Source organism: Daucus carota, chromosome 3, assembly GCF_001625215.2.
Source record: "Daucus carota subsp. sativus chromosome 3, DH1 v3.0, whole genome shotgun sequence".
Classification (NCBI taxonomy): Eukaryota; Viridiplantae; Streptophyta; class Magnoliopsida; order Apiales; family Apiaceae; genus Daucus; species Daucus carota.
In genome coordinates this window covers 51206803-51314505 of record NC_030383.2, presented here as the reverse complement: position 1 = coordinate 51314505, position 107703 = coordinate 51206803, and the positions used below count along the sequence as shown (strand labels likewise).

Genomic DNA, 107703 nt, shown 5'->3' with positions numbered 1-107703 from the left:
TGATTTATGACAAAGTAATAGTGAGGGAAAACCGAAAACACTAAAAACATCTAAAATCTTTCTAACGAGGGAATAAGGAAAACACTTAATACAGACTTTTTGCCTTTTAAATCATCTCATTTAGAGCGATGAGAGAGAACTCTTAAATGGCCAGATTGACAAAGATGTAACTGCATAGAGAATAAAATAGAAGTAACTTATGCAGGAAATTGTATACTCATCCATAGAATGTTGTAGTTACCTGACAGAGTAGCTATCTATCCACTGCATGGGTGTTATGTAAATTGATAAACAGAGTTCCCCAGTTAGATAACATACACAAAGATAGTGTTTAAAGTTTGAATTATTGTGGATTTCAAAAGGGGTTAATTATCTAATTGGGCACTCACTTCACACCAATATATCATCCGGGATACTCTTGAATTTTCGGTCTCATTTGAAACACCATTTTCAAAAATTGTATCAGTCTTAAAAATAAAACGTTAAATTTGAAAACAAATTGACAGTATGAGAAGTGTTACTCATGGGGCTTTAACACAATAGGCTATAGAGATTATGTAGGCATAATTAATTGAATTTCCGCGTCCAAAAAATGACTATATATGGATTATTAGGGTTTTTAATAACCTATCTCTTCCACCTTCAATTTTACCCATTTTTTGAACGTGAAAATTCAATTAATCATACCTACATAATCTCTGCAGCCTCTTCTGTTAAAGCCCCATGAGTAACACTTCTCAAACCATCGATTTGTTTTTGAATTTAATGTTTTATTTTTAAGACTGATACAACTTCTGAAAATGGAGTTTCAAATGATATCGAAAATTCGATAGTGTCCCGAATGATATATTGGTGTGAAGTGAGTGCCTAGTTTGATAATTAACCCATTTCAAAAGCATGATGGTGAAAATGTAACCGGGCATACATAATGTTTACTGCTAACATCTAAGCAGTCTTCATTCTTTTGTCCTTGTGGCTTCCCTCCTCACTAATAGTTTTGGAGGCAATTGGACTTCAGCATTTAGAGACTCGAGTCACCGTATATTCCTCGCATCCCCTTGTTATATTGTACCCAGTCACCTTGATTTGGAAAGCACATACTTTGCCCATCATGTTTTTGATGGGAGTAGGTATGTCTTCGATGGTTCTTTCCTGGTTTACGAAAAGGATTTGGAAGTTAAAATGTTGAAAATATATTTGGTTGGGTGATAAGAAGAGCAACCATTGTGTTTACCGGAGCCAGTTCTGAGAATATCTTTTCCAGTGGCACGCCAATCAGCTACTCGGCCTCTTTGTTGAAGAGGGTGAATGTTGTAGTTCCAGATTCATCCTTGACTCGAGCGACCACCCTATAACTGAATCATAATTTTACATTGATTAGTATGTAGCACGTAATATATAAAAATGGACTTTTCTGAATCGATGGTGTTAATGACTATTGGGGTGAAAAATATTTAATCTTAAATAGGCGGTTGCAGATAATATTGTACGGTGATAATTAGTTAGTGCCTTGTTAGACGTTAAGACGTTCTTACCGGTGCGAGACCTATTCTTTGACCTCTTGGCAGCCTGGGTAGAATATTTTTCCTTCCATTTTTTGGACGGCGCGTGCACAGGTTGCACAGCATTCATAGTACCATCCATCTCCGTTCAGGATCTCAACTACCTCTGCCTCACACAGGCAGCGCATTTGCTGCGGGTATGAAACATTTAAGCTTTTCTGAAGTTGCTAGTTTAAATTTTTTTTAGTGGTACAAATGTGTGACTGGCAGTTCATTGCACTTACATTTTTTCCCATAGGGATCTGTAGCTCCAGTACTGCTTTAATGGTCAACTGCTGGACACTCTGCTCATCCATGGCTACAAAATGCATTGTTGTTGGGCGTTTGAGCACCACACCGCCCTTTTCACTTGCAACCGACAATGTGTCCCTTAGTTGATTCAATGGTGGGTAATCTATATTGAAAAAGTTCCTTGTGGCATCAGTGCTTGACAGGGATGCCTTATCTGCTTTGCAAACAGTTAATGGATGTGTTAACAAATTGGTGTAATATTGTTTGCTTAAAGGGTCTGTACACCACATCATCGGGTGCGTAATCGGATGGAACCTATTTGATTGTTATTGATGGAACAGTATTGCATTGTAATTGGGTTTGTGGTACCTGAGAACTTTTTGGCTAGTGGTCCAGTGATGACGACAAAAATGGAAGAGCTGTTGTCTTCTGCGAGTGATTATTGGAATTGGTATGCTATGTCCTCCCATGGTGTGACTATTATCATCTCATTGCTGCAATAGAAGAATCGATTTGTAAGAATACTGATTACATGTATGTCTCCTAAAATGCACAGGTTCTAGTGTGATTCATGGTCTTTAGTCGTGTTTGTATGAGTACTGATTACATGTGAGTATAGAGCTGAGCAAAACCAAACCGAAACCGAAAAATCGGACAGGACCTTATAATTTCGGTCCGGTTCGGTCCTAATTTTCTGAAATTTCGGTCTGTTCGGGTATTTTGGTTCGGACCAAAATAAAATACGGTTTGGTCCGGTCCTCATCAAAAAATTTCGATCCTTGCATCCAGAAGAAATTTAGTGTGACAGGGATGAAGTCTACCTAAGACCTGAAGACAGATCCTTGGGCCAAATATTATCCGTAGAATCCTAGTGCCCTATGTCATGTTGTGTATTTTTTTGGCATTTGATGTTAATATATGTAATGAAGAAATGTAACACACTGAATTTTATTGGTTTAGGTGAGCAGATAGTAATTGGTGAAATATACATGAGAGGGGGGCACGTACTATATGCATGCTCAATACAAGTGAAGACCTATGTTACCTGTACTCGGCTAAAAGTGCTCAACATGTAATATTGTTTGATTGTTGGACCGGGCAAATTCTGATAATTTTACATGTTTTCTGACTATAATTAGTGTGGCAGTGTCTTTCCTAAACAAGGTGAAGGAGCATAGTCTTTCGACCAATAATTTAACATGTAGTTTTTTTCGATATGAGATTTAGTTTGGACAACTAGTGTAATACTATTGAAGATTTCTCAAAACGAGTGGGCAGTCATATCACATTGTAAGTGATCAGGTGTGAAATGTGTCTGAGCAAAGGCTTCGCCGACGCCTATCTGTACTCCCTTAGTTTTTGTAGAACATATGTCGAAAGATATCGTGTAGTGTTTTCAGAATTAAAAATATTGGATACATCAATAAATAATTGTTGGCTAGTATGAAACATTTTAGGATGCATTCTTTGGCCTGACCATATAATCGTAATGGGCAATCTATAATATATAACTATATAATCAGCACAATATATCTGTTAGGACAATCAAAAACTTTGGGGCTTAGCATGCATGAAAGTCGCACCAAAAATATTAGTACATAATCATGCTTATAGAGGCGGCCAACGTAGGATGTTATTGAACTGTCTACAATAAGTTTTCAGGCAAACCTCTCATTGACGAGTGCGACGTCTAGTTTTTGCACCCCATTGGTCCTTGTCTCTAGCCTCCCAACAGTTATCATTCCAATTACATCTAACAAAAGCGACAAAACTCACAAATTTTGTACTTGTTTGTAAGAGAGATATCGTTTATGTACCCTTACCTATGAGTGACTTGACCTCACCCACCAAGCTTGCAACGCTATGAAATGGTTTTAGTTCAAACTTGTATCGCGGTATCACGTCATCGCCCAAGACTTCCTTGATCACAGTCTTGTAGAAAAAGTTGATAGCAAGCTCCATGTCCACAGTTCTATATGATTGTGGTCTGGGCATAACCTTGAAGTTGGTGATTGCGTATACAGCTTGTTCCTTAAGGTGTTGGAGGAAAATGCTCTTCTGATTGTTGCGCATTATTGCGAGTATATGATCCTCCTGCCAGAAAAGGTTTGTGCAGTTAGGGACTTAAACATTAAAACCTTAAGTCCAAATTTTGGTAACCATCTGTGTTATGAATATACAGTTTGGTGTAATCATGTGTTCGCAGATTGTACCTTCTCATCAATGAGAATGACTTTTGTGTGTAGCACAGTCTTTGTCCTTCGATTGATAGCTTCTCAGATCCTTCCGGCGCGAACCTGGATCCTGTATGCATCAGAATTTGTGGCCAGAGCTGATATCATAGTACTAGTCATGGTGTGTTAGAAGAGTGTGGTTTTTCTGGTTCTGAATATTTTTTAAGGATTGGCCAAATTTTTATAGACACAGCCGAGAAACTGCTGTGGACTGAATTGTCTTAAAGGATCTGTAAAGTTTCTTAGGCCGATCAGCGTAATTGTTGTCATAAAAAGTTCTGTTCATGAATGGTCCGTACGCTTGCTTTAGTCTGTTAACTTAATTAAAATTTAAGTTCTGATGACAAGGCTATTATTTTTTAAATTTTAAACGAGAATGATATATTATACCAAACGACCCTATCAAACTCATATGAATTTTTTTGACTTAAATAAATAAGCAGTCCTTATTTATATCATAAGGCTAATTAATTTGCATGTAAAATTTAATTGCAGATGTCCTTTACAAGATGGATACTACATTCCGTGTTATAAATGTTATCAAAAACACTGTTAAACTCCACGGAAAATATATTTGGTTCTGACCTTTTAGAAATATTTCAAAAACCTCATAGTTTTATCAAATCACCGAAATAAATGCATATAACAGGATGTATTTGAGAATATATTTTTTTTTGAAAAGTTTTAGCTTAGAATATGAAGTCAATAGAAAGAAAGATTTGTATACAAACAATATAAATTATTAAATATATTAAATAAATGAAACTGTGGTTATTTAAAGTAGAACGCTAGAAAAAGGCACAAAAACTATGATTTGAGCGAGGATACTGGAAAGTAAAATTGTTGGACTTTCAAAATGGGCCATGTAATCCTAATTTTTCTTTTTAAAAGCGAAGTTATAAGAATATTGAGAGAGGCATTGAATTTGATGTTAAAAAATATATTCAAATGATGTAATTTTGATGATGTATGAATTTGAAATATTATAATGTGTGAGGTAAAGGTGAATTTAGGGTATTTTATATTTTTAGTCAAGAGTAAACCAAACAGTAATAAAAATCATTTATGTGTCCTACTAAAAACAATTCAGGCGCAAATTTTACCCGGTTGAAATAAAATAATAAACAATAATAAGTTATATATATTAAATTCTTTAAACTGTAGTTTTAATAAGCCATCAATCAATGTATAATATACCAGGTAAATAAAATGAATCAAACAGGATGTATTTGAGAATATATATTTTTACAGAAGTCTTAATTTAGAAAAATGTGGTAATAGAAATAAAGATTTATATACAAACCGTATAAATTAGTATATACACTAAACGGATGAAACTGTAATTATTTAAAGGATTATTCATATGATAAATAATAATAAATTCAATAAATCGATATGAATCGGTGCTGTGCTTCTGTGGTAAAGTATGTATCTTAATATTAAAATTTTGTGTCTTTGTGTATTTTTGAAGAACCGGAGAATTATTTTTTAGTCTACGGATATTTTTAATGCTCATTTTGTTTCTAACTGAACACTCAACAAGTTGTGGGTTTGTTTGACACAGGCAATGTAGAAGTTCGTTTCCGTACATGAGTTTTTAATCACAGTATAACATGTTGAACAATTTTTTACACGTGTATAAAAATTTGTGTCGAGTCTTAGATTACAAAGTATGCTGAATGCAGTAGACTCAGTTTTTAATAAACACCTCTATTTCCTAAACTTAATTTACAAAATGTTTTTAATATATGAATACTGGAAACCCATGTGAATATGTAAGCTAGTTACCTGTTGGTCTTTCATTTCATGTGCTTGAAGTCATTTATTATTTGAGTTGTTTTTTATAGCTGATCGTGATTGCAGTAAGTGAGCCGGTTATTGAATACGGATATGAATCACTGTAACAGTTAGTGAAGTGAAGAGTCGTGTGTAAACCTTCAACAAGCAGACATATGTTGTTATAAATACTATCTTTTGCAGGATCCCTTTGCATCTATAGTGTTGGGTTTCCTCCTGTGCGTAAAAAACCACTTGTTTGTCATCCAATATTTTCTCCCCAACAGACCTAAAAGATGGCTTCCGGGATGAACACAATTCAGACATTGCCTCTGGATATGATAGGTGAGTTGCTGTAAGCCGCGCTGGGACATGGATTCCAATGTTTCAACAATCTGTTCAAAGCATGGGCTCAATCTCAAAGAACCCCCGTCATACGTAAGCTGCTTGGAAATTTGTCCATATCTCGGCTGTTCAGGTTCTGGAAACGTGGTTCCACTGAAGATATGGCATCATTTGAAGAGTTCATGCACGTGGCATGTGATATGGGAGTGGGCGACAACGACGCCATTGTGTTCACAAGTTGCCGAGAGCTGTTTTCTAATCCAGGCAACAATAATACTCAGTTTAACGCACTTTAGGAGCTGTCTGGCAGGGGTCACTTTCTTGTCCAAGTTGCTACGTTTATAACAAAGATCCTGTTCCGCCACCATAGCAGCGTGTTCGCGTTGAATGCGCTTTTGAGCCTCCATCAGAACAACCTATACCGTCAATATATTGTCTGATGTTAAATGCGTTAAGGTCATATATCGCCTTGCAGAACCAGTGGGTATAGCTCCTACAGTTGACCGCCTCATGTCTTGCCCACTTCATTCGATGGGCAATACCAAGATGTTTATAAGCAATTGCCTGGTGTCGGAGTTGTGCATGTTTTGTGATATGGCATGCATGATCAACAAATTTGCCATCCCTGGTGCCAGTAAGTGAAGTTTTGGAGTGAATCAATGGTTTTGCGTGCATGGAGCGAGGAGTTTTCCGTTTATCTTTTATCAGCAATGTTTTATTTCCCTGTCATTTTGTTTCTGTTGTGTACCCCGTGTTTGATGTACCTTTTATTTATGTGTTAATCAAGTGTTTAGATTAACCTTGTCAATGTTCGTTTGTGTTGAGTCGTATGAGTGAATGAAAGTGTGACTATAGGACGACATATCCGTCATCGGGCCTAAATGGATACCGTGGACCTGAAGTCTCAGTTAGGTGTATTTTATGTTCTGAATATATCCTATTTATCAAACTGGATGGTGAAGGTGATAAGCAATTATGGTGACATTATCAGAGTAAACAAAAATGGATTTAGGATTAAAAGCAAGAATCTAAAATAAGACAACTAAGAAGAAGGCGAGATAGATGAAGAACAATGTATTTCTGAGAGGAAAATTGTATGACCGAAACAAACCTGAAATGAGCAAAGGCACTGCTAAGGCTTCTCTTTACTAAGTAAAAGTATGTAAAGTAAGGGTATATCGTCTCTCATTACAAATATTTTAATATCTAATTATAATTAAACTAAACTAATATGTGTTTTCACATTAAATTAATTATTTTTAAATCAGGAAATACAAATTTTCGTAAATATGTTTTGGTCAAACATGCCCAGTCAATTTTTTAGAAGTAACCCACTAATAAGACCTAAAATCTAATATGTCCAATATATAAGTTTAATTGAGGGTGATAAGTGTTTTGTTGTTATAACTAAAATTCGCGTTTAAATATGTTATAAAGTTTTTAATATTTTGAATTCGGTTCTTCTTACATGCATCTGTTGGAATTATGCCGGAATCCGTTTATTAATTGTATCCTGAATGAGATTAAATACTTTTTTTAATGAGACTTAAAGTTGTTTCTACATTTTTTACATAAAAATCTATAAATTCTCTTAGTATTATTATGATCTAGTAGTCGTTACAATGCTTTCTTATATATATTTGTTTCTTGTTTTGCGAGTGCAATTAAACTGAAAGAATGTTTTTTTTTTCAGTACATGTGCTATTGTAGTGATTTTTATTTAAACATCATTTTTGCAGTTGGTTTTGTTCGAGATCCACATGAAAGTTGTAGCCGGCTCCCACGAGCTCATGGCCCATCCATGTAGTTTTTGGACCTACGATATGGTGATAAATATGAAGATTCTTTTCAGTCTGATAATAGTAGTTGTTCCTTTTTGGGCGTTGTATTCATTTGTATATTGCAGGAAAAACTATGGCCATCCTCACACAGCATAAGGAGTTTGTACCTGCAATGGCTGAACACCCTATCGAGTATGTATCAACTAAATATTATATTCTCTCCTTTCTGTTGGTCGTATAGTTGATTTTGCTTTGCATCTGCATTAGCAGCCAACATCAAATTCTTTAACCTTCTAGAGTGATTGTGTCTGCACTTTATGCTGTGATTTTGCCGAACGAACTATATACTTGTTACAATAGTTATAATATTGCTTTACTGTAATTGTAGGAATAGCTAACTCATTGTTTTTTGCTGATAGTATATTTATACAGAAACAGAGAAGTGTTGAAACTTGGCAAAGCCTGAAGTGTTTTTTTTGGTTGACAGCCGAAGATCATATCTAATGCTATGGAAGTCAACGAAGACGTTGCCATGGTTACATGGTTTCATGTACGCATATACCCAAAGGTGGTGGATCATTGTCTGTCCACATCCGTTGAAGACATTATTGACATCCTGCATGATGGAAATGTTCGTAGCAGATAAAAATTCCATGGTGAAACTATTGGTTGAATATATGTAGTTGTATCGACCCTTTACCGAACCAGAAAAAATCAGAATATATGAGATCCGCTCATTATGGTGGCAGTGATTTTTTAAAAGCACTAACCAAAACAGCTTGTGATTTTGGCAGCCATGATGGTTTAACTATAAGTTTAAGCCATGTTTTCCCCCTTTGTATATGGTATGAAAGTCTTGTAAAATATATCTGATTCCCAATTGATCGAGCAGTGCTGACTTTCGGCGATATCTGTAAGTGAAGCCAGTAATTCCTTTAATTGGTCTTGTCCTTGGAGTAGCACCGAAAAGTTGGTCCGATAGGGAATATAAAATAAAGGATCGTATGAATGGCATATGTCTCTTTTGAAGAGAGCCCATACTTTATATATTGCAGCTCTGCGCTTTGAGTCTTTTGTGCATTCTGATATCTAGAATTCCTCATGTATAGTTCAATACCATTACCCATTATAGGTTGTATTCAGCCGCTCCGGCTTTATGTGATTCTGATAGATGTTAATTATAAATCGATCATACAATATACGGGTTTTGTATCTCACCTGCTGGAAGCATTGTTTTATGTTTTTTGGTAATTCCTCAAGTTTCTCATGCCCACTGATACGTTTGTATTTTGTGTATTTTTTGTTAATTCCTTAAATGTTGTAAAGAATGAGTAGCATTTCAGTAATTGTGGATGGATTTCGGTCATCGGAAGATTACCGTGAAAAGATGTTGAGGACACAGTTTCGTTGCAGTGTATACAAAGTTCATAAGTTTAAGGCACTTAAATAAGTTCAATCCAACACACCCAACATAGAAGAACTCATAAGTTTCTGTTACATATATAAAGCAGCCGAAAATCATTCGTCATGCCCGGGTAGGGTGACGATTTTTATTAACTGAGTGTACTTGCATATTTCCTTAATGATGATGTTACCTTCGGTGCTGTAATTTGATGGGAAGAGCTAAACCTTTATAGTACATGCTGCGCCCCTAATTTTCTTCAAGCGCGTGGGAACCTTGTACATGTCCCTGGCCTGGGTATGAAACATGTGAGGGTAAATTTATTTTTTAACTTCGTGGCTTTGATTATAATGCAATGGAGATGCGCTAGAGTGTTATAATTACCATGTCGTAATAATTGACGTAATCTTTGACGTGCATTCCGTTAGTTGCTTTAAGGCTTTGCCCGTGATCAATGGTTTGGCAAGCACCTCCCCATCCGTTACAAGCACCGGTATGAGCTGCCTGAAATGCATATAGTGTTTAATTGTTTGTGTTCGTCCTCTTTTTTTATCCTGAACGGCAGTTATATGAATCTTATAAATATGGGATTGAACACTCACTTTTGAATAGTTGTGCAGTTGGTGCGGCCACATTGCGCACAGTAGTTGTTTTCTTCGCCTGAATTTTGTATTCCTGTGCAAGCATTGCAGATTACGTATGTTCGATGCTCGGGCACGAGGACTTCCATCATTGTTACCGCGTACTTAAACTGAAACCCAGATGCATATGTCATTGTTTAGCAGATTAGCACTAAGGCAATAACTTATGTCCACTGCATAAATTTGGTATATTACTATTCAAACATATGTCATACCTCGTGATGTTCAGAGAGTGATTTTATGACTAAGTCTTCTAGCGTACTTTAGAGAGGATCCATGTTTTTGGTTGCACCTTCAGGAGTAGTCGTCTCTGAGGGAACCTCGCATATGAACTCTCCCACCGTATCAGTGATCTCTGTAGAAAGCTGTGAAGCAGGCTTACATCTCGGGTTGAAGTCGAAGCTTGTTGCCGTCGTTGATGATAGGTACACCTTTCCTGTAACACAGTAGTTTGTATTTTAAAAATGGCCCCAGTATTTTTATTGGGCTAAGTAAAGTGCGTGTGGCTATTTTCTCATAGGGAAGTGATTAGGCGTGTAGCATGCGCACCATATTTTGCCTTCTGAAATAATCCGGTAACAATCACCACAACATTCTTCCATCTATGGAATCGATACTCAACACTGAATGTTGTCGTTTTAACACCCCAAAGAATTATATTAACCTCCGTTACGTGCATGAATCAACATGGAGATTGGTTTTTCCACATTTCCGCGGTAAAGATAATTGGTAGATAATTTTTAAAATTGTTAAGCCACTCTCTGTGCCATTCGTCTGCTACCTGGTTTATGAGCAGGGTTATTTCAAGTTTTTGTATGCCATTAAGTGGAGAAGTTATCTTGGAGACACTTCTTATCACTCCCAACGCATCTGTAAATGCTAGCTAAACCATGGTATGCTTATTAGTATGATTGTGCCCATAAAATTTATATAATCTGAATAAATAACGGTGATGAGATTTAAAAAGACATAGAGTGTGAGTTTGTCAATATTTTAGTGAGGACCGCATTGTGTCTTATTTTTGAGCCTCTTGTTAGGCATTCGTAGATGCCTAACTTGTAGGGAATAATTGAGGTTGTTTCTAGGCAATCCAGAAGGGATGTTTTCTTCCCAAACAACAACATTTTTTTGGTGTTAACGGGATTTGCAGCGGGTGGCATATGCACAATCTTGAAATCATGGACGTAGTATAGTAGGCCGACACATGCCGCTGGGAACAGTTTGCCCCTTTCCAAAATGGGTGCAACTGCCCAATGTTCTTCATTCTGTTTGCACGAGAGTGTACAACAAGTAGAAATTTAACCGGAGTTGTGCGAGTAATATCACAATCGAACATTACCTCAGTATCTAACAACAAGAAATTTGTGACCGCTTCAAAGGGAGTGCTGGAGGAGAAGTTGTCCCACATATTTATGACGCGGATAATCTTTTTACAACTATGGTATCCATATCTGAGCATTCCAAGTCCCCACACAGATGGTGGTGGACAAACTGATGGCGTGCATGTACTCATGCTTCAGCGCTTGTAGAATCTAAAGGTGTGTTGTTGCATGCGTGTATTTACATATCATTTATCACCGAGGAGGAAGACGAGCTGATCATTTGGTGTACGGACTGCATGCCTTTATATAAATGGCAGTGTTAATGGTTTAATAAATTACCAACTTCTGGTTGGTAGCGCCACTTATTTGTTTTTAACGTTATTTTGTTTTCTACACCTGTCTAATTGTAGAATGTGTTTCAGCTTAAATATAGGGGAGGTAGCCTTCCACATGGATAATAGGTAATTTCCATTAAATTTAAATGTTGCATATTTGAAACTTAAGCCCTGACAAGAATGTATGTTTATTGTGTATTCAATTGTGCATGGACTAAATTCTCTTTGTCGATGTAACCCGAGGACTTGCATGTTTGTCCGAAAACCCTTTTACAGGTTTTAGTATTGTTTAGTTTTATTGTACCTTGCCGCATCTATCACTTGCGCAGCTAATCAGTAAGTGGTCTTGGGATGGTTAATTTCTTTACCTGACCAGTTGGTTCACCGTTTAGGCCTCATTTATGAATAGCTTAACCACACCGAATGGTTTGGTTCAGCTGTAAAGATCATTTGTCTACATATCTATAGTGCTGGACCATTATTAAGCCGCAGGACGAGATTTGAAAACCTCTGGATGACACACCTGTGAAGATGGAGGTGGTTTAGTCCAGGTGGCAATCTGTCTTGCGTGTCAATGCTATATCATGAATGCAGGTCAACACACATAATATTCATCTTTGTTTAATTCCTTTTTACTTTCATCACTTTTAAAATCCTAATTGCAAGTTGCTTTATAGACTTCAAAATTTAAACATTAATTAAATTTGGAATTATTAAGGCCTTCAAATTTTCTTGAAATATAGCTTGTATGTACGATTGAATATTAGTTTACCTATTTTTAATAAATGACATTTAATTTTGCGAACAAAAAATATCATTTTATATTTATATTCAAAGATATTAAAAATAACCATTTCAATATATTATCTAAGCTCTTAAATATGTATATAGAGTAGTGAAATATCAAATATATCAGAATTTGAGATTTTGGGTGAATTATTAATTAAAAGATTAAATAATATATTATCGCTCTGAATTTTTATATTTTATATGAATCTAGTGGTATTATTTATCTGCCGTTAAGATTCTCATACATGGAGATATACTAGTGATTCTAAATTTATGATCCATATTTAACAGATGACCCCTTTATTGAACACTTCACTGTAGCAAGCGTGGCAGCACTAAACGAATAATAGAATGTTTCAAATTACTTTGTACAAACTTGCAAAATTACTTTGTACATACTTGCAAGTCTATATATTTCATGGTTAAAGGTGCATAAGCCCCATCATATCTAGAAAGTGTTGAATAATCTTGCATTGTAACGATTGCAGCCCCAAGAAAAATAACCTATCCATTGGTTAAAATTTTATACCAGTTTTGACAAAAATGATGTCGTTGTCCACCCTCATTTTGTGTTCAACAGTGTGCTGAACACTCCTCTGTATTTATATTAGTGACAGTTGTCAGTTTAAACAGAAGAAAAATATTTATCATGGGGCATATGCAGTGCCGGACTCACATGCAGGTGAGCATGGGCCTTGGCCTGTGCTCAACTGTTGTGGGCCTTTAAAAAAAATTAACCCAGCCCACCACATGGCCCAGCCTCATTAGTCATCAAACTGAAGCACGGAAGTAGGTAGCAGCAGAACAAAAAAAATACACCGAGAGCTTGAAAAAGAAACAGAGCAGAACAGAGAGATTAGTGGGGGGGGGGGGTGGAGACAAAGCCTCCATTTTAAAAAGCTAGCACTCAAATTTGTCTCCTACAAAAACAACAATATTTCTTCAAAGGTATGACTTTCTACTTGACTACTTCTACAAATAATAATTAATTTACATTGTTTGATCATTATTAATTAGGGTTCTTGTCTTCTTGAATATTTGGTTTTTTTGTTTTATTGATTCTATGTTAGAATTCGAACTTATGGAACCTATTGATGTTGTTAACTATATTATTAGGGATGTTTTGTACTATATTAATTGCTAATCTCTTGTTAACAATCATGGAAAAGTATTAAAAAAGAAAGGAGGAGGATATAATTATTCAAGAAACTCAAACAACGGGTCAAGTAAGAGTAAGACTTGATGTCCTTCCACGTCTTGAGCTAAATTTAGATGAACTACCTATAGATCCGGCTAATAGAAAGAATATTTATGATTTGGATGCTAATGATCAAGAAACAATTAAAAGATTTTACTTGCAAAAAGGTCCTTTTCAACCAAAAATGAGTTTCCCTTGAAGAATATGTAGGGGTAAAAAACATAGATTTATTTATAATTGGTTCAAGTAACATCCGAGTTGGCTTGAATATAGCGTGTCAACGGATTCGGGTTATTGTCTCTTTTGTTATCTTTTTAAACCGGAGCGTGGTGGTCAAAGTGGAGGTGATGTCTTTGTTACCCAAGGTTTTACTAATTGGAAAGAGGGATTAAGAAAATCTAAGGAACATGTTGGAGACATCAATAGTGTACAAAATAAATGTATGAGAGCGTGTCAAGATTCGATGAATGAAAAACAACATGTGGAAGTGGTTATGTCCAATCAATCGGAACAAAGCCGAATTGATTATCATACTGGTTTAGTTGCAAGTATTGATGTTGCTAGATTGTGTTTAAGTCAAGCACTAGCCTTTCGTGGACATGATGAGTCGGAGGAGTCTACAAAGAAAGGTAATTTTGTCACATTCTTACAATTTCTTATGGATCACAACGAAGAGATTAAGAAAGTTGTGTTGGATAAAGCACCCGAAAATAATCAACTAACATCTCCAAAGATTCAAAAAGATATTGTGAGGGCAATGGCTCTTGAGACAACAAAGATTATTCTTAATGAACTTGGAGATGATTTTATTTTGTATTTTAGTTGATGAATCTCGTGACATATCAATTAAAGAGCAAATGGTGGTTTTTTTACGTTATGTAGACAAGCATGGGTGTATAGTTGAACGTTTTCTTGGGGTTGTACATGTTAGTGACACAACTTCTCTTTCACTTAAAGTTGGTGTAGAGGAACTTCTTGGGAAGCACAACTTGAGTATAACCAATATAAGGGGTCAAGGATATGATGGAGCTAGTAATATGCAAGGAAAATTTAATGGTTTAAAAAGTTTAACTTTGAAAGAAAATCCTTGTGCTTTTTATGTCCATTGCTTTGCTCATCAATTACAACTTGCGCTCATTGGTGGTGTAAAGAAAGATAGGAAGATATCAATGTTATTCACACAAATATCTACCATTACAAATGTTGTTTCCGGATCTTATAAATGTCAAGACTTGCTCCATGACAAACAAAGTGAAGAAGTTGTTAAAGGACTTTGTAGTGGCGAGATTGTTACCGGAAAAGGCTTGTATCAAGAATCAACTTTAAAAAGAGCGGGTGAAACACGTTGGGGTTCTCATTATTCAAGTTTGTTGATCTTAATTAGATTGTTTAGTCCGGTTATTTATGTACTTGAACATATTGTGGAACATATGGATGATCATGGTCTTCGAGGTAATGCGGAATTAATGTTGTTAACAGTGAACAACTTTGATTTTGCATTTTTCTTGCACTTGATGAAAAATATTTTGAGGATAAGTGATGGGTTATCACGTGCATTACAAAGAAAGGATCAAGATATTGTAAATGCAATGAACCTTGTTAATGTCACTAAGAATGTGCTTTAAACAATGAGGAAGGATGGATAGGGAGATTTTACAAAAAAAGTTACATTGTTTTGTGAAAAACACGAGATTGTTGTTGTTGACATGAATGCGAGTTTTGCGGATCCAAGAAGAGCCTTGCGAAAGTCCGAGTTGTTGACAAATTATCATGTTTATCACAATGATAAGTTTGTGGATATCTTAGAAAAACAAGTTGAAGAATTGAATGACCGATTTAGTGAAATTGGTACCGACTTACTCTTAGGCATGTCATGTCTTGATCCACAAAATTCTTTTCGTGCTTTTGATAAGGAAAAATTGATCAAGTTTGCTAGATTGTATCCTTCTGAATTTTCTCCTATACATATCACGGAGTTGGAATGGGCACTTCCAGTTTACTTTGAGGATGTAAGGCTTGATGATAGATTTTCTACATTGAATGGAATTGCCGGACTTGGTCAAAAAATGGTTGAAACTGAAAAACATTTGATTCATCCATTGGTCTTCTTACTTAAAAGTTGGTTATGCTTTTACCCGTGGCAACCGCCGGAGTTGAGAGATCTTTTTCTGCAATGAATATTGTCAATAATAGGCTTTGTAATAGAATTGGGGATGAGTGGCTAAACGATCTATTAGTGACTTATGTTGAACGAGATATTTTCTTAAGGGTTAAGACGGAAGATGTGATACAAAGGTTTCAAAATATGAAACCTCGTAGAATAGCATTGTAATTTGTAAGCTTAAGTATGTAAAATATTATTTTGATAATTTATTATGTATCGGTTAATAAAAATTTATAGTGTTATTTGGCCCTTCATAAATAAATATTCTAGGTCCGCCACGGGGCATATGAACTGAACTCAAAACACCCGGCACAAAGCTGACTTAGTTTAGCAACTTTATATGCATATGCAAGATATGTGTGCTCCTTCCGCAGAATGCAAGTTTGTCCACCAGCTAAAACACACAAAGAAAAGGACCAAACCAAACATATGATATAAACATCATTGAGAAGCAATCTAAAAGTATAGATACGATGCTCCGAATCCTGTGAAACCGAAAGCAATCACATTACAAAGATCTAGTGGAAGTTAAAAGCAAATATTTCTATAATGTGTCCATTCTTCAAATATAATGCATATATACCCTAAAAACAGCAAAACCTAATATTAGTTCAAACGAACGTCCATTTATTTCTTTGTGTGAGAATGGTATGTGATATTATGATTGTAAAATATTTTTTAATGTGGAGACTTGATTCAATAGAGAATTTGGCCAAGGACATTTCCTGCTAAAGTACAATCACTCTATTTTCCATGTCTTTTCTTTGTCTTTTTAGTAAGTCACATGCCCAGTGACTCATACAGGGAGCAATGAATGTGTAGCTAACTATATGATTGTTAATAAACCGCATTCTTGCTACACTGTAACAATTTATACATCCGTTAGCTTAAATGAACTCAAGATTTCTGTAAAAAGTAATTTATATATGCTACTCCCTCCCTTTTTCCCATAGGTTGTTTAACTTTTTGATAATTTTTACACTATCAGTTTAGCATTATTATTTTTAATTTATTTTGGTGAATAAAAGTATTAAATGAGCTGTCTACTTAATATTTTGTAGATTTCGAGTTTGTGACTCTCCATCCTCATTTCTGATATAAGAGACATTAGCCCTGGTGGTAAAACAAGGTTTTTTTTCCCGGGGGTGCTTGGAGGAAACAGAAATACCTGGTTGAAATTTATTTATTTTCCAACTGGAAAACTACCTCTTCCAGATACATGTAAAGAAATTTATTATGTCAATGAACAGAGGAGCGACTATGCTAGCCTTCACCGCAGTTCAGTACCTATTCATAAAATCAAGATTCCATATTGGAAAAAAATACTGGATGTGGAAGAAATTGACTGGTAATTGTACTTTTAACCAGAAACCAAATTAATAGACACCCAACTCAAAAACAACTGATCAGAATCACAAATATAACCCCTATGAGTCGATATACACAACTTATAGATACATATAAGCAATAAAAAAGGAGAGAGCTCTAGAATCTGCAAAATCAAGAGTTGGAATCCTTACCCTGCGGCGGGGAGCAACAATCATGGTCGGAGTGAGTTTAGCTTGTCTTCCTGACTCAAAGCAGTGTGTATATGGAAGATCGTCATTGCAATCCCAGCTCCCAAAGCAAAAATCCCATTTTAGTAAGGATCATTCCATCAAACCCATGCTTCCAGGCTGCCGGTAGTGCTATACCTGTTGAAAGGTTTATGTCGCTGACATTATATAAGATGTGTCCTCTAGGAATTTTGATTTTTATGAAGGAAGAAGTTAGTGTCAGACTCTGAGCAGAAGAATATATGCAATTACAGCTGTTTTATGTAAGCCAAAAGCAGCAAGAATTAGCGTACATATATTTTAAATCCAGAGCTCAGATGCATAACAAATACAATAAATTATCAGTCTCCCATGAACATGATTATTTAACGTAGTTTGTATTCGGTGGATCAAACCGTTTGAGGATAACATTTATAGCGTGCATGAAGAATAGATTTATGTTATTCCTAAAAGTAGATATCTAAGTGTGCTAATTGATGAGGAGCTGTTCCAGCTTGAGGCCTCTAAAACTACATATAAGATGGGAAGGCATCATACACAGATGAGCTTTTCATCATAGGTGTTAAGTGAAAGCTAATAAACTGGCTAGTCAATTGCCTGACCATTTGTCCCTTACGAGGGAGTTCCCTCCCGTAGAGGAGCGAATGCTAGATAATATTTTTCTTGGACCTGCAATTGTTAATGTCCGGTTAGTAAGATCACTATCACCGATAGTAATTGCAGCCTGATCAATTGGGAATACGATATATTTTACTTTCATGGCATATAGGAAGGGGGGAAACATGGCTGAAAGTTATAGCTAAATCATCACGATTGCCAAAATGGAATGCGGTTCATAATAGATTTGAAATTACATGCGCATAGAACAGTGTAATACTCATACATTATTCTTGAAAAGGACCTGTGTGAGAAGCACTTCCAATTGGCCGTGTCGACAAGGTGGCATCAATGTAGTCTGCGACATAAACATGTAGACATTATTTGACCTCTCTCAGTGAAACATCTTACATCAATCTTACATCACCAGAAATCAACATTACAACAATCATATAATACAACATAAACCAAGTGCAGGACTAAATATAGTGATCGGGGAACATGACAGCTGAAATTGAAGAGTTAAACTTGCTGATTTTTCAAAAAACAGAACAAAGTTTAATTTTCCTGGCCATGGCAATTTACGAGATCAGGTATCTACTTCGGACTAGACCAGGAGGGAAACCATATATAATGATTAAATGAAGTAAAGAGTACATAAGCCTGGGTCTCTGCTGCATAATAGTAATAGCAAATGAGTATATATCAGCTAACTATTCTAATCAGCACGCGTCAAGTATTATTTTTTAAAATAGATCTCACGATGGCACTTGTAATATATCAGTACAGTTGTAATATAAGTTTTATACTGATATTGTCTGCAAGTTGTAAAATGTAGTCATATAAATTGTTGTCAGTCATATTTTGCCATCTTAAATCGATGTAATTTTAGAGATTATATGTGTAGTAAATTAAAGGGCCTAAATGTACGCACCTCAATTCATCAAATATTTCACGGTACACTACATTCTTTGTGTACCCTACATGCGCCTCATCCTCGTCTACACAAAAAATTCTTAGGCCATGTAGGGATGTTACCCTAGAAACCGCCACATAAATCTGACCATGGCTAAATACAGGCTTTGGCAGGTAAAGTTCGACGTTCTTAACTGTTTGACCCTAACTTTTATTAATCGTCACAGCATAACATACTGATACCGGCAACTGTTTGCGTTTCAATGGTGTGGGGAATGTATTGTCAGATGAGGAAATACTTATTCTCGGTATCAACGTGATCTCCCCGATTTTATTACCAGTTATGATTTGCGCTTCTATCAGAAATTGATAACACCTGGTCACTATAAGCCGAGTTCCGTTACACAAGCCCTTTTTGCGATTAAGGTTCCGTAGCAACATTATAGGCTCACACACTTTAATCTTTAGTTCATGATTAGGAAGGTCGCTGAATTTCAAAGAGTTCAAATATTCCGGAGGGTATAAGATCTCTTCCGCCACAACGTTTGTGCTTCCTTGAGAAATATTGTCATAGATTCTATAAACTTTAAGCTCTCCTGGCAGTTTTTGTAGGACCTCATTATTAACAGTCTCAACATATTCATTGAGAGGAGTTAATATTGCGCGATCACGAATATATTCAATGTCAGAAGGCTTCTCGCCTAGTCTTTCATATATTTCGTCCACAATTGTTTGAACACGATCCTCCTTGGGCCTCACCAAAACTTGCGTGATAAGCAAAAGATAAGTATATTATTCACATCACCCTTCAGAATGGGTTGTTGCATGCGTTGTCAAAATATTCACGATAGCGCATTAAAATTAGAGCCATGGAAGAAAATTGACACATGTTTTTTTATGTCCGCAAAAAGAATTGATTCCTGTAATCAACATCATATAGAAATGTGAACATAGTAACATCTGACCATCACATTTTTTCGGCAGTGTAAATGTACAAAGTAATGGTATGAACTGAGGTGGAGGTTCATTTTACATACCTCCTCTAAATTTTTATCCATGAAGCCTCCATTTCCTGTCGAAAGCAAAGGCTTGTTGAGTTCCATCACCCAAAGCAAACACACAATCTCTGAACACCATTGTTTCCCCATCAATGGTAATTGGTGGGACGTCTTTCTCAATCCGCATGTTCTCCACCAATTCGAATACTGCACAGTATTTCCATAATTTGGATTTGCTAATACTTGCACCCACAATGTCTTATCGTCCCTTTTTTAGACCTGCATGAAGTCACCGGCGAGTAGCACAATCATGCCGCCAAAAGGTATGTCTGCCGTATTAGGGCTCACCTTAGATCTAATATCACGAAATGTGCGGTCCACCGCTTCAAAAACATGACGATGAGTCATGGATGCCTCGTCCCAAATGACCAAGCTGGCCTAACATATGAGTTCTGCAAGATACGTATTCTGTTTGATCTTGCAACAACTAAACTCATCTATGTGTAGCGGAATCTTAAATCGTGAATGCGCTCTGCGTACACCATCTATCAAAAGAGAAGCTATACCAGATGATGCAACAGTTAGTACGATCCTCCCCTGACTTCTTAATTTAGATATGATAGCTGACCATAAGAATGTCTTGCCTGTGCCCCCAGGACCATACACAAAATAAAGGCCTCCAATCTTAAGATCCACTGAGTTAAGAACTTTGTGAAAAATGATCCCCTGCATGTTATTTAAGCTACGGATTATATTTTCTACTCTGACCTTAAATGTAACTTGATCATACATCATTTCCTCTATCAGTAGGTCATTTCTGTTCCTGTTAGTGGTGGCTCTATCCACCAGTGGCATGCCAGGATAGTCACTCAATTTCTTCCCATATTGCTTTAGTAAATCATCAACTGCCTCAAGTGCCAACATTTTCCTATCAGCGACACTTATCTTAAGAGTCGATACATTTAACATCTTTCTCCGAGTGTATTCTACATCCTCAGACAAAGCACAATAATTTTTTTCTCACAACTCTTTTGGATTACTGACACCACAAAATACCAATAATGTGACAAATAAGTCACGTAGCTGTGATGCATTGGCATAGACGGAGGCATCTTCAAGCGCGATATGCCATTCCTTATCAGAGTCTAGGAGGCCCTTGTGAAAACATGCTTCTTTATAAGTATTGTAAACAACTTCTCCCACTCTTCTAATATCCTCGAAAGACTTGGGTCCTGTAACAATGTTCAATAACAAGCGCATATAAAATCGTTCTCTAGATGCAGGATGAGCGTAAACCATTCTACCAACAACATCAATACTTTGTTTCCTCCTAAACCAACAACGTGAAGACGAGTCCCACCTAAACCTTTTTGGGAATTCGAGAAATGTTAGGTCTCGTGCTAGCTCATCAAAACGATTGGTTAGTAACCATTGTATGAACATTGTCCCATCTGGATCAATTCTCCGAACAACATGAGGTAACGTTTCGTCATCACAAAACGTGACCTCCTCATTTTCAAGGTGGAAGTACAATCGCTGGACAAATGGCTCTCCATGGTGTATTGGAAATTCAAACAAGCACCAACATGATTCCGCTGCAGAAACATATCGGCATGACAGATAGTTCTTAACCTCATCTTGTTGGGCGCCAACTGCTTTAGAAGTTGTTGGTTGATCCAATTTGAAGGTTGTCGGTCAGCCCTCTCCATGGTAACGGTGGCCATGTCTGGCCCTTTGCCGATGTATTTAAACAGATATTTGATTGCCAACGCTCTGTTGCACCATTCAACATTTATGTGGCCTTGATATTTTACAAGCAATCCACGATGGTAAGGCACCACATGCCTTGCACGAAAAGTAAGGCCAGATAAGATGTGTTATAATATGTTGCGTCAAGGAACAACAATAAAGATCATCGATTATTGTTAGAGTGTACTTTTAATTATAATTCGGGGAAACAACAATGCGCAAAACTGGGTGTTACCTGTTGTCAAGGTAAATTTTACCGCGCTTGACGGTTTTCCCGTCTTCTCTTCTTCTATATTGGGCATACCCATCGGCAACAATAACATTTGCTTCGTTAAAAGGTTTAGGATAGTATTTTGAACAGCGACCATTGACCATGCATGGACGTTTAGGGTTTGCAGAGCCACATGGTCCGTGCATCATTAGTTGTGATACTGCTATATTTCCAACCGGATCAGCCAACTCATCGGGTATCTCAGCAGAAAAAACTTTATCAATATCTCCGGGTTTGGTTCCGGTTCTACCTCCAATCCGAACCAAACCGGACCGCGATCACCCCAAACAAGACATTATGGGCATGTGGCAAACCTCGTTTCTGAAATTCATTTGTGTAAACCACTACGAGAGAGAATAATTTCATCTTGTAAGTAATGGAAGCAGAAAATAACTATTGACGCCATGAAAAGTGCTAGATAAAGTTATTTGTTTGGCATAAACTGTGTCTGCGGGTTTTAAGTTGTAGTCGAACTGTAATGGTGATTTAAATTAACATTTTGTTATGCCAAATATGTACCTGCAAGTACACGGTCCATCACACGGTTTTTTGTCAGGTCAGCAATCATATCATCAAGCTTCATTTTAAATACCCAAGCACTAATGTCGGGACGAACAAAGGCGTCATGCGATGATGAAATCTGAATTGCCGCCTCAATTATATCCCACATTGGGTTGCAGGTAAACGTGATGAAGAGCACCGGATGCCCATATTCTTTACAAGTAGCCAGTGAATCCTGATAGTTTTACTGCATGTACTTGTAAACCCCAGTGAAGCTAGAAGGCAAAATTATGCGTTTTCCTATGTCACTTGCGAGAATGTCCCCACTATTAAAGCTATCCACCACATTGTTATAACGGTCTGATCTAATCGAAGACTGATTTCTTTCAACCCAAAGCAACCTTGTTTATTCCACGGAACACCATGCATCAACCAAAAACTGCAAGAACATCCTACCACCAAGCACCAGGGCATGCCCCTCACCGACACGGTATTGCGCATGATATGCATAATACTCGTGCATGCTGACAATGTTGTTCCTCTGATTTTGCAATCCATCAGCATTGTAGTGTTTTATACCTGCTCGATAACCATCTTCCCCAAACGGGAATATAAGCAGATATTGTAGTGGCATATAACACGGATGAACCTCATTTATGTGTTGCAGCCCTTGACTTTTACTATGAACCACTATATCCCTCCTATTTGCGAAGTCGTTGTCCACAACCAGGGCTGCAAATTCAAAGTTATTTTCAGCAACAACAGTGTCAATTTTATAATCCCCCTCAGACTGCATGTTACAGAAACGACCATCAGTTGCTCGCCTCTCAAACAACCTCAACTGAATCGGCAGTTCTTCCATTCCACAAAACCGCTCCCTCACCTGGCTAAATATTCTGACCAATACATTGTTTTGGTTAAGCATGTCTGCAAAGATCACAATAATAGATCTATTAACATCATCCAGACTCCGTGTAAAATTCAGTCTAGGTTCATTTGCATGGTGCCCATAATACATATCTAATTCAGCGAATTTGGGGGTACTTCTATTTGGTGGTATTAAAGATCCAACATTATGATACAGTTGCCCTGTCACCCGGAAGACTTATGGAACTCTGCCAACATTGATAGAGTCATCTACCTTTTCACTAAATGAACAAAATGCAAAAAGAGTGTTATACATTCGACTTCCATTAAAATATGCTTTTGTCAGCGCATCATGACTAGTGAGCAATTGAATCAGCTCCTGCGGGGCCTGATGTAACAGCATGAGCTGGACCTTGCCCTTACCATAACATATTGAATATGATTTCAGGACTGGACCAACATGGAGGCCTGTAAACTCTGCCGGCCACACCACCGCATGACAAGAGGCACACGTTTCACTTCGTGGACCCAAGTCAAACACAACATTGCCGTCATCTACAGTAAACATTGATCATGAGCATGACAAGAAATCATGATTAATTGGAGATTCTTGTGTTATAGGTGTGTTATATGTGAAGGCAAGGCAATACTTGGCAGCGTTAACATATTCTCTCATGGGTCAATGTAGTTTACCTATAGGCAACACCTATCCCAGCAAGATTAGGATTGCCTGACCCAATGACCAAATTAAATGAATTTTCGGTAGAAGATAACTAACACGTACCACGTCATTTCAACTTGTAAGGACAAGACATGGAACCTTTATGAACACTTACTGAATGCTTTCTTCTTTTTATCAATGAATGCACGCTGACGGGGTGTTTCCAGCAGACCTGCATAAGCGCATCATAATTTAGGCTCTCACCAAAAACTGAGCAGGCTATTTAACCTGGATTCTTTTAATATGCCATTGAGGAAGTAAACATAAAATAGGTGCTGTCTAGCAGGCAAAAAGGCCAAAGTATTAAGCAGCATTGCATTAAATATAGTATATATGTTATCATTAAATATTTGCTTGCACAAAGTCTAAGTTGGTACAATAATGAAGGGCTGAAAGGCACACCTGTTGTGGTGTTGACCTCTATATCCTGACAAATTTGTCTTTATGAACTTCATGAGGCCTAAGTTATATATACTCTATTCTTGTTATTTGAAATTCCAGAAAATCATTTGTTTGAGATCAGATTTATAACAATTACATGAAAATTCATTAAAAGTCTTACTCATCAAACTCAGAAAACTAATGATAAAAAATTAAAATTTTATAACGAGATGCACAAAGACTAAGCTGGTACAATAATGATGGGCTAAAAGGCACACCTGTTGTGGTGTTCTCTATATTTGCAGATCTGATGACAGAGGCTTCATATAAGTTTGAACATTCAGCCTCAGCTCCGTTCCTAGACAACTCAGCCCCTAAACAGCAAGAAAATGATAATTCTTTTCAGGAGATAGGCCAGTCCACATCCGATATAAATGGCATATTAACCAATACTACACAAAATGCAAAGGCATCAGTGGACATGAGCAACTTAAGGAACCACCAAAAAATATCAAAAAATGCTTTTAGCAGGCAAAACACAAAATCCGTGTATATAATCAATTTATAATTAACATCTATCATAATCACATAATGCCAGCACGGCCGCATAGAACAATAATGGGTAATTGTATTGAACTATGCACAAGGAGTTTTAGACATCAGACCACCAAATTTACTTTTTTGCAGTCTGCAGATAGCTATTAACAGTACAGCAGATGCTCGAGCGCAACAAACGTTTTCAATGATCAATTAGTACGCCAAGTGCAGCAATAGATTAGGCAGGCAAACTTCTTCAGCAGACAACTATTAAACTGGGCACAAATTATCGAGCGTAAGACCATACGTAAACTGTTTTCCTCTGCATTTGCATGCCCCGTCAGAAGAGCATCATTTAAGTTTGGATAGCTGTCCGAACTTGAATGTCCGCCAGTAGGAGATCCAGTTATGTTTGGAGAGTCGACGGAACACCCAAATTGCGATGGCTTCTCTCCTAAACAGGAAGAGAAGAATAAAGTTAGTTAGGAGTGCAACCAAGGAAAGAATACGCACACACAACTTAAACCATATCGGCGTAGGCATGCTTGTTGAATCCGGGTATACAAAATTGCACAGCTTCCAAAAGTAACTGGTATGCATACCAAACCCTCTCCAGCGATCACAAATATTAAAACTCCACGTAAACAGGTGCCTCACAGTGTTAAAGGTTTTGTGATTGTGCCCTTGAACAGGGAAGGGGTACTCGAACAGGAAAGAGTTAGTCCTAGTCCAAAACATCGGTTTGGTAGTGCACATACCCTGTATGCAACCGCGCTTGGCGTTTTGCAACCGCTTGGAATTCTTTCGCCGCTCCACCACATCTACGGTGACAAGGAGCTTTGGCTGGCCTCTTTTTCTTGGCTGTTGTTCCATAAATCAGCAAGGTTGATGTACGCGGCAATCTGAAATGTGACATATCCTAGCACAACTAGCAACAGAAGTGAAATTAGTCTTTGAATCAAAGTTAATTGAAAAATAGGTGCTGCTTTTGATGCAAGTAATGACTGGTTTGCCTCTATGAACCCAAACACTGGAAAAACTCCAACCCTTTTTTTCAGTTTAGAACAGAAGTCCATAACTAATCCCCTCACACTTCAATGCATGGAACGAAGTAGGAGGGAAATGTGACATGAACAATGCCAACAATAAACAGGGTCCTCCATATATGATTAGAGCATACTGGCCACTACTGGAATATAAGCAAACAAATCGTGCCTAGAATATAACTCACTGTATCGAGCCTCCAACAGTTTTATACAAACTCCGAAGGGATAAGCACCCGGGACTGAGATGTCAAAAACAATAAACCAACCAGGCAAATGCTAAGCTCCAACCTACAACACAACAACATTAATGGTCAGCTATTAAGGCCTTGAAATGACCCTGCGTTGTAATTTGCTCCATTCACGAAATATTGCACTTGCCTCTTGGACTTGGCAAACCAAATTAACATTGTAATGATTTTGAGGGGGCACACAATTTCAGGCTAATCAAGGGATTTTCAATTACATGTACCAGACATTCTCAACAAGTTGTATTGTATGGTCATCATTTAAGAGTGGTTTGAATCATGCACCCCTGAGTTCCCTGTGTTGTTTCTACCCCATACTCTTGCCATCCTTTACATTTTTGCATGTCTAACAGATATTTTCTTCTTTTACTACTCTGAATTTTAGACAACTGTAAATGTTCGTTATAATCTTTATGATAAACTTGAGTTTTTAAGTCATTTCAAGTCTTATCCAGATAATTATGTGATGATTGTTAAGCAGAAATATTTGTTCTCATGTTAAAATTAAATGTTTACAGATATATCATCATCTCTTCAGCATGAAAAAAATACATACATTAGACTATCAAGATACAATACGGAGAATGAAGAGTATACATACATTTGCAGGTCTGTGCATTGAGTTTTTAATACAAAATTCAGTTGCATGTTATGACTAGCACAACTATATCTGGTATAGAGTATCAAAGATAAAACTCCGCCCACAGCCCACAGAGAGCTTGTATTTATAGTTACAATGTAATTGAACCCTTTATAGCATCTTTGCCACTTGCCTGGCACTTACATGACTTTGCTTATAAAGTTTAACTAACCTCTATGTATTTTATGTTAATTGACTAATAACACCGATACCTCTTGTGTAGCAGAATTAAACAAAAAATTATTACAAGCAAGAATGATAAAAGAGTGACAAATATATTTAATCATGAAAGACATTAGAAAGATATAAGATAATAAACATAGGTGCCCAAATAATTGGTCTATTGAAATCTGTTCTGAGGCTTTTACCGTCGCTTTCGTTGGGCATTAAATTCTTACATTGTGTGAAAAGATTTGGGGATCGCTTAATTTGGATTTTTTAATTTTTGCAGTGGCCTTCAAGTTGTCAAAGATAAAACCTGATGGCAACCTACAACTATTACATCACATCCTTTTTTAGAAAGAGGATGAAGGTTATATTTTATGGACCTCACCGTTATTCATATTTGGAAGCAAATCATATTCATAGATGCTGAATTCTATACTTTCTGCTGATGGTCATTATCTGCAGGTGTTCTTTCTTACTAATAAAATCATATGGAGATTTAGCCAGTGAATTATAAGGGAGCCATGCATTCATCAAGGGATTATATTGAAGGTTGACACACTAAAACAGAACCTTGGGGTGTTTTCAGGCTTCACATGGGGTGAGAATGAGGTATGAAAATGCTAAGCTTTTATTTTTGCCTAATCTTCGTATTTCGTAGTATCAGATAGATGGGTGGAGTGAGTCTATTTCTTTTGGCCTGGTCTAGGTCATCAGAACAAAAAGCAAATATGTAAGCAAAGGGATTCACCTTAAAATGCAGGGAAAGGAGAGCTATCTTCTTTAAGAATGCTTTTCCGGCAGAACTCACTACTCAATTAAGCCCTTTATTGTGGCAGAGCACGTGGTAATAATGAGCACCAACTAGAAAAATGAATGCTGAATTCAGGCTACTTTCAAAATATGACACCAAACACTGTCGTTAACTGCCAATTTGCAACACAAAAACAAAACCTAGCAGATACCTCAATTGCCTCTTCCGGCGGGACGAAGCCCGATCTCGTGTGAAGAAAACGGGCAACGAAATCGAACCACAGATGTAGAAGCAAAACAACGGGGTAAGGGCAGAACGACGGGTCGCTACACCATTGGAGAAAATAGCAGGTAGATCAAGAGCAGAAGAGGAGGGGAAGTCCAACAGAATGGAGGAGGGGCAAGTAGACGGTCCTCAGCCACCAATCTTGACTAAACACACACAACTCGACTGGTCTGGATTGTAGAAACCTGGGGCGATCAAAGTGCAGTCTAGAAAGGGCACATTGCGAGGCTTGGGGGTAGGTTGGAGCTATTTTTTTCTCAGACATTGCCAAGCTCGGAAATAGGTTGGGTGCTACTTTTTTTCGCTCAGTTTGCATCTACCTGTTCTGCTATAATATTTATAGATAGATATACGAGTTGGGTTCTATGGAGTCTTATTCTGATATTAGAGTCTTTATAGTCCAATATATAATTTAATTAACATTTTTGAATCAATCGTAGATCATGGATCAAACATGTATCGGTTTTTCTAATGTGTGCCCATAGGCACATGCTAAGCACTAAATTCCACATGTTTGACTCATTTTGATTGGTTGTTGTTTCTTAATAATGATGGACCCCCTTGCATATACAACAACCACACCAATGAAAATGTCCCAAACCTATAAAACTTAGTGCTTAGCATGTGCCCATGGGCACACATTAGACAAACCCAACATCTATTATGCATCTTCATTAACAATTTTAATAATCAAAAACATCATTATCCATCTATTTTGATACTCCCTCCGTTGCAAATTACATGTCAACTTTCTAAAAATCACATAGTTTATGAAAAATGGATTTTGAGAAAAAAGAGGTGTATTAAGTCATTAATTGAACATGATGTGTGGTATATGGTTGATCTTGGAAATATGTGATGGAGGGTTGATTTTGAAAACATAAATTTACATTGTAAGTTGAAGTGGACAAGTATTTTGAAAGAATTTTTTTTCCTAAAGTGGACACGTATTTTGAAACGGAGGGAGTAACTGGTTGTAAATATAATGTAGGTGCGGAAAAATTTATTTTGAGTGCAAAACATTTTGTTTTTCTTACAAAATCATTTATTCTTCTTGCATAAAATATGTTCTTCTTCTGCATGACATGATACTCGTAAATTGCATGAAGAACAATACTTACAAAATATTATATTATTGATGATAGAGATCGTTCAAAACAATGATATTAAACTCTCTCTTGCAAGGGACTCCAATGACTCCGACAAAATAAAGACTCCATATTATTTTTCTCAATACTTATTGCAGAGTAAGTCGCATGCTTTTTGAAAAAAGTATGTAAAAAATATTTTTTTAAAAAATAAGTGACATCAAGTCAAATATAAATTCTAACGAATTTTATTTTGTATCAATACTATATACCAAAATTAATGTGTACTATCTTGGGTGATGTTCGCTAACAATCACCTATCACGAAGTGTCAATAATTAATTTGAAGTTAGATTGAGCATTCCACAACGTGGAAACAAATTATTGAATCATCCACACTTTTTTAACGCGGAAAAACTATCTTACTATAATACTTTTCAGCGAAAAGATAAAATAATCATGAAAAGACAAACATCAGAATAAGAATAATAGATATATGATATTTCTTTTTTTATAAAATTGATTGAAAAACGAGAGGAAATAATTATAAGACAATTTTGTATGCGATTGAAAAGCGATTACTTGTGTAATATCGACCAATTCACAAGTATGAATGATATTTTCCTCTCTTCTTCGCACTGTGAATGAAATCTAGGATTAGGGTTATTGCATTCCATGGCTAATTTAGTGAAGTATATGAATTCATGTGTTGGATTTAATACATATGTATATGTTGTTAATTCCTATAAAATATGTATTTCATTTGTTTCGGGTGTGTATGATGTCTTGAATTTGATAGCGTTGTAGAATGATGTATATCCATGTGTAAATGTCTGTATCTTTATATCGTTTTATGATTAGTCTTAATTTTGTTAGATCCAAATAGAGGGGTAAATTAAGTTAGAAGAGGTTGAATAACTTAATGAGATCATTACACTTTGCACCCCTAGACTTTGGGTCATTAGCAAATGAGCATCCACACTTTGAAACGTGGTAGTTCGTACCCCAAAATTTGTAGTAGCTTTCAGTTTGTAATCCTAACCCATCATTCCGTTTAAAACCAACGTTAACGTTAAGTATTTGAGGGGTAACAGTGTCTATATTAGTTTCTAACAGCTACTCTACCCCCTGTGACCCCTCAAAGTTTATATATTATATTTTTAAATTATTTCTGAACACAAAATGTAAAAAAAAAATTAAATAAATTTTAAAATAAATTTCCAGATTCGAAATCTAAATACATATTTTATTAAATAAAAATACATATTTTTTACAACAGTCCCAAATTTTAAAATATATTTTCATATTCTAAATCTAAATACATATTTTTTTCACAACGTTGTGTGTGTTCAGAAATAATTTCAAAATATAATACATAAACTTTGAGGGGTCACAGGAGGTAAAGTAGCTGTTACAAACTAATATACACACTATTACCCCTCAAATACTTAAAGTTCACGTTGGTTTTGAACGAAATGGTGGGTCAGGGTTGTAACCTGAAAGCTGCTACAAACTTTGGGGTACGAACTACCACGTTTCAAAGTGTGGATACTAGTTTGGTAATGCCTTAAAGTCTAGGCGTACAAAGTGCAATAATCTCTAACTTAATCACCAATTCAAAGATTATAATGGGCTTTTAAAATATTTTCTCGTTTTAAATTTTTTTACCGAGTTGTTTAGTAGTTTATGAGTGCAAAAGTATAAGACAAGAAAATGTGGCACGGTCGATTTTATCTTGGTTCACGATGGTGCAACATCTACTGGATTCGCTCACACCTAGTCTCCAAGATCCTCTCCAGACAAATGATAAAGTCATGTCTGGAAATGTTATCACTTGCAGCTCATCTTTTGAAATGTCCAGAACTATCAGTTACATCAACAGGAACAAATATCCTCAAAATATAAACATTTATTTGATGTGACAGATGAGCTCTTGTGATATCCACTCTCATTCTAGAATCGATGCGAGCCTTAAATATCTTACAAAATATTATATAAATCTTTCTTAGAAAACTATCGAAATCCTTATCAAGACACACAGAAATATTAAAATATAACATATTGACATGCCAAAAATATAGGCACGACTAACAACCTTGATAAAAAAGAACTCAACTTTAACAAAATTAGGTTTTATTTAGATACCAGTGAATAGAAGAAAGGATGAGAGAGCGAGGGGGTGAGTGACAACATAATTATATTGGCATGTGTATGTTAGGTAAGACTTATATAACATTGAATTTTAAACCATTAGATGATGCATCCAACAGACAGGATTATAATAAAATTTCGTCATATTCAACGCTTTTGTTCTGCTGAACAGGTAAATACTTTTTAATTGTCTAAGTTAAAAAAAAAAAAAAAAACTAGATGGATAAATATCCATTTGTGCCGTCTAGCTAGCTAAAAAACCCGTTGAACAGGTATATACTCGTTTGAATGTCTGGAGAGAAAGAAACTGAACATGACATAAATTTTATTATAATTCTACCACTATCATCTAACAATTCAAATTTTGTATGTTATATAAAATGCATCCACCAATTCAAATCATTATGATATTCAAACACTCTCAACATACACAGGCCAGGACGAAGTTGCTTATATTGTGCATGTTTATTTACGAGAAACAAGTCTGTTTTTCTTGACCAGTGTGTGTAAAAAATTTAGAATATTTATAAAATGTTGAGAATGTTAGTTTTTCTTTCACGGATTCTACATCTTTTTCAAAAATCTTAATAAATTATACGTGACAACTTGCTTTTCACTTATACTTCACTTTTTTAATCTAGACAAGCAATCACTCTTTTTTAAGATAATCCAAACGGTCCATTAATATTAACATTATATTATTTATTCAAGTCTGACTTACCGTGGATTTGGTCAGAGCAGACCAGGTAGTGGTGATCTCTTAAATCTTAATTGATATGCTTATTTCACACTTGATCCATGTCAACTCATACTACTATAGCTAAGCTTTCGTTTGTTTCAAGCTTAAACTATTACAGTAATTACTCCGTAATTACGTGTTGCAACAGCCAGGCCATTCAAACAAATCTTGAAATAGACTTGCACGAAGTCCAAGTTAATTTTTTCACACAATCTAATACGCATTCCACGAAGAATCCAAGCAACTTACATAATATGCTTCAGTTGACATTTAATCCATGCTGATATAGTAATATGTACATATAAAGGGCACTGCCTCTCACTAGCTAGTACCCAGACATTAGGTTAAGGAAGAAATCTGAAGGGGTTGAGAGCTAGGTTATTGCCATGACTGAGTTTTCTAAGTACATGAGTTTGTCTTTAATGTTTCTGCTTGTTTCATGCACAATTATTTCTTCTGGAGAAGCTAGGATTCGTCGTTATAAATGGGAAGCCAAGTATGAGTACAAATCACCGGATTGCTATAAGAAGCTGGTCATTACTATCAATGGAAGGAGTCCAGGGCCAACGATAAGGGCGACGCAAGGCGATACAGTTATTGTGGAGCTTAAAAACAATTTGTTAACTGAAAATCTTGCTATCCATTGGCATAGAATCAGACAGGTATAATGTTTGGTTTTGTTAGTCTCTTGGATATTTTTTCCAGGTATTTTTAAGATTTCAAAATTGAATAATAATATCTCTCAAGAGTAAGTGGAAAAAGTTAAGAGGGCGTTTGGTTTAGTTTAAAAAAACTGACTTATTACTTAAAATTAGAAAAGGATTATATGTGATAAGTGAACTTGACATTTATTTCTAAGTCAATTGAGGGTTTGGTTTAAATTTATAAATTGAAGAAAAATTTGAATTATTAAAATACAAGAAACTTGAGTAGTAAATAAAATTTATTATACATTAAATATTTAAAAACTTCATAATAAATTGCAAATCAGTAAAAAAGCAAAAAAAACTAGCATTTCTAACTTGCAGCTTCTGGATTCAAAAACGCAAAATAGGCGATTATGTTTCTTTTGCTAAACAGTGTCAAGTAGAAACAGTTTAAAGTGCTAAAAGATTCCGGAAGCTGGTTAGCCAAAGAGACCCTAGGTTCTGCTTATTAATATTAGTATTTAAACGCTATGCAAATGATCTAATGGCGATTGGTTACAGATTGGAACACCTTGGTTTGACGGATCAGAAGGGGTGACTCAGTGTCCGATTTTGCCAGGTGACACTTTCACGTATGAGTTTGTGGTGGACAGGGTAAACTCTTGTAACTAGTCTTCAGCTTTAGCAGCAACTGTGAAGCGCAAATCTTATACAAGGTTTAAATGTTATAAACTAATCTTTCAATTTTGATGCGGTCACAGGCTGGAACATATCTGTATCATGCACATTATGGTATGCAAAGAGATGCTGGACTCTACGGATCAATTCGTGTAGCTCTTCCAGATGGAAAGTCCGAGCCCTTCTCATATGATTATGATCGGAGCATCATTCTGACTGACTGGTACCACAAGAGCTCTTATGAACAAGCCACTGGCCTTTCCTCAATTCCGTTTGTATGGGTTGGGGAACCTCAGGTAAATATATATATTAGGCTTTCTTATTCCTTCTTCTCTGTTTTTCTAGAATGTATTTTGATTGTTTTATATAATGATTTCAGTCACTACTGATTCAAGGGAAAGGAAGGTTCAATTGCAGTTTACCAAGCGTCGGGGCTGGTTTGTGTAATGCCACTAGTCCTGAGTGTTCACCCTATGTACTAACAGTAGTTTCAGGAAAAACATATAGGCTGAGGATTGGGAGCTTGACTTCTCTATCAGCTTTAAGTTTCGAAATAGAGGTAAATTTCATTTGTTATTTTCTCAGATATTCCTGTATTCGTACATACTCAGTACTCACACTTGAATTTGTGCAGGGCCATAATATGACTGTTGTTGAAGCTGATGGCCACTTTGTAGAGCCATTTGTGGTAACAAGACTGTTTATCTACTCTGGCGAAACCTACTCTGTCTTGGTTACAGCGAATCAAGATCCTTCAAGAAACTACTGGTCGACTTCAAAAGTAGTTAGCAGAAATAGCACCACTCCAAATGGCTTAGCCATTTTCAACTATTATCCGAACCACCCAAAAAAATTACCTCCAACGATTCCACCTAGAGGTCCCATTTGGAACGATGTAGGTCCAAGACTGAATCAGAGTTTAGCACTGAAATCTCATCGTAATTTTATCCAGCCTCCACCTAAGACATCAAACAGAGTTATTGTCTTACTCAACACTCAGAACAGAGTTAATGGGAATGTACGTTGGTCCGTGAATAATGTCTCGTACAATCATCCTCACACACCATACCTGATCTCACTCAAGGAAAATTTACAAAATTCGTTCGATCAAACACCACCACCAGAAGGTTATGATGATTCAAACTATGATATTTACAGTGTGGCCCCTAATGTGAATGGTACCACTAGCAACTCAATTTATAGACTGCAGTTCAACAGCACAGTGGACATTATACTTCAGAATGCAAACTCGATGAACAATAATACTAGCGAGACACACCCGTGGCATCTGCATGGTCATGATTTTTGGGTGCTCGGACATGGTAAAGGCAAGTTTAACAGGTCTACTGATCCAAAAAATTACGATCTGATAAGTCCAATAATGAAAAATACAGTGCCTGTCCATCCTTATGGCTGGACAGCTTTGAGGTTTCGCGCTGATAATCCGGGTGCCTGGGCTTTCCATTGCCATATAGAGTCACATTTCTTCATGGGAATGGGAGTTGTGTTTGAACAAGGAATTGATAGAGTGGGAAAATTGCCCTCTTCTATTTATGGTTGTGGTGATACCAAAGGCCTCCTTAGACCATAAGACTTGGGAATTTACATGCCAAACTTAGCTGCATTCTTTAATTACATTCTACATTGTGCCACAAATCTTTCAAACATTGTGTTATGTGTATTTTACTACTCCCTCTGTCCCATTTTATGGCTATTTTCCTTTTTCAATGTCCCAAAAAGAATGATCCTTCCATTTATGATATCTATTTAAGATTATTACAACCGCATTTCATAAACTACCCTCATTTAGTATCCACTACTTTTTATGTAGCTAAGATTAAGTCAAGCATTCACTTCTTAAAAACCTTGCTAGTTAAACTGGCTCATACAATTTGGGACGGAGGTAGTAGTATCGTACAAATGCACTACTTTTGCTTCAACAAAATTGGCCTTCTTGATCTTTTGTGCAAAAATGAGAATGGTGAACCGTTCATAATGAATGTACATAGGTGCATTCCTTACATGTATATTCATATTAGTTATCAAAAAGTTACTGTGTAGAATAGTTGTGTTGTAGTGAAGAATGCTAACAATAAATTTTAAATTTTTTAATTTATTTGAAGTATCAAATATAAAGAAAATCTCTATGTTTTAAGCTTTAAATCATATATTTCACATTCTCAGCTATTTATTAAATTCCAAGTATATAACATCATAAATTAATACAATCATCAATTATTAAAATAATAATTTCTCTTCATAAATACTTATTTTCATGTTTCCATTGGTTTAAAAAATTAAGATCAATGTCATAGATATTGAAGGTTCACAAAATCAATGTCGAAAAGCAGTTATTATTTGAAATTTTAATCAACAAAATCAATTTGGAGGATGAGATAATGAAGGCTTGGTCTACAGAAGATGTTGCTGCATGGCTAGAAAATGAAGGAGAAGATAGTATGATTCTTCAAATTTGAATGATCTGTATTAGATCCTCTCTTGTTCTCCTTGTTCTCTTGTTCAAGTCTTTGTAGGTCAAATAGTCAATGTGCAATAGATTATGCTTGCAGGCTTGCAGCAGGTACACATTAATAAATAATAATTAACTAACCTAGAGTACAAGCATAGTAAAAGAAATCACAACTGGATTGCAAATGTGATTGCTGAGATGCTACAGTAATAGAACTCAACATTTGCATTAATATTTATGTAGGGGGGAAAAATTCTACATATCAACAATGACTATAACATTGTAACAAATACAGCTGAAACAAAATGAAATAGGACATAAGCTACCACTTGCAAAGAATTCTCAACTGCAGCTTCAGGATGCACAAGACATTATTAACTGCAAATATAAACCCTCAACTCTCAAGGATACTATATACACCAACACGAGATATACTTGAGACAAAAAATATTTAAAACATGTATAATTCTATCCTAAGCTTCGGACTGGGGCATATTATTGCTATTAGTCCATTGGAACTCTATTTCAAGGCTTCTCTTACTACCGCTTTTGCTTTCAGGCAGCAGAAAGTACTCCCCAGCAGCTTCCCCTTGTGTCACAACACGATCAATTTGGACTGTAACTTTTCCAAATGATTTCTGCAATATATAAAATAAAGCTTTATTTACATTGAGGAGAACGTCCTAACTTCTGTTTTAAATTCCATTGCAGCTACATGAATTCAAGAGTTCCCGATAAACTTACCTTCCCCATCTTGCTTTTATTCTTGCAGGAAATATGAAGCTTCTGGCCTTTTGGAGGACTTTCGAATTGCCACTGAAATGGTTCATCCCAATCTGGATTTGGACCAGTTGACACAACCTGAGAAGGAAACAATGAAACACTTAAGGCAGTGAAGGGAGAATTGAGGAACATGAGAAGATGGTGCGCTTGTGACCTTTTCAAAGCTTAAAAAGACATGTGGATACTTGCAGAGAAGACACATGAAGCAGTTTACATATGACTCATTCATTGACGACAATGCCAGGAGATATGCCCTTTCGATTCAATATTAAATTTGGGAACTGAAACTAAGCTGACCACATGTTTATGAGAACTGATGCCAAGAAAACATGAAGGTATAACATTCGCTTCCAAAAATGTACACTAATACACTAAGATTGTTCCTTGATACTACTATTACTTGTTACAATCTGCTTGCCCCAAATGATTACTGCATGGAAAGAGGAATTGTATATTGACTATTCATCTACAGCATACCAAACCAGTTCTATATGAACATCTCAAGTTTAAAATTAGGTACCTTGGTCTCCCTGGATGGAGTGTTTCCTAGTGTTAGCTTGCAATACACACTTGGATTTCCAACTGACTGTTTCATATTCTTTCCACGTTTAACAGTCACCGTCAGCGTCCCAGGCAGACACTGCAAAAGATGGTCTGCCTTATCTTGAACTCGAGGTGGGGCAGACATAATTAAGTACTGCAACACAGGAATCCCCTCAGAAGCAGCGGTTGATTGTGCTCTGGACACCTCAGCAGGGCATGCCGTCCAAGCTTGCCGAAGAAGAGAGAGTGAATCCAAAGCTGCTTCTTGAGTCGTCTCTGAGCCAGTCCTGAGGGCTGTCACTAGATGTGGAATGCTAAGTGTTGCGGGCTCTGTGGCTCGTAAACGAGGGAAGTTTCCAAGAAGTGCATTAAGAGCTTTTAGGTACTCCTCATTTACTGATCCAGTAGCCCACAAATCTTTTTCAACTGCAGCTGCAAGACCAAAACACTTTAAATTATCACTCGTTTGCCGCATGGAATATTATGGAACTGTGTTTTGGAACATGAAATTTATTCCAAATGATAAATTGCAAATACATAAATTTAGTTGTCATTTCAAGTTCTCAAATTACGATTAACTTTCAATCCCTTGGAATCAAATCAATCCAAATCCAAATTCTTTTGGTTATCCAAACATGTCATTTGCCCAGATCAAGAATTTTAAATGAATTCTAAGTTCCCAAACAAGCCATTACACGTTTGAAAGATATATAAATCCAAAGATAAATTTTATTATAAATATTAGTCTCTAGAACAAAAGTTCTTAGTGCAAGGGGTCAAAGTAAACCCTCAGCGATGTCCTTATTTTTTTCGTGGTCGATCAGGGAAATCTATACACAGAAAAGTAACAGATTGATCATCCTCTGTAGGCTAATTATAGCATTACTGCATTAGTAAGGAGTAGCTTGCCGAAGGTAGGGGCGAGCAGGAAAAACCGAAACCGCAAAAAAAACCTAAAAAAACCGAAAAACCACACCGAAAAAAACCAAACCGCAAATAAAACCGAAAATAACCGAGATAAAAAACCGAAATTAGTGGTGCGGTTTTATTTTCGGTTTTATGCTAAAACCGCACCGAAATTAACCGAACCGAAATATATATATATATATATATATTAATAATAGTAATAAAGCACCTTAGTCATTTTTAAACTTCACATCTAATTTTGTATGGAGGTTCTTCTTCCATACTTGCATACTTGCTTAGTCACTTAAATAACCGGGCACCCAAATATTTGGAGGAGCGCTTGATCGAAAATTAGGGCTATTGTGATTTGCCACAAAGCAGAAATATTTCTGTTGTTAATCTGCTAATCAAATTTTATTATGAAACCTATTCTACTTTTTTTATTTATGTATTTTTTGAAAACTTTTTATTTGAATTTCATGATTAGTTGATTTTGGGTAATTTTATTGACTTGACATCATCTAATTTCTTGTCAAAATACATATCTTTTAGTTTTTATTGTGTATTAAGGTTTTTAGATGAAAGTATGTAATGTTTCCTATATCCTCATATAGAAACAATAGTAAATAGTAACCGAACATATTGTACATGTTCATGAAAATTTTACATTTTTTTAAAAATATCATTATGCACAAGAGTAGCAAATAATAGTGGAAAAACCGAAAAAAAACCGCAACCGACTAATGGTTAACCGCAACCGAAAAACCGTTTTAGTTGGTGCGGTTACGGTTAATGATGATTAACCGAACCGAACCGCATTCATCGGTTTGGTGACGGTTAATGTCCGGAACCGCACCAAACCGCACCATGCACACCCCTAGCCGAAGGTATGTACTGAACATGGATCCAGAACAGAGTAAAAACCGTACCTGTTATAGCTCTGACAGTTTCACTGGAAGCATATTCCTGAATAGTATTGTTAGAGAAGAGAAGTTTAACAAACATTGCAGCCTGAACTGATGTATCTGGGTCACTTGAACCAATCAGGTCCAGTACAACCTGCACGCCTCCAGCTTCTGCAACCGCTCTTTTATTTGATCTACTGTACATTACAAGGTTTTGCAATGCACATATTGCAACCACTTTCATTTCTTCTGAAGGTTGGTCTTCAAGCAGGTTTACTAAAGCACGACAGGCTGAAACAGCATCTGCAGATCGAGCAAGAGCCTCATTCTGAAATAGATCTCCAAGAGCAAGAGTTGCCAATAATCTTGCTTGTTGAGCTTGGCTTTGGGGATCCAAGAGATACTGTGATAGTGGTACGATTGCAGACTTTATAGCTTTTGTTTCTCTGATTTTTACATTGTTCAGCAATACCTCCAGAAGTCTTGCAGCAGTTTCCTCGCATTGATGACATCGAAGAAGTTCCAAAAGAGCCTCAATGGCTCCACTTTCAGCCATTGCTACAGCAGTGGTGGCATCATCGCTTTCCAAAACTAGGAGAGCATTTAGTGCACCAACTATTGTAGTTTCTGTTCCAGAACGAAGTAATCTTACCAAAACGGCAATAGGTACTTCCAAATAATATTCAGAACTGAACTGAAGAATACTGGACAAAACAGCAGCAGCAGATTCCCACAGGACTTGAGGCAAAGAAGGGTCAGATAGCAATATTACTTTGGACAGCTCGCTGACACCACCCTCTTTAGCGATATCATTAGGCCAAATCAGTGCAATATTAACAAGAGCTTTAACAGCTCTCTGCTGAAGTATTTGTAAACCAGAGCCAAGAACACGCATAAGTGGGCCAATAACTTGCTGTGTTGCTGGATCCTTCTGAAGATGTTCCTCTAGGAGCAAGTGAGTTAAAAGTTCAGCTGCTAGCTGCTGCACTGGTGGTGCAGGAGATTCAAGTAATGGAATAATTGGTTCGATCACTTGGTGGGACGTCAAGGTATAATCAGCACGACACTGAGGATGTTCTAAGATATTCACTAGAACCTGTAAAGCACTATGCTGTCCATCAGGTCCGAACTCGGCTCTTGTCAACAACAGAAAGAAAGGCTCAACCACTTTTGCCGCAGATGGACCCTTGGCAATGGTGGCATTATTGGTTAATATTCGGAGCAACTCTGCAAAAGCTGCACATAGAAAATCTGGTGCATCAAGAAGAATATCAAGAACACTCTCAATCACCCCAGCTTTTACCATTTCCATCTTACAAGAAGGCCTATCCTTTCCTAACTTCACAAGAGCTCTGGAAATAGCCTCATGGAGTACATAATTGCGGCCATACATTAGGCCTACCAGAGGTATAACTGCTCCATGCACAGCTACTAGCTCGGCCAATTGATCATCATCCAATAACTTATCCAATGCACGAACAACAGAATGCTGAGCAGGACCAAACTCAGCCACAAGCAAAGAAACCAGAGGTTCCACACAGCGAGCTGCAGCCATTGTGGATCTAATTTTTGTATTTCCAAAAAGTACACAGCATAACTCAGCAGAGTCCCCTTTCAGCTCCATCGAACAGTTAGACGAAAGAATCCTGCAAAGAACATCCACCGCATTCATTTCAACATCTACAACTGCCAAGGCTCTTGATGGGTTGTCACCCAGTAACCTAGCTAATGCAGCAATAGCAGCATGTTGCTCTTTCTCCAAACCCTTATTAAGAATTTCCACTAAAGGTTGCACAGCCTGCCTGGCAGATTCTGCATTCCTAATATGGTCAGCAGAAAACAGGCTTTCCAATGCTTTAGCAGCACTATACCTTGCTCCTCTCCCACCCAAACGCAATACTGCAACAAGTTGGCCCACAGCACTAGATGCAGCTTCATGTCTACATATCTCAGCAGTACTAAATAACATACCTAACAAATCCGTAGCTGCTTCTTCAATTGCATCTTGCAAGCCAAGTGACAGATATTTGGTCAGTGCTTCCAGAGCTCCAGCTTCTACCATAAGAATTTTATTTGAAGGGCAATCTTTTCCAAGCTGAAGAAGAAGCCCTAATGATAAGAATGGTGCCCCTGGACGATCAGGAATTGGCTTAAGTAAATCAACTAGTGCCGGTATAGCTTTTCTCGAGGTTGCACCAACTTTAATGTCATCGACCCTAAACAACCGCTCAAGAGAAACTTGTTCCGGATAACGGACCAAGGAAAATTCCTCTGCCAGGTCAAGCAAATCACATATATCAGCATCAGCACACCCAAGCAAGGAAATGAGTCCACCTGCTGCCCCTGAATTTGCGACTGATAGTAGAGTCCCCCTGCTGCCATTACATACTAAACTGGCAATGGCTTGTGCAGCAAAATATCTGTTTGCTGACTCCTCTAACTTCAACAAGTTAGCTAGTACAGGTACAGCTTTCATTGTTGCATGTGCACGTATGATATCTCTGTCCTGAAATAAAATTGCTAGCAATAAAGCACAGATCCATATGCTACTTTCCTCTTCAGAATCCTACATGAGTTCAGCAACACAAGGGAATGTCAGTATTGAATCAGAAAAAATAGGTCCATGTCTGAAAACAAAAAGCTATGATATGCGCTAAGATGATGGATATGGAGTTTTACTTTGCAAAAAAGATGAAGGTGTGTGTATGAAAGACATTCGAAGTTGCATAAAAACGTCAATAGAATTTTATCTAATTGGTATGGTAAATTGACATATAAATAAGAGTTACAAGTTCCAAATCTTGTATCAGGTTTGTGAGTAATTTATGACATTAAGAATTTTGGAATTGTCAATGATTTACACCTTAGCAAAACCAACAAATGAAATGTATTGTTTACCTATGTTACTCGCACTCGGGTACGGAGTGTCGGACACGACACATATCCGAGTGTCAATAAAACTCAAATCATACATGATTTGGTAGGGCTTCGCAAATTAGTCATCTTCTATACTTTAATCCCAATATTGCTTCTCTCTTTTTTCTCACATATATCTTTTAAATTGTAAGTTCGACTCATATATGATTTTTAAATTGGTCAAAGTGTCCACATTTTAGTCAACAGATCCGACACGAAATAAGTGTCATGTCCGAGTGTCCAAGTGTCCGACACTAGTACAGCAACCTAAATAGAAGAGTCGGAGTAACATAGTTGTTTACATGCATTGTCATCAAAGTCTAACCAAATTTATGTAAACATAATTAGTATGCTTGAAACACATAGAAAGAGGAGGAAGATGTCCAACAAAGTGCTAGTAGATACCTGAGTATATTCTGACAAACACTGTGAGATTCTATCAGTGAGAACTTCAATGGCGCCTGCTTCCATTATCAGAGTTCTACTCTTTTCACTGTTACTAGCAAGAGCAGAGAGAAGCCAAATGGCGGTGTTTGAACCATAGATGACATATGTACTTGTCTCATTCCCACTGCTTCTTAGTTCTTCAGCATACCTAAGAATATTTACCCCTTCCTTATTGACTTGGCCTTCAACCTGAGAATTTTCTGTACAGATCAGCATTCCTACAAGAGACTGAATGAGATATGCACACGAATTTGATTCATTTAAATAATCCACAACTCTCTGAAGATTCACTTTGGCAGCACAAACAAGAAGCGTAGTTCCTCCAATCTTGACTGTTTCCTTTGAAGAACTAACTACCCTCCTAGCAATAGATGATATACATTCCGAGGCATTAACAATTTCCTTCCCCAAAACAACCGGTTGAGCCAAAGATAGCCGTGACAATATCTCTATAGCCTTATCAAGCAACAAGGGATTTGCATCAGTAATGCACGACACAATAGGGCTTATGCTATCTGGGTATTCAGCTAGAGCTGCCCATGCAGGTTTGATCTTTCCTTTATCACCTTCAAATTTTGATATAATAACTAGTGCTTCTAATCCCTCCAATAAGGCTGCAGACCCTGTCTTTTCTGATTCTAGGAAAGAAACCAATGCAAGAACTGTTCCGGTGCGGTTCACACAATCAGTAATCTCATTATCGATCTTGCGAGAATTGAGAAGCCGAGCAATTGCTGCTGCTGCATGGCTCCTTCCAGCAGTTGTGCCTTCATGCAATACCCGAGTAGCAGGCAAGATAATCTCTTCAGGCGTGGCGTTCTTTGAAACTTCACTATCCAAGAGAAGGTTTGCAAGTGCACATATGGCCTGCTCTGCAACTTGCAGAACAGACGAGGCCGCAAGAACCTGTAATGCAGGCAATGCATCTCTTGCAACTACAGCCATATTGCGATTCTGCTTAATTGATAGAAATATTGCAGCAAGGCAACGAAGGGACTCCACTAAAATGTTCTCGGAGTCTACATGTAAAAGTTTCATGACTGCCCAGGCAGTCTGAACTGCAATGCTACTTTCACGCAAGTCCTTTCTAAAAGAAAATATACCAGCAAGGGCTGACGCAGACTTAGACTGTGTTTCATCTCTGGTAGAATTTAATATTCTAATCATTGTCTCAATAGCATCATTGGAAGCACTGCCATCACGCACCATGTCACTGAGGGGGGCCACAGAAAGTAAACTTTTTAACGCATCTAAAACATAAACTTTAGATTCTGGTAGATCGCTTGTAAGTAATGCAGTAAGCTGACTAATGGTTGCTGTATCTGATTTGTGGATCAAGTGATTTAATGTCTTTGCAGCAATTTCTTTACCATTGGAGCTCCCATTTTTCAGTAGCCAAAGCAAAGCAGGAACAGCATCAGCACTTTCAACACATGCTCTTATATCTTCACTGTGATTACAGAGGTTTCCAAGGATTGTTGCGGAATCTTCCTTCGCTCTTGGGGATCCTGTCTCTAATATTTGAACAAGCGGAGGAATACCTCCTGCAGCTGTAATTGCCCACTTGCTTTCATCATTCTCATTCGATAAAAGGGAGAGTAATGCAACAGCACATTCCTGCTGTTGCTCTGATGACAGCCCAAGAAGAGATATCAAAAGCTGAATTCCCTCGCGTCCCTGAAGGGCATGCCATAGTGTGCCTTCATTGTTGCACAATATGAGAAGAGATCTCACCAACTCATCCTGAATTTCGTCACTTGCCATGGTGATCAAACCAACTAGCAAGCGTTTTGCATCTGAATTTGCAAGCTTTCCAGAGAGCGTGGCATTTCCATATAAACTGGCAAGAGCTTCTATGGTACGCTCTTGCAGAAGAAATGGCAAACTAGGTTTGAACTGCTTCACCAGAGTCTGCTCAATATCATCAGGATCCGAAGCTCTTGTAGTTTCTGCTTTGCTGTCATAAATCATTAGTGCAGAAGCTAATGCCCCTAATGTGTCAGCTACTTGTGCAGGTGACGTGCACGATTCAAGGCTTTGACCAAGGCTTGAGATAACATATGACAAGCCACCAGATATGTTTGCAAGGGCACACATTGCATTCTCCTGCAAAGCTTGTGCATACTCACCTTGCATATATTCTTTTGAAGGAGCGATTGTAGCATTTATCAAAGCAGGTATACCATTAGAACTGGTGATATCCCGCCTTGCTTCTTTGCACTGAGCTGAGAGAGATTTTAAAGCACCAGCAGCTTCGGCTCTAACTGAAGCTTCGTTTCCAGGACTCAGTAGCTTAAGGAGTTTCTTTGTAGTATCAGCAGCCAAGATTTTGGGACAAACAGATGCATCCTCCATCATCATACATGCAAGGAGAAAGCAAACATTTGCTTGGGTGCTAGACTGTCCATCTGCAAGCAACTTTACAAGTGTATCTAGCCCCCCAGCTTGTATTGTTGCAGGCCAAAAACCCTCAGTGCTGCTGCAGAGGTTTTTCAAAGCTCCGGTCAGCAAGTTATCAACAACATTTCCAGCCTTAAGTCCCTTCTCAAGTTGCCCCCATAGAACTGGCACAACGCCTTCAGTTGAAAATATCTTTGAGCCAACATGATCCTTGGCGCCACCTTGAGAAACAGCAAATATAGTCTTCGCTGCAGCGACCTGACCTTCTGCTGAGCTGGACCTGAGAAGACCAAGAAGTGGTGGAATGCAACCCCCCAGCAATACCTTAATCCGTAGTTCATTCTCTTTGCACAGTGATCCTAAAACTGTAGCAGACTGTATTTTTACCCCAAGTGATCCTGATCTAAGAAGAGATACCAGTACTGGAACTGCCTGCGAATGTGATCCAACAGCACTGAAAGCATTTTCACGTGTATCAATAAGCTCCAATAATTTCTTCAAGGATAACTCTTTTTCTTGTAAAGATGGGGAACTCTGGCGCAATTGCTCAATGCACTGAGCAACACTAGCTAATGTCCCATCTGGATCCTCCATGCTACTGCGCTCTCTAAAAAATTTGCGGAACAAAAAAATATCAAGCTGGCATAAAATAAATCTCAAGTACAAATTTTTATGCTCTCAGATACTAAACACGCATGGGAGAGCTTATAGGATCTAAAGTAATTTATACAAAGAAGCCAACTATATATCACACAATAATGGAATGCATCTAATTTTTTGCATTAACTTAAGCTATAGACTATATGATTGCCCCATAAAATAAGAGAATCTCACAAGGCCTCACAGAGCTTCTTTATTTTTTTAATTGCGATGATTTTTCTCAACCTCTGTAAAATATTATTAACTAAATCATCATGTGGCCAACATATAGTAATATTTTTATGACAGACACTTGGCAATCAAATATCACCGGCATGTCAAATTGGTGTGACTAGGATGACTCCTTTAAGCTTCAATTACTTTCCTGCCATTCTGATAGTTTGGCAACAAAAGCGCATCTACAGTTTGGCACCTGGAGCTCAAAATTACAATTGGGAAGCACCAAAATATCAACGGCCTTTAAGCCCTTGCCCTAAGCAAGCATTTATGTAGGCAAAGCAAGAGTGGTACAAATTATAAATGATATAATGCACCACATCGAGCAATGTGTAAATAGTAAGGTCAACCAACCTCGAACCCTTCTTGATGAATGGAACTGGAGTTAAAGGCTCTTGATCATGAGACTTAGCATCCCCGTTTCTTTCCTGAATTATATAATAAGTTATACAAGTTAATTGAACTGAAAATAAAACAACGAAATTATATATATCTATATATATGAAGTTCTGTCAAGAACAATGTTACATAGCTAAAAAATCTAATTTGTGTATCATTTTAATGACAGATTAGCAAAATCCACAAGACTCCACAAATCTAATTGGTAAATAATTGGTTTTCTTTTCCACTCATGGAATAATTTTTAAACCAAGTGGTTATAAAGTTCCACTGCACTTTCTAAATACCTCATTCCCCTTGCATATAAGAAAATGATCAAAAGGCAATCATAAATAGTACTACAAGAGTATCGGTCTAGATATAATGTCCGAATCACAACCTACTCCAACATAAGTAACTAAAACCACCATAATCAGTCTAATCGCTTTGATATTTATAAACCAAATGTTATAATGAAATACGCATACAATAAAAAAAACACTTGCCACATCATTAGCAGAGAGGTTGGTGCCATTACTGGCAGCAACTCCTCTCCAAGCTAGTGTAGCCGCCAGCTTTGCGAAATTTGGATCCCCTCCCCCAAGTCACAATTACAAAGCTGATACAGCTTCCTGCAAAATCAGTAATCAACATTTTCAGTTGAACAATATCCTGATCAAGTCATAATTATAGAAACAGCATATATTCACATTAAAGCTCAATCACTAGATTCTCAGTTATCTAATAATTTAATAACAATAAAAACGATTAAATTGGTTCAAAAAAATCAAATCAATACATATAACATACTATATGAAAAAGATGCTGCTTTTGTTAAAAATTGAATTTTAAGATTAGTATTAGTACACTCAATCAGATTCAAAGAATTGATATCAAAGCTAAAGAATGTGTATATATGAATTAGAACTTGTGAAAAGATAGAATTGAGTAGATTATATATGAACTGATACTTAAAGAAATAGTTCAGCTCAAAGAATTATAGAGAGAGAGAGAGAGGGGGAGAGGGAGAGAGAGGGAGAGAGAGGGAGAGAGAGAGAGAGAGAGAGAGAGAGAGACCTCGAGGCAGAGAGGGAGGTGTTGTGGGATTGGAGATCTTGTCAATACATAAAGTAGTTAGGGGGAAAGAGATATGTCATGTGTGTATATGCAGAACAGATAGTGAGTGTATGTTTTAATAATTTAGACAGGTAGGAGGGGATGTTTCAGACTTGAGAGCGGTAAGTGGTAAATAGTTGAATGTCAGTAACACCGACAGATTCCTTTTCGAACACCGTCTTTCTTTTTCCTTAATTTAGAACGTCTCCGATCAAAAAATGATTAGTTAAAAAAAAGGTTAGTTCCCTAATAAAATAGAGTGAAATTTGTAATAGTATATATGTTTTAAATTTAATTTTAAAAAATACGGTTGTAATTGAATACAACACTAGTGAAAGCAGTTATTCCTTCTTCATTGCCACAATTACAATTGAGTTTGTATATATGATCACACCGTATTATTGCGACACAACCCGAGTATAAAAGTCCGAGGAAATAATATATTAAAATCTCTCACAATAAATACTCTCTAAATTGATAAAATAATCTTGATCTCAAGTTGGACCATCACTAAAATTTAAAAACCTTTATCATGATAATTAATAAATTTATTGAAAATTTTATTGTTAATTATTGTTCCGACTTTCGTATTAGGTGATATTTTTGATTATTTATACTTTTTTTATACACTTCAAGAAGAAGATGGTAAAAAAATTTTAATAATGACTTGTACAATTTTTTGTTGAGTAATTTTAGACCATGTGTAATATTTTTGTTATCTTTGATTCATGTCTGCGATTTCCTTTTATGTTACATGTATTCAAATTTCATACATTTATGTAAAGTCTTCAAATTTTAAATTTATCATTTCTGCCCGAAAAATGTTAATACACATAAATGTAGCATATCACTTAAAAATGATATCTACAATGAATATTAGTATGTAAAGTATTATTATTTTTAGTATAAAAATATAAATCCCTTTTATATGATAACCTTTCTCAAGAGATATATACGTTTTAAAGTATTAATGAATATTGGAGTTTTGATTATAAAAATAATCAAAGTAAAGATATAAATCATATACTGCAAGAGAAACGTATAAATCCCTTTTTGAATATAATCAAAGTAAAGATATAAATCCCTTTGTCCCATTTAATTTTAAACATTTCTTTTCAACAACAGTAGCAACATAAAATAAAGATTTTAAAAAATAGAGCACGGACAAGCCCACGGTAGTGGGACTATCCCGTTTGAATTGATAGCATGTAGTGCTGCAAGAGTCTCGTTTCCGGTCGACAACCCACTTCACGCGTCTTTATGCATCAAATGGGACTTCATTATGGATGGTCTTAAATTCGATGCATGTAGGTACAAGTAGATGTATGCAGTTGTAGCACAACTTACGAGTTCCATACCTATTTAGTATATCTCGCAAAATCAAAATTAAGGATGATAAGAGAATACAAATATGATTTCCTATGTTTGGTCCTGCTTTTCAGTAAAAAGCTAGTGTAAAAGTCCGTGTGAGATACGAGCTCGTTATTTATAAATTATTTTTATAATATTTATTTTGAGCAACAGTTTAATTTAGATTATTTATAATATATTCTTTTCACTAGATTTTTAAATATATTTTTTTAAGAAACTAATAATATTTATGATAGTCAACATAACAGACACATTTTTATATAAATCGAATTGGCACAATATAATTTGCATATGAAAGAGATTTATACAATCATTTGCTAGTTCAGTAGTTTATTAAATCAAAATACCAATATAACATGTCTCTAAAAGACAACAAAATTTGTTGGTTATTTCAGTGTAAATTGAATTAACTAGTTGATCAATGTAATCATAATATTACATCGAACAAGTCAGGAGAGTACGGACTGTATGCTTAGTTCGAGTTTATTATGATTATTAGTGCTTATGAGGCATGTTCATTGGCATTAGACACATCTATTGGAAGAGAAGTGTCTATTGACATTAGATTTATCCATTGACATTAGACACATCTATTGGGATAAGATGTGTTTATTGCCATTAGACAAATCTATTTGGTTGAAGGTGTGTCTATTGTCAAAAGACACATCCGTTGACATCTATATATAGATGTTGCATTGATCATTTCAAGATATATGGTTCATTTGATTTACACAACAATACACATTCTCTCTTCTTGCAGAATTTCTGACTTTATCCGATTGAATTATTTGGTGAACCACAAATAACTTCAATCTGAAAGTGTTCACACGACTTCAGAAAAATCCAAGTTACTACCAAATTATACAACAAAGATTGAAGTTATTATATTCTGAAGATGACGAACGGAGAATCTGCAAAAGACATGACAAGTAAGTTTGCAAAATTGGACAAGTTTGAGGGTCAAGATTTTCGAAGATGGCAAAAGAAGATGCATTTTTTGTTGACCACGCTAAAGGTTGTGTATGTTCTAAGTACTCCCATGCCCGAAGAGATTGAGAATGAAACTATTGAACAAACAAGGCAACGCTGCAAATGGGAAAACGATGACTACATCTGTCGCGGTCACATCCTAAACGGTATGTCTGATTCCCTCTTCGATGTATATCAAAATGTTGAGTCAGCGAAAGAATTGTGGGATTCTCTTGAATCCAAGTACATGGCAGAAGATGCTTCTAGTAAGAAGTTTCTTGTCAGTAATTTTATGAACTATAAAATGGTCGATTCTAGACCGGTGATGGAACAATACAATGAATTGTTAAGGATTCTGGGACAGTTTGTTCAACACAATTTGAAGATGGATGAATCTATCTCTGTTTATGGTGTTATTGACAAACTGCCACCATCATGGAAGGATTTTAAACACACCTTGAAACATAATAAAGAAGATATGACATTGGTTAAACTTGGAAGTCACTTCCGAATTGAAGAGGCTTTGAGGACTCAAGAAAATGAGAATAATCCTAAGGGCAAGAACCAAGTCGGTAACTCTTCTGTGAATATGGTTGAAGATGGTGGATCTTATAAGAATCCTAAAACCAGCAAGGGTGATAAATGGAAATTCAAAGGAAACAACAACAATTTTTCCAACAAGAGGCCTAAGATTGCATGTTGGAAGTGTGGCAAACCTGGACATTTCAAGAAGGATTGTCGGGTTGGTAAAAGTAAGCAAGAAAGGCTTAATGCTGGTCCAAGTGGATCCAAGGATCCAGAAAAGCAACAAGGTCAGATTTTGATCAAAAATTGTAATTCTGGTCAGAATTATGTATCATCAATATCTGAGGCATTTTATGTGCAGGATGATAATGTTGCTTGGTGGATTGATTCTGGAGCAACAAGTCATGTATGTAAAGATCTTCGTTGGTACACAGAATTTCAACCAATTGAAGATGGATCTATCTTAAAGATGGGAAATGTTGCAACTGAACCGATCAAAGGACTAGGAAATGTTAAGCTAGTGTTTACTTCTGGAAAATGTATATATTTAAATAATGTGTTGTATGTTCCTGGGATTCGAAAGAATCTCTTGTCTGGTGTTGTATTAAATAATTGTGGATATAAGCAAGTTTATGAAAGTGACAAGTATATCTTGTCAAAACATGGCACTTTTGTTGGCTTTGGTTACTTATGTAATGGCATGTTTATGTTGAATGTAAATACTCCATTTAATGATGTATCTTCTTGCATGGCTTCTACTAGTACTAGCCTAAATTTGAATAAATCAGAATTATGGCATGCTAGACTAGGACATGTACATTATAAAAGAATAAAGGATATGTCTAAAATGAGCCTCATACCTGCTATTGATTTGAACAATGAAAAATGTAAAACATGCATGTTAACAAAGATAACTAGAAAGCCCTTTAAAGTTGCTAATAGGGTGTCTGATGTATTAGAATTGATACACAGTGATTTGTGTGATTTTTATTCTACACCATCATTAGGAAATAAAAAGTATGTTGTTACTTTTATTGATGATGCTTCTAGATATTGTTATGTATATTTGTTGCATGCGAAAGATGAAGCTCTTGACTCCTTTAAAATATATAAAGAAGAAGTAGAGCTACATCATCATGGTACCTTGATTAAAAATCTACGTACCGATAGAGGAGGTGAGTATTATGATCCGGTATATTTTCAATCTACTGGTGTAATACATCAAACCACGGCTCCTTATACACCACAACAAAATGGTGTGGCAGAAAGAAAAAATAGGACATTGAAAGAAATGGTTAATTCCTTGTTGTCCTACTCAGGTTTGAGTGAGGGTTTTTGGGGTGAGGCTATGTTGACAGCCTGTTATTTATTAAATCGAATTCCTAGTAAGAGGAATAAAATTACCCCTTATGAACTTTGGTATAATGAGTCACCAAAATTGAGTTTTCTGAGAGTTTGGGGATGTAGAGCAGTTGTAAGACTCACTGAACCCAAAAGAAGAAACTTGGGTGAACGAGGTATAGATTGTATCTTTGTTGGTTATGCGGAGCATTCCATCGCATATAGATTCTATGTGTTAGAATCTAATGGCTATGTGCCTGTGAACTCGATTATCGAGTCAAGAGATGCTATCTTTGATGAAAACAGATTTACATCTATACCTAGACCGAGGGACATGCTTCAATATTCTTCTAGTAGGAACTCGGTTTCTACTGAAGATGTTCATCAACCGTCTGAACCAAGGAGAAGCACTAGAGCTAGAAAAGCAAAGTCTTTTGGAGATGATTTTCATCTTTATCTACTTGAGGGTTCTAGAGATGAAATTAAAGATCAATACCAATATTGTTTTATTATTGAGGAGGATCCAAAAACTTTTACCGAAGCTATGACATCGAGAGATGTTGCATTTTGGAAGGAAGCTATCCAGGATGAAATGGATTCTATCATGAATAATAATACATGGGAGTTGAGTGATTTGCCCCCTGGCTGTAAAGCATTGGGGAATAGATGGATCTTCAAAAGGAAAATAAAGGTGGACGGTTCGATAGATAAGTTTAAAGCCAGATTGGTAATCCAAGGCTTTAGACAAAAGGAAGGGATTGATTATTTTGATACTTATGCTCCTGTTGCTAGGACTTCAACTATTAGGTTGTTAATAGCACTTGCTGCTATACACAACCTTGTCATTCATCAAATGGATGTAAAAACTGCATTCTTGAATGGTGAATTAGATGAAGAGATTTATATGAAACAACCTGAAGGGTTTGTTGTGCCTGGTTGTGAGAACAAGGTGTGTAAATTGAAGAAATCAATTTATGGTCTAAAGCAAGCACCTAAGGATTGGCACGATAAATTTGATAAAGTGGTCTTGTCTAATGGTTATGTTATTAACCAAGCAGACAAGTGTGTATATAGCAAATTTGATTCTTCTGGTAAAGGAGTTATAATTTGTTTATATGTGGATGACATGTTGATTTTTGGTACAGACCAAAATCAAGTGGATAAAACCAAGAAGTTCTTGTCATCTAATTTTGATATGAAAGACATGGGGGAGGCTGAAGTGATTCTTGGTATAAGGATCAAGCGTGAGAATAATGGTATTTCAATTTCTCAATCTCATTATATTGAGAAGATTTTGAAAAGATTTAATTTTAAGGATTGTTCTCCAGTTAGCACTCCTCTTGATCCTAGTATTAAACTCCTACCAAATAAAGGTGTTTCAGTATCTCAACTTGAGTACTCAAGGGCTATTGGTAGTCTTATGTATGCCATGATAAGCACTAGGCCAGATATTGCCTATGCTGTTGGAAAGCTTAGTAGGTACACTAGCAAACCAAGTTCACATCATTGGCAAGCCTTAAGCCGAGTATTTAAGTACTTGAAAGGAACCATGGATTATGGTTTGGCGTATACTGGATTTCCTTCGGTTATTGAAGGTCATTCAGATGCAAGTTGGATTTCCAATGAGGAAGATCATTCTTCCACAAGTGGATGGGTATTCCTCCTTGGGGGAGGTGCTATCTCTTGGTCATCAAAGAAACAGAGTTGCATTACAGACTCAACAATGGAATCTGAATTTGTGGCATTATCAGCTGCTGGTAAAGAAGCTGAATGGCTAAGAAATCTGATATATGAAATTCCATTGTGGCCAAAACCTATATCACCCATATCAATAAGGTGTGATAGTCAATCTGCCTTGTCTAATGCTTATAGAGAAGTGTTTAAAGGCACATCTAGACACATAGGTGTTAGACATAGTATGATTCGTGAGCTTATCACTCACGGTGTTATATCAGTGGAGTTTATAAGAACTCAACATAATTTAGCCGATCATCTTACCAAAGGATTGAGTAGAGATCTTGTGCACAAGTCGGCTGTGGGGATGGGATTAAAGTCCGTTTAAAAGTCTCTCATGTTGAGAAATCCAATTCTCACCTAAGATTAAATCAGGTGTTGAATTCAATGTGGAAACTTAACATCTAGAGACTGGAACACATTAAAGCATCATCCCAAGTTATGTGTTCAGACCTGCAAGATAAGGAGGTTGAAATCTATCTTCTTAATAGTTCTTTTGAAAAATCGCATATGCAGGTGCGAGAATAAAAGAACTACCTATTTGAGCATGAAGTTTAGCCGCTTCAAGAAGCTTGGACTTGGCTTTGATATGCTTAAGAAGGATTGGGACACAAGGCTAGTCAAATATAGTGTCAAGTAAGAAAATTTGAGAATGTAAAGTTATGTGTATATTATCTTCATGTATTCATTATGAATAGTAGAGGTTCAATCCATCGCGATACCTTGATATTCGAATATTTGAAATGTGTAATATACTAATGTGAAATTCAATCGTCATGATATTTCATTTATGCATAACTTTGTTATTTGTTGTGATTTTGTTTAGTTGATTATGGATTACACTAAAATGGGGGAGGATTGTTGGTTATTTTAGTGTAAATTGAATTAACTAGTTGATCAATGTAATCATAATATTACATCGAACAAGTCAGGAGAGTACGGAGTGTATGCTTAGTTCGAGTTTATTATGATTATTAGTGCTTATGAGGCATGTTCATTGGCATTAGACACATCTATTGGAAGAGAAGTGTCTATTGACATTAGATTTATCCATTGACATTAGACACATCTATTGGGATAAGATGTGTTTATTGCCATTAGACAAATCTATTTGGTTGAAGGTGTGTCTATTGTCAAAAGACACATCCGTTGACATCTATATATAGATGTTGCATTGATCATTTCAAGATATATGGTTCATTTGAAATACACAACAATACACATTCTCTCGTCTTGCAGAATTTCTGACTTTATCCGATTGAATTATTTGGTGAACCACAAATAACTTCAATCTGAAAGTGTTCACACGACTTCAGAAAAATCCAAGTTACTACCAAATTATACAACAAAATTATTGGTGAGATACGCGCGAATCATATAGCCAATCCACAAGATGATAGGATAGTTGAAATTTATTTGATCTTTTTATACGTTACGATCATCAATAGAGATAAGATCATACACCGAGGGACGTCCCCATATAAAAAGCATACTTATATGAGTCATTCATATAATGAAGATACACGTGATACTTGTTATTTTATATGAGTCAAAAATGTAAGTTCAAATTTGTTGTGTAATATTTAATTATCAATAACTTGTGATTTATGAAATATTTAATAATAAAAATAAATTTGGACTATAAATGAATGATGTCTGTCTGATGAGAACGGCGACACAATTCACAGTTTTGTTCGCAGATTTGTGGTCAAAATACCAAAGCCGTGGGGAAAGGGACATGTCGAGGCAAAAGAGAAAAAAATATAAGAAAACAAAGAGCAAATGAAGTAAATGTGCTTCAATACACTACTCAAAGGCGAAAACTTAACTTACATCATGAAAAGGATTTTCTGCTCAATATTGCTCAAGAATCCTCCAACAAATCTTTGGGATCAGAATCACTTGCATTGTGACCTAAAAAGTACAGCCAAAGGTGGTTAAGCACTTTACACACAAACAAATAACCATGTATGCGAGGCCATGTACCGGAAAAATTACATAGCCAGATATCAAGTTTACCAGGGAGTTTATTGCTAACTTTCCAAAATGAAGATCTAACTCTAGAAGCTCTTATCATCCATAATTTGCCTGATTAACAGAACATGAAAATGTTATAACTAACAATTTGCTTTAGAGTAAAACACTGTTCAAGTGTGCAATGTACGGAGAATGAAGTAAAAACATTATGGTACTCTGATTAGGTATGTGGTGCTCTTGTCAGCTTGCGGTGAATTTGAGAGACGCGCTTCCTTATTCTTTTATGTTTAATGGGAGGTTAGTAAATTACAGTTAATATTGATATTGAAGCAATGTTGACAATAACAGGATACATATTATATAATACTTTTTTTGTTACAATAAGGGAATATTAGTCTTGAATGTAATATATTAATAAATTGACATATAATTTAAATTCGAACTGGCAAAGATATTAAAAGCTCGAAGTAGTTTTCATTTAATAAACTGGTGAATGAGGTAGACATATGAGTTTAATATTATTGTAAATATTAATCAGTCTTGCAAGAACATTATTGAGCGGTTAAGCATGTTGCTTATTGGGGGAAGCTCATCGGAACATGCCATCTTGTTCTTGTAGTCATGTTAAGCTATCTTCTGTTTCTTTCTCGGGGAATCCATTTAGCTTTCAGGTGGATCTGAGGTGCTAGGTGGTTGGTCTGTTACTTCAAAGAGTCGTGCAACAGTGTATCTCTCGCGTCCGTCAAGATTGAATATTGTGACTTTCACCTCGAAAAACGCATTTCTTTCCCTTCACATTCTTCACGAGTACAGGGATATCCGAAGTGATTTTATCCTGTATTATTTTAATGTAGAAAAATGTGCGGTTTAGGGCTGTCAAAATTTCTCTGATTATGGTTGGATTGCAGGATATATAAGTTTGAATTTATAAGCATGGAGGAATCAGTAACCTGTCCAATTTCGGCAATGATTGTCTGAATCGGAACAGCAATTGGTCTTTGTGCCTCCTTGTTGAACAATGTGAAAGTAGTTTTGGCGGTGTCATCTTTAACGTGGACAGTGATCTTGTAGCCGTAACATGTTATATTGTGTTAAACTTGATCATACACGCCTAAATAAGCCTATATTTTTAATTTATTTTTTTGGCAGGGGATAGATGATTGATGAGAGTAATTTTTGCTAAGGATTTCTATGTTCATTCATCAATGATCTTAATTTTCACCGGTACAGAAGTAGGTGTACCGAGGAATGTAATCTCCAGTTTCCTTTGTACATCCATCGCAGTACAATTTTCCATGCTCGAAGCAAATTTTACGTGGGCATGTGGGGCAAGAATTATAGTACCATCCGTCATATTGTAAGATATCGACAATGGTTGCCTCACACATGAACCGCATGACCTGTGTTGCACGTTGTGTGGTGAAAAATCTCATTATATATAACTTTTAAATATACTGCGGTTGTAAGTAGTTTATCTAACCTTTTTATCAACTGGCAGCTGCGCATCAAGGATAGTTTGGATACTTGTGTCAGCAATAATGTTGTCTTCTGTCGAGACAAATCTCTTTTTCGGAGGAGGTGGTAGACTCCTTGAACTATGACCAGTTATTGCTTGTATCTTATTCATGAGCCCCTTTAGGGGGTCATAATCGAGGTTGAAATAACATTTTGTTGGGTCTCTACTTGACAGTATGATGTTATTTCCTGGTAATAGTAATTAAGCCACTAATTGGATCCAATTGATCTTTACTCATTCGTGTGTAAGTAACCGTATGGTATATATATATTTTTTTTTGGCCTTGCTTAGAAATTCTATTTGCATAATTTTTTGGATTGTGTTTACCTGACTATTGTTTTGCTAGGAGGCCTATGATGATAACAAACACCGCGACGTCTTGAAGAGGAGCCAAGCCTTTCATAAACTGAGTTGCCTTTTGCTCCCATAATGAGATAACTATGCCATGGTTCCTGGTAGATTTTGCTTCTACATGAGTTTACTTTGAATATGATATGAAATATTTGTTTCAGCTATTGTAATAATATATAAGTCGTATATTGTAGTGCGTGTGTGGAAGTCCGCGCTGACTTGTCATCTACTAATAGGACATCAAGCTTTTTGGATCCTTTTGATGTTGTCTCCAAGGAACCGACATCTTTGACCATACCCATGATATCTGTAAAACAACAGATATGTAGGATCATTTATTTGTGTTTGGAGCGAAAGGTGTTAGTTTGTGAATTGCTGACCTATAAAATTGGTTGTGTCCCATAGCAGAGTTCGTGCCATTTCAAAGCTTGTGAGTTCAAATTTGTACTTTGGAATAAAACCAGTATCCTCTATTGGCTCCGTCTTTGTTTTGTGGTAAAAGATCAGTGAAATATCTTTCTTGACTGGTCGGAATTTTTTTTGTGACGGCAAGATCTTGAAATTAGTTATCTTGTGTGTATACATCACCCTCTTTGATGCGTGGGAAGTAGTCTTGCTTTTGATTGTTCAAGATGGCAACCACAATTGAGGATGCCTGTTAATTTTGTGTTGAGTTTAGTTATACAGCGTGATGACGGTGGTTATGGTTATTGTTATAACAAAAAACGAATTGCTTTACTTGACATTTTTTAAGATATTATCGAGCTTCATCACCGCCTAACAACATATGCAAACATGTCAACCTTAGTTTTTATTGTATATTAATATTAATTCCTAATTTTTAATATATTTTGTATGTACTCGATCACCATTAATACTATAACTCCATATTAGTTGATGTATATAGTTTTATGGTGGTGTGTTAAACTGAATATAATATTATTTTTTTGGAAAATATTTTTTGTTTCTTGTATCGATTTGCTAATTATTTTTAGTGATGAATGAATTGATTTTTAATGCATTGTTGAAAATTGTATATTAAAATAAAAATATTCCCAATATTATATATACATTAACATATATGAATTTAATTTTTTTGATTTCACCTAACCTCTTCTTTTCTTGAACAGGACCGTATTCGGGGTTTTGTAGACCTTTTCTCTGGTTTGCATATGTTTGATTGTCCTAATGCGATCAAAAAATAAAACAATAAAAGTAATAAATGAATAAAATAATGGAAATAAAAATATTAAAGTTTTAGGTTGACTTTTTCGGTGTAATGTAACATATTCTAAATAGGCTTATGTCATCAGTTCACTCTGCAAATTTTTGATGTATGCCCATTTCAATAATACTCACACATGAGGACTTGTTATGCCAGCCTAAATTAGCTAGGCTTAGATGCACCCATATTATTTTTCTGTCCAGTCTAAGACTATCAGCTAACAGTAGAGAATTAACTTCCATCCTAACGATATAAAAACGCATATTCTGAATGGAAAAAAAGGTGTCTATTACAAATGAACCTGCCAAGGACATATACTAATTCAGAGCACATTGACAAGTTAATAAAGTCCTCCATAGGTTTTGCTCCAAATAAATAAGTTGTAGTGGCCTTAAATTTTAATTTCAATCTGGATTGCTAAACTGCGAAGTGGCCAGCTCAAAGATAAAGGATAGGCTCAGATGTCAAAAACCAACCCCAAGTCATGTCGACCTATGACGGCCAAATGAAGCTTGAATAGACATTGCAGATAGTTCTACTATGAGTTTATATTAATACTTTGTGGAACCAGTAATGAACAATTTAGAAACTCACGATGCTTATATACGGAATTTTCCTCCGGTAGGGAACTACAAAATTTGAAGATTTAAAATACAATGACTAGGGAACTTTATTACACTTAACAGAGGCCTGGAACCAAAAACAATATGATGCATATAGCATAAACACAGCACAAAAAGAACAAATGAAGAAGAATAGCAAGTTACTAACAACTTGAAAGTTTACAAGGCTTTGAACAAGAACAAATGAAGAAGGTTATGCCATATTTATAGGCAACACCTTGAACTAGTATGACAAGGGTGGCTATGACAACTCGAGGAAGTGCCATGACAATTCTAACAAAGGGTATGACAATTACAAGGGAAGGTACGACAAATTAAGCCACTGTCATGCCACAAATGGGAAGGTATGACAAACAAAAGGATTGTCATACCTTTTAGAATTCGGTATGACTTACTGAACTTGTCTACCAAGTTAAGGGGTGGCATGAAAGGATTGTCATACCTTCTGATTTCAGTCTTCTGACTTCCTTGAACGATATGGATCTTTGTCCTGATTGAACGACCACCTATTGTTGATGCAGAATATTTAATCTGAGTAGTTGACACACAAATGTACTGTCTGGTTCATCTGTATCTAGATGAATCAAATATTCTTTATCAATTTAAACATTTGAGATGTGGCTTGTTCGTCGAGTCTTTGTCTTCGTAGTTCTTCTTCATAAGTAGAAATAGTGTGGAATCTTCTGAATAAATAAAGTATTAAAACTTTATACTTTCTGGACTTCTGGACGTGCTACAAAAGATTATTTATACACTGAGGCTTGAACATATTAATGAACTTCTTTCAGTGGTATGCAGGAGCATCCTGAAATTCTTCAGACATATGATTTTAATAAATCATTTGATATTCTTCGTACGGATTCCTTCAACAGTACTTGCTATTTACTTTGTTCTCATATCATAGTTGAGTTGATACCTCTTTAATTACAAATAGGCTAAACATATGCCTTTCAGGTCTTTTTAAAGAGCTATATATGACTCCCATCTCTAAAAACTTAGTCTTTAGTCATATAGCGAGTTTTTGCTGCGACAAGAAGTCAATGGCCTCACAGTTGGGTTGATATTTATGGGCATGAGGAGTGTAGTGGACTACAGTACCGGTCTGCGGGCTGTTCGGAGGAGTACAGTGTTATGGAGTAAGTCAAGCCCTTAATTGGCTTGAAATTTTAGTGACCTCAGTAGCATTGCATGGAAGCAAATACGACATAGTATTGCTTGTTAATTTATATAATGTGGCGACTTGTCAGACACTTGTGCAGACAAAAACGTTTTGACTTGTTTTTGAATATACTGAAAAGCAACTATATACATTTGTAGCCAGTCCTGTTCTCCATACAATTCCCATCTCATCTTACATGCGCTCCAAGTAGTAACACTATGAGATCGGACAAACATATCACGTACACAAAAGGCATATACCAGACCTAATCTTTAAAACCAAATCTAACCGAACTTAAAAAAAAGATGGATCTGAAATACAAAGTATTGTTGTTTGATTGATTTTTTCCTTACCTCCTCATCAATAAAAACGACATCGGTGTGTAGCAGTGATCTGTTCTCTTTGTTGGTTGCCTCCCATATCCTAGTTGCTCGTACCAGAATGCTTACGCGTGCAGAGTGTGGACTAGGAGCTGCTATCATCGTGTATGCTGGTGCCATAATTGTTGGGTTCCGTCCCGAATTCCTAAATTGTCTAGAATCCTAATTGGAGAAGGTATCTTATTTATGATAATTAAGGTAATCTGATTCTTAGTAGAATATTAACTGTGGAAGATTTCTATCCAAGATAGAAAAAGATGGTAGTTATCATAAATAGGATTTTGAAGTAAATTAGGATTAGAATATTTGAGGTGCTTATAAAAATAGTTATTTGTAGGAGTTTTACGTATTGTAAAAGTTAAAAAGTTGTGTGAGAGATACACAAAAGAGAACTTTTGTGATTAAGTTGAGGGGTTTGTATTCAAGAGTGTTGAGTGAGGGAGTGACTTCAATCTTGTAATACATTCATATTTAGTGGATTGATGGTTTTACCCTCTCTTGAGGGGTTTCCACATCAATTGTTTGTGTTCATTACTTTCGTGCTTGTTATTGTGTATAATTAACGTCAATCTATGGTGGATGCGATCCTAACAATAATGTGTATATGTTTATACAGAGCCAAGCAAGGCAAATATAGGTGAGTAGGCTCAAACGTAAATCGTCCAATTTATAAGAGAATTTTGTATGCCCTCCAAGCAAGTTTAGATAAGGGTTATAATATTATGTGGGTTTCAGGCAAATTCTGATAAGGAGAATGATTACAGGTTCTAATGGTGATTTAATATTGTGTGGCCTTCAAGAAAATTTTGATAAGGAGAATGATTTACGGTTTTGACGGTGATTTAATATGTATTAAGACCAGCCCAATTGCATACGTTACAATACATTCGAATGAATAATTTTAAATAGATCGCTGAAAAAAGAATTTTGTTTGAACCGTCTTAGTTGCTAAAAATAATAATTTAATCTGGTAAAAAGATATATTTATATATTATATGTTATGAATCTATATCTTTAATTTGTTTTTTATAGCCTATTTTTAATCTTAGTGATTATAGTTTTAAAATATTAGCTTTCATAGTTTCATATTAATAACCTGTATTTATTAATATATATATGTACAAATTTATAAGATGTATTATAATATAATTCTAATTGAAAATTCATATTTAATCATTAATATAAGATTTTCTTTTATTTGAACATCTCATATTTAGCTGTTTGGCTCGTTAAGACAGCCTAAGGGTTTATTTTTTATTTTTTGCTAGTATTATTTTTTACAATTATTATTATTATTATTATTATTATTATTATTATTATTATTATTATTATTATTTTATTATTATTATTATTATTATTATTGTTATTATTGTTGTTGTTGTTGTTGTTGTTGTTGTTGTTCGTAACAGTAGTAGTCGTAGTGTTAATATTAGTATCAATTAAAGTTAAGTAATATTGACATTTGAGTAAACTTGAATTCTTTGTTTGAACTTGACATATTATGCTATTTTGCTATATATTAATATAAGAAATTTAATTTAAAATATTTTGATCATTTTATATGGATATCTGGAAACGCACTCTTAAATAAATCTATACTATCCCTCCAAATAAGTTTTTCATGCCTAGTTCAGGACTGGATTGAAGAATAAAAGTATCACAATAAATAATTTAGGGTTATGTGAAAGCGAAGCGGGACCCGTTAGAGAGTGCATCTTTATAAGTTTCACGAGTTAAATATTTTTAATAATTTATTTATAAAATAATTTAATGTTCTGATCATAATATAGAAATGGCATGAATATAATTTTTTATAAAGAGATTTATTTTGATCATAATATTAAAATGACATTAACATAATAAGCTAAAGAAATTATTTTTATAAGCGAATATCTCAAAATTACATATCTAATACATTTGAAAGCATTGCATATATAATAATCTCGAATTATAAAATATATCTAATGTATATTTCAAAAATTTGACAACTCTAATATGCTAAACATTATTTGTTTTAATGAATTTGAACGTCTGGTTTGCGCCTGTTACAGCTATTGTACATGTGCATGTTTGTTATAAATGCCAAAACGGGAGAGTACATCTTAACGTGGCATGTTCAAGTTCAAGTCTTCACTCATCTATTCGATACAAATGTCTTTTTATTTCACATAAAAAAAGGAATTACATTGCAGGTGCGAAGCTAACATCGGCGACGAAATTGTCAAGGAGATTCGACTACAAATAAAACCCACAGCTTTAGATATTGCCATATATTTAGTTATTTAGCTAAGGGAAAAAACCGAAAACTAAAGAAAATATCCAGTTCGGTTAGATTCTAGCGTCGAAGAAATAACAGCAGCTTTGTTGAGCAGTGGCACAAACAGTGTCATTAAGATCAGCCTCCATTCTCAGTGTCTATGAAATCATTTAGAAAGTTTTTACCCTCTTCTAATTCTGCAGCACTCCCATTTGCTCGCCACTGGAGCATTAGCAATTCACGGAGTCTGTCCTCCTCCAGATGTCCCTTGTAGGCAGTGAGATTATCCACCAAAAACTTGGAATCTTCAACCTGTAATCTCAGAGAAGTGTTCCCTGCTTTTAAATCTGTAACCTGTTTTCGGATTGTCTTATTATGTACCTGTAGTCCCATGTGTAGCTCATAGTTTTTTTCGCTTCTGAATAAGAGTGCTCTGCCTCTTGACGTTTCCAGTCCTGATCAAGCTTATATCTTTGTTCCAGTGGCAAGCTTTGTGATAAACTGTAGTGTAAAAGGTCTACAAGACTCTCTGAAGAGTTCGCTGTCGAATGCAGGTCTCCCTCGGGTTGAGTTGGTGTAGCCATACCTGCAATTGCGTAAAACCTAATTATAAAATATTATATTTTATATATGACGTAGACGGTCAAATTTGCTGTGAATGGTGAATTTGATCCTTTTTGCCTGGGAGCTTAAATAGATGTATGAGTGATGAAGGTGGATTGCATATCATATTTGATTTCTATCTTAATACTAAGATTTCAGTTACAACTCTATATGGTTGAAATCTTTTTTGTTTAATGGCATTCAAGTACAATAAGTGTTACCTTTCTGTCTTGGGAAGATATTCTATTTTTCAGTGGGTGAACCGCATTTAACACTCTATTTGCATTGAGAATTAAAGAAAAATACATCAATCAACAATTAGGTCTAAGCTATATAACAACCTTGTTGATAGCTATAGCCGTGGAGATGTGTCTGCAGCTGAAGTTGGGAAGCGTATAGTCCTACCATCCAGCTTCAAAGGTGGTTTTAGATATATGCAACAGAACTATCAGGATTCATTGGCCGTTTGTAAAGATTATGGCCATCCTGATTTATTTGCGACATTCACTTGTAACCCAAAATGGACGGAGATAGAACGCGCAATAGTAGATGCAGGGTGCATTAATGCCTCTGTACATCCTGATATTTTCGCTCGGGTTTTCAAGATAAAACTTGATACAATGATGTCGGATTTAATGAAAAAAGATGTATTCGGACATGTCCTTGCAGGTCCCTTTTTGTAACATTGACCTCTCATGCTGACATGCCTTCTACTTGTATGTAAAAGTAGAATTAGGTTCATATCAGCAATGGTCTGTCATCATTGACATATTTTCCTTTGACAAACTAAATAATGCATAATTATTTCATGATAGTTGATTTGGGATTGGTTTAATAGATCTGGAAATATTGAATTAGTGTATTCACTCACTTTCGGTATACACATGTAAACTGAGCATATAGACCAACGTATGCATAGATATTGATATATTTATTTATTAGGGCTTACTTGAACACATATTAATCTCCACCTATTATACTAAATTCTTTACAATGCAGTTGTGTACACAATCGAATTTCAAAAACGTGGACTCCCACATGCTCATATTGTCCTCTGGCTTGCTGATGACGACAAATTCTTGTCAACGGAAGAAATTGATTCCGTAATTAGCACTAAGATCCCTGACAAAGATAACGACAAGGTGGCCTATGAGGCAGTTAGTCAACTGATGATGCATGGGCCATGTGGAGCAGCAAATCCTAAATGCCCATGTATGGCTGAAGGAAAGTGCACAAATTTTATTCAAAATCTTATACAAGTAGTACTACAGTAGATTTTGACGGATATGCCACATATCGTCGGAAGGATGATGGAAGAACGGTGGAATGTAACTATATCCAGCTAGATAACAGGTTACACAAAATTGCATCCTTACATATGTCATGCCTTGCTAAATGAAAGCAATATTGTTGAACATACATGTATTAATTTTGTTCCAATAAACTTGCACTCGTTCCAAGATCACCTTAATTGTTTTTTCATAGGCACGTTGTCCCCTACAATCGCGATTTGCTTGTGAAGTATCAAGCTCACATCAATGTTGAATGTTGCAATCGTGCGCAATCAATTAAATACTTATTCAAGTACATTGGTAAAGGCCTGGATAAAGTTACCGCGGTCCTGGAGCGAGTTAACAAAAACTTAGAGATCCCTAACCCACCAACAGCCACATCAAGGAAGATCGAATATGATGAGGTTAAAAATTACCTTTCATGTAGATATCTCTCGGCAGCTGAAGCTTCTTGGCGAATCTCTGGATTTCCTATACACCATAGAGAATCATATGTGCAGCGCCTATTCTTTCATTTAGAGGATGAACAGGAAGTAAGATTTCAAGATAATGAATCTTTACCTGAAATCCTCGGAAGATTCCGGCAAGATGCAAGCATGTTTGTCCAATGGTTATTGAACAATCGCAGAGATGAGGCAGGCCGTGATCTGACATATGTCAAATATCCAAAAATGCATCGTTGGGATAATGCTGGAAAGTACTGGGCTCGTCGAAAACAAAAAATTGATGTTGTTGGCCGTATGGTGTATGCGCACCCTGCAAGTGGTGAAAGGTTCTACATGCGCTTGCTGCTGAACCATGTTACAGGCAACATCTTTCGAGGATATTCGAACTATTGAGGGCAGGGACGTATCTAGGATTTCAACCTCATGGGGGCAGAGCAGAGGTGATCACGGTGCGGATGGTGAGATTTTTTTCTAAGCCGCAAACCAAACCGTACATATATGCGGCTTAGTGGAAAATTCGAACCGCAACCCCTAGCTTAAAAACCGTGTGAACCGCACTACAAAAATGGTGCGATTTGTGCCGAGTATATGTTTAAGAATAAACAAGTTAATATTAAAATTTAAAAATATAATAACTAATTTTTTTTATAATGAATTTATATGATATTTATAATTTCAGAGTTACAATAACTACTAAAATAATACAAACCAAAATATAAATATAAATATAAATATAATAATAAATATTAGTAAAAGACATATCTATACTATAATATCAAAGCCGAAACATTAATATAGATAAAAGAGAGGGAAATGCAGCAGAGGCTAAAAAACTGAGGTGGGACAACAAAACAAGACCTGAAGCGAAAGGAGTAGGACGATTTTCCACTTAAAAAACTAAAATTGCTGCCAGAAGGACTAGAACTCCGGCTATTCCAGTGAGAGTGTCTGCCTTGAACCGTGGGGACAAGCCTCTAATTCAAAAATTTTGTATACTATAAACTACTAAACACTAAGAATCCTACTGGGGGCAAGTACCTAGTGTGGCTACGTCCCTGGTTGAGGGGTTTGTTTGCCCAACGTATGAAGATGCATGCTTTCGTAGAGGCCTCTTAGAGTCTGACAAAGAATGACATATTGCTTTAGACGAAGCCTCGAGCTTCGCAACCACACCACAACTAAGGGAGCTATTTGTGACAATGCTGTTATTTTGTGAAGTCAGCAACTCATTGGAGCTGTGAGAAAAACATTGGCGGGATCTAGCTGATGATGTTGAATACACAGAGAGAAAATTGTTGAATTGCCCAATACTCGTGATTGCTGATTGTGATAAACAAGCGTTCGTTCTAGAGGCAATCAACAACTTACTCAACCAGCATGAAAAATCATTGACAAATTTCCCAGGCATGCCGGAGTTACCCAAAGATTCAATATCTAAATTCAGAAATCAACTACTCCTTCGGGAACTAATGTACAATCGACAGGAGCTCGAAGTAGAGGCAATTAAACTTGTTAGTTGCCTTAACAACATGCAACGATTGATTTTTGACAAGGTGGTCCATTATGTTTCTCTAGGAGAAGGTGGTTTTTATTTGTTAATGACCATGGTGGGATGAGGAGAACATTCTTATGGTCGACCATCATAAGCAAATTGAGGAGTTAAGGGCTTATCGTGTTGGCGGTTGCATCATCTAGTATTGCATCCCTCCTAATAGAGGGTGGAAGAACGGCTCACTCCCGCTTCAAGATACCACAAGATACCAATAGATATAAATGAAACGAGTACTTGTGAAATCAAGAAAAAAACTCATCTTGCTGAATTAATATACAATTTTCCAAATTATAGTAAAATCGATGGCGATTAATCGATTAAAAAAGATGAAGTGCGTGCTCTATATTCTTCTTTGATAATTGATCTCCTTGAAATTTTATTTTTACATTAATAAAATTTTAACTAGAGGCAAAGTAGAGAGAAAACGACAAAAATAGTATATGATAACTAGTCTCGTAATAGTTTTCTGAGTAAAGTGGAAACTAGATTTGAGAAAAACATAACATTACTGGTATTATATATAATGTTGTGAACAATAAAGAAATATTATGAAACGGTAAAGAAATGTTATAAAACGGTAAAGAATTTCATAGTCGCTGAATATTAAATTTTTGTTTTCTGCGTTATCATTTTGGTATTGAACATTCTAATCAACGTAAACATGAATTATTTATTAGTGAAATATTTAGATAATTGAAAAAGATTAGACATGACATTTTAATTCTACTTCTCCCTCTTCGCCATCCACTTATTGGTCCTATGTTTTTTTTGTATTTTTTTCATAACAATTCTCATATGTCTAATAAATTTTTATTCCTCCGTGTTAACCTCAATAATACTTTCATCCTTACCAATCTTATCAACACAAGACAACAAGATGTGTGCTCGTTCCAAAGACCCGACATGTTCTCCATTTCAACCAATGTTTTATTAAGAAAACCACCAGAATGATGTAGACGTGACACTTCCTCAAGTATCCTATCATCTGTTATCGACTTAGGGAAGATGTGAATAGATTATATGGAAGCTTTCCTAGTAATTTTTCTATAATCATTTCCGGAGGTAAATGGCTCTTGAAATACATAAAAAGCATTTATTAATGCACTTGACCTACTTGAATAGTGCCTATATCACTTCCCTCATATTCAAGACACCTATAACCTAAATTTAATCCACACTCCTGAGCTGTGGAAAGGTGAAAATCTACAATTGAACGAGATCTGTGGGCTACTGTTACCGGCAGTGACGGTCTTTGTGTTCTTTTATCACTTCTCTTTGGAGTCTTAAGAACCGATCTTCCCCTTCTTTTATCACTTCTTTTTGGAGTCTTAAGGACCGATCTTCCCAAATCAGTTTTAGCAGCATTTTTTACTTCAAACCATTCCTTAGCATCATTAAATATAATCATCTTGTCTGGTTTACCCCATGCTATGTAGTAACCATTTTTTTGGGAAAAAACCAAATGAAAAGGATCACCTCCTTCTTTGTCCACAAACTGAAAGCTATTAATATTAGAATTATCAACATCAGGAAGAACCCTAACTTCATAATGTTCGTTTAATTTCTCCCCTCCATGCCACTCTAGTGCCCATAACAAAATTCTTTAACATCTCAAGTGCGATATCTTCAGTTACAAACAAATCCATATCCGCCATGATCTACCTAACACATGAAACACAAACTAGAATTAACATGAAAAATAACTAAGATTCTACGGAATTAATTTGTACATATATAATAAATACTATAAGACGAGACCTATATTCCACAAACAACATACAATATGCATATGCATATAGCATAAACATAATGAACAATGAAGTAAATTATAACTAGTGCAATTATATTCTCGGTCTATAACATATAGATTTTTCAAAAATCTACTCCAATCACTTGAGGTGTTGATTGGTGCCCCTCCGACTGATGCAGAGCCTTTGGAGGAACGGTTCGAAGTTGTGAGGTATGATATTGATAATATTAGACGGGTTCTTGAGAATCACATGGTTGAAGCTAAAGAAAAATTTTCTCAGTTGGAGAGATCTTCTGTGGAGCTTTATCAGGAGGTGACTATCTTAAAAAAAGGTTGTGGCTGTTGGGGGCAATACCTCGGGTGACAACTAAGAGAAAGATAAAGGTGCCTGAACCTAAGTCGTTTGATGGGGGTAGAGATGCCAAGGCATTGGAAAATTTCTTATGGAATATGGAGCAGTATTTCAAGGCAGCTCATATTCCCGACGGTGAACAAGTGACTGTGGCTATTATGTAACTTGCTGATGACGCTAAGTTATGGTGGCGTACCAGGATGGTTGATTCTGATGGCACAGAGAAGCCTAAGGTGGAGACCTGGGAGGTGTTAAAGAAGGAGCTCAGGAGCAGTTCTTGCCTCTTAATGCTGCATGGGTGGCTAGGAAGAAGCTCAAGCACTTGAAGCATACGGGCACTGTGCGAGAATATGTGAAGGCATTCACTTCTTGCTTGTTGGACATCCGTGACATGGCGGAGGCGGACAAGTTATTCAACTTTGTTTCGGGTTTGAAGCCATGAGCACATGCTGAGCTAAGGAGACAAAATGCCAAGGACTTGTCGGCGGCTATTATAGCAGCAGATGGCTTGGTGGATTACAACTTTGCATTAGTATCTAGTGAAAAGGGGAAGCGAACCTCTGGTGCAAGGGAAAAGCTGCAGAAGTTGAAATCCATGGGCAAAATGAAGGTCCAAGACGAGGATCCAGGCAAAGCCAAAGTCAGTTGAGGGCAGACGAAGAAGCCGTTGCGGTGTTATATTTGTGAGGGTCCTCACATGATGAAGGATTGTCCTCAGAAGGAAAAACTCAATAGCCTACGGGAGGAAAGTGGGGAAACCTACAAGGGTGAATCCACTTCGCATGTTGAATGCACTACAGACAAAGGAAGCTGTGAAGTCTTCTAGTTTGTTGTATGTGCAAGTGACCATCAATGGGCATGATGTGATGGCTATGATAGACACGGGTGCTACTAATAGTTTCATGGCTGACAGGAATGTGGAGTTTCTGGGCTTGGCTTTGAAAGCAAGCACGAGCCGCGTCAAAGTTGTAAATTCTGAGGCGCAGTTGATCAAAGAGTCGGCACAGTCGGATATCACATTTGAATCTTGGACGAGTAAGGTGAATCTCTGAGCTGTTCCCCTTGATGATTTCGATGTGATATTGGGGATAGACTTTTTATTGAAGGCTAAGGGTTTTGTGATGCCACATCTTGGTGGGTTAATGATTGAGGATGCAAGCAACCTTACTTTGTGAAGGGTGTGCTAGGAAGGGACTTTAGGAAGAAGAAGACCGAACTGTTGTCAGTTGTGCAGGTTGAAGCAGGGTTGAAATGTGGTGAGTTGACATTTTTACCTGCCCTTGTGGAGGTGAAACCGCATCGATATGTTGAAGTTCCGGATGTTGTTGCTTCTACACTAAAGGAGTTCAAAGATTTCATGCCTCTGGAGTTGCCAAAGACATTGCCACCAAGGAGAGTTGTGGATCACAAGATTGAACTTGAGTCAGGTGCACGGGCGCCGTCTCAAGCCCCTTATCGGATGGGACCTATGGAGTTGGCAGAGCTGAGGAATCAGTTGGATGAACTTTTGGAGAGTGGATACATTCAACCGTTAAAAGCTCCTTATGGTGCCCCCGTCCTGCTCCAGAAGAAGGCAGATGGGTCGTTGCGGATGTGTGTGGACTATCGGGCCTTGAACAAGGTGACTATAAAAAATAAGTACCATGTTCCCAACATCACGAAGCTGTTTGACAGACTCTCCAAGGCCAAGTACTTTACAAAGCTTGATCTGAGGTCGAGATACTGGCATGTTAGGATTGTAGCAGAGGATGAATCTAAGAGCACATGTGTCACTAGTTATGGGTCTTATAAATTCTTAGTAATGCCAATTAGGTTGACAAATGCACCCACTACATTCTGTAACCTTATAAACGATTTTCTATATGTATACATGGATCGGTTTGTGGTTGTGTACTTGGATGATATTGTGGTCTATAGTAATAGCTTGGAGACACATATAGATCATTTAAAATGCATTTTCACTAAATTGCGAGAACACAGTCTCTATGTGAATAAGGAGAAGTGCGAGATCTGTAGGGAGGAGATTCATTTCCTTGGGCATGTCATCAGCCAAGGATTAGTGATAATGGATTCGAAGAAAGTTGAGGCCATCATTGATTGGCCTGTCCCGAAGAAAGTGGCAGAGTTGAGATCTTTTCTTGACCTTGCAAATTTCTATCGCAAGTTTATTGAGGGGGTACTCAAAGAGGGTGAATGTCTTGACGGATTTGCTGAAAAAAGATCATATTTGGGACTGGAATGTTGAGTGCCATGCGGCGTTTGAGGATCTGAAGGGTGTTGTTTCTTCATAGACTGTCCTCAAACTTCCAGATTTTGGAGTACCATTTGAGTTGCACACTGATGCTTCTGATCGTGCTATTGGTGGAGTGTTGGTTCATATGGGACACCCGGTGGCCTATGAAAGTAGAAAGCTGAAGGATGCCGAGCAAAGGTACAACACCCATGAAAAGGAGATGACGGCTGTGGTGCTTGGAGACATGGCGGCATTACTTGTTGGGAGCGAGGTTTGTGGTTTGCACTGACAATGTGGCAAACACATACTTCAAGACCCAAAAGAAGCTGACCCCGAAGCAGGCCCGTTGGTAGGAATTTCTGGCTGAGTTTGACTTTGTGTGGGTACACAAGCCGGGGACACAAAACCAGGTGGCAGATGCTTTGAGCGGAAAGGTGCAAGAGTCAGTGGTATCTTTGTCAGTTATGGAAACTGAGTTCCTAGAAGAGATCAGGCACCAGTCCAAGACAGACCTCGTCTATCTGAAACTTGTGGAGGAGGTGAAAGCAAGCGTGGTTCGTAAGTATTGGCTAGAGGACTGGCTACTATACGCTAAGGGTAGTAGGCTCTTTGTACCTCATGGAATATCAGTTCGGCAGTGAATCTTGAAGGAGTCTCATGATGCCAAGTGGGCAGGACACCCGGTAGTAGCAAGGATGCTAGCATTGCTTAGTAGATCCTACTACTGGCCAAAGATGTTCGATGATATAGAGGCCTATGTCAAGTCTTGCTTGGTATGTCAAGTCTTGCTTGGTGTGTCATCTTGACAAGACTGAAAGGAAGAAGTAATCTGGACTTCTTCAACCCTTGCCTATTCCAGAGAGACCGTGGCAGTCTGTGTCGATGGATTTCATTCTTGGATTTCCTCAGGTTGATGAAAAGGGATCAATCTTTGTGGTGGTTGATCGGTTCTCGAAGTATGCTGTGTTCATTCCCGCACCGAAGGTATGTACAGCAGATATGGCAGCTTTCGTATTCTTTCAGCAAGTTGTGAAACATTTTGGGTTGCTAGAGGATATTATCAGTGATCGTGATAGCCGATTCACAGGAAGGTTCTGGACGACATTGTTTGGGTTCTTGGGAAGTGAGTTGAAGTTTTCTACTGCAAATCAGACCGAGCGCATGAATCAGTTGTTGGAGGAATATCTCAGGCATTATGTTTCAGCGAGTTAGAGGAATTGGCTAGAGTTGGTTGATGTAGCTCAATTTTGCTACAACTTGCAGCAGTCTTCGTCGACTGGCAAAAGCCCCTTCGAGGTGATTTTTGGAGTTCAGCCTAGAACCCCAAACGAAGTGGCTAGACAGAAATCTGGTGGAGCATGTTCTGCAGCTTATAGGTTTGCTTTTAGGAGACAAGGGATGGTAGATGAAGCCCATGCTAGCCTTGAGAAAGCTGTAAGGAGGATGAAGAAGTATGCTGACTAGAGGCGTCGTCCCTTAGAGTTCAAGGTCGGCGACCAGGTTTTATTGAAGTTGTCACCACAGATTTGGAAGAATATAAAATCCAGGAAGATCCACAAAGGGTTGATCCATAAATATGATGGTCCCTTTGAGATAGTGAAAAAGGTGGGCATAGTGGCTTACCGATTGAAGTTGCCGGATAGGTTGAAATTGCATCTTACATTCCATGTGAGTTTCTTGAAGCCGTTCCAGCCAGACTTGTTGCTTGATGGGAGAAAGCAAAAGAATCAAGCACCTCTAGTGATAAGGAAACAGTACGAAAAGAAGGTGAAGAAGGTTCTTAATCATTTGACTCAAGGGATGAGTAGGAAGAATATAAGGACCGATTACCTTGTACAATGGGAGGGGGAGGACGAGGCCGATGCTACTTGGGAGAAGGGAGTAAACCTATGGCAATTTGAAGACCAGATGCAGGAGTATTGGGATCACCCCTCGATGAGAGCATCGAGTTCTTTCGGTGGGGGTGGTTTGTTAGACCCTTAAGCGGCGTCTAAGAATCGGGCTAAGGGCCGGGACTGTGAGTTTGATGGGAGGTTCATTTGAGTTAGGTCCTAGCATGAGTATGGACCAGGTGTTCGGGCTTGAATGGCACTAAGTTGAGGACTTGGGGCTTGAGATGAAGTTGGGCACTTGCATACAGTTGAATAGTCTAAGCATGAGGCAGAGCAACAGAGACCGAGTTTGGGTTCATGAGTTCTAGTAGCACAATTGGCTTATATGAGTCAGGCAACATGGCGCAAGGGTGAGAGAGGCAGGTTTGGGTGTGACTTGAACAAGGGCACGGCCGGCTCAAGGGAGAGTCAACATTCACCATGAGTCCTTCATGACATAAAGGCGACATGGGAGAAAAGTTCCTATTGGGCCTGAGATAGTGGGCGTTGCTGGATAGTGGATCGATGATGGGCTTGGGTCAGAGTTGAAGCCAAGGAAAGGATGACTAGGTTCGATGTATTTGTTATATGCTTATACATATCTTGTAATGAATGACATATCTCTAAATATGGAAGGAGGAGATATGACATGTCATAAAAGATATGAGATAAGGGAAGCTTCTAGAATGTTGGAGAAGATCAGGAGCATGATTTGGCGTATCTCTTATTCGGGGAAAGAATTAAGGTTGAGTCAGCATATCTTGGAGATCTCAGCATTTAAAGGAGAAGATTGGATGGGCCTTAGGCCATCTAAAAAGCCCGTGATTCCACCAATAAAAGGAGGAGCAACTTCATTTTCTTCATTCATTCAGATTCAGAGAGCAATCACTTGTAGAGAGAAGTGAGAGCAAATACAGAGAGAGCTACTTAGAGTTCTAGAGAGAGAAAGAGCTTTTTTGTAGGCACTCTTGTATTTTAGCAGTTAGTGGGTAGCTTGTCCCAATATATAAGGACAGCTGACCTAGATTGTGTTAATAAAAAGGTTAGGGGTTTCTCCGAATATCGTGTCGCATCACTTAGGCGAAAATTTTAACCATGTTAGCACGCTTCCGCACGCCTTCGTGACATTTGAATATTTGATACTTTTATTCTTCAATACAGTCCTGAACTAGGCATGAAAAACTTATTTGGAGGGATAGTTTGGATTTATTTAAGAGTGCGTTTCCAGATATCCATATAAAATGATCAAAATATTTTAAATTAAATTTATTATATTAATATATAGCAAAATAGCGTAATATGTCAAGTTCAAACAAAGAATCCAAGTTAACTCAAATGTCAATATTATTTAACTTTAATTGATACTAATATTGACACTACTACAAAGAATCCAAGTTAACTCAATCTAGGAGGACGGAGGGAGTATGTATATTATACTTATAATTCTGATTTAATAAATAAATAAACAAATATTCAATGTTGTAAAAAGCGGGAATCAGAAAATCGGTGATTAGTCGGAATGATTAATAGGATCATTATCTAGAATTAATTTAATATTATATACATAATCATTTTAAAGTTTTAAATTTTTCCACAATTTTTGTAAATTTCAATATTCGACCTGTTTAATCCAATTTTTAACCAATTAATCATCGCTTTAACCGAATATTGCCAAATCGGACTAAAAATCCATTCGATTATCGATTAATCGACCGATTTTAAAATATTTAATTATTATGATTTAATAAAATTATGTATGTATAATTATAAATATAATATATAACTATATGACGAAAACTCAGATATGACAAAAATCTCATTTTCTCAAATTTTCAACAAATTTAGGTGAGTAGTAATTTAATTATATAATAAAATTTTATATGGTATATATTTTTTATATTTATATTTTAACTAATATAATAATAATGAGGATATGTGTACATATAGACATCAACATAATATAACATAATATGACTTCAAATAAAAATAATTATTAACTTAAGTTTTTTTATAATACAAATAATCTCAATTTAAATCAGAGAAATAAAAAAATATTGAAAAAACAATTTAAAACAACCTGTGCCTGCAATTGGGTTAGAAAACTAGTTTTAATAAAGTTTTTAGCGAAGTTCACATACAACTTTGGCAAAACTCCATTGATCACAAAAGTTAAAAGGAGCGATCATCGTTTCAAATGGGTCACAACAAGCCCAGAAGATTCAAAACCAATCACTCCCATCGAGCAGCTGCTCAGTCCAGTCGGTCCCATCAGATTCCTGGAGATGCTGACTCCCTCCCCACTGAGCCAGGTTTAGAGTTACTAACATTTGTGTGGGTTGCACTCAAGGTGTTTGAATACATGTCTCTATGGCACTTCAATTGTTTTTTATATTTTTCTTTTAACTTTCTTGTTTGTAGATGCTGAAGAGCAGCCCATTGTTCCAAAAATTCAGCTTGCCATGTGGGTATGAGCTTTGGTTTATGTGAATATATGTCTTTGCTTGATGTGATACATGTCTTCTTTTTGGAGCATAATTTATTTATTTGATTAATCAATCTTTTAAACCTGGGGATGTATATGTTTCGTGATTTTCTTACATCCTTTTCCTCACACCATGCTTCTTTTAGTTGGATATGTTCGTATTCCGTAGCTAAGAATACGTGGAATTGGTGATAAGTTACTGACTGATATATCCTTGCTAAACACAAGTTTGCTAATAGCTAAAATTAAGCCAAGCTGGGGGTGTTTACTATTTAGCTCTCACCACATCTTTGTGTTGCATTTGTAATTCCAATAAATATGTTGCTGTTTCAGGATTTTGGACAGTGCGATTCAAAAAAATGCACAGGACGCAAGCTTTCAAGATTCAATTTTCTGAAAGAAAGTAACTTACCTATGTAATTTTGCTTGTAGTCTAATTTTTTTGAAAGAAAGTAACTCTTCTGCTTTCAAGGTGGATGTATTAAGTTTTGTTGAAAATAGGCAATATTCTTCTTAAAACCACTTTTAAGTTCTACTCCCTCCGTTTTGAAATATGGGTCGTTTGATTTTTTGACATACATTTTTAAGTCCTTTGACGGCATCGTTAAAATCATTATTCTTAAGATTTTCTTTTTGAATTATAAGATTAATCATATGTTTTTATGCAAAAATTATTTTTTGAAAATAATGATTGTAACTATGCGGTCAAAGAACTTAGAAGTGGGTTGGCAAAAAGTCAAACTACCTATATTTCAAAGCAGAGGGAGAAGAATGGTCATAATTACATTTACTCATTTAGTTCTAGCGAGTCACATGATAACTTTTATAGATCACGGTTTCACATGAATGACAACTTGAACAATGTCATGCAGGAGCTGCGGGTTAGTAACAGTTTTGGTGGCATTGTATTAAGGTACCATTATTTTTTTGTACATTTTTAACTCTGTGACACAGTAGTTACCCCCAATTTGGTCAAATCGGGTACAAGTATAACATGTTCTCATTTGTTTTAGCCATAGAGCTAAAATTAGTTGTCAATTATAAACTTATTTCTTCCATATAAAACTAGTATTTGGCATCATGAACTGCTACTAGCCTACTATTTTGCTATTGATATAAATGATATATACTACTCATGGTGCTTGTGGCATACTTATGCGGATGAGGATCACATTGTCTGGATGCAGACCTCACTACTAGTCTATTGTTATTGTTATCACTTATCACAAATTTGATACCTCTTACATAAGTTAACTCTAGACATATGTAGAATGTTGCGAAATAAACCAATATACATGTATATCGCACTTCATGGAGAACAAATTTTAGCGTGAGGATAGTGAGAACAATTTTCTGCACTCCTAAAAAGTTGCAGAGCAATGTAAAATATATGCATAAAAACTGTTTTCAGCCAAATCACTGCCCTTAGATATGCACATATATATACATATATGTGTGTGTGTGTGTGTGTGTGTGTGTATAGATATATATATTTGTGTGTGCGTTTATGTATAACAGTATGTTCATTATCTCGTGGAATGACGAGTCTCATGTTTCCAGTCCTGCTGGGACACAATGTGTCTCAAAGGAAGATCAGAGTTTGATGAATCGGAAGGGGTTGGCTGTTGTAGATTGCTCCTGGGCTCGTTTGGATGATGTACCATTTACAAAACTACGATGCGTTGCTCCTCGTCTCTGTATGAAGTCTAAACATGTTGTTCCCTGTTAATTTTTTATTTATTTTGCAGTCTGCATACATGTATTAATCTGTGTAATTATAATTATGTAAGCGGAGTGCTCTTATCAAATTAGTGCAGGTCAGTTTGCATATATGCATTTCATTTAAACAGAATTCCGAAGTGTAAAGATTGTAGTAATAAATGTGTTTGAGTGATATACGCTTTTAACAGATTAAGTGATTGACATAGTAGTAGATATATGTGACAGCAAACCATAGGAAAGATCACAAGATCTCCTCCTACTGTCTGTACCCAGTAATAGAGTGTGCCTATTTCTAGGAGAAGTGAACAGTGGAAAAAAATTTATATCTTATAATATCGGATAGAAAACCTTCAAGGATATTCTGCTCTTACTTTAAAAAAAAACATTTATGGATATAATGAACCCGTGTTTGAATTTTAAATTAGTTGCTTTTACTTGCTTTTAGTACAAATAAGAATTTAAAGTAACAGCTTCATTAGCAGCTTGCCTTTCAGCGTGTATTCAACATCTTTAGTTGTTTTATGCAATCTTGTTTCTTTTCTACTTTTTCTAAATGAGCTGTGTTCTTTTGTAGTACCGTGGTTGGTAGCAGCAAATCCAATAAATTATGGCAGACCCTGTCAACTATCCTGTGTCGAGGCATTATCTGCAGCGTTAATTATATGGTACTATATTTTGCAATTATCTAGAATTAGCATATCTGAGTTAATATTGTTTTAGATGATGTGTGCAATATAATTTCACTAAATTGATTTTTTTTTTCCCCCTTTAGCTTAAAATTGATAATTTTTTGAACCTATGGCTTAGTAGTAGACATCATACGATGGTATACAATCTGGACTATGTAGCAGCATTTAGTACTAAAGGAAAAGAAAAGGAAAGAATAGACATAATTCAGCTAGTAGTGCACTATAGCTGCCTTTTATTTTTCTCCTGATAAATTTGTTTAAATGTTGTTCTAGCACATTACAAAAAAACAAAACATTAATGCTTAAAAGTGAAGTTTGCAACCATACCAGCTATATCTTTTTTATAACCTTTAGGATTTGAATTTTGATGCTTTCAGACACCTGTCACTTTATGATTTAAATCGTTGTAATATTATTGGTTTTGTATCTTCATATGATTAACCCTAAGAACTAAACACTATGTGAAGCTTATTTGTAGCAAATCTCATTTGTTTTCCCAGTAAATCGAAGATTTAGGTATTTAGAACTATATTTTACAGGCGGATCTGTTATGAATCTTATTTGTATAATTAGTAGATCATGTACTTTTATGCTGAATCTTTCAGAATTGTAAATTATTGTAGTAGAATCTTGTCCATATGTGTACATATATACTTTCTGAAATTTATACAGTAGTAGTTTTTATTAGAAAAGAGACTACGTAGTTACCTATTTAAATTACTAAGCTCTTTTATTTGACAGTGGTGAAAGGGAAACCGCAGAATTGTTGCTTAGCAAATTCAAGTGGGGACATGCTTTTCTGTCTCTTAACAGGTGCGCCCTTCTTAGTACCTTCTGTGGTAAAAAAAACTTTTAACACTGTTTTTTATCCAATTGAAGAATTACAAAGTTTCTTTGCTATTACTAAAAACATGTTGAATTTTGGAGTGCTTGTGGCAAAGATTAATCTTGTGTGGAGGCATCCACGGGGGCTCACTGTTATAAGTAGAATATTACTAATATTCTGTTCTTGCTGAATAGGACAGGAATGTGGTTTTCTAATGTTGGATTCATGTGGCCATTCTCACGAGTGATCTACTAGTAGAGTCAGTAGTTAGTAAATTTGTCCATGTTCTCAATCATGTTAAAGTCACAAGTTTGCCTTGCAAAAACATAAGACTTAAGAGGCTATGTTTTTTCTGAAGGATTAATTATAGGATACAACTGCCATATTAGTGAATAAGTAGCTGACATATTTTTTTTTAGCTTTAACTACTTGCTTATATCTTAGCAAATATATAGCATATAAATAAATCAAGTACTGGCATTTTTCTTTAAGTTATTTTAATATGGCCCTCCATATTCAGCAATTTCAGATTTAGATGTATAATTTATGTAATCACATATAGCTGAAATGAAGATGTCCTTGGTGTTTATGGTATGCTGTAAGCCCCCTTAAAGAAATAACAACACGAAGCAGGAAAATAACACAGCACAATGGAAGGAAATAACTGTATATAAAACTGGACAAGATAAACCCTCAACAGGGGAAGTTGCAGAAAGAAAAAGCAATACAAGTAAATTGTTCTCCAAGCATAAAACAATTCCTATCCACCTGCCTACTACTTATCACTGGTACTGGACAGCTGTCTCACTCCTACTGGCTGGCACATAACTGTTAGGCACCAGATCCAAAGTTGATATTCTATCCGTACTAAAACGACACAGCAATGCTGCTATTAATTAAGTACCAAAACGACTGTATTGCACTCATGACCCACATGAAAATGTTAATTTATTTAAGTAGGTTACAGTTGATTCCCTCTTATAGAATCCTTGTCCTCAAGGATGAAATTCAGGTTATTGCTCTTGTATAACAGCTGCATCCTCCCAAGTCGCATCTTCCGGGATTGCATTGGACCACTGTACTAACCATTGTGTCACTGCACCATTGTGCTTCTTAACCATCCTCCTTTGCAACACCTGAACTGGATATACCAAGAATTGACCTTCACTTCCCAACCTGGGAAGCTGAGTTGCAATAGTGTGCTTTGACCCCACCTTCTTTTTGAGTAGACTTATGTTGAAGACAGGATGAATTTTACTATCAGCTAGAAGGGCTAGTCTATAAGCTACTGCTCCCACTCGTTCTGTAACTTGAAAAGGTCTGAAATATTTATGTGCTAGCTTTAAATACTTCTTTACTGCTACTGATAGTTGCCTATACGGCTGAAGCTTCGTAAATACCCAATCTCCAACTTGTAGAACGGCTTCGTGTCTCTTCTTATCTACAAATTGTTTGTATTTACTTTGAGCAGTCTGAATAGCGTCCTTCAACAAATGATTCTTGGCTTCTCTCTGCACCAAGAATTCTTCCACAGAACCCACAAAATTCCTGGCCTCAGTTGACAAGCACAATTGCCTAGGTTTGACTCCATATACAGCTTCAAAAGGAGTCATGCCTATAGCACTGTTGAATGTGCTGTTGTACCACCACTCAGCTAACGGAAGCCAATTTGCCCATTTATGGGGTCTGTTGCCAGCCATTGAACGTAAATAATGTTCAACACACCTATTCAGCCTCTCCGTCTGGCCATCACTTTGCGGGTGATAGGATGTGCTTATGCATAACTTAGTGCCCACAGCTTTAAATAATTCCTTCCAAAATTGGCTGGTAAACAATTTATCTCGATCGGAAACAATTTTCTGCGGTAGTCCATGTAGTTTAACGACTGTATCCAAGAAAATCTGAACAACCTGAGTTGCAGAAAAGGGATGTGACAGAGCTATGAAGTGACCTACCTTGGTAAATCGGTCAATTACTACCATGATACAACTTTTTCCCCCTGAAGTAGGAAGTCCTTCAATGAAATCCATTGAGATGTCACTCCAGATTTGGGTTGGTACTGGTAAAGGCTGTAATAAGCCGCTTGGAAACTGGATGCTGGTTTTAACCCGCTGGCAAATATCACAATCCTTCACATATTGGAGCACTTCAGGCTTCATATCTGGCCAATAGAAAAACTGGAAAATGCGCTTTAGTGTGGCCTCTTGTCCGGAGTGGCCCCCTGCAGCTGAATCATGGAGCTCCCAAATAATATTCTGCCTGGTGTTGCTTTGCTTGCCAACATAAATTCTACCGCCCACCTTAAGTATCCCTTTGGTAAAGCTGAACTGAGCAAAGGCAGGTTGTTTAGTGGTTATGCCAGAAATGATATCTTGTGCCCCTATCTCCCACATAACTATCTTTAACTCCTTCTAATTAATTAGGTTGCACAGTAGATATAGCATTCAGGCTTCCCTCTTTGCTGTCACCATGTAACCTGGATAATGCGTCAGCCACCTTATTTTCCACCCCTCTTTTGAATTTAATTTCATAGTCTAGCCCCATCAATTTTGCTAACCACTTCTGTTGCTGGAGAGTCGACAATTTCTGTTCCAGCAAATATTTCAGACTCTGGTGGTCTGTTTGAATCACAAAATTGTTACCTTGAAGGTAAGTATACCATTTTTTTGTAGCTAAGACCAGTGCAAGGAGTTCTTTCTCGTAGGTGGATAGTTGCTGGTGTTTTGGAGATAACCCTTTACAGATATGCTAACGGCCTGCCTTTCGGCATTAGCATAGCCCCTCGGCATTAGCATAGCCCCGATGCCGGTCGCACTGGCATCTGTTTCAACAATGAAGGGTATACTGTAGTCAGGTAAGGCCAGTACTGGAGCAGTAACCATATATTGTTTGAGTTTTTCGAAAGCTTGTGTAGATTGTTTCGTCCAATGAAACCCACCATTCTTGAGCAGGTTCGTGAGTGCCCTACTCACCTCTCCATAGCCTCTGATAAATCTTCGATAGTAGCCAGTTAAGCCGAGAAAACCCCGAAGTTGTTTGACTGATTTAGGAATCGGCCAATTTACCATTGCAGCCACCTTGCTTGGATCAGAAACCCCCTCTTGTGATATAATATGGCCCAAATACTCCAACTGAGCCTGTCCAAACATGCACTTACTTGCCTTAGCAAATAATTGGTGTTCCTGCAGCAATTCTAGTACGACTTTGACATGTTGCACATGGTCTACCAATGTAGAGCTGTAGATAAGGATTTCGTTAAAAAACACCAACACACACTTACGAATATAAGGCTGGAAAACTGTGTTCATCAGGGATTGAAAACTAGCAGGGGCATTTGTGAGGCCAAACGGCATCACCTTGAACTCATATAAGCCGTGATGTGTCCTGAAGGCCGTCTTATAAATATCATCAGGTGCCACCCTAATCTGATGGTAACCAGACCTTAGATCAAGCTTAGTAAACCAGCTAGCACCTCTCAATTCATCTAGTAACTCATCAATTACTGGAATAGGATACTTATTCTTTACTGTTATGTCATTTAATTTTCGGTAATCAACACACATACGCCAACTTCCATCTTTTTTCTTGACTAAAATAACTGGTGACGCAAAGGGGCTACTGCTTTCTTGAATTACGCCACTCAACAACATTGTCTTTAACTTGTTTCTCAATCTCGGCCTTCTGCACATAGGGTACCCTATAGCACCTCTGGTTTACTGGTTTACTACCCGGAAGTAATGGAATTTTGTGGTCATGCTTTCGTACGGGGGGAAGGCCCTTAGGCTCAGCAAAGACAGCTTTGAAGTCTTGTAAAACTGCCTGTAATGGCTCTGGAATCGAAGAGTCTGCTGAGGTGGTTGACAGTGGTTCAGCTTGGAGCATACAAATAAATCCTTGAGTGACACCTTTCACTGATTTTGGGAGCTTATTCAGCTTCTTGCTACTAATGGTATGCAACGATCCTTCAGACACCTCTCCTCGCAATGTAACTGCCATGCCATCCTTGAGTAAGGTAATCTTAAGGGCTTGATGGTCAAACGTGATAGGGTTGTACTGTTTCAGCCAATCCACCCCTAATAATACATCAGAACTACCAAGTGGGAATAGTCTGAGTTCATCAGAGAAGAAATGCCCTTGAATTTGGTATTGCAGATTCTTGCACACCGAGTCCACAATTATTCGAGAACCATCCGCCACGGAGACCAGTAAAGGGGGTACAACTTCTGCCACCAATCCAAGTTGTTTGACTAGTTTAGAATCGATAAAAGAATGAGTCGAGCCACTGTCGATTAATATATGTATCTTTTTGCCCTTGAGGGTCCCTTGTAGCCTTATAGTATTGACAGAGCGACTACCTGCTAAAGCATTAATAGAGATCTCTCTAGGAACCTGGTGTACCAATAATGGCTCCATATCATCCAAAGTCTCGTCAACTGCAGGAACAGGAGGGGTAGAGTCATCAGATTCCTCTCCCAACATAGTATAGAGGCGTGCCTTACAGGGTTGGCCCGGATGATACAGATCATCACAGTGGAAGCACTGTCTTCTGTCACGCCTTTCTAAAATCTCCTTGCTAAACAGGGTGGATTTCGATTTAGTGAAGTTTTTAGTGGTGTTGTGGGAAGATAATTTTGGTAATGGGTGGGAAGGGTGAACAGTAACAGGTTTAGGTTCTTGTTTATGGTGTACTGCTTGTGCACCATAGGAGGATAGAGACACAGAGTTTCTTGGTTGCGCAGGGACTGATTTCAGTGCTCTTGCTTCTTCTTGTTTCGACAAAAACCCACCATCTACCAAAGTTTGAGGCCTGAACATTCGGACAGAACCTTTAACATGTTCCTTCAACCCACTAATAAAGCTAGAAACAAAATATTCTTCCGACAACCCTTTGTTCCTGCTCAGCACTAAAGCTCGTAATTCCTCAAACTTATCCTCATAATCAGAGACACTGGAAATCTGCTTAAGCTTGTTGAAAAAATCTTGTACATCCCGGGTATCCGGATGTTCAAAACGAGAAACCACATCAGTGATGAAAGTCTTCCAGTTAACAGCCCCTTTACTAGTCTGATAAAAACGAAACCAGATGCTAGCTTTGCCCTCAAAATGGAGGCCAGATAATTTCATTTTCCGTAAATCATCAACTGGAATAAAATCAAAGTACTGTTCAGCCCTGCTTATCCAGCCTTTGGGGTCTTGCCCATCAAACTTGGGAAACTCAATCTTAGGATTAATGTGGAAGTTGTGGTGGGGAGAAGGACCATGAGGGCTAAGCGGAGGAACAAAGGAGGTGAAGGATGGGTTAGTCATGTGGTGTGGGTGAGGGAATGTAGTAAATGGATGGTTGAACAGCTGGTTGTGGGGTGTGGAGAATGGAGGAGATGTGGTATGGGTGAACAGAGGAAGTGTACCAGAAAAACCCCCAGGTGGGTGCGGTGGTGGACCCATAAAGGAGTTAGTAGTGAAGGTGGAATGACCCGCAGTGTAAAGTGGTGGTGTAGTGTGGGTGGTAGTAATAGGTGCAGATGCGTAAATAGTGGAAACAGGAGGGAGGGTGTTTTGATTTACCTCTATACTCACAGAGTCAACTCCGGTGTGGTCGAGGGTGGAGTGAGGTGGAAGTCTGGTGTCAAACTGCGGTGGTTGAAACCCTAGGAGAAGTTGCTTGAGCTCAACCAATGTCTGATCCATCTTATCCATTCGGTCACGAAACCCATCCATTCGCTGGTCCATTTTGAGGTTGATGTCGGAAAACTGTTGTGTAACTTCGGCTCGAGTCTTACTCATGGTGTCATGAAGTTCAGTGAGCTTGGTTTCATGAGCACCGAGGCGAGCATCTACTTCTCTGAAACGAGTACCTTCTGCCATTATTTCCGATCAACGCGCCGCCAAGGAACCTGGCCCTGATACCACTTTTTAACCCCCCTTAAAGAAATAACAACACGAAACAGGAAAATAACACAGCACAATGGAAGGAAATAACTGTATATAAAACTGGACAAGATAAACCCTCAACAGGGGAAGTTGCAGAAAGAAAAAGCAATACAAGTAAATTGTTCTCCAAGCATAAAACATTTTCTATCCGCCTGCCTACTACTTATCACTAGTACTGGACAGCTGTCTCACTCCTACTGGCTGGCACATAACCGTTAGGCACCAGATCCAAAGTTGATATTCTATCCGTACTAAAACGACACAGCAATGCTGCTATTAATTAAGTACCTAAACGACTGTGTATTGCACTCATGACCCACATGAAAATGTTAATTTATTTAAGCAGGTTACATATGCGTTCTTACTTCTTTACATATTCCTTCATCTAATAGTTTTAGATATTCAATGTGTACTGTATTATATCTGTGACAGTCTTTCTGCCCACTCCATAATGCAGAGCACTTCTAAAGTCGTATTCTGAATGTGAAAGCAGCGCTGATATGATAGTTGTTCAAAATGCCTGGCTTTCCCAGCAAAGCCCACGTGTAGTGAAAGGTCTTCCAGATGTTGGTATGTTCTGATTTTAGTAAGCAACATTGTGGGTTCCCCTTTACTGTGTATTGTTGTAATGATTTACCCTTCTGTTTCCTTATATTTCTTTGGTTCATGGAAATGAGAGACGAAAGGAACATTGCTTTTCTCTTCCTTCCTGAGTCTTACACCTCAATTATTCCAAAGTTCTACCCGAGACGAGTGAAAGATTACCGAAGATCGTTTACATGCAGACTAGGCACTGATGAGAAAGTCACTCTTTTAAGAGTGGTTAATTATTTTTATTTAAAAGAGAAAAGAAAAAAGAAAGAGTGCTTAATCAACACATCTGTAGTATAATACTGTTTTTATTCATCAAAACTGATCTTATATATTCTCTTGTGCTGGCCACCTAATATATATCTATTGTTAATAAGAAACAAGTATGTTCACTTTTTGTAGATACAACAGCTGACGCCGCTTGCAGTAAAGAAGATGGATCTTATGACTCGGAAGATGGACTCCCACCACTTGAGAAGAATTTAAATCACTTAAACTCGGAGGAAAGTGAAGATGAGGAATGTTACACTTCAGAAGATGGACTGCCTCCACTTGAAAAGAACTTAAATCATATAAACTTGGATGTAAGTGAAGACGAGGGATCATGTGATTCAGACGGCGGCCTCCCCCCACTCGAAAAGAATCCGAATCATATAACTTTGGAGGACAGCAATACAGAAAGCTCGTAGATGTCAGATGCTACTGCAGTATTGCTCTGGAGTTCAGATGGCTATGCATGTACTTGTATTTTGAGATAATAATAATAATCTTGAACAGTTTGTTCGGACATTTTTGGTTTTTGTCCTTTATATATGTAGTATTGTAGCATGCTTACTTCTTACTATTCTGGAACTCATCTGGGTGACTGGGTCCATTAAACTACCATGATTGTAACTGTTATTGTGATTTAGAGCGCGTTTGGTTGAATTTTAAATTTATGATTTAATATGATTTAACATAATAAGCTAGGGTTTAAAATCACTGTTTGAATAATTTTGACTTATTAGTGACTTATGAATTATTTAAACTATAATAAATCCGTAAAAAAAAAGAAGTTAAACTGTAATAATAAAAAATAGAATTGATTTATGAGTAATTTAATATTACTTCACCTAACGAGTCGGTGGAAATTGATCATCCGTCGAAATCCAAATGTCCGACAACAGATGAGAGTTATTAATTAAAATCTTACTCATTAGTTGATAAAAAAAAGTCTTAAGAATCTCAATAGAAGATATGGGGGCCTATAAATAAGAATTTTGTTAAAAAGGAGATCACTTCATGTGAGGCAAGTAAAAAGAGTGAATATAGGATATTTGTCTGACAAGAAATTGAAAGAGAAATTGGATTTAGTTAAAGACAAGACAGGTGAAAGAAAAAGAAAACGAGTAATAGAAATGGTAAGATTGAGATTAACAAATACAATAATTATGCTTCTAATACTTATGCTCCTAGAAAAACTTGTAGCAAATGTGGTAGTGTTAATCATCTATCTACAAATTGCAAAACTATGTAAAATCTCATTTTCTTTTCAGGCCTATGTCTACTTCTCATATATCCTATATGCATATGCCTAGAATGGATATGATGCCTGATTTGATTGCTCAAAATCCATGCTCTCATGTCAACATGCCCTTCATGTTCAATTCATATTTTAATTCTTTTAACACGCCTCAATTACACTATGGTATTGGTGGTATGAATTACATGTATGCTCCTTAAGTATTAAATTTGTCGCACATTCAAAAGCATGGTGTGAAAAATGATGCTCAGAAGTCTCTACTTAAGCCAAACATTGATTCAAATCAATCTAAGAGAAAGTTAGAGAAAGGAGAAAACAATCAAGTCTAACAAACCAGGACCCAAAGAAATTTGGGTACCAAAATAAACTTGATTTCTTTGATAATGTGTACATAGAAATTTGAAGAAAATTCTGTAGTATTTGGATAGTGGTTGCTCTAGGCATATGACTACTGAAGATTCTTCCCTGCTCTCATTTGGTAGAAAGAGATGGCCCTAGTATTACCTTTAAAGATGACAGCAAAGGATACATTAAGAGATATGGCTTGATAGCAAAAGATAATGTCATTATAGATGAAGTTGCCTTGGTGTCTAGTCTTAAGAATAACTTGCTTAGCATCAGTCAACTTTGTGACAAAAGTTTCAATGTTAAATTTACACCAGTAGCCTATGTTTAAGAAAAGGGAATGTGTACATTGTTGATTTCAACTTAGTAGATTCCATTTCTATTATTTGTTTTAAAGCAAAGTAAGTTCAGATGAGAGTTGGTTGTGGCACAAAAAGCATTTCATTTAAATTTCAAAACTATGAATGGGTTAGTTAAAAGAGATTTGGTCAGAAGAATTCCAAAATTTGAATTTACCGTGGATGGATTATAGGATGCATGTCAGCAAGGAAAGCAGAAAAGAAGTTCTTTTAAAAGAAAGCTTCAATCATCCATTATCAAGCCACTCATCTTCACATGAAATTATTTAGACCAGTCAATCTCATGTCCATTTCCAAGAAAAGGTATTGGCTTTTCATTGTTGATGATTTTTCTAAATACACATGGACTTTTATTTTTGCACTCTAAGGATGAGGCATGTAATATCATCATCAATCACATTAATGAATTGAATAACAATTCTGAAGTCAAAGTTGGAATCAGAAGCGACAATGGGACTGAGTTTAGGAATTCTGTGATGAAAGAATTTTGTGTAGAAAAAAGAAATTTCTCATGAGTTTTCTACTCCAAGGAATCCTCAACAAAATAGGGTTGTTGAGAGGAAAAACAGAACCCTCGTTGAAGTTGCCAGAACCATGCTCAATAAAGCAAATTTGCCTACATATGTTTGGGATGAAACTGTGAATACTGCATGCTTTACTCAAAACATCTCTCTGATCAATAAATCTCATAATATGACTCCCTATCAGATTTATAAAGGCAAGAAGCCAACAATCAGCTTTTTACGAAGGCCGTTCCATACCTTTTGAGGGCCCAAGGGCGAAAAGAGAAAATGGGCCCTAATTTTTTTACTTTATTAAATTTGATAAAATATAACTTGTAGCAATGCAAACTCAGATTTTAGTCTATTTTAATAAGAAAATAACTTGAAAAACATTCAAGTTTTAACAATAATTCAAATAACAACAAACTACGAAAATCAACTTCGTCGAGTTAGTGTGTGTATTGAATGTACAAAAACAAAAGATTAAACAAGTGCTTAATGATATTTACCTGTGAGTGCGAGATCAATTGATAGTATTATTAGTTTAGGTATTGATGTAGTCATGTAGGGTACGTAAGATAGGCACAATGCACACACGAGGTTATATAATAAAAAGTTTAATATAAAGTTTAAGTTTTTTTTTCCTCTCACTGGACTGATGTATACTGGTAATAATACATGAATTTTATAATTTTTGGGCCCTAAGCGATCGACCTGGATGTCCTTTCTCTGGGCTGGGCCTGCTTTCTACATGTCTTTGGATGCAAATGTTATGTTTTGAGGAATCAAGGTGAAAGCCTGGGAAAGTTTTAAGCCAAGGAAGATAAAGCCATCTTTGTTGGATATTTTGATGGCGAATCTTATAGAGTTTATAACTTGAGAACAAATGTTGTCATGGAATCAGTTCATGTGGTTTTTGATGACAAGAAAATCCAAGGTCTTTTAGATGAAGGATTTCATGATTCTCTCAAGTTTGATGATGAAGGTGAAGGTGTTGTATATGATAGTGATGATGAAGGAAAAATTCAGATTAACAATGTAATGGTAAATATTTTAAGGGATATGTTTTCAACAGAGAATCCAACATTCGTTGAAAATTCAGCTGAAATATCCGTTGAAGCCTCTATTGGGACATCAATTGAAGTGCCATCTCACGATTCTATTCCTGCAAGAAGTCAAGGAGTGTCTGACTTAAGGGGAGCATTTTATAATCATAATTTTGCCTCAAATGATGAAGCCACATCATCAATATTATGGATGAAGAATTAGTTACTTGATTATGGATTGGAAGTTTCTAATATTCCAATATTGTGTGACAACACCAGTGCTATTGCTATTAATGAAAATCCTGTGAAACACTCCAGAACTAAGCATATTGACATAAAATACCACTTTATAAGAGAACATGTCATGGAAGGTATAATAGAGCTTCATTTTGTTCTTAGTGAACAACAAATTACAGATTTTTTTCACCAAACCACTTGATAAATCCACATTCACAAGCTGGTAAGTAAATTAGGTATGGTGAATTATTCTTAATCTTGGTGATATTCTGTTGTGTTAAGCAGCCATAAATTTTCTTTAGTATAATCTTTATTGATTTATAAAAACAAAATTCTGGGTATATGTTAGCAGATAACCATGGAAATATGTCAACGTATGCTCTCGATAATCATCCGTTTAAATATTTAAACAAATTTATTCTCATGCAATACCCGTTGATATAAATTCCAATACGTCAGTTGTCTTATCTGTCATGAATTTTCATCTTAACCGTTGAATTATTTTTCCCTCTCCCACTAATTTATCATACACTCGTGTGTGTAATTTTACGGAGTAGATAAAAATAATTTCTTTTCTTAACGGTTAATTTTTCAGCCAATCATATTTCTTGTTTGAGTTAGTATTTAATCTTTATCAGTTTATTTATTTCTTTTTCACCGTACTTACTCAAATTCTCTCAAGCTCTTCTTCTTCCCAAACTTTCTAATCACTCTGTGAAGTTTGAGCTCTAAGCATCTATACGAGTCAGCATCTGGGTTTGTGTATGAGAAGAATAACTTTGTAGCGGTCATAGACACTAGTGTGGTGGCCGGTGGAGATTATCACAAGATGATGACCTTCATTAGGAATCATAGGCTGTCGCATGCTATGCTTGAAGCTCCTATCATTAATCATGAAGTCGTGGAGGAGATCTCGACCTCTACTGAGTTTGATAGTGAGAATGATACTATTTCTTTCTCTATTAAATTTGAAAATTATGTGATTAATGCTGATGTGATTTCTAGCTGTTTTAAAATTCCTAATAATACTAATTCTGAATTGCCATCTGATGAACAATTAATTGTTCGCTTGAATGATATGGGTTACTCACTACCCATATCTCACTTAGGAAAAATAGTTAGAAAAGGCTTATCATCAACATGATTAGCTAGCATCATGAGAAACCTCACATAATACATGTCTTTAGGCCTATCGGTTCTATCACTTAATTTCTCCCTAATTTCTTGGATCATCAAACCACCAAAATTGAAATACTCATTTGTTAAAAACATATAAAGCATTTGCAAAATTTGTGAAGTAATAACATCAAAATTACTGATTTTTCCAGAGAAAGCCTTAATAAATGCATCACAAAAATTACTCCACTCTCTCCTAAGCCCTTTTCTAACTATTTTACCTAAAGCAGAAGTAGGTAAAGCATAGTTCATGGCATTTAGCATGTTAACTAATTAAATGTCACTACTCACTAGGTAAGCTAGTTACAATATTCTCAGGAATTTTAAAGCAGGCATTTATGACATCACAGTTAATAACATGCTCATTATTTTTAAGAGAAAAGGTAATAGTTCCATCCTCACTATTAAAGATGGCAGTTGTCCAGATTTCTTCCACCACTTCATTGCAAATTGTTGGAGTTGAGAGCATGGTATGGGACAACTGGCTAGACTTGATGAAGTCCATCATTCCGTGGAACTCTTTCTCCTCAATTGTCTCTGTGTTCACAAAAAATGCGAAGTTGTTCTTCTCATAGATGAACCCAGTTGGAGAGGAATACTTCTTCATGGGTGCCATTGAAATTGCAGAGAAAAGCTTGAAGAAAGTTAGGAGTTTCTTTTGCACAGAGAGAGAGGTGCTTGTGAATTCGAAAGAGTGAGATAAAAAGAAATGAAAATAAATTGAAAATTCTTAAATACTATCACAAAAATTGCTATGATTGACTGAAAAATTACCGTTGTGAAGCAAAAACTTTTAATTATCTCTGCAAAAATTACACACATGACTGTATGTATAAAGTAAGATTAAGGGAATAAGGATTCTATTCAAGACAAATACTTCTTCAATAATACTACCTCCATCCCAAATTAGATGAGCTAGTTGACTTTGGGCACGCAACTTTAGGTGCATTGACCGTCTACTTTCGAAATTTATTTTTTTATTTTGTAAATGAAAATTTCATATTTTAATTTTTATTTGCAAAAATAAAATTTTAAAAATAAATCATGTAGCTATGCGGCCAATGAACTTTAAATCACGTGCCCAAAGTCAACAGGGTCATCTAATTTGGGATGGAGGGAGTATATTGTATAAAATATGTTATTAAATGGTATGAGGGGATGTTATTAAATAAATTTAATTTAATTTTTTTGATCCAGTGTCTTCTTTCTCATAGTTCAAGTATAAGCATATTTATATAAATTTATTATAATTGATAAATTCAATGATTAATAATAATGAAAATTAATATGGTTTAAGTTCATATTGTTCTAAATTAAACAAATAGAATCACATCCAATAATCCTAATTTTGAAAAAAAATATTTAATTATCATAGTTTAGACAAGTTTATAATTTTTCTGCTTTTAAATATTTTTAAGATATTCGGTTGAAACTCGGATCCGATCCGAATCCTGAAAAAATCCGAAGAATTGAATTTGAATTTATATTTTAATATTCAAACCCGAACCCGATCCGACCCGAAATATAACGGATTGGATATGGATTTGATAAAACCCGACCCCGTCCAACTCGTCCCTAAGTGTTTTTTTTTTTTTTTTTACAGAATTGTCATCCCTAAGTTAAATTCACGTAAAACATAACGGGGGCGAATAGGGTAAGATTGTTAGTTAAGCAAAGGAAGGCACATTGCTTAATCCAAAAAAAATATTTAATGGGAGCAGGGGTATTCTGGTAAAAAAGACAAACAGTACTCAATAGGCCAAACCCTCCTCACCTCCCCGACTTGTGTCGCATATCATATCAACAAAAATGAAAGCAGAAAACCCTAGAAAACCAATTGGATCCCAATAAATTCGATTTATGTGTAAATTGCGGTCTACAATCTTGGATCTCATCTCCTCTCAATTCTTCTTCATTCCTGCTGCTCATTTCTCTTGTTTCGCCTCTGCTTTCATCCGCCTCTTTCCACATTCAACCCTCCTCTCTTGGCTGTGAGTAGTATTTCAACTCTTTTTTTTTTTTTTTTCCAATTAACGATTTTCAGATTTCAACAATGAATATGTATATGCTTGTTTAGAGGTGTTATTTGGGTCTTCTATTTTCATTGTCATACATGTCTATTGCTATGCCTTTGTATATATGTATATTGTCTTTATGATGTGTGTGTGTGTGTGTGTTTCTGTGCAGCTATCATTTGTGATTTTCTTATTGTGTTCAATTTATTTCGAGTACATGGATAAGTTGAGTTTCAGGGTTTTTTCGTAATGTCCGCTTGGTAGGTTCATCTGATATATTTTAAGTGATTTTTGGCATGCCCTAATTTATGATGTATATGATTTATTAGTCTTTTGGTTGAATACTGTGTTTTCTTGTAGCTAATAATATAGTTTTAATGACTTGATCAGGCTGCAAAAGTACAAGTTTTGGAACTTAAGATGTCATCATATCCTGTTTTGTACAACAAACCAATTGATCAATGGAAAGTCACTGAGCTGAAAGATGAACTGAGGAAGCGGAAATTGCCAATTAAGGGGTTGAAGGATGATTTGATAAGGCGTTTGGATGAATCACTTCAGCAGGAAATTGAAATTACCAACGCAAGTGCTGACCAAGGTTTTGCTTCTCAACCTAAACCTGATATCCAGTATCAAGGTGCCACAACAGTTCCAGGATTTGATGGAAAAAATAGCGCCACCACTAATAAGAGTGAGAACAAGAATGCAGAACTGGATGTTGATGTCAATATGGGGTCAAGCATTCAGGAACAATTTGTGGGAGGAGATACCAAGGCATCAGAACCTGTCATGGTACCTGAAACTACGGCGGATTTCGATGTTCAGGGAGCAACTTTAGACTCGAGTGTTCAGGCAAATAGTATAAAAACCAGTGATGATGTGACCACAGTGGGAACCGTTCAGGAAGTAATCACAGTGGAAGCTGTTCAGGAAGTAACCACAGTGGAAGCTGTTCCGGAAGTAACAACAGTGGGATTCAGTCCACTGGTTGGTGTTACTGGATTATATTTGAGTGAGCAGGAGTTGCTGAACAACGGAGCTCAGAACATAAGTGAGGATGTGAACATCCAGCCGCTGAACCAGAACTTGAACCCTCCACACGAGGAGGCCAAACTTAATTCATCTGAACTTGAAACCCAGGTATCTGAGGTCACCGAAGCAAAAGATAATTCTAATTCTATTCATAATGTCCCTGTTGCTGAGAGAATTGAGGATCTGAACATCCAGCCACAGAACGAGGATTCAAATCCTCTACATGATGCCAATCTCAATTCCTTTGCTCCTGAATCCCAGGTATTTGAGGTCAGCAAAGTAACATCTGATTCTATTTCTACTGATAATGTTAAAATTAATGAACAAATAGAATTTAAGGATAATATAATTGCTGATGATGTCAAATTAGACTTTGATGTTAAGCATGATAGGGAAGAGCCATCATCGGGCAATATTGACCTGGGTGATGGCAATTTACAACCAATGGATGTTAAAGAACACCAAGAAAATGAAGTTAAAGTTGAAGAGACTGCAAATAGAGCTGAAAATCCAGACATAGCCAAGAATGATGGTGGAGATGTTGAGTTCTTAGAGAAGTTAAACTTGGACAGAAGTTCTGGTGACGATTCAATAGAGGAGGATCCATTAGAAAGTAAGCAGATAGAGTCAAAATCTTTATCTGATGTAGCAGGAGATAAGAGGGAGAAAGTGGAGGTGACCGTAGTGAGACAAGATTTTCCAATTGATGCCATGGTGGTTGAATCTGTTCCTGATGGAATAGCTGAAAATAAGAATGTTACTGCTGTTGCTTCCATGAAACGAAAGCCTCAAGGTAAGATTTTAATAGGGGATTTTTTCTCTGTTAAATGCTTTACCTTTTTTTGGTCGAAAGTATTAATGTGATGCAGTATCTGTAGTTTGAATTACATGGCATGACTATCCTTTTTTCCCCCTATAAAAAAACACAAGCGTTATGAATTATGATGAATTTCTCAGGTTCCAAACCTACTTGAATTAAAAAATGTATAACCACTTTAATTTAAATATATCTCTAGGGCCTAATTATTAAAAACCTATTTTCTCGGGCCTTAAGAAATATTAATATCTATCTATATTATACTACTAAATCTGAAACAATAAAAATATTGGTTGGTCTGTTGGGGTTTGGGCCGATCCACTGGCCTATATATTTTAAAACCTATAAGAGTGGGTCTACTTATTTTACGAACGTATTTCAGTTAAAACATATATAACCCACCTTAATTTGAACTCATCTATAGTGTCGGTTGTCATACCAATCTACATGCATGTTTATTTTAAAACCTATCTTAATGGGTGTACTTATTATACAAACCTATACCAATTAATACATATATAATTACTGCAATTTAAACACGCCTCGAGGGCCTAAATTTCTTACGAAAAAATATATTAAAATAATAAACACATCTATATGTAATATACTATTTAGACATCTGAACTTGACTAATAATTCTAGAAATCTATTTTTTTTTTTAAAATAAATACAAATTAAAATAATCACTTGTACATCGCACTAGATATAAGGTAGTAATAATTACAATTTTTTTTCTTCTGTAATTTTCTTTTAACTGCTAACATTTTCCCATAAATGTTTTAACCAGACCAAGAAACAGTTGGGAACTTTGATACTACAAAAAGGCAGCGCAGGTGGAACTCTGAAGGCCTTAAAGCTGTCGAACCAATTAGTGACAATGTATCACCATCTATAACACCTAAGGGCACATTCCAGTCAAATGCGAAACGTAATTTTTCTAGATCTGATTCTATGTCCAGTGTGGAAACACCCAAAGAACGGACTGGTGAGTAATACATTCTCCTTGACTATAAATGATATGAAATCTGCACCTTAAGTTTATAGCGCTAAAAGCACCAGAACTTGAACAATATACCAAAGTAGAACCACATATGTTTGTTGAAAAGCTTAAATTTTGAGCACTTATGATATCTTTTTTCCCAATTCAAATAATGAAATATGTGTCTTATACTTTTTCTGCAGTTCCCCCATCATTGAAGCCACCGACAAGTGCTCTTAGGATTGATCGATTTTTGCGTCCTTTCACTTTGAAAGCTGTGCAAGAACTTCTTGGGAAAACAGGCAAAGTGACCAACTTCTGGATGGATCATATTAAAACTCACTGCTATGTCAGTGTAAGTCCTCTGGTCTCCCTGTTCCCATTCTCCTCATGTACGTGAAGAGGCAACCAAGAAACTAGTTTGAATAATTAACCTGATATAGAGCCCGTTTAGCCGAGTTTAAAATTGTGACTTATGACTTGATGTGACTTAATATGAAAAGCTGGGAGCTTAAAATGTCTGTTGGGTAATTTTGACTTATTAGTGACTTACAGGTTATTAAAAATATAATAATAAAAATAAAAGTAACTTATGAGTAACTTATGACTTATGGGTAACTTTTATCAAAATAACAAAAGAAGCCACTAAAAAAAGTATCTCAAACTAACTTCTAACTTTAAGTCAGTTTCAGGCTAATTTCTGACTTTAAGTCAGTTTTTAACTTATTACACAAATAGACACTTTCTAGCTTAAAGTTAGAAACAGCTTTAAGCTAATGGCTTTGTGGATTGCCAATCAGGCTCATAGTGATATGTTGTGTTGTGAAACATACTTCTATGCAGGCCCCTCTTGTGTTATAAAGTGTGACTAATGGTCCTTTGCTTTTCTGTGAATGTAGTACTCAGCCATTGAGGAAGCTGTAGAGACCCGAAATGCTGTATACAACTTGCAATGGCCAGCAAATGGAGGCCGTCTTCTGGTTGCTGAGTTTGTTGAACCCCAGGAAGTGCAAATGCGAATAGAGGCTCCTCCTCCTATAGTAGCTCCTGTTCTACCTGCTGTTCCTGTTCCCATGCAGTCACAGCCTTCTCCTCGTGTACCGGTGCAGAGACAGGTGCCTCAAGCTCAGCCGCATTTTCCGGTTTCTCTCCCTCAGCTAGCACCAGCGCCAGTGTCTAATCCACCAGCAGCAAGGGAACGGGCTCTTCCACCCCCACCCCCACCCCCGGAAAGAGTTGAGCCACCAATCGTCACGTTGGACGATCTCTTTAGGAAAACCAAGGCAACTCCTCGCATCTATTACCTACCATTGTCCGATGAACAAGTGAATGCCAAGCAAAGTGCAGAAGGAAAACCACCGAGCAGTAGAGCTTAGGCTTTTCCACAAGAAGCTGCTCTCGCATGTCCTGAAATTAGTGATAAACTATTGTCATATAATTACCTCTTTGCAGGTATGCAGGTATTGCTCTTAGAAAGAAACTCTGTAGGAGCTGAATTTCATGGATTTTCTTTTTCTTTGAGAGGCTGAACCTTTTAATTTTAGTTCTGGACTTGTTAAAGTTACATTCCTATTTCATAATAGATCGAACCTAGTATTTATTTGTTTGGTCCCTCAAAAGATACCATGGACACAGTATTTTGATGGGGGCTAAGTCGGAAAGTGCCAATTTGAACCTACTTGATACTTATTTTATGTGACTAGTTTATTGAGGTTTGTTTGGTACGATTGAAAGGTAAAGGTGAACTGAATATTATCTCGAGTCTGTAAAAATTTCGATACGCAACTGAGCTGTAGTAGTTATACTTTAGACCAATTGATCAGATTGAGGTTGTTGCTTGATAAAATTTGTGACAATTGTTTTTTTCTGAAATATTTTATATTTATTTTTGGCTAGTCTGATTATATTTTATTAACTGAAATGTATATGGGGTCTTACACCATTACAAATCTTTTTTAGAATAAAAGTGATAAATTAAGATAAAAAATCTCTAGATCACATCAAAATATCTCTTTTTTCATTCGGAAAAACCATTGGCCAGGACCGGGAAAGGAGCAGTAGTTTAAAAGCTCACCAGTCTAGCTACCAATTTTGAAGGATCAGCCGGCTTAAGTCCTGGTATCACTGAAGCCTGAAAGAATTACTGAATAAAGGATCTTCTTAAATATTTTATTTTTGTTTCGAATGTAAACTAGTGAAAGGATTTAAATTTCAATATGTGGAAGTTTTACATATGTGATTCAGTGAATGTAAACTTGACATTTTGAAGTTTTTTGCAATTCCATATTTTCAAAAATTGTAACTAAATATTTGTTTTTACACTTCTGTTTTTCGGAATAACAAAAATAATTTCTTCGCTTCGGTTTGAAACCAATTCTTTTCGGTTCGGTTTACACAGATACGATAGAACTGGTTGTGCCCTTTCCGACAAATAAAGAGAACACAGATTTTAACGGAATAAGAACGACTTTCTAATTTCCGAATGACCTATTTGGTATTAAAAAAGGTCGCTTGCTTACTTGGTACTTGTGGTGAGAAAAGTAGTTCAACCTAACGAGTAGTCTTTCTATTTGGAGGTCGTTTGGGCTCCTTGTGCACGTAACAAAAAGGAAAGAGGCCGACTTCGTGCAGGAAAAATATATATCACGTCGATCAAGTGAGGGTTAGGAAAAAGGTCAAAGGCCAACTTATGGTGCAGGAAAAATATATATCACTCTGATCAGATGAGGGCTAGGAAAAAAGTCAAAGGCATTTAATGAGAACTTTTTAAACTTATACGAGGAATGACTAGTTTGAGAACATCACTCTTAGTTATGAGATATTTTGGTTCTTGTCATTAAGTTAGCTGGAAAGACTTGTCATAGGTTCATCCCTTAAAGTGGGAGATCAGCGGTATTGGTAAGCATCTTAAGTCAATAAGTCTGAGTAGACAAGAAAACATAGAGTCGTTAGCTTCAAAGATTGATCCCCCCAAGTCATTACATTGTTAGAGATGAGTGTCCTGGTTTTAAGCCTTGGAGGTCTTGCTTTGAATACAACTAGTTGATGAACAAGCACCGGAGAAGACCTGACTTCTGATCCTAGTTTTCTTTTCCATACTAGTAGAGCAAGAAGAGCAAATCGAGACTAAAGGCCGACACTTTCTCTTTGCAAGAATCCTGTTATCCTATGATGTGATAGAAAGGGGAAAAGAAAATTTAAGGGAAATCCGTCGAAAATTTTTAATATTCCTCCCCACTGAACGTTCCTGAACCTAAAACAGGACAAATTTACTTCGATAAGCTTACCAGCTGACTACGAAATCAGTCACACCTTGAGTTCATAACCATCATAACCTAACTCCAGGACTGTTACGAGCACTGATCCTTCTGTTCAAAGCCAAAATTTCTCCTATTTAATGTAGTTTCTCCGGAAGCGAGCTAACTGACTAACGACAATCTCTGTAATCCCAAAAACTGCTTAGCCACATTATAACACTGGAAAAGAAAACTACATCTTTTCATGCAGTCGATGCTCGTGATGGAACCCAATCCGATGTTGTTTCCAATATTCCTAAACAAATTGCATCCAAGGTGTTGAAGAACAATGGTATGCTTGTTCTGTTTGTTTAGATGTGAAGATTTATGGTCCAGAAGTTGCTCCGATTTCAGATTCTATTCCATGAAGTCACCTTGTATCTGTACCAGATGTAGAGGCCACACTCTATAATGAACACGCTCTGTTTCAGTCTTCTAATTCCTTTAAAGAGTCTAACATAGATGACTTTCATTTGGTACTTTTCGTAAGTCTTCGTCTTTCTACTTAATAACTTGATATTCTGCAGGTTAGGTTTGTCTTGATATGTACTCGGATGAAATTGATTTAACCAATTATTTTTGTGTGTATATTGGTTTCAGGTTGTACCAGTATATTCATGTGGTTGATGAAAATTTGTTGCGGCTAAAGAAAATTGCTCGTATTTTGACAAGCATTCCCAAAATTACAGTCAGTTTCATTTATTTTGTATTATGATTTTTGTCTGTGGTTGTGCTTTGGATGTTGCAGAAACTTTGTAGTAGAAATTGTTATTACAATATCTTAAGCAAAATTAATTTAATTGTATTATTTTTTATTTTAATTATTATTTTTTTCAAAAACAATAACTTTATGTGTTGGTTGTTTGTAGAGGCGACATCTATAACCCAACTCTTAAGTGGGCGGTCATTATGCTCTAGCTTATAAACGACTTTATTCGTCGGTTGTTCAAGTTGTCGACGTAAATGAACGACTTTAGGCATTGGTTCTTTAAAATTACCGATGTTGATTAAGGATTTTATGTGTCCTAGAGATGAATTAAGAGCTGAAGCATATGAGCGCATCTAGTATTGTAAAGCTGCGGAAGGAGCGTGTGTTTCGCTCTGATACCATATCACAAAACACAGTTACTCCATTAAAGTAACCAGAGACCAAAGCTCAAAGAAGAAAACACTCTATATTGATGCTATGTAAAAACAGAACTTCAAAGTTGAATACACAGCAAACCTACTTATATAGACATCAGCTCTATTCTAGAACTATCTACATGACCCTATATACAGTGATGTAGCTCGTGCTATTTGTAACAGAATGACAGCTAAGATGTAACTGTCTTTGCCACCACTTGCTCTTGTTTTATTCCTGTGTGCAGCTGCCCAGTTGACCTTGCTGTGTTGCTGCACTCTTGACTATTATCTGTAACAGATTTTTTCATTGACCGACGCCTTTAATCAACTTTTAGTGCCACTATTTAATCGACACTATAGTTATATATTTATAGCATCCCCGCATACACAACGCCAAAACACCGATGCTAAAGACGTATTTTGACCGATTTATACTAATGATACCTTATTTACTCCACATTGTAAATGAATGAAAACGATTTAAACTGAGTTGCATCATTTATATAGTTGAGTTGGTAATTCAAATTGAAATTCGATATCCATATGTGATTTTTGTTAAGTAATTTATTCTGGCCAGTAAACTTAGTAACATGATATATATGTATTTACAAATCAGAAAGCAGTGAAAAAAAAAACACTTTGATTTTCATTAAATCAAATTGAACGTACAAGTGTCGAAGAAACTGTGGGCAGCTGGAGAGCAAAGATTTACACACTTAAACATAAGAGAGTGCACATACAAACTTCACATGTAGAATTATATTAAGTAGACATGCAATAAGGCAAGCCCTGACGATTCCATGTTCATTTTGTAGAATCCGAGACATTTGAGGGATGAATCTTGCTTTTACCCTCGGATTTTTGAGCACTGGCAACACTTTTATCTGCCGCTCCATCCTTTTCAGATATATTTTTCTCCTTGTGCAGTTTCTCTTGGAGACGCTTTCGTTGAACGTTAAGAAGAGCATAGCTAGCACCCATTGAAGACATTGTGAGATGTATAAGAATGTGAATGTTGGTACAGTTTATTATGTTTGTGTTTGTGTTAGTATCCAAATTTGGGCTGCTGTGGCCTGTGAGGTTGGAGAAGAATGTGAAGGGTTCTTATAGGGAAAGTTCTGCATTTTTTTATGAACTATTTAATGGATGAAGATTTAAGTTGTAAACTATTCATTTAGTTCATGGATGATACATTATCGAAGTGGTTTGGAGCCCAAAACCTAAAGTTATCTAAATTAATGTTGTGGCTAAACAATGTGCCACATCGGTTGTGATATGGACCTTGTATAGTTGGACATAAATGAGTTATATATGTTGCTTTGAGTGCGAGTGTCTCTGTGTGCGCGGGTTTTTATTAAATCGTACCGTCAAATATGTAAAACAAGAATCGAAATAATTAATTCTATAAATTCATGATTTATTATAAGATTTGTCAAAATTATTTTTCGTAAAACATATAAGTTCAAGTGAAATTGGAATCTAATTAATTTATCTAAAATGTTAAATATTTATAAAAAAATAATTAGGGATATTATAATAAATAGGAGATTTTTAAGACATCGACGTACAGAGAGATGGGCATATCGGAGGAGTTATACATCTATTATACTCTAACGCTGTGTTCACTTCATGGAATGAAACGAGAGAAAAATGAAATGAAAAATCATATAGAAGTTTTAAAGAGAAAGAAGAAAGTATGAAATAATAATGACAAAATATGAATGTAGTTAAAATTCTTGCGAGAAAGATTGTGAAGAAACATGATGTAGAAAAGGAATGAGCATTCCTTTCAAAACATGTGGGTTAAAGTTATATTCGAAATACTAATGTTGTGTTTGGTTGGATAGAATGGAATAGAATGGAATGAGTGAAAATACTTGAAACTAATGGAGATAGGAAGAAAGTTTTGGAAAAAATTTGAGAGAGTGCAAAATTGCTATGTGAGGTTTGAGAAGAATTGAGGATAGGAGAGAATGGATCATTCCTTCTCAAATTGAAGATGTGATATCTACTACATGATGTAAGGAATGGAATGGAAAAAAAAATGAAAATTCTTAAAAATTGTCCATAAGATAGTCCATTTTTCATTCCATTCCTTCCGAAATCATTCACCCCAACCAAACACAGCATAAGGTTGAAATGATTGAAGGAATGAAAATTATTTACAGTTTTTTTATCAACACCATTTTAGAATATCAAATTCATTCCATTCTCCATCCATTTTATTCACTCCAAGTGAACACAACCTAAATGATTGTTTTTCATTTATTAGCGAGTTTTTTTTGCAGAAGATAGTTGTTTGAAATGTGGATGCCATGACCTAACTCATGTATTCAAATAAAAATTCATGTGCTAACATATTTGATACTCGTGATAAGTCAGTAATTTATACAAGACTGTCTCAATCACCTATTAGGACGATATATCATTATGTTGGGAATAAATTAGTGAAGTACTCCCTCCATCCCATTTTAAGTGTCCACTTTGCAAATTTCACACATCTTAAGAAACAATTAATGTAATGTTTTTATCATTATCTTCACACACCTATTCACTTTGGTTTTTATAAATATTAATTACATATAGCACCATTCCTATTGTGTATTTGACTTTTCTTCATATTGGAAAGTTGGTTGTATTTAATACTATATTGGAACTAGTAAAAATTTGCATGGATTAAAGAGTATGACACATATTTTGGGAAATTTTTTTTCGGCAAAGTGGACACTTAAAATGGGATGGTGGGAGTAATTAATAGCCGGGAGTGCGCAGTGCGGTTCCAATAAAGTGGTTTAACTTTCTTTCCCCAAGCAAATGACTATGGTTTATGCCTAGCATTGTCATCGATCAGCAGCCTTATTAATAAATACCCCTAACTAGCTCTAAAATCAAAAATCAAAATATAAAGAGGATGAGAAAATATAGAGCTCCAAAAAAGGTGGCTTTTAGTGAATTGAAAAGTGAGAATAGAGTTTAAGTTTCAAAAAAACTGCAATAAATATAGAGATTCAGTGCATTGAGAAATGAGAATAAAGTTGAGTTTCAAAAAAATCACAATAAACATAGAGATAAATTTATGTTGAAAGAAGAGAGGGACATGTAATTTGGGACAATTTTTGTACTTAAAACTGACATGTATATTAAGACGGAGGGAGTATAAGTTAAAAGTATATATAAAAAGTATTATGGGAGTTGGCACTCTTAATTTTATATTAAATTAGTAAAAGTTTAATATTCTAAATTATAAACAGCAGACTCTTGAAGATGCTCTTACATATTAAAATTTTAAAAAGTTCATTTCTAAATGAAAACCACTAAAAAAGATTTCTCTTCAGATTTTCAGTATCTGGCTTCAAAAACACAAAACAAGAACTTCTGCTTCTTTTGTCAAATAGTATACGAGAGAACTTAAAAATGCTCAAAGAAGTTAAAGTCATACAGCCAAAGAGGCCATGTGTTATGGGTAAATTTTATCATAAAATTAATTCACTGTAAAAATTAAGTCAACTAACAAGTTTTTGACTTATCGCTAATTTTGAATTGATTTGTGATTAATCATATAAAAAGAAATTTTCCAATTTAAAGTTTAAAATAATTCAAAATCTAGACTTCAAGCTTTGATAAATGTTAGAATATGATCCTGGTAAGGTATTAGGAGAATTGGTCACTTAACATGGTATCAGAGTATATTCTAAAACCTCAAGGTGTTAGAGAATGACACTTTCTAGGATCTTATATTCCAACATTTCCCCTCACTCGAGAGCCCATTTATGGGGAGTGGATCACGGACGCTCATCTTTGGAGCATTAATTTGCCATTCGTGCCATTCGTGCCACTATAAATTGTGAGAATATAGGGGTGGCAGGGATCGAACCTGAGTCCTCTGCCAGCCTGAGCTCTGATACCATGTAGAGAACCATTCCATCTAAAACCTTGAGGTTTTAGAGTAACTGGTTCCTTAACATGGTAGCAGAGCTTAGGCTCGCGGGAGATTCGAGTTCGACTCCCTGTGATCCCCAATATTCTCATAATTTACTAAGGACACGAAGGCAAGTTTATACCCCAAAAGATGGGCGCCCGTGATCCACGACCCATAAATGGGCTGTCGGGTGAGGGGGAATGTTAGAACATGATCCTGGTAAGCCCTCCTCCTAACACCTTGAAGTTTTAGGAGAATTGGTCACTTAACAATAAACACGTCTTCACCTCTTTTGAACGGAATTTATTCAATTTTCTTCGGTTTTGATGATAAATAGATTGGATACAAAGCTTTGGCATGAATGGCTCTTGGAAATAAAGCGGCTTCTGTTATTTGGCCCTTCCGTTCTCTTTGCATAATTGAGATTCAGGACGGAGCCAGGTTCTTAAAAATGAGGTGGGAAAATTGTCGCAGATTTATTTAGTATTCACATATATAAATATTTTTATATGATATTATTAATTTAAAAATATAAAAGCTGTATGTATTATATGACAGTTGAATTCATGAAATTTTCAAGAATAATATTGATTTAACACTTCTTTCATAATGTATTAATTATATATATATATATATATATATATATATATATATATATATATATATAGAGTAAAGTTCTATGGAGTACACAAAATATTGGAGTATTGGAGTACAAAGTTGGATAAAATGTAATCTATTCATCTAAATTCAAAATTTTTTTTGTTCAATAACATTTGTAAACATTTAATAACCTGCACATTATATTCTACAACATAAACATGTAATCAAAAGGCAGAATAATTACTTTTATAAATTACAGGACTCTATGTTCTGCAATATAACTAATAAGTAGAATGATAATCTTAATACAAAGATATTAACGATTAATAGACAATTATGTGCAAGACAACTTATAAATGATAAATTGTATATAAATTTGTAAAATCAAAGATATTATTTACGATTAAACTAAAAAAATTAAGACTGGTACTCCAATACTCCAATGTTTTTTGTGTAGTCCATAGAACTTAACTCATATATATATATTTATGAGTGAGATAAATTTCAATATTCAATTGAAATTATATTTGTATTGCCTTTTCTATCAAAAACACTAGATTTTATAACTAATTTTGCATTAAATCTGAAATTAGGGATTGCGGCTGCACCTGTGAGCCATACCTACTCGAATCCGTGTTGCGAATGACAAGACTAACATTTTATCCCAAATTATGTTATCGCCCCTTGACATTATAACATTTTATTCCATACTCCCTCCGTCTCTTAATACTTTTCCCATTTGTACTTTTCACGTTTGCCAACACACACTTTTAATCATTAATATTTTTAGTTTTGTATTAGTATTAAATATAAAAATTTCACTGTATTAAAGTACTTATAAATACGAATCTAACAAGATCACTCATGACTATATTTGGTCATATGAATTATGCGTAAATTAGTAATTTGTCTCATGTCGTGAACAGTTCCAACATCCCAAATGGGAAAAGTAAAAAGAATCAGAGGGAGTATTATATTGTGACGTGTAACAATAAATTCTAATAGTTATTAAATATAAATTTGTTATTTAAATTTAAAATTTCCTGAATCATTGGGTTTGAACTTCATACTAAGTTCAAATTATTCAAGTATTTTCGGGAAATTTCACGAGACAAATCATACCTATCTAACCTCTTATTAAATTATTTAAAAATATCTATACTATACTATAATAAGCCAACATGGGTATAATTTGTAGTCAAGAGTTTTAGTTATATTTTTTAGTTTGGTACTCTCCTTTTGGTACTACAAGCTAGTCTACAAATGTGGAGTCTATTAGTATTGCATTGTTAAACAGTTTCAAATACTAAATACACTCATATATAACAATACATTATCATATAACATTTCATTAAAAAAATTATAATGATGTTATAAATTAAATTATAAATATACAATTTTGAATATTTTTTAACAAGAACCTTCATATAATTTTTTTAACTTTAACGTGTTCTATTTCAATATAAACACGAACCATTACATAACTCTTTCTAACTCTAATCTTAAAAGTTATTGTTGTCAAAAAAATCAAGATTACAAAATTACGTTTGAAATTCGATTGACATTGAATCTTTCAAAGGTATTACACGATCGGCTATGTTTGGAAAAGATTTGAATTTTCTGATTTTTTATTTTTAAATCTACGTGTACTAAATTCGAATTAATTGTACTAATATATATGGGATTTTCTGTGGTTTGCCCAAGGGCACACAATAGTCCTTAACTCCAATAAAAATAGCTTTTTTGATTGGTGGATGAATAATAAATGATAATGGCCCTCCTGCATTCACATCAAATCCACCAATCAAAATAGGCCATTTCTATAGAATTTAGTGATTATTGTGTGCCCTTGGGCACACATTAGAAAGACCGAATATATATATATATAGTCAGTTGAATAATATAATTTAATTAAAATTCAATCCATTAATACTAAAATACTAATAAAATGATGTTAATATTTAAATTATAAATAATAAATTACGAACTATATACCCGCCCGTGCTTGGCACAGGTTAAAGGCTAGTATGTGTTATTTAAATGACGAATTTCGTGATTAGTCCAAGTCCAAATTGCATGGTTCGGTTGAAATAGATTGGAGATTCAGATTGTTGACCAGAATATAATAATGAATTAAGGTAGTTGATTCCTCTGAATCTGATTGTAAAACAACCAAGTTAATTAAAAATATTATCAGAATTAAAGGTATGACCACTAGATAACTAACATAAAATGGAAAGTTATCGCTGAATAACTAACAGAAAATGGAAGCAGGAGTTGTCAATTGTCATCACGTAATTGTAAGTGTATACTCCATTGATTTACATAGTTAGTGTAGTATTTCTTATTATATTTGCAGCTGGTAACCAATGAACAAGTGACCATCATTTTTAGGTTTAGCGGGTCCGATATTCTGACTTTAGCTACTAGCCTACTACTCCATTTTAATACTATAGTTTTTAGAGCTGTAAGCGAACCGAACTCGGACGAACTCGGACGAACTCTTATCGAACTCGAACAAAATCTTAACGAACCGAACAATGTTCGATAATTTTATCGAACAAAATTTCATGACCGAACTCGGTTCGGTAACGAACCGAACCGAACACGAACAGTTCGCGAACATGTCGAACCAAACCGAACACGAACCGAACACGAACAGTTCGCGAACAATGTATATTTTTAAATAATATTTAGGTTATTTTTTAATTAATTTAATGAAAAAAATTAACCCAAATATTTTATTTATATATTTACAACATATACAATATCAATTTTAAATAATTTTACAATTATAAAATAAAATTAATACCTAAATTATGGATATTATATATTATATTTACATATAATATTATAAATATTTTTATTTATTGTCGAACGAACACGAACTTCTCGAACTCGAACCGAACACGAGCTTAACGAACCGAACACGAACCGAGCACCCTAAAAGTTCGGTTCGGTTCGTTAAGCTTATCGGACGGAAAATATTGTTCGAACTCGTGTTCGGTAAGCTTACCGGACGAGCTTACCGAACTCGAACACGAACCGAACCGAGCGAACTTACCGAACAGTTCGGTTCGTTTACAGCTCTAATAGTTTTAGACATTATTAAAGCCATTGGTAGAATATTTTTACTATACTTCCTCCGAATTTTTTTTGTTGTCACATTTTTATTTTTTTGGTCAAATTGATTAATTTTTGATCAAAGATTATAAGTCATTCTTTTATTATTTTAAAAAACTGAAAATTATATTTTAAAGTAGATTAAAAGTTATTTTCGGTGATATATATTTTTTATTTTTTCACTTGATAAAATATTAATAAATTTTAGTCAAATTTTGGTCAATTTGACCGGCACAAACCCAAAGGTAACAACTAAAAATGGACGGAGAGAATAAGTATTTTGATATTTTCGTGTACAAGCAAATTGAAGAACTTAAAAAACAATACTTCCTCCGTTTCAATTTACATGTTCACTTTTAAGAAATTTTTTTGTTTCAAATTACTTGTCCACATCAACTTTCAATGTAAATGTATATCTCCAAAGTCAATTCTACTCCACATATCTCTTATTTATATATTGATTACTGGAGTTTTTGTATATGGAGGGAAGGTCCGCTGTTATGAACAAGTAATAGTCAATCAAATTAAGTTAAATACATAAAATTCGGTATTTAACATGATACAGAAAACCGATACAAATATTTTGAGACATGATAATAACTCTAATCTTGGTCAAAAAATGATAATAACTCTAATGTTGCGAACTTCAATTATTTTAGGAGCTACAATTTTTGAGGAAGTCATTATCATGTAATTTAAACAAATCAACTAAAGTGTTGGACAATATCACAGAAGAGGTCGAATGATTTGGCTATGTTATCTTTTATAAAGAAATGACAGCTGAATTTTAT

General features: G+C 36.1%; 7 protein-coding genes and 1 pseudogene across 8 annotated transcripts; 5 read left to right on the top strand and 3 right to left on the bottom strand.

Annotated features, from left to right (window-relative positions):
• The first annotated feature begins 14079 nt into the window (after nt 1-14079).
• Nucleotides 14080-15241, top strand: LOC108212653 (uncharacterized). The gene is made up of 2 exons (XM_017384374.1): nt 14080-14245; nt 14439-15241. Exons 1-2 carry the CDS (start codon nt 14080-14082, stop codon nt 15239-15241), a joined length of 969 nt encoding a protein of 322 aa, XP_017239863.1.
• Nucleotides 15242-19052: 3811 nt separating this feature from the next.
• Nucleotides 19053-20254, bottom strand: LOC108212652 (uncharacterized). Its single transcript, XM_017384373.1, has 4 exons — nt 20126-20254; nt 19886-20053; nt 19717-19768; nt 19053-19612 (listed from the first exon to the last, which is right to left on the bottom strand). Exons 1-4 carry the CDS (start codon nt 20252-20254, stop codon nt 19053-19055), a joined length of 909 nt encoding a protein of 302 aa, XP_017239862.1.
• Nucleotides 20255-20284: 30 nt separating this feature from the next.
• LOC108212650 (uncharacterized) lies at nt 20285-20815 on the bottom strand. Its single transcript, XM_017384372.1, has one exon. It carries the CDS (start codon nt 20813-20815, stop codon nt 20285-20287), a length of 531 nt encoding a protein of 176 aa, XP_017239861.1.
• Nucleotides 20816-32274: 11459 nt separating this feature from the next.
• On the top strand, nt 32275-35038 carry LOC108213264 (L-ascorbate oxidase). Its single transcript, XM_017385040.2, has 5 exons — nt 32275-32647; nt 33194-33286; nt 33394-33606; nt 33690-33869; nt 33945-35038. The coding sequence occupies exons 1-5, from the start codon at nt 32372-32374 to the stop codon at nt 34899-34901; spliced, it is 1719 nt and encodes a 572-aa protein (XP_017240529.1). The 5' UTR covers nt 32275-32371; the 3' UTR covers nt 34902-35038.
• A 949-nt stretch (nt 35039-35987) lies between these two features.
• On the bottom strand, nt 35988-47143 carry LOC108212649 (protein CELLULOSE SYNTHASE INTERACTIVE 1). Its single transcript, XM_017384371.2, has 8 exons — nt 47012-47143; nt 46441-46566; nt 45911-45984; nt 42239-45287; nt 38942-41483; nt 37084-37538; nt 36525-36641; nt 35988-36418 (listed from the first exon to the last, which is right to left on the bottom strand). The coding sequence occupies exons 4-8, from the start codon at nt 45272-45274 to the stop codon at nt 36254-36256; spliced, it is 6315 nt and encodes a 2104-aa protein (XP_017239860.2). The 5' UTR covers nt 45275-45287; nt 45911-45984; nt 46441-46566; nt 47012-47143; the 3' UTR covers nt 35988-36253.
• Nucleotides 47144-63515: 16372 nt separating this feature from the next.
• On the top strand, nt 63516-72689 carry LOC108212648 (uncharacterized; annotated as a pseudogene).
• A 1883-nt stretch (nt 72690-74572) lies between these two features.
• On the top strand, nt 74573-85764 carry LOC108214827 (uncharacterized). 2 transcript variants are annotated; one of them, XM_064089307.1, is made up of 9 exons: nt 74573-74886; nt 74996-75042; nt 75393-75460; nt 75934-75972; nt 76620-76756; nt 77356-77446; nt 78212-78283; nt 84685-84797; nt 85230-85764. In XM_064089307.1, the coding sequence occupies exons 1-9, from the start codon at nt 74772-74774 to the stop codon at nt 85505-85507; spliced, it is 960 nt and encodes a 319-aa protein (XP_063945377.1). In that variant the 5' UTR covers nt 74573-74771; the 3' UTR covers nt 85508-85764. The 2 variants fall into 2 exon arrangements, with proteins under 2 accessions (XP_063945377.1, XP_063945376.1); XM_064089306.1 differs by having other exon boundaries at nt 85221-85764.
• A 5960-nt stretch (nt 85765-91724) lies between these two features.
• Nucleotides 91725-96564, top strand: LOC108214537 (uncharacterized). The gene is made up of 5 exons (XM_017386597.2): nt 91725-91997; nt 92412-93846; nt 94658-94855; nt 95053-95204; nt 95749-96564. Exons 2-5 carry the CDS (start codon nt 92442-92444, stop codon nt 96223-96225), a joined length of 2232 nt encoding a protein of 743 aa, XP_017242086.1. The 5' UTR covers nt 91725-91997; nt 92412-92441; the 3' UTR covers nt 96226-96564.
• Nucleotides 96565-107703: the final 11139 nt, after the last annotated feature.

Coding starts and splice junctions, on each gene's coding strand:
- LOC108212653 (XM_017384374.1), top strand. CDS start 14,080: ATGAATGAAAAACAACATGTGGAAGTGGTTATGTCCAATCAATCGGAA. Junction 14,246..14,438: donor GGAGGAGTCTACAAAGAAAG/GTAATTTTGTCA, acceptor TTTGTATTTTAG/TTGATGAATCTCGTGACATA.
- LOC108212652 (XM_017384373.1), bottom strand. CDS start 20,254: ATGACTCATCGTCATGTTTTTGAAGCGGTGGACCGCACATTTCGTGAT. Junction 19,769..19,885: donor TGGATAAAAATTTAGAGGAG/GTATGTAAAATG, acceptor TGTTGATTACAG/GAATCAATTCTTTTTGCGGA. Junction 19,613..19,716: donor TGTGTCAATTTTCTTCCATG/GCTCTAATTTTA, acceptor TTATCACGCAAG/TTTTGGTGAGGCCCAAGGAG.
- LOC108212650 (XM_017384372.1), bottom strand. CDS start 20,815: ATGTTAAATGTATCGACTCTTAAGATAAGTGTCGCTGATAGGAAAATG.
- LOC108213264 (XM_017385040.2), top strand. CDS start 32,372: ATGACTGAGTTTTCTAAGTACATGAGTTTGTCTTTAATGTTTCTGCTT. Junction 33,607..33,689: donor TATGGGTTGGGGAACCTCAG/GTAAATATATAT, acceptor TAATGATTTCAG/TCACTACTGATTCAAGGGAA. Junction 33,870..33,944: donor CTTTAAGTTTCGAAATAGAG/GTAAATTTCATT, acceptor GAATTTGTGCAG/GGCCATAATATGACTGTTGT.
- LOC108212649 (XM_017384371.2), bottom strand. CDS start 45,274: ATGGAGGATCCAGATGGGACATTAGCTAGTGTTGCTCAGTGCATTGAG. Junction 41,484..42,238: donor GTTTGTCAGAATATACTCAG/GTATCTACTAGC, acceptor GAACTCATGTAG/GATTCTGAAGAGGAAAGTAG. Junction 36,419..36,524: donor ATAAAAGCAAGATGGGGAAG/GTAAGTTTATCG, acceptor TATATATTGCAG/AAATCATTTGGAAAAGTTAC.
- LOC108214827 (XM_064089306.1), top strand. CDS start 74,772: ATGGGTCACAACAAGCCCAGAAGATTCAAAACCAATCACTCCCATCGA. Junction 75,043..75,392: donor AAATTCAGCTTGCCATGTGG/GTATGAGCTTTG, acceptor TTGCTGTTTCAG/GATTTTGGACAGTGCGATTC. Junction 75,461..75,933: donor AGATTCAATTTTCTGAAAGA/AAGTAACTTACC, acceptor TGTCATGCAGGA/GCTGCGGGTTAGTAACAGTT.
- LOC108214537 (XM_017386597.2), top strand. CDS start 92,442: ATGTCATCATATCCTGTTTTGTACAACAAACCAATTGATCAATGGAAA. Junction 94,856..95,052: donor AACACCCAAAGAACGGACTG/GTGAGTAATACA, acceptor CTTTTTCTGCAG/TTCCCCCATCATTGAAGCCA. Junction 95,205..95,748: donor AAACTCACTGCTATGTCAGT/GTAAGTCCTCTG, acceptor CTGTGAATGTAG/TACTCAGCCATTGAGGAAGC.